Raw genomic sequence first — 121,896 nt, 5'->3', positions numbered from 1 at the left:
CTCTGGGTAGTGCGACTAGAGGCGGCAAAGAATAGGATGGCGGTAATAGCTATGTTTTCGTTACACATCTTTCTGTAATGATGGGCTTGAATAACTCGGATTGAAAATCAAAATCAAGCTAGAGCATAAAAAGTTTTTTATGGCACCTCATTGCCCGTAGAATAAAATCCACGCACAGAACCATCTTTATAACCTTGTTACTCAAGTGTGGTCCCTGGACCAGCAGCAGGGCCGTCGGCAGGGGGCTTGTTTGAAATGCAGAATCCCAGGCCCCACCCCAGATGGATGGAACAGTTATCTGCATTTTAACAAGATTCACAGAAACTTCACATATGCATAGTCAAGTTTGAGAGGCATCAGTTTTCAAGATCACGATGTAGCCCATCTGGACCCCTTCAGCTTCAATACTGGCTGCCCCTCATTGGCCAGAAGAACTTGACTTTCCACGCTTATAGTCTAAATTTAGTGGCTACACTGGTTTTGTGTGTGCGTGCATCAGTGGGTAGCTAAATTCCTCCACTGTTACAGACTCAGCTCCTCTACTCTAGGAAGCCTTCCAAAACCCTCTGCATCTCTGTTACCACTGTTCCTTAAAATCCCACATCCCTAACTGCAAATGCTTAACCTTCATTCAGCAAACATTCTTTGGGCGCCTGCTGACAACCTGGCTGGACTGAGTGCCAGAGTCGGGAGCAGGCGCTGAGCTCTCCTCCAGGTGCATAAGCAGGATCGCCCAGCCTCACCCATTTCGGAGCCAGCGCGCGCAAACACACGCAATCACACACGCACAAACACACAGAGCTCTGCGCGGCTTTTCTGAGGGTTACGGCGCCCTCCTCCCGCCCCCGCACTGAGCGGGCGGGGACCCACTGGTTCCGTACTAGCGGCCGAGGAAGGAGGACCCCCAGGAGCGGGATCCCGGCTCCGGTCGCCCATCCCTGTGCAGCCTTAGACCCGCATGGAGGGGACTGCGGAGTCCCAGACGCCTGACCTTCGAGACGTGGAGGGCAAGGTGGGCAGGAAGACCCCCGAAGGGCTGCTGCGCGGGCTGCGAGGCGAGTGGGAGCCGGGCACCTCTGGCGCCCTGCTGCTCCCAGGGGCGCCCAGCACCGGCCACGGCCTGGGGGACAAGATCATGGCGCTGAGGACGGAGCTGGTGAGTGTGGGCTCCATGGGCCAGGGGGCCGGAGACCCTAGCATGGGGCTGGGAGGGATGGACTCGCGCTCTCGGAGTTGGGCTGGAGAGGAGGGAGTTAAAACTCCCCGCCCAACTCCTCAGGATTCCGACCTAATCAATCTTTAAACCCTGGGGTCCTTTGAACGCCTTCCCCACCTAGGGTGGGTGGGGTGTTCGTGGGTCCTGAGGAATCAGGATGGGAGGTGCCGGTTTTTCTAAGTTTTTTTTTTTTTTTCCTGCCAAATAATTGGGAGGGAGAGGAGGGGACGGGGAAGCCCTGAGAACCTGGCGCAGCACAGATCTCCCGCTCCCCCTGACTTGGAGGCCACCTCTCCCGGCCTAGCCACCATTACAGGGCGACCAGTTTTTTCTCCTTCTGCAGACTGGGCCCAGGGTTTGTTCCTCTCAGGCCCCAGTATCCACCACAAGATTTCGCACAGAAGCGATATGGGTGAAAACTGCCTGGACTAGGGCCACTAAAAACATCCTCTTTCCTCAACACCCCCCCGCCCCCCCGCACCCACTTAAAATATTCAAAAGTTCCTAGAACCTTAGCAGACACACAGGAGCAGCGCCAGCAGTGTTGGTCCCATCACTTCTTCCTTTTTTTTTTTGGCTTTTCTAGGGCTGCACCTGAGGCATACGGAGGTTCCCAGGCTAGGGGTCCCATCACTTCTGACACAGTCTCCTTCCTGCCAACCCCCAAGTACACTGGATATTTGCATCTCATCTGAGGAGAAGCGAAAGAAGCAGGTACCCAAACTCCCCTTTCCTGTTGCTGCTCATCTAGATTCAGAGCCAAAAGGGCAGTTGGGCACACACTCCCCAGGCTCCCTGGTTCCGGGGAAGGGGGTGATTTACACCTGCCACCACTTTGCAGCCAATTCTGGGGAACTGAGGAATTGCCAGCCACTTTCTGGCCCAGAAACAGGAACCCACAGTAAATATGTCAGCGGACAGGTCTTCCTGGAGCCCTACTGTGTGCCCAGCTCTGTGCCAGGCTGAACTGTGGAGCGTGGGGAGAGGGTGGAAATGGAGGCTCCCTGACAACCTCAGAGGCTGGGAGGAGAGCTTTGTGGGCAAAGTAATCAGGGAAGGCTTCCTGGGGGAAGGGTTTGAATGCCCTGTGTCTACTTGGCCTGGAAGGTTGGAGCAATTGTTAAATTCTCCAGAGTAGGGCTGTAATTGTGCTGATCCAAGCGAGGGGTCCAGCTTTGTCTCGCTGTGCAAACTTTAGCTCAAGGCCTAGAAAGAGCTTACTCAGAGTGTCTTGCTCTGGAAACTGACTTCACCAAGTACAAGTGCCAGGCATCGTGTTGAGCATGTTACGAGTCCTCACAGCAGTTTATTAGGTAGATGGTATATTACAGATGAAGAAACTGAGGTACAGGGAGTTCCCTGGTGGCTCAGCGGGTTAAGGATCCAGTGTTGTCATTGCTATGGCTCTTGTAGCTGCTGTGGCTTGAGTTTGATCCCTGGGCCTGGAACTTCTGCATGTGCCCCCCCCCAAAAAAAGAAAGAAATTGAGGTGTAGGAGTTCCCATCACGGCGCAGTGGGTAATGAATCTGACAAGGAACCATGAGGTTGCAGGTTCGATCCCTGGTCTCGCTCAGTGGGATAAGGATCCGGCGTTGCCGTGAGCTGTGGTGTAGGTCGCAGACATGGCTGAGATCTGGCGTGGCTGTGGCTCTAGTGTAGGCTGGTGGCTACAGCTCCGATTAGACCCCTAGCCTGGAAAACTCTATATGCCGCAGGAGCAGCCCTAGAAAAAGCAAAAGACAAAAAAAAAAGAAAAGAAAAAGAAATTGAGGTATAGAGTCATACAAAAAGTGAAAAGCAGAACCAGGCTTTGAACCCAAATGATCTGCCTTTGCTTTACAGCTTCGCCATTGAGACCTGCTTCGCACCAGACACATGAAACGTTTTTTGCTGTCATTAGAGTTAGAAAAGCAATCATCATTTTCCCGTCTCACAGAGGAAGCACGCTTACACAAGTTAAGCATGCTTGCCTGCGCTGACAGTGGGAGCCAGGGAGTAGCCATGCCTAGTCTCTCTGGCTCTCTTTTCTGCCTTTGGAGATTATTGTTTATAAACTTTAAGGAGTACATTTAACTTTTTTTTTTTTTTTTTTAATGGCCACATCTGCAGCATATGGACGTTCCCAGGCCAGGGACTGAATTCCAGCCACAGCTGTGACCTACACTGCAACTGTGGCAACAATGGAGCCTTTAACCCACTGCCCCAGGCCGGGAATTGAACCCCCGCCTCCGCAGTGACCCAAGCTGCTGCAATCATTCTTAACACCCTGCACCATAGTGGGAACTCCAAAGCGGGTACGTTTAACTTCTGTTTGGGGAGTTCTCTTCGTGGCTCAGTGGTTCACAAATCTGACTAGTAAACCATGAGGTTGTGGGTTCGATCCCTGGCCTTGCTCAGTGGGTTAAGGATCCGGCGTTGCCGTGAGCTGTGGTGTAGGTCACAGACGTGGCTGAGACCCCACGTTGCTGTGGCTCTGGCATAGGCTGGTGGCCACAGCTCCGATTTGACCGCTAGCCTGGGAATCTCCATATGCCGTTGGTGCAGCCCTAGAAAAGGACAAAAAAAGACAAAAAACAAAAACAAAAACAAACAACTTCTGTTTGGGCATTTCTGACCAACCTGGCCTGGGGCCCTGAGCTGCCCGTGAAGAGCACGAGGGAGGGAGCTTTCCGGGGGACCAGTACGGGGTAGGGGGTGGGGGCCGGGGGCGCTATGTACCCCATGGATTCCTTTCTCCCCCCCGGGCCTCAGGTGTCTTTGGTCTCTTTATGCCCTCTGCCCGACCCACTGGGTTGCACACAGGGAGGACCAGGGGCCAGGCAGTGGGTTTCCTCTGAGCTCCTTGTGGCAGAGCTAGTCCAAGCCCTCTAAGCACCGTCCTTCAACTGTTCCTCTCCCAGTTTCCCTGCAGGGAGGGGGCAGGCCCACTCTGGAGGCCAAGGTCATCCCCTGCCTCTGGGCTGCTTCCCTCGCTTCTGCAAAGGCTGAGTGAACCAGACAGACTCTGGGATCTGTGGGAGGGGGAAACAATGGCAATGTCCCCTATTTAATCTTCCCACCCGCAGAACTGTTGTCATGACAACCCACCCCCACTGAGCAGTTTGAGCAAAAGCTTTGAGCCAGGAGAGAGAAGGCACGGGTTCAAGTCCTGGCTCCTTTTGTGATCTTGAGCAGAGCCCTGCTTCTCTTCGCCTGTTTTTCTATTTCTCGGGATGGGGGTGGGGGTGGGGGTGGGGGGCAGGTGATCTCTGCGAGTCTTCCTGGTGACAACATTCTGGGAATCTCAGTCCAGGACCAGGGAGCCAGGACTCTGATCTCTGGGCTTTTATCCTAGGGCTTGATTTAGATCGAGCCCTGAGTGAGCCAGACGCGTGACCTTAGCGCTGGGCAGAGTCTGATGTGATGTGCTAAGGGGAGGAATGAGGAGCCTGAATCTCCCTGGGAAGAGAATCGGGTTGAAGTGGCTTCAGAGACTGCATGTCTTCTGAGCTGTTTATCCTCTTTCTGTTTCCAAAGAGATGGTGTAAAATGAGCATTTCTTTTTTTGGCAAGAAAGCCTCGCTTTCTTCTATTCTGGGGACTGATGCTGTCACAGTCAGGGAATCCCACTGTCCCAGAACTATAGACTCATGTCCTCAGATTCATTTCTCAACAGCATGATAAAACCCTAGGACCAGCAGAGGGGCCGAGAAAATCACAGAACTGAATCTGACCTACCCAGTCCTAGGCTAAGCACCATAAACAGACCGGGCATGGTCTGCTGCTCTCAGGAGTCTGGGTTAGGGAAGCAGGGAGACGGACAAACCAAACCACCCTAGTAGAGGATGACAGGTGCTGTTGGAACCAAGGGAGGGCTTCCTGGAAGAGTTTTCATTGTAGAGTGACATGATCAGATTTGTGCTCTGGAAAGGCACAAATTTTTTTTTTTTTTTTTTTTTTTTTTGTCTTTTTAGGGCCGCACCCACGGCATATGGAGGTTCCCAGGCTAGGGGTCGAATGGGAGCTGTAGCTGCCAGCCTACACCACAGCCACAGCAACAAGGAATCCAAGCCGCGTCTGAGATCTGTACCATAGCTCATGGCAATGCCGGATCCTTAACCCAGTGAGAGAGGCCAGGGATCGAACTCGTGTCCTCATGGATACTTGTCAGCTTCGTCACCACTGAGCCGTGACGGGAACTCCTAGAAAGACATAATTGAACTGGAGAAGACAAACTGCTTCCTCTGGTTGGAAAGGCTCCCCATTGCTTTGTTGGGCAAGTCCTACTTGACCTTCAAGTCTCAGCTCATGTCCCTTATTCTAGGAAGCATTTCTTTACTCCCCCGGTTGGGTTATGGCCTGCAGGTACCCTCTACTCTCTGTGTGGCATTCGTGTCCCTTGGCATTTGCTACACTGAATATTAAGTGCTTGTGTGATTGTGTTATCTTACCCACTAGACTGTGAACTCTCTGACGGAAAGAAATGGTGTTGCTTTACCTACACAATGCCATGCCTATAAAAAAATATTTGGAGTTCCCACTGGGGTGCATCGGGATTGGCAGCATCACTGGAGCACTGGGACGCAGGTTCAATCCCCAGCCTGGCGAGATGGGTTAAAGATCGTGCTGCAGCTGTGGTGAAGGTTGCAACTGAGGCTCGGATCTGATCCCTGATCCAGGAACTCCACATGCCCTGGGGCAGCCAAAAAAACCCCCAAAAATCCCAAACAACAATAAATATTGTTCCATGGCTGAATGGATTAATTAATTCCATCTTGTGAAAGTGCAGGGAAGACTTCCTAGAGGAGGTGACATTTGAGTTGGTCCTTGAATAAAGCCAGTAGGATTGCCAGTTCAAGATGGCGCATTGAACATATGCATTACACCATTCCTACCCGAAACGCCACGAAAAGCCAGTAGAAGGATTACTTTCAAATCCAAGAAGCCATGATGATAAGAACAGGAGAGACGATGATAGGAACAACATTTTGGAAGCCGAAAGCTGAACTGCAAGCCAGCAATGAGGAGAGTTGAAAAACAATCCATTTTGCACCACAGTCTCAAGGTCTCAAGAGTGGGTCTCAGCTATGCCTGGAACTGGGGACAGAAGTAGAGCTGAATACATAAGGGTGGATGAATGTCTGTTTAAGACTCATGCTCTATGATGCCCTGCTTGACTGGCAACAAGGTGCCCACCAATCCTTTATCCTAGCAGAAGACTGGAAATGTAAATTTTGGAAAGAAAAGAACACAGGGAGGAGGGGAGAGGAAGGAAGGAAGAGAGGAAGGGAGGGAAGGAGAGGAAAGCATGGTAGGAGAAGCATTTTTAGTATAAGAAGTAGTTTTTTTTTTTTTCCTTTCAGGGCCACACCTGCGGCATATGGAGGTTCCCAGGCTAGGGGTCGAATCAGAGCTGTAGCCACTGGCCTACACCACAGCCCACGGCAACGCCGGATCCTTAACCCACTGAGCGAGGCTGGGGATCGAACCTTTGTCCTCATGGATACTCGTCAATTTTGTTTCCACTGAGCCACGATGGGAACTCCAAGAGGTTTCGTTTAATATGTTTGGTTTGGTCACGGGTTAAATGGTTTCACTGTTAATGTATTTGTCCATAGTATGAAATAACTGAAGATAATCTCTTTCATCATGTGTCACAAATAGTCCTTAAGGTCTGTGATCCTGTAGTTATTTGTGCCCACATCTCCTTATTGAAACATAAGCTTCTGTTAAGCAGGGAGAGTCTCTGTTATCTTTGTAATTGTTAGAAAATCCAGGTACCCAATAAGCATTTGTTTAATTGAGTTCAAGTTGTGATGTTCTTCCAAAAACAAATAATTTCAGGTACAAAATTTTCTGTGCTATGCTGTACTAGATAAGTCAACCATAGTAATGTGTGAAGCCAAATAGCTGCCATTTTATTGATTGATGAATACTTGTCAGACAATATGCCATGCATGTTAATATGTTCCTTCTATTTCTTAAACCTTTTTTTTTTTCTTTTTTTTTTGTCTTTTTAGGGCCGCACCCGCAGCATATGGAGGTTCCCAGGCTAGGGGTCGAATCAGAGCTACAGCTGCCGGCCTACGCCACAGCCATAGCAACGCGGCATCTGAGCTGCGACTGCGACCTACACCACAGCTCATGGCAACGCTGGATCCTTAACCCACTGAGGGAGGCCAGGGGTGGAACCCGCAACCTCATGGATGCTAGTCGGGTTCATTAACCACTGAGCCACTGCGGGAACTCCAAAGTAAACCTTTAAATAGATAGTATCATCTTTTTACAATGAAGAAAATTGTTTAAAGAAAAGAATAGTGCAATTTCGTATGGCTCGTTGATGGGAAAAGTGGAATTTGAATCCACGTCTGCTTGACTCCAGTGTCTATGTTTTTCTCCATGTAAAATACATGGTCTTATTTCTGGCTTATCATTGTAGGTGTGAGTAAAGCAGGCCTTTCCTGAGTAATTCAATAAATATTTATCCAGGAGTTCCCGTCGTGGCGCAGTGGTTAACGAATCCGATTAGGAACCATGAGGTTGCGGGTCCCTGCCCTTGCTCAGTGGGTTAACGGTCCGGCGTTGCCGTGAGCTGTGGTGTAGGTTGCAGACGCGGCTCGGATCCCGTGTTGCTGTGGCTCTGGCGTAGGCCGGTGGCTACAGCTCCGATTCGACCCCTAGCCTGGGAACCTCCATATGCCGCGGGAGCGGCCCAAGAAATAGCAACAACAACAACAAAAGACAAAAGACAAAAAGACAAAAAATAAATAAATAAATAAATAAAATAAAAAAAAAAAATTCAGTCCCTAGCCTGGGAACTTCCATATGCCCTGGATGCAGCCCTAAAAAAAAGCAAAATAAATAAATAAGTAAATAGAAATAACAGAACTGAAGTTCTCCAGATCGGAAGATACCAAGCAGAATTCGAGAGCAAGGGGGATTAAATTAAAATATACTAAATATTATATAATACTCCTTCCAACCTTTCCCCCTTAGTTGGCTCCCAGAATATTGGCAACTTTGCTTACAGTGTACTTTCCAGTGGATATAATATAGGAGTTCCTCTGGTAGTGCAGTGGGTTAAGAATCTGATTGCAGTGTCTCGGGTTGCTGTGGAGGTGTGAGTTCGATCCCTGGTCTGGGAACTTCCATATGCCGCAGATTTGGCCATAAAATTAAAAAAAAAAATTGATGGGTGGAGTTCCCATCGTGGCTCAGTGGTGAATGAATCCGACTAGGAACCATGAGGTTGCAGGTTCGATCCCTGGCCTTGCTCAATGGGTTAGGGATCCAGCGTTACCGTGAGCTGTGGTGTAGGTTGCAGATGTGGCTCGGATCCTGCGTTGCTGTGGCTCTGGCGTAGGCTGGTGGCTACAGCTCCAATTCGACCCCTAGCCTGGGAACCTCCATATGCCGCGGGAATGACCAAAGAAATGGCAAAAAAAGACCAAAAAAAAAAAAAAAAATTGACGGGTATAATACAGTGAATCTGATGAACCCAAGAGAAACAAACAATCAAACACAAAAGATACTGCCTTCAGGCCTCACCCAACCCAACAGCCTAGCCAGATAACCCTTCCTGAGGTTCCGAGCTGACAAGCCTCAGGCACAGAGTGTCCAGCAGCTTTTTAGAGATCACTGACATATGAGCAGCAGCTAAAGACTGTTAAGACATCTGAAAAAACTCTCTTACTATATAGATCTATACAAACAGAAAAAAGCAACTTGAGGAGTTCCCACTGTGGCTCAGCAGTAACAAACCCAGGTCTGGTCCCTGGCTCCGCTCAGTGGGTTAAGGATCTGGCGTTGCTTTGAGCTGTGGTGTAGGTTGCAGATGCAGCTTGGATCCTGCACTGCTGTGGTATGGTGTGGGCTGGAGGCTACAGCTCTGATTTGACCCCTAGTCTGGGAACCTCCATATGCCACAGATGAGGCCCTAAAAAGACAAAAGACCAAAAATAAAATAAAATAAATTAAAAAAATAAGGATCCATCGTTGCCATGACCTGCAGTGTAGGTTGCAGACATGGCTCAGATCTAGCATTGCTGTGGCTGTGGCGTAGGCCAGCAGCTGCAACTCCAATTTGACCCCAGCCTGGGAACTTCCATATGCTGCAGGTGCAACCATAAAAAAGAAAACAACTTGAATGAAATAGAGATGATACAGGGAGATGAGAACTTAAAAAAATCATTACTTACATCCTTAAAGAGATAAGAGATAATATTGCAGTCAGGAACAAAAATAGCAAGTTGTAAAAAAATATTCAGAGAACCAGAAACAACTCTTTTTTTTTTTTTTTTTTTTTTTGCTGTTAAGGGCCACACCTGTAGCACATAGACGTTCCCAGGCTAGGGGTTGAATCAGAGCTACAGCTGCCGGCCTACGCCACAGCCACAGCAATGCTGAATCTGAGCTGCATTTTTGACCTATGCTGCAGCTTCTGAATCCTTAACACACTGAGCAAGGCCAGGGATTGAACCCGAATTCTCGTGGGTACTAGTCAGGTTTTTGTTTTTTTTTTTTTGTCTTTTTGCCTTTTCTAGGGCCGCTCTCCACAGCATATGGAGGTTCCCAGGCTAGGGGTCCAATTGAAGCTGTAGCTGCCAGCCTACACCAGAGCCACAGCAACGTGGGATCCGAGCCTTGTCTGCAACCTACACCACAGCTCATGGCAACGCCAGATCCTAACCCACAGAGCAAGGCCAGGGATCGAACCCGCAACCTCATGTTTCCTGGTTGGATTCGTTAGCCACTGCACCACCACGGGAACTCCCCTAGTCAGGTTCTTAACCTGCTGAGCCACAAAGGGAACTCCTAGAAACAACTCTTGCAAATAAAAACATAATAGGAAAAAATGAAAAACTCAATAGAAGGGTTGAAATGTTGAACTATTTCAGAAACCAGAATAAATATAGGAAGAGATGGAAGAGGAAAAAACAAAACAAAACATAGAGATCAGTCCAGAGTGCTCTCTATCCAAATCACAGTATTTCCCGAAAGGCCAAAAGTATATATATATATTGGAGGAGAAATAATCCTCAGTGAAATAATTAAAGAAAATTTCCCAGAACTGAAGGACACGCGTTTATAGATTATAAGAGCTGGGAGTTTGTTGTGGCTCAGCGGGTCAAGAAGTTGAAATAGGGGGTTCCTCTCATGGCTCAGCAGAAAACAAATATGACTAGGAACCATGAGGTTGCAGGTTCCATCCCTGGCCTCGATCAGTGGGTTAAGGATCCGGTGTTGCAGTGAGCTGTGGTGCAGACTGCAGACAAGGCTCAGATCTGGCATTGCTGTGGCTGTGGTGTAGGTCCAAGACTCGGCTTGGATCTGGCGTTGCTGTGGCTGTGGCACAGGCAGGCAGCTGCAGCTATGATTCACCCCCTAGCCTGGGACCCTCCATGTGCCTCATGTGCGGCCCTTAAAAAAAAAAAAAAATTTCCAAGGGAGTCGGGAGTCAGAATGGCAGAAGTTAATGAAGCAATGCTTTAAATTCCAAAGAAATATTATTTTTCAACCTAGATTTCTGTACTCAGCCGAAAGGTCAATAGTGTGAGAAGAGAAAAGGAACTCTTTTTTGGGGGGAACATTTTAAAACGTGAAGCTTCAATAAATATACCTCCTGTGCAGGTATAGTCTGTGCCGACTTTCTCAGGAAGCTGCTGAAAGAAAAGCACCACACATACACATGAGGAAGTAAATCAATAAAGAAGATGTGGGATCCAGGAAAGAGGGGATCCAACTCAGGAGAGAGGCAAAGGGAATCCCCAAGGTGATCGTGAAGGGAGACCCCTGGCAGACAGCCGTGCAGTGGGGACAGGTTAGAGCAGATCAGGAGGCTTCTAGAGCACTGCCTTGAGGAAGACGGAATAGATAGAACATATGTTTAAAAGCCCTGAGGAGTTCCTGTCGTGGTGCAGTGGTTAACGAATCCAACTAGGAACCATGAGGTTGCGGGTTCGGTCCCTGCCCTTGCTCAGTGGGTTAAGGATCCGGCGTTGCCATGAGCTGCGGTGTAGGTCGAAGATGCGGCTTGGATCCCGAGTTGCTGTGGCTGTGGTGTAGGCCGGCGGCTACAGCTCCGATTGGACCCCTAGCCTGGGAACCTCCATATGCCGCGGGAGTGGCCCAAGAAATGGCAAAAAGACCCCCCCCAAAAAAAGAAAAAAAGCCCTGAGAGGGAAACGCAGACAACTGGGAGAGAGTTTAGGGATGGCTTACTGATAACGATATCCCAGACTAAGCCAAGCAGTAGTCGTGTAATAATAACAACGATAATAATTGTTATTTACAAAGGAAAACATAAAGTGTGAGAGGAAAAGTAGCCACAGTAAAACCACACGGCTTAGTTGTGAATAGCATTTCCAATTCTTAAAATGGAAAGGCTGAATAAGTAATTTTATTGCACATTTTGGGGATGCGGGGAGATGGGAAGGGTATCGGGATGGCAGAGAAATAAGGAGTAAGATGAAAGGGTTAAATCCTTAACCTTCCATTGTGTGCAAGGTCAATAGAAAATACCTAAAACTCGGGGTTCCCATTGTGGCTCAGTGGAAACGAATCTGACCAGCATCCATGAGGTCGCAGGTTCTATCCCTGGCCTCCCTCAGCGGGTTAAGGATCTGGCGTTGCCGTTAAGGATCTGGCGTTGCCGTGAGCTTTGGTATAGGTCGCAGATGCGGCTTGGTTCTGGTGTTGCTGTGGCTGTGGTGTACGCCAGCAGCTACGGCTCTGATTTGACCCCTAGCCTGGGAATCTCCGTGTGCTGTGGATGCAGCCCTAAAAAGAGAAAAAAAAAAAAAAAAAAAACCCTAAAACTTAAAAATCAGTAAGTAAAAAAAAAATTAGTTAAGTAGCATATTATTTGAAAATTAGAAAGTAAGTAACAAACAGCTAAGAAATTAATAGTAGATGTCTCTGGGAAGTGGGATTTAGGACTAGGATGGGGGAGCTGATACTTTTCATAATGAATCTTGCAGGACTGTTTGCTTCTTTTTTTGGCCACGCCTCGGACCAGGGATTGAAGCTGCACCATGCAGCGATCCAAGCTGCTGCAATGACAACGTCAGAGCCTTAACCCATTGTGCCACAAGAGAACTCCTCTCTTACTTTTGTTAGAAGTAAAACTAAATAAAATGAAATTTAGAAAGTCTTGCGTGGCAGGACCTGGAGTTCCCATAGAAACATGCTAGCAGTTAGGTTAGAGGGATGCGCAAGAACTGGACCGTGACAGGCTTTTGAATCCCTGCCGCCAAAGTGTTTAGATTTTATTCTCTGAGAGCCACGCAAGGCTCCTACAGGTTCTTGAGCAAGGGGCAGACAGGTTCAGACTTGTGCTGGGGGAATAGAACTCAGTGCATCTGAGCTGGAAGGGACCCTAGAGATTACCTAGTAAGTCAGTCCACACAGGGAGGCCGGGGCAGAGTAGAGGAAAAAGCTCTTTGAAGCTCTAGCCAAGCCTTCCATCCTGTGGCAGATGCTACCAGCATCCTGAAGGGACCGGGGATGCAGATTAACGCCCTCTTTATCCTCCAGCTCCCGCCTCCTTTAGGCCCAGCGTGCTTTCCAATTAACACCTGACCCCTCTCAGGCTACTCTTTGGATGACCGATTCTAAGTCTTTCTGGTGAATCTGGACTGGCTCAATAGTTAATACCCTATCTACGAAGTTCAAATCTTAGTAGGATTGGATTTTAATGCTTTAATACTGAGACCTTACTTTGTGCCAGCACAGTGCTCATTACTCAGTAGACGGCACTTCGAAATTCTCACGGCCACCCTGTGCCATTTATCCCTGTTTCACAAACAGGGAGACCCAGGCTCAAAGAAGCTAAGAAAGTTGCTCACAGTCGTATGGTGGCTGTTAGTTGTCGAACTGAGATTTTAATGAGCAGTCCATCTGCTTCTAAAGCCCACACTCCAATCCATTCTATTTCCATGCTTCTTAAAAGTGAAGCATAGGGAGTTCCCACTATGGCTCAGCGGAAACCAACCTGACCAGTATCCATGAGGAGGCGGGTTTGATCCCCAGCCTCCCTCAGTGGGTTCAGGATCTGGTGTTGCCATGATGTGTGGTGTAGGTTGCAGATGCAGCTTGGATCCCATGTTGCTGTGGCTGTGGTTCAGGCTGGCAGCTGTAGCTCCCATTCGACCCCTAGCCTGGGAACCTCGGTATGTCCCAGGTGCGGGCTTAAAAAGCCAAAAAAAAAAAAAAAAAAAGTGGAGCATACTTGGTTGGATGACAAGGCGGGGGCCTCCAGAAACACTGCAGAAAACCCATGGCGCTGAACCTGGGACTGACTGCTTCTCCCACTCCCCTAGGCTTACCTGCGAGCCATTGACGTGAAGATCCTGCAGCAGCTGGTGACCTTGAACGAGGGCATCGAGGCGGTGCGCTGGCTGTTGGAGGAGCGGGGGACATTGACCAGCCACTGCAGCAGCCTCACCAGCAGCCAATATAGCCTGACGGGCGGGAGCCCAGGCCGCTCAAGGCGAGGCAGCTGGGACAGCCTGCCAGACGCCAGCTCCACTGACCGGCTGGACAGTGTCTCCATCGGCAGTTTCCTGGACACGGTGGCCCCCAGCGAGCTGGATGAACAGGGCCCCCCCGGGGCTCCCCGTCCCGAGATGGACTGGGCAAAGGTTATACCCACTGGGGAGAGGGCCAGGACTGAGCTGGACCTGACAGCTGCCAGGCTAGGGAGTTTGAGGGCTCTGTGGAAGCCCCCAGGGGAGGGGCTCCAAGGTGGACCTCCCGAGCCGCCAGAGGATGAGAGTGCCAAGCTGGGCTTTGAGGCCCACTGGTACTGGGGCCAGTGCCAGGACGATGTGACCTTCCTGTAACAACTCTTCCACCCTTTAGTATTCCTATGGCTCTTTCATCGCCAGGCCCTGGTCTCCCTCGAATCTATTCTCCCTCAATCTGGAGTTAGGAAGAGATTGCATTGAAATCAGTTACCATGGAAACCTGGCCTCAGCATCCCTCTGTCCCTGGGGAGGCTCTTCCTATGCTTCAATTATTGGGTCCCTAGAGCTATTTCCATAGATACATTAACCCCAGAGGCTTGACCTGTGGCTCCAAGTGTGATGGTATCTCTTCCTCTTTCCTTCCAACTAGGTAAGGATTTGAGGGTTTAGCATCCCTGGGAAATCACTGACGAAGAGATGGGGTTATAATTACCTCGCCCAGGAGTTCCCGCCGTGGCTCAGCGGAAATGAATCTGACTAGTAACCATGAGGATGCAGGTTCGATCCCTGGCCTTGCTCAGTAGGTTAAGGATCTGGCGTTGGGCGAGCTGTGGTGTAGGCCACGGACCCAGCTCGGATGTGGCGTTGCTGTGGCTGTGGTGTAGGCCAGCAGCTGCAGCTGCAATTCGACCCCTAGCCTGGGAGCTTCCTTATACCGTGGGTGCAGCAACCAAAAAATTACCACACCCAACGTCTAGGAGCTTTGGCCCCGCTCTTGGCCAAGATGGAGGATGGGGGAGGGACATGGACATTCAGGGCTAACCCTCCATGGACGGCCGTCCCAAAGGCTGTGGGGTTGGTGGACCCACCGCTTCCTGTCTGAGTGACATCACTTCCTGCCACGATGGGTTAGCCTTTCCTCTGAGCCCGTCTCTTAGTGGTGATAGGTCAGCATGGGGCGGGTCTGAGACCCTGCTTCTAAGTGAGACCATATCATTTATTCTCCCTCTCACTACTTCTGGGAGGGGGAACATCCCACCCTCCTGGCAGGAAAGTTTCTCAGTCACTTGTCTGTCCTTTTTCCCAGAAGTGTTTTTACTGTTTAAGTGGGATTTCTCATTTTATCCTAGGGGTTCTCACTCCCTCTCTGGTCATGTGCCTCTCTGGTGCCAGCATTCGTGCTTTTAGGGAGGAAACTGGCAGGGGCCTTCATCTACAGCTCCCAAGTCTGGCCTGCCCCGCCCCAGGCCCCTGTCTTACCCTGCCCCAGCGTGGTCCCCGTTCTTTTATTCTGACTCCGAATCTGGCTGCTGGAGGTTCGGCCTTTGTGTCACCACACCGTCTCCATTTCCACTTCAGGCCTCAGGCTTTTTATATGTAGATGAGTCCCTCAGCCTTTGCTCCCTGTTGCTGTTGGGAACCTGAGGGAGGAGCGGCGTGGGGTGTACCAGAATCTCTGAAAGGGGGAGGTATCTTCTCAGATCCACTGATTCCCCTGCCCCCATCCTGCCCCAGACCTTCCACCAGTTGGTCACTAGGATGCCTGCTCAAGCTGGGCCACGGACACAAGGAATCCCCTTGTCTGGGTTACAATGGGGGGCGTGGCAGAGAAAGACAGAGGCTCTTTGGTCCCAGGACCCACCTCCCGGGAGGGGGGAAAGCCTGAAGGAAGGGCTGCTTCCCTTCCTCCCTTAGAGCAAGCTCTAGACTCCTGGGACCTGGGAGGGAGCAGGGCACTGGCTCTGGGCCTGGGTCCTAGGGCCTGAGTGAATTATACCAAGAAAGGAATTCAGGGAAGCTGCCAACCTGGGGCTCAAGGAGGTGACAGGTCCAGAGTGAGGGGAGGGACAAGGCCTGGGGCTGACGTCAGAGTATGAATGCTTGGAGGTTAACCCTTTGAACCCCAGGTAACTGGTCTCTCTTTCCTGGGCCCTGCAACTAGGTGATTGGAAGGCAGGAATGAGAAAAAAGGATGTCAGGTGATCCTTGCCTATTCGCTGTGCCCTCCTGAGTTGGAGGAGTCTTCCTCAAATCCCAGAATAGCTCCTACACTTTCTCTGTTTTTAATTCTGTGCTGCAGAAGGGGCAGAAGCCAAGCTGGTCCTCTCCTGTTCCCCTGAACACTGAAGTCAAGTCTTGTTCTGTAACCTCCCACTCCAGTCCTCTGGGGGCAACACACTCAGCTGGCGGCTCTCCCCTAAAGACCTTCTCTCCTCCCGTCCTCTCCAAGTGACTGAAATCCCTGAGGAATGCTTTTAGTCTCTTTTCCTCTGCTGCCCGCCAGCCCTCTCCTTACCACCCGTACGGGTGTTGGAGCTCCTGACTTCCCCATAGGCTGGGAATTCAAATACCTTCTCCCATTCTTGACTCTGTTGCCAGTTTGTAGTGCCCTGGGTAACTATCTTTTTATTGGAACCCTTGTATTCCTTTTGGCAGCTTCCTTGTTGATTTTATGGACTAACTTCTGAGCTGAAGGGATCGTCCGCCCCCTTGTGGCTAGTATGTAGCATTGCTGGGGTAGCTGGGTGAAACCTTCAGGCTCAGAGATATTCCTTAAAGACCAGACCCCTCACTGCACAGACAGGCTGAGAAGGCAGCAACTTGCCCAGAGTCACCCACGGTAAATCCGTGACAACACTCGGGTGACAGTGTTGATCTGTCAATGTCACCCAAGCCTAAAGGATCTGAACGCATTCTTCCTCCTGCTGTAATGCTTAGGTTTTTATCCCGCCCTAAAGAGGCAGCTAGGTGTTTAGAGAAAGCTGTGGCTCCGAGGAAAGAGAAGCTTGGACCAGGACTGGGTAAAGGGTGCATTCGTCTGGACTGCAGATATAAGGAAAATCCATCCTGAACCGGCTGTTTTTCTGGGAAGGCAGGGAAAATAGGCCCACAGGGGCAGAACTCCAGCGCTGCAGATTTGGGCCTTAGAGGTGGGGACGTGGGTGGGAGATGAGAGAGGACGAAATCCAGATAGGTCCCGTGGAGTTGGGGAGCTCTGAGGCCAAGGGTTTACAGCTCTGTTGGATGGGCATCTGGAGGTCGAGGCACTGGAGAGGAGGGTGAGTGGGGCTGCCTGGGAACTCCAGGTAGGTCTGGGCATCCTGTCTCAATACCTTAGACTCCATTTCGCCACCAGGAAAGCCCAGGGTCCCCAGTAGACACACATCCTTGGTCCCTCCTCCCTGCCTCTGGACTGACTGCTTAAGGCTTAGCTCTTGGGTTAGTTAAGACCTTTCTGGGTTATAAAGGGGACCTGTTTTGGGAGCTCAGAGAAAGAGAAGGGATGAAAAGGGAGAGACGCAGAAAAACAGGGGCGAATGAGATGAAAATGGAATCTTGAAAATATGGAAGTTCCTGTTGTGGCTCAGTGGAAACGAACCCGACAAATATACATAAGGATGCGGGTTCGATCCCTGTCCTCACTCAGTGGGTTGAGGATCCAGGTTGCTGTGAGCTGTGGTGGAGGTCACAGACACAGTTCAGATTCTGTGTGGCTGTAGCTGTGGCTGTGGCTTAGGCTGGCAGCTGTAGCTCCAATTCGATCCCTAGCCTGGGAGCATCCATAAGCCACAGGTGTGGCCCTAAAAAAAGGAAAATATGATCAGAGGGAGCATACTGGGGACTTTCGTCAGGGCTCAGGGTAAAGGCAGAGATGAGACCATTCTTGGCACCTGCAGAACAGCACCTGGGAGGGAAAGGGGTGGGCCTAGTTGGGAGGAGTCCTCCAAGGAGACATGAGACCAAGTGAATGGGCAAGTGTAAGAGCCTGCCTTCAGGATGGGGCAGTAAAGGTGAGCACTGGCCTGACTGGAAGCCCAGTGGCAGCTTAGGTGAGAAATGCTTGGAGCCTGCAGTGGACACGGGCTCACTGTGCGTGGTACCAGGCACGTACTGGGTGTTCAGTGACACCTGTTTCATGAATGGAGGAATGAATGTATGTAAACCCACAAGGAGATGTGACTTATAATTTAAAAAGTGGTTAATTAGGTAGTAATAGGTAATTTGAAATATTCTATTTAATTCCTAGCAATGCTTTTTTTTTTTTTCTGCTTTTTAGGGCCGCACCCGCAGCACATGGAGGTTCCCAGGCGAGGGGTCAAATCGGAGCAACAGCTGCCGGCCTACACCACAGCCACAGCAATGCGGGATCTGAGCCACGTCTGTGACCTACACCACAGCTCACGGCAACACCGGATCCTTAACCCACTGAGTGAGGCCAGGGATCGAACCTGCATCCTCATGGATATTAGTCAGGTTCATTAACTGAAAGCCATGAAGGGAACTCCAGCAATGCATTATTAACAGATAGGTAATAAATGAACTATGGTATGAACCTAGGTCAGTCTGACCACAGGGACTTCCAGGAAGCCTCCTCTGAGTCCCTACTCCCCTCTCTCTTAGAACTTATTCTCCTAGAACAGGTTATGCTTCCCAGCAGCAGGGCCATTGTACATATTTCCTATTGCTGCTGTGACAAAGTAACACAAATTTTATTTTTATTTTTGTCTTTTTGTCGTTTCTTGGGCCGCTCCTGCGGCATATGGAGGTTCCCAGGCTAGGGGTTGAATCGGAACTGTAGCCGCCAGCCTACCCCAGAGCCACATCCGAGATCCGAGCCACATCTGCAACCTACACCACAGCTCACGGCAACACCGGATCCTAAACCCACTGAGCAAGGCCAGGGATCGAACCCGCAACCTCATGGTTCCTAGTCGGATTCGTTAACCACTGAGCCACGATGGGAATGCTGAAGTAACACAAGTTTAATGGCTGAAAGCCACACAAATGTATGATCTTGCAATTCTGGAGGTCACACGTTCAAAATCCGTTTCATTGGGCTAATTTAAGTTTGGATGTGTTGGCAGGCCTCTTCTGGAGAGTCTAGGGGACAGTCAGTTCTTTGCCTTTTCTAGCTTCTAGAGGCTGCTTGCATTCCTCGGCTCATGGCCCCTTCCTCCATCTTCAAGGCCGACAGCACAGTATTTCTCCTCCTACCTCTGCTCCCATCCTTACATCTTTCTCTAATCCTCCTGTCACCTCTTATGAGAATTGCATTGTGATTACATATCTTCGTGCTTACTGGCATGATCCAGGATCGTCTCTCCATCTCACGATCCTTAATTGAACATATCTTCCTAGTTCCTTTATATAAAGTAGGATATTCCCAGATTCTGGGGATGAGGACTTGGACAACTTCGGAGGAAGGGCCGTCACTCAGCCTTCCCCAAGCAGAGATGGCGCGTGGGCAGGACGATGCACTCAGGCCAAGAATACGCCTCTATGCTTTGTCCAGCCTCCTCCAGTCTGGAGTGAGCAGTGGTGCCAAGAGGGGAGATACCAGGTCCCAGCCCCATGTCTGGAGAAGCGCAATGCCTCCTGCATTGCCATAACCAAAGAAGCTGAGAGCGAAGGTCAGAATCGGGAGAAATTCTCCGTTTAGGGAACTTTTCAGGCCTGAGACTCTCCTGGTGAACACGGCAGAGGGTTCCACCAGGCTCTGTCTTCAGCACTGCCTCCTCTCCGGAACCACTGTGTGTGCGTCAAGACAGAAGATAATTACCAGCTAACCAGCTTGGGCTCTCTCTAGAAAAGGGTAGATTAGCTGTCTCTCTTTTAACCTGTATTTTATTCCTTCATAGTTAAACCACGCACCTCAGGCACGGTGAACTCTCATCGTCAGTTCATACTAGGCCCCTTTTTTGTTTTATTTTTGTCTTTTAATCCCTGATCCCTATTCTCATTCCCCTCCCTAACCCAAGCATAATGTGTTCAGTAGGTGTTTGGATATGTATGTATTTTTGAAAATATAAAGAACTACGTGCGTCTGTGTTTTAATATATAAATGGTATAGTTTTACAGTAACTTCTATAATCAACTGCCCCATATTAGAGTCACAAGAAAGATTTATTTTTTACATACGCAGGAGCACAGGTTCCTGGTTGGATGACTCGCCCCCACTGCCCATTTCAGGCCCCAGGCTTCTCCCATTTTCAGGTGGGGAAAGCCTGATCCTGCGTCACATAGTCTCCTGTCAGCTGTTCTCCAGATTGTTTTTATCATCCGTTAATGACCATTTTATGAATTGGTGATTTCACTAGTGATTACAAAATTACGATTTTCTAATGTTATTGTTTTTTTATTCTAATTTTGTACAGAAAAACTTTTTTCACATTCTCCGGGACCATTCGGTTACCCTGAATAATGTTCATACCAGAATGGCAAGATGAATTCTTCAATCTCTTCCTTTATTTATTCCTTTCAAAGTAGTAAGTTGATGTCCTCGTAACTTGGTGTTCAATGATTTTTATTTTGCTCTCTTTAAATTATTGCTGTGAACTTAACGGTTTTTATATATTTAACATCCTTTAATCATTTGTAGTTTTTTTTGGTTATATATTATATAAAATCTCAAGCGTAAACAAAAATAGAGAAAATAGTACAATGAATTTCCATGCACCCACCATCCAGCTTTGATCATTATTACCTCTGGCCAATCTTGGTTTATTTATTCTCTCAACTACTCTCCCCCAACCGAGATTATTTTGAAGCAAAACAAGATAGGATTTCAATTCATCTGTAAATGTTTCAGTATGTATCTCTAAAAGATATTTATTACCATTATTGCACCTAAAACTTAATAATTCCTCAATACAACAAAATACAGTTGTTCAATTTTCTGATAAACTTTTTTTAAGTTTGGTATCAAGGTTATACTGGCCTCTTAAAAGCAGTTAGGAAGTGTTGCCTCCTCCTTTGTTTTCTGAAAGCATTTGTGTAAAATTGGTATTATTATTCAGTATTTGCTAGAATTCATCAGTGAAATAATCTGCGCCTGGAGTTTTCTTTATGGAGGAGGTTTTGACATATAGAGCTATTCCAGCTTTTAATTTCATTTTTGGTTAGTTTTGGTAAGTTGTGTTTTTCAAGGAATTTGTCTCAACTAAGTTGTTGAATTTATTGGCATCAAGTTGTTCATAACACTGCCTTGTTATTCTTTTAAAAACTATTCATTGTAAAATAAAGCACAAGTGTGGAAAACACACAAAACAAATGCAGAGCTTAATGAATTATTCTAAGACAAACACTCCTATAGCCCCCGTCATGTCAAGAACTAGAATCTACCCAGAAGTCTTGTACATGCGCCCCATTCCAATTGTAATCCCCCCTTTCTGCCCACAAGCAGCCATTTCCTGACTATAGTGTTCACTTTTCGGGGGGCTGTACATGTGGCACTGGGAAGTTCTGGGACCAGGGATCGACCCTGCGCCACAGCTGCAACCCAAGCCATAGCAGTCTCAACACCAGATCCTTAAACCTGCTGCACCATCAGAGAACTCCTAGAAAGCTTATTTTTATTGATCTCTAATTTAATTCCTGAGAATATACTCTGAAGGATTTCAATTTTTTTTTTCTTTTCTTTTTCTAGGGCTGCACCAACGGCATATGGAGGTTCTCAGGCTAGGGGTCTAATTGGAGCTGCAGCTGCCAGCCTACACCACAGCCACAGCAATTCGGGATCTGAGCTAAGTCTGCGACCTACACCACAGCTCACAGCAACGTCGGCTCCTTAACCCACTGAGCAAGGCCAGGGATCAAACCCACAATCTCATGGTTCCTAGTCAGATTCGTTAACCACTGAGCCATGATGAGAACTCCCTGAAGGATTCAATTTTTAAAAATTTACTGAGTATGTTTTATGGCCCAAAAGATGGCCTATCTAGGTGAATGTTCTGTTTCCCCATAAAAACAACAAGCATTATGCAGTTGTTAGGTAAAATGTTCTATAAATGTAATTAGGTCAAGGTGGTTGATAGTATTGCTCAGGTCTTCTATATCCTTGGTGAATTTTTGTCTTCTTTTTCTAGCAATAGATGAGACAGATATAAAACAAGGAGCAAATGACAGTCTTGGATTTCCCTGGTGGCTCAATGGGTTAAAGATCTGGCATTGTCATAGCTGTGGTTCTGGTATGATCCCTTGCCTGGGAGCTTCCATATGCTGTGGGCATGCCAAAAAAAAAAAAAAAAAACGGAAGTCCTAAGTCCAAATTTATCAATAATTACATTAAATGTAAGTGGCCTAAACATTGTAATTAAAAAGCAGAGACTGGAGTTCCTGCTATGGTGCAACAAGATCAGCAGAAACTATGGAGCACTGAGACACAGGTTCCATCTCCAGCCTGGCACAGTGGGCTAAGGATCTGGCATTGCTGCAACTGAAGCTCGGGTCTGATCCCTGGCCCAGGGTGGAAAAGAAAGAAAGAAAGAAAAAGGAAGAAAAGAAGGAAAAGGAAGAAGGAGGTAGGGAGGAAGAAAGAAAGATAAAAAATGAAGGCTGTCAAGTCTGAATAAAAAAGCAAGATCCAACTATTGCTCTCTACAAGAGATATTCTTTTTTTGGGGGGGGCCACACCCACAGCATATGGAAGTTCCCAGGCTAGGGGCTGAATCGGAGCTACAGTTGCCAGCCTATGCCACAGCCACAGCAACACAGGATCTGAGCCACGTCTTCGACCTACACCACAGCTCAAGGAAACACCGGATCCTTTACCCACTGAGTGAGGCCAGGGATCGAATCTGCAACCTCATGGTTCCTAGTCAGATTTGTTTCCGCTGCGCCAAGACAGGAACTCCTACAAGAGATATTCTTAAATACAAAGATAAAAATAAGTTGAAAGTAAAAGGTTGGGAGAAATATAACACTGATCTGAACAATGTTGGAAATTAATATCAGGCAAAATAAACTTTAAGACAAGGAGTATCCCCAGAGAAAAAGAGGGACATTTTTTTTTCCCCTATGGCTACACCTGTAGCATATGGAAGTCCCAGGGCCAGGGATTGAACCTGCGCTGTAGCTTTGACCTATGCAGCAGCTGCAGCAACACTGGATCCTTTAACCCACTGCACTGAGCCAGGAATCAAACCCACACTTCTGCAGTGACCTGAGCCACTGCAGTCAGATTCTTAACCCACTGCACCACAGCAGGAACTCTAAGAGGGTTATTTTATAATGTTAAAAGGATCAATACATGAAGCCTTAAAAATTTAGAGCTCCCATATGGCTCTGTGGGTTAAGAACCTGACTAGCATCCATGAGGATGTGGGTTCCATCCCTGGACTCGCTCAGCGGGTTAAGGATCTGGCTTTGCCACCAGCTGCAGCAGAGGTCTCAGATGCAGCTCAGATCTGGCGTGGCTGTGGCACAGGCCGGCAGCTGCAGCTCGGACTGGACCCCTAGCGAGAAAATAAACAAATAAAAACAAAACCACCTGAAACTAACATAACATTGTAAATCAACTATACTCCCATATAAAAAATTAAATGAATCCCCCCCCCACACACCCATTTTTACCTAGGAAAGAAAAGCTTCCTCAAAGATACTCCAGACCTTAAAATCACGTCCTCTGGAGACCTTCACTGCCCAAGTCGACCACGTGGTAGGGAGACCAGGCAGAAAAACTCCCTCCTCCAGTCTGTGGGTGAAGGGAGCTGCAACGGACTCCAACCCCCAGCTGCACTCCAGGTGCAGCACAGGCAGGTGCGCCTTTCCCAGGCTTCTGCGGGCAGAAGGCAAGTCCTCCGCGGTCTGAGCAAAACTGCCACCACAGTAGCTGCCGGAGCAGCCCACCCCCTCCCTCAAACGCCCGGAGCTGGAGCCAAACCCCCGCGTCCCCGCCCCGAAGCCCCGCGGGCCCGGCCGACCCCGCCCACCTGGCCCGCCGCTCCCGCCACTGCGGGCCCCGCCCTTCCCCCTAAGCCCCACCCCCCGCGGGTCCGTTCAGCCACTCCAGGTCCAGAGCCGGCGGCTCTCGGCGACCGAGGCCCGAGCCCCGCCCCTCCCCTTGGGTCGCGAGCGCCGAACGCATCGAACGCAGCCAATGGGTGGTGCGGCGGCGCCGCCGCGGGAGGTTCGATTGACCGGGCCTGGCGGGTCCGGGGAGTCCGGGCGGCTGTTAACGCGCGCTTCGGAAAGAGGAAGGTTGAGCCGGAGGGTTGCGCGGGGAATCCGCTCTGCTCTTCATTCCGGCCACTCCTGGATTCCCCTCCCAAGCGCGGGTCTTCTTGTTCTGCCTGAATCCCTGCCCTGCCTCCCGCTGTCCAGCATCTGCACTCCGAGCCGGGAAATCCCGTTGTCCGGACTCGCCGTTCCCAGGCCTCGGATTCCGGCCCCCCAGCCTCTCTTCTGGCCTGTTATTACCCCGCCCCCCGCAACTGTCCCCTGCCTTCACATCCCCCGGGGACCTTTATCCTGACTCCGCCCTGCCCAGTTTAGTGCTCCATCTGTGTCTTCCCCCCATCCCAGACCTCTACTCGTTTCTGTTTGGATACTTCCTTCTTGGCCTGCTCTCCCGCCTTGGCTAACTGGCGGCCGACCCTCTCAGAGTTTGGGCCCAGACCTCAGCCCCTGGCTGGATTCCCTCCGTCCGTGCTTCCTCTTTGAGAGCCCATGCTCTCAATTATGTAGCGGCCCTCCTTTTACCAGGCTGGTTCTGCGTCCTCAGCTGCTGGGTGCCTTTGACCTTTGGCTAATGGGTACCTGACGTTTTATGCTCCTGGGCGCAGGATGGTAAGTATGGGACTAGAGGAGACTGGCTAGCCCAATGGCTAGGGCTGTTGGGCTCCACTGCCTCTTTCCTTCCAGAGGAGGAGCTTAGCTCCCAGCCAGCTGGCCAAAAGAAAGCCGGAAGTTAGACCCTCTGATGGTGAAGATTGGCAACCTGGAGCAGCGGTAAGTACTCTGCCCTCAAGGGGACAGGGAAGGTGGGGGTGCAGGACTGTTTAAGCAGCAAGGAATCCTGGGTTCCATGGAATGAACCCCTTCAGAACCTTCAATGACTGTTTACTGTGTGTCAGGCATTTAACCAGATAAATAAAATGATACTCAGGGGCTCACTAGAAGCTCACATGCCTCAGTTTTCCCGGTAGTAAAGGATGTTCCGAAACAAGAGATGATTGGCTCCCTTGGGGGGGTGGGGGGAAAAGGAGACCCCCTGGTGTTTGGTTTCAGGTGTGTCTTATAGCTTCAAATACCTTGGCAAGCTGGCTCGAGTGAGTTCTTGTCTGATGGCTCAGTGGGGCTGGCTCTGTAGCTGGCGTGCAGGAGGCTCCTCTACCTGTGAGAGAGGCACATTGGCTGCCCCTTGCCACTTACATGGGTCTCAGACTTGAACTTGGGGTTGCACTTGTTGTGGTCTGCTGCTGGCTTGCTCCAGAAAATGCTTTTGGTGCTGGTGTTCTCACTGCCATGGTGTGGACAGACTGGAGAGTGGCCTGAGCTGGGATCAGCTGCACTCCTGTCCCTCCATTGATAAATTCAGGGAGGGAAGCAAACGTTTGCTCATTCATTCCTTCGAGCTTTTGGAGCTAAGATATGGGGCCAGCATGACCTCATGCTACTGCTGGACTTGCCCTTCACAGGCTACTTCATTCACTGCTGCCGCAGTGCTGGATCCTTAACCCGCTGTGCCAGGCTGGGGATCAAACCTGGGTCCCAGCGCTCCCAAGATGTTGCCGATCCCACTGTGTCACAGCAGGAACTCTACTTAATAAGCATTTTAAACTCCAGTTGCCATTGTGGCCAACTCTGTGTCTTCAGACTTCACCTTCCTCTGTTCTCCTAGACTCCTAAGAAACGGAAAGCCAGCAATGAGACCCAGAGCCAGGAGTGTTTCCTGTCTCCCTTCCGGAAACCTTTGATTCAGCTGACGAATCAACCACCGTGTCTGGACAGCAGTCAACATGTAAGTCTGCACTGCGACCGGCCAGGGTCTGTGTATCCCCGCTGTTTTGTCTGGGAAGGTTCCCTCAGTCCTCACACTGGGGCCAGCAGACACTTCAGTGGCGGCTTTGGGCCTGCCCACAGCTCCCAGGGCCTGGAAAAGGCCTGGTCTCTTCCTTAGAGATTGTGTGTTTGACTTAGAGTTCCCCTTGTTTACAGCGACCTGGGCCCCAGATCTCAGGTGGCTCAGACTGCTGAGGATGAGAGGGTGCAGGGGAGTGAAGGCCTTGGCGGGGTGTTGGTGCCAGTTAGAGAACTAAGTCCCTGACTCTGCTTATGGTTTTTAAGAAGTAGCAGAGTCCTACAGCTCTGCCTTACAGTAAACTCTAACGTAATCATCACCAGAGCAGGTTTTGTGCATTATCTCATGTAACTTTATTCTTTTTTATTGTTTTTGCTTTTTAGGGCCGCACCCACGGCATGTGGAGGTTCCTGGGCTAGGGGTCCGATTGGAGCTACAGCCACAGCAGCGCCAGATCCTTAACCCACTGAGCAAGGCCAGAGATTGAAACCTCATGGTTCCTATTCCTAGTTGGATTCGTTTCCGCTGCGCCACGACGGGAACTCCTCATGTAACTTTATTTGAGATGAGGAAGCTGAGTCTCTGAGGATTAAATAATTTGCTCAAAGTTACTGAGTAGTCAGATCTGCCTAGCTCCATCCAAAACCTTTTCCTCCTGACTTTCTGAGGGACCCAGAGCTCCAAAAATCCTTGGAATTTAAGTGATAAGAGTAATAATGGCATCTTCCCTTATTCCTAACAAACCCCTTTCAGCCACACCTGAATTTGCTAATGAGATGACTTAAGCGCTTAACCTTGGGCTGGTTACCCGGGGAACCAGCCCATCCGTGGCCAATGTTTAATTGGTCCTGCCAGTGTAAAAAAGCCTTGGCGACACCAAAGCTTTAATTGGGAGCGTCTGGAGAACTTCCTGGTTGGTGAGCAGGTCAAGAAGGGAGAACCCCCAAAACTCCAGTGTGGGGAAGCTCTGATGCTCGCGACCCTTCCGCCCTCGCTCTGTGTGTCTCTCCCTCTCCCTTTCCATTCCTGTCTTTAACATCTGTTGTGCGGAACCGCTCGTGTAGTAAATAAGCTTTTCCTGAGTTTTGTGAGCCGTTCTAGCAAATTAATGAAGCCGAGGAAGGGCTTGTGGGAACATTTGATTTTACAGCCTGTGGTCAGAAGCACAGGAAACCACCTGGACGAGAGATTTGCATCAGAAGTGCTGGGAAGGCAGTCCCCTGGGACTGGACCCTTTAGGATCTGATGCTTTCTCTTGGAAGATGGTGTAGGAATTAAGTTGTTGGGCCCAAGTGAAACCTGTGAAGAATTGCTTGGTGTGTGGAAAACCCACACATCTGGTGCCAGCAGTAGAGTGGTACTGAGAGCAGAGGAGAATCTTTTACAGGGATGTGTGTTTTGTTTTTGAATAAAGGCTGCACCCGCAGCATGTGGACGTTCCTGGGCCAGGGACTGAATCTGAGATGCAGCTGTGTCTCCAGCTGCAGCTGTCGCAGTGCCAGATCTTTTAACCCACTCACTGTTCCATGGGGATTAAACCCTCTCCTTTCTAGCGACCTAAGCCGATTCTTAACCCACTGTGCCACAGTGGGAACCCCGATGTGGGGTTTTTGTTGTTGTTAATTTTTGGCAGTACATGTGGCAGGTGGAAGTTCCCAGGCCAGGGCTTGAACCCACGCCACAGAGACCTGAGCCACTGCAGTGAGAACGCCAGATCTTTAACCTGATATGCCACAGTAGGAACTCTTTACGGTCCCATTTTGATGGAGGCTAGTTATTTGTAGCATTTACAAACATTTTATTACTGTTTGATAAACATAAACTATATAACCTGTAGAGTGTATGTAAATTATAAACAAGCTTCTCGGGACCCATCCAGCCCTGGAAGTCATCCAAGTCGTGACCCCTCTTCCCTTTCCCAGGGGGTCGCCACTGTCCTGAATTATGTTCATCAGCTCTTGCTTTTTGTGATCGTTTTATCTTATGTACATAATTTGCTAAGCAATACATCATTTATTGAGCTTTAAAAAGTGGTGTGGGGGAGTTCCTGTCGTGGCGCAGGGGAGACGAATCTGACTCGGAACCATGAAGTTGCAGGTTCCTTCCCTGGCCTCATCCAGTGGGTTAAGGATCAGGCATTGCCGTGAGCTGTGGTGTAGGCCACAGACTCGGCTTGGACCCCATATGGCTGTGGCTGTGGCATAGGCCAGCAGCTGTAGCTCTGATTGGACCCCTAGCCTGGGAACCTCCAAATGCTGCGGGTGCAGCCCTAAAAAGCAAAAAAAAAATAAAATAAAATAAAAAGTGGTGTGGGAGTTTCTGTTGTGGCTAAGCGGTAATGAACCTACTAGTAGCCATGAGGATGCAGGTTTGATCCTGGCCTTACTTAGTGGGTTAAGGATCTGGCATTGCCCTGAGCTGTGGTGTTAGGTCACAGACACGGCTCAAATCTGGTGTGGCTGTGGCTGTGGTGTAGGCCAGCAGCTGTAGCTCCGATTGGACCCCTAGCCTGGAAACTTCCATATGCCTCAGGTGTGGCCCTAAAAAGACAAACTAAATAAAAGTGGTGTGGAGTCCTCTGGAGCTGTTCCTTCAGGACTCCTTTTGTCCTAGAGAACCGACCATATGGCATGAGGGCCGGGGTGGTGGGAGTGCGTACACGACAGGGGGTCTAACAGTGGAGGCTGGTGGGACGTGCCGATGGGGTCAAGTCCTAAAGGATACGAGGGGGCTGCCAGGTGAAGAGAGAGGGAAGAGTTCTAGACGCAACTGCCTGTGTGAGAGCCGTGGAGGGACCAAAGTCAGAGCAGCCCTGGAGACAAGACTCCAGCCATAGACGCCCTGCGTTTGAAGGCCTGCAGGATGTCCGGGTTTGGAGGTGGTTGTAAATGTGTGTGTGGTGCCTGGGAGGGTGTTGTGGCCTTGAAATGGACTTGGGGTGATTGGCATAGAGATGTTATTTGACACCTCCAAAGCTCATCGGAGTGTCCGGGTGAAGTAGGGCCGAGCCCTGAGGAACAGCGGCTTTTGGGGGGATTGTGCGGAGGAAGAGAGAGACTGAGCGTGGGGTCCTAGAAGTCGGAAGAGTGGGAGAGGGGTGTCTTGGCAGTCAGAGGCAGAGGAGGGAGCTGCCAGCTTTTGTCTGATCCGGTAGAGCCATATCCGTTGGGGTTAGGGTCTCGTAGGCCCCTGGTGACCTCGGCCAGAATCGGTTCCTAAGAGTGGAAGAGGCAGAAGATAGGAGTGGAGATAAGGAAGGGCAGGTGGACAGCTTTTTCCGGAGGTTTGACGGTGAGGAGATAAGAGGTCAAAGGACACTTTGTTTTTAAGGTAGGAGGGAGCAAGCACGTTTCAAACGGCTGGTGGGAGAGAGGAGAGGAGAGGCGAGGCGGAAAGAGACCCTGTGCGGCAGACCTCATAGAGCGCATCTGTGTGGAAGAGGGAAGTTTTGGCCTTGGTGGGGAGGAGGGTGCTTCTTCTCCCTCTTCTAGCATCAGAAGGAAGGGGTGGTAGGAATTTTCCGTAACGAAGAGAACAAAGTGAGAGCGGGCTCTCCCCCGGCCTCTGGCAGAACCTGCTGAGCGTTGGCAGACCAGAGTCTCGCAGGCCAGGCCGCCGCGAGTCTTGTTGGCTGTGCCCGCAGATGTTTTGGTCATGGCCCCTTGCATTCGTCCCACGGTAGTTGCACAAGCTGGCACTTCTGCCTGCAGAACTTGTGGCTCTTGGGTTTTGTTAAAAGTCTTGGTTTTTAAATTTGGAGCAAAAGTTCTTGGCTACTTGGAGCCTCAATACTAGCCTCCTATATTGGTAATCTTGAAAATAGTATTTCAGTTTCAGAATTGAGAGCAGAATTGATGCCAAGTTAGGAAATAAATTAGAGTTCATCTCCTTAGTTTTCCTCTCCTTTGACTTTTTTTTTTTGTCTTTTTAGGGCCACACCCAAGGCATATGGATGCGGGTACCATGTGTGTGTACCCAGGCTAGGGGCTGAATTGGAGCTGTAGCTGCTGGCCTACAACACAGCCACAGCAATGCCAGATCCTTAAACCACTGAACGAGGCCAGGGATTGAACCTGCATCCTTATGGTTATTAGTTAAATTCGTTTCCACTGAGCCACGGTGAGAACTCCTCGTTAGCATCTTTCAGATGTGAGTTTCTCATTATCATTGCTGTGGTAATTAAAAATAGTCAAAAATTTTTATTCAGCTGCAAAAAATGTGCAATTAAAGAATTTGGGTCTTTCTCCAACCCTGCCTTTACTGTGCTATTTATTTTTCCGTTAAAAAAATTTTATTGAGGTGTAGGTGGTTTACAATCTTGCATTAATTTCTGCTATTCATCAAAGTGGTTTGGTTGTACATATCCATTCTTTGTCAGATTCTTTTCCCATATAGGTTATCACAGAATATAATGGTTTCTAGTCGGATTCGTAAACCACCGAGCCACAACGGCAACTCCACATTTTTCCTCTTTAAACTACATTTAGTGCCACCTGGTTCCCCTTCCCCCTTTCCCTTGGTCATAGCTGCTCATGGAAGCAGGACCAGTAAGGGACCTTCAGTTAAAAAAAAAAAAAAAAAAAGAAAAGAAAAGAAAAAGGGGTTCCCTCTGTGGCTCAGCGGTAACAAATCTGACTAGGGTCCATGAGGATGCGGGATTGATCCCTGGCCTTGCTCGGTGGGTTAAGGATCTGGCATTGCCGTGAGCTGTGGTGTGGGTTGCAGGCGAGGCTCAGATCTTGTGTGGCTGTGGCTGTGGTGTAGGGTGGCAGCTGCAGCTCTGATTCAACCCCTGGCCTGGGAACTTCCATATGCCACGAGTGCAGCTTCAAAAAAAAAAAAAAGAAGACTCACATCAATAACAAATAAAAAAGTACATTTAGTTGAAAAAAAAATTAGTTTTTAATCTGTATAGAAATGGATCAGAATAAAATGATAAACATTTCACGGCAAGAAGGCCTGCATCTTTTTCTATAAAAATGTCTTTTTGCGAGAAGGGAGTATCTTTTATTAGTTTCCTACTTATGTGTTCCATTAAGACTGCCTTTAGGACTTCTGCTCTTGTTTTCTCCTTGCTGTCTTGGGTCGTAGCTCAAACCGTTTGGGTTAGGAAGCTATATTGGCCACTGGTTACAGGTCAGGGCCCTGGAGTGGGGAAAGTCCCACAGATGTCATGGCTGGGTAACTTGGGAAACCATCCAGCCTCAGTTTGCTCATCTGTAACCTGAGGATGCCAGTAACACATGGACCTCATGGAGCTGCTGCTGAGGCTCGCATGGTGACTTGGACACAAGGCCTGGCACTGTGTCTGGCGTGTGTTGTTCGTCATCGTTATTGTTTTCATCTTTTGGTCGATATTCTTTTACTAATACTACTGCTCCTATTACTCCTGCTGCCATTACTCTTTGTGATTTTTGTTTCTTTTGCTTTTTAGGGCTGTACTTGTGGCCTATGGAAGTTCCCAGGCTAGGGGTCGAATTGGAGCCATAGCTGCTGTACTACACCACAGCCACGGCAATGTGGGATCCGAGCCGTGTCTGCAGCCTCCATCACAGCTCACAGCAACACCAGATCCTTAACCCACTGAGCGAGGCCAGGGATCGAACCTGCGTCCTCGTGGTTCCTAGTTGGATTTGTTTCCTCTGCGCCACAGTGGGAACTCCTGCCCCTACTGTTTGAAGGGCTGTTTAGTTCCCAAGGAGACTGATGTGCGCATTGAAATGACCCAGAACATGTGAGGTGTGCTTGGGAAGAGGTAGCCCTGTAGGGCAGTGGTTGAATTCAGACATGGAGTTCTATTAGGACTGGGACTGGGTAAGGCTGTGGTGTTTGGGGGCAGCGCAGCCTGGGGAATATTCAGTGTCCTCACTTGATGCAGTCTTTCGTGAGCTAATGGCTCCGAGCCTTGTGCTTGACCGAAGCTGGGTACTTGCTTTGGCACTCTTGTCCCTGGGGATTTGTAGAACATTCTGCAAAAGCTCAAAGATGAAAGCCATTGTACCAAACCTAATCGTCTAATATGGAGCACGTCTCCTTCCGTTCTAGATACATCTGAATGAGACGTAAGCAAAATACAATGTTCTAAATGTATTATGATGCGTAGATAGGCACTTTCGACTGCATTTATAAGAATAATACCCCGTAACATCTCCGATCAGTCCTGAGTCCCTGTTTCTTTTCTTTTTAGGAAGCGTTTATTCGGAGCATTCTGTCAAAGCCTTTCAAAATCCCCATTCCAAATTACCAAGGTAAAAACGGGGACTTCTGTTTCTTGAATTAGTCCCGTGTGGAATGGCCGAGTAGATTAAAACCTCTGCTCTTGTAAGTGCAAGCTTCCCTTTGAACTGAAGATGCCAGTCCAGTGGCGACTACCTATGGGGGGTCTCCTGGCCCTGCCTGAAGTCTGTGTGCATAGCTTCAGCAGGGCTGCCAAGACTAACTGCCACTCAGCTTCTGGGTGAGGATGGGCCAGGTGTCTGATAGACCCAAGCTTCATTCGGTCCAAGTGAGTTCAGTAGCACTTCCTTCAGGCGGTGGGCCCTGTCCTTGGTTTGGGAGGCTCTCCAGGGTCTCCCTGCCCTACGGAGAGCCAAGCGCTGTGCTCAGCCTGGCGGCTGGGAGGGAGGAGGCAAGCTCTCAAGAGCGCTCAGTCTTAAATGGCCCCTTGAGGGTGTCAGACCTTTCCAGGACTGACTTGATCTGAGATGAACAAGATCGGCCTCCAGGCGTTGGCAGTCACAGGGAGAAGAAGAATGGGAGGAACTGGTCTGAGGCAGACTGGGCTCACGGTTGGGCAGAGGTGCCCGGACTGCACCGGGAGAGGTTTGGGGAGAAGCTTGGAAAGGTTATGTGAAGGATGTAGGCACTCGAGCTGGGCGTGCTGGAGCTCCTCAGCTTAGAGGCTCAGGGGACAAACTGTTGGTTTCCAGGTCCTCTGGGCTCTCGAGCATTGGGCCTCAAAAGGGCCGGGGTCCGCCGGGCCCTCCATGACCCCCTGGAAGAAGGTGCCCTGGTTCTGTACGAGCCTCCCCCACTGAGCGCCCATGACCAGCTGAAGCTTGACAAGTAGGTGCACTGGCATCTCTTGAGCAGGTTTGGTCCTCTGTAAGTGCATGACCTGGGGGGCAGAGGGCATCTCGGTGTGATTTTGCCTTGGGACCTGCATGGGTTTTCAGAGTGCCCTCAGGGCTGCTGTACCTTCCAGAGAGTGGGCAGGTCGGGAGGAGAGTGCCCGGGGGAGAACATGTGGGCATGTCCAGCGGGTGAGGGTTCCTCACTCACGCCTACCAAGCTTACCGAGGGGGACGGGGGGGCAGCACCTGCCCAGTGAGGACATAGTGTCCCCACCCTCCCACTTTCTCACCATCAGAGGAGTTTGCTGTGGTTTATACCAGGCCGAGAAGCGGCCTCTGGATCAACAGGACGCAGCTTTCGGAGGGCGTGCCCTTGCCCATGTCTGAGCTCGGACCTCTTGGCTCTGTTTTCTCAGGGAAAAGCTCCCCGTTCATGTGGTCGTCGATCCTGTCCTCAGCAAGGTCTTGAGGCCTCATCAGAGAGAGGTCAGAGGGGTTGCCGGGCTGAGGCTGGGGCGGGGCCCCGGCGGGGCCTGAGAGGCCAGCCGCCCTGGGACGCCAGCAGCGTGGATGCGAGCGTGGGCCGCGTGCTGCTGTTCCGCAGGGCGTGAGGTTCCTGTGGGAGTGTGTCACCAGCCGCCGCATCCCCGGGAGCCATGGCTGCATCATGGCCGACGAGATGGGCCTGGGCAAGACGCTGCAGTGCATCACGCTGATGTGGACGCTTTTGCGCCAGAGTCCGGACTGCAAGCCGGAGATTGATAAGGCAGTGGTGGTGTCGCCCTCCAGCCTGGTGAAGAACTGGTACAATGAAGTGGGGAAGTGGCTTGGAGGGAGGATCCAACCTCTGGCCATCGACGGAGGATCGAAGGACGAGATAGACCAAAAACTGGGTAGGAACCGTAGCAAACGTGGCTGCATCCTCCGTACCACCTGCTCCTTTCTTAGGTGCATCCTCACTGATGGCCAGGGTTGAGGGCAGGGCGCGGCTGGCAGAGAAGAGAATTCTCCTGGAAAAGAACCGAAATGGTTATTTCCAGGCTAAATTAAAGAATTGTCGGAGTTCCCGTCATGGCTCAGTGGTTAACAAATCCAACTAGGAACCAGGAGGTTGCAGGTTCGGTCCCTGGCCTTGCTCAGTGGGTTAAAGATCTGGTGTTGCCATGAGCTGTGGTGTAGGTTGCAGACGTGGCTCGGATCTGGCGTTGCTGTGGTTCTGGCGTAGGCCAGCAGCTGTAGCTGTGATTAGATCCTAGCCTGGGAACCTCCATATGCCACGAGTGCGGCCCTAGAAAAGACCAAAAAAAAAAAAAAAAAAAAAAGAATTGTCAAACTTGCTTTTACTTTAGCACATTCTAAGGTTTGTTTCCTTAACAACTTTTCTGTCTTACTTAGAAGGATTCATGAACCAGCGGGGAGCCAGAGTGCCTTCTCCCATCCTCATCATTTCCTACGAGACCTTCCGCCTCCACGTTGGAGTCCTCCAGAAAGGGAGTGTTGGCCTGGTCATATGTGATGAGGTACTCGACTCTCAGCAGTCCCGGTGGCAGGAGAAAGCGTCGCTGTCTTGTTGCTGAGAATTGCCATCCGGGGAGGTGCTATGGGCTGACTGGTTTTGTTATCTAGACAGCATTCCTAGACCAAAGGATTTTGAAAGGTGGGAGGGATTTGGATGGGTAGGGAGACGTGGTAGGAGAGACAGTGTTTAAGGGAGCAGGCTCAGAGAGCTCTTGATTCAAATCCTGGCTCTGCCACTTACTGGTGACATGACCTGGGACGAGTCACTTCACCACCCGGGCCTTTGTTTCTGCGTCAGTAAAAGGGAGTGATAGCTCCCTGCTTATTGTGAGGATTCAAGGAGCTGATGGAGGGCACGCTTTGCTCACAGGGCCTGCTGTGTCTGAAGACCTTGGCAAAGGAAAGCTCTGCTTTTTATTCTAGCCTGGCTGACTCTGCAGTCCCAGAGGCCGCAGAGATAAGAAAGTCCAGGTGCATGGTCCATGCACCTTCAGCATCTGTGTTGACTCTCCGGGATTAAGGGAAACAGGGCAGTCGTTGCTTTCTGGCCTTCCTCAGCCTCGGGCACGAAGGGTAGTGGAATACCACCACTCGGAGAGGAGCGAGGGTGGCCCGGAGCTTCCCAGTGTAAGGAATTGCCCAGGTCTTTGAGAGGGCTTGGCTCCCTGAGGCCACTACCATTGTTTGCTCTCAGGGAAGTAAGATCACCTTACACACCCCTGGGGCTTCGGTGGAGAGGCGGCAGCATGTAAGACCTGGCCCCATCTGACGTTGATTGAGCTCTGAGGACTGTAGATTACTCTAGTATCTGAGGGTCTTTGGGGGAGGGGCAGAGAAGGAAAGCTGACTTTGGGGTACCATGCTTGCTCGTTGTGAGTCTGTATGGCAGTTAAGCTTCTCTCCCTATGAAGAGTCATTGTCTGGCATGTCTGCCAGTACCCCGATGAGCCATTCCCTGCCAGGAGTAAGGGATGTAGCAGATTGAGGGGGATATATGCAGGTGACTGCCCCGTGCCACTCAAGGCCCTGAGATTTGCTTCGTCACTGTGCGGGGAGGCTAGGGCCTTGGGGAAGGGAAGGCAGGCTCTGGCTCTTGAGCCCTGGAGGGTGTCTAGCTTTCTTCTCTATGGTGTTTCTTCTCTTCCTCCTGTTTTATGAGTTGACTCTGCCGGGCCCAAGTGCCTCTTGCCGCACTGTAGTGTCCTGGGCCGCCCTTCCACTCATCTACCTTTTATTGTCAGAGACCTGAAGAAGCCGAAGTCCTAAAAGATGGCCTCCTCTAGAAGGAGTTTGTCCTGTTCACATCCTAGAAAGAGAAGGTTCCGCCCCAGGCAACAGCATAATAACTGTACAAAGTATGACTGAGTCACACAGTAATCTTGAGTTAGGGCAAATCACAGTACTTGGAATAGGTCGGCTTTGCCACTTGTAAGCACGACTGCCAGTGAGACTGCTCTGAGACCCAGTTCCGTTACAGAGTAGATCTATGAAGGGTCTACCTGAAAGAATCAAGATCCAGACCAAGAAGAGGGTATAGGCCTTCTCTGATGGCTCCGCAGCTTGAGTGAGGATCCAGCCTTGTCTCTGCTGTGGCATGGGTTTGATCCCTAGCCCTGGAATTTCCACAGGCCACGGGTGCTGCAAGAAAAAAAAAGAAGAAGAAGAAAGAAAGAAAGGGGATAGAGGAGTGTTTTGTAAGGTATGTGAACAGGACAGTAATTGACATTATCATCAGCTCCATTTTGGAGATTCGGAGCCTGGAAGCTCAGAGCACTGCTGGGACTTAAATCCAGGTCTGGGATTTTAAGTCCTGGCTCTTGGTTCTCCCTACGGCCTTGCATGTAACCAAAGCTTGGTTTAGGAAGAAGCTTGACTTGGCTGTGGAAGGACTGTCCCCACGTGCCTTACAGACACACGTGTGTCCTTTACGAGTATGAGAACACAAAGCAGGTCCGATGAAGGATGCTGGGGAAGTGCATCACAAACAAGAATGCTACTCAGGGGCTCAGGCTTCAGAGGGAAGTGGCGATGTTTAATCTTGGTATCATTTGTACTTTTAAACGGAATAAGCGAACTCTGCCAGAAGAGAAATTCAGCAGCAGCTTATAAATAAGAACTTTGACAAACAACTTCCCATCTGGCTGACCATTTGATTGGCCAAGATGCCAGGGTTTGGGTTTAAGTCTGTAGGTAGTAGTGGTGGCAGGAGCTGGATCTGGAGCCAGGGAGGTCCCGTAGGAGCTGGGGTTGGCTGTTCCCTTCCATGGAGACCCACAGGGGCAGTGTGTCAGCTCAATTTGTTCACTGAGTTACTTGCTAAGGACCTGTCCTGTGTCAGGCCATGGGGACCCTGTGATGCCCGCCCTCGGGGAGCTTTGTTTACAGGGACACAGTGGTTGATCCGCTTTCCCGGTCGCACTTGATCCTCACCCACGGCATGTGGAGGTTCCCAGGCTCAGGGTCCAGTCGGAGCTGCTGCTGCTGGTTTACACCATAGCCCGCAGTGCTGGATCTGAGCCGCATCTGCAACCTACGCCACCGCTTGGGGGAACATCCATTTTTTTTAAGAAAATTCTAGGAGTTCTCTTATAGTGGGTTAAGGATCCAGTGTTGTCACTTCAGTGGCTTTGGTCACTGCTGTGGTGTGGGTTTGACCCCTGGCCTAGGAACTTCCACATGCCGTGAGCATGGCCAGAAAATTAAAATGCCGTGTCAATTCCGCAGTAGTTAGTTATTCACTCTGGTCCTTTGAGTAAGCGTTCACTGAGTAGTGTTCTGTTTGGGGCTCTGCCTCATGCACTAAGTTACAAGGCGAATCTGATGTGGCCTCGGCCTAGGAGAGGAGAGAGAGCGCAGGGGAGTGTGGCTGGAGTGGATACCACAGACGGGAGGCGGAGCGGTGGAGTGCAGCTCGGGGTCGTGCACACCGAGTTCCATCTCAGCTCTGCTGCTTGCTACCAGTGTGATTTTGAATCAGTCTTCACCTCTCTGAACCGCCTCATTTTCTCTATAAAAGGGTATTATGAGTTCCACTCAGCGGCTTGTCATCTGAATTATGGAAGAGGATATAGGTAAAAGGTCAGTATAGTGCTTGGTACAGTAAACGGATTCAGGGCACAGCTGTTGGGTACAGAGTGCCACAGGTGCCAGAGGTGAGAGAGCCCAGCAGCCTGGGGTCATTGAAGAAGACTTTGTACAGGAGGTGACATTTGCAGAATTAGCTGGTGGGCAGAGGGACCTCAGGAAGTCCAGCGTTGGGAGGGCGAGGAGCTGCGCTGTGGAGTGTCCGGGGCGTTGGCCGGGGCCTTACTGCTGAGGACCAAGCTAACGAGCTTGGACTCATCCCACAGATGAGAGATTCAGGAGAGTGTTTCATCGCATTGCGAAAGGCTGGCTTATTCGTTCATTCTTTCGCTGGTGGCTGTGTTTTGTGTGCCTTGCCCCTGTGGTTCTTGGGGAAGTGGGAGGGTGATAGGGTCCTTTACCATTTTCTTGAAATAAGTGACAGCTGTGTATGCGGGTGGGTGACAGGGAGAAGAGGGCTTAGGGAAGAGATGCAAAGGGAGGCAGGAAGAGGCCCCTACTGTAAGTATCTGAGGTGGGCGGATTCTGGGAAAGGGGGAGGAGCCCGGGCCAAGTGCCCCCCCTTAGCGGTGACAGCTCGGACATGGCTGGGAGATTAACATAGAAGGCATCTGGGAGTTCCCGTCATGGCTCAGCAGTTAACGAACCTGACCAGCATCTGTAAGGACGCAGGTTCATCCCTGGCCTCGCTCAGTGGGTTAAGGATCTGGCGTTGCCGTGAGCTGCGGTGTAGGTCGAAGATTCGGCTCGGATCCCACATTGCTGTGGCTCCGCATAGGCCGGCGGCTACAGCTCCAAATGGACCCCTAGACTGGGAACCTCCGTATGTTGCAGGTGCGGCCCTAAAAGACAAAAGACAAAAAAAAAAAAAAAAACCCGTATATAGAAGGCATCTGACTCAGAAGGTTCTGGGATGGTTAGGCTGGTGGGGAGGGGGCATTTCCTGAAAGCAGGGGTCTCTCATAAAGTCCGAATGATCTATGAAGAGGCTAGGCAAGCTGCCAAGGCTCTGGAGCTTGGGGAGGGGAGGAAGCAGAATCCTTGCTTGGCGGGTGTAGCCTTGGTCTAGAAGCTCAAGGTCTGTGTCATGAGCCTGACGTTTCTCCCCCAGAGAGCGGGTAACTCTCACCCTTGCTGCCCCTGCCCAGTTCCCATGCCCCCAGGACCTGTAATGCTTACGATTCCTCTTTTCCCGTCCATATAGACTTTGCTACTGTAGGGGCCACGTTGTGCCCAGGCCTGAGTGAGAGTTCATCTCCTTGCAGGGACACAGGCTGAAGAACTCCGAGAATCAGACTTACCAGGCCCTGGACAGCCTGAACACCAGCCGGCGGGTGCTCATCTCTGGGACCCCCATCCAGAACGACCTCCTTGAGTATTTCAGCTTGGTCCATTTTGTTAATTCGGGCCTCCTAGGTAAGAATCTGGCTATGCTATCTTACTGGAGAGGGGCCCTGCCTTAGCCTCGGGAGTATAACTAGCTGAGCACAGAAGGAAAGTGCTGGTTCTGTCTGGGCCACTAGGGCCTCTGGTAGGGAGACTTCTCTTGGCAGGGAGTAGCAAAGCTGCTGGGAGACCTTGGCTTTGCTGAGCAACCCAGCGAGGCCTCCTCTGGCCCTTTTTTACCGCTTCAGAGCTGAGGATGGAGCGACTACCCTCGGGCATTTTTGCTCCTAACTTCTAGGTGCCTCACAAGAGCTTTGGCCTCAGAGTGGACTCTGACTTGAACAGTCTTGTTTTTAACCATTTTTTAGTGTCACCTTGTTGTGCAGCCATCGCTACCATCCGTCTTCATGACTTTTTTCATCTTGCAAAACAGAAAGTACTCATTAAGCAGTAACTCCCTGTTTCCCACTGCCTCAGCCCCTGGCAACCATAGTTTAGGCGGTTCTTGCATAGACAGCTGTGGAAGGGTTTGTTGGTGCTACCCAGCTTGCCAGTGCTCAGGAAAATCACTTTAGGCGAGAACCAGTAGAGCAGAATACGTATTTTCACGAAGTGAACACGTGTGTGTATCTGTCACCAGATCGATTACTACCCCATCTCAGCAACCCTGCTTCTAATCACTACTTTCTCCTTGTTCCAAAGTAAACAGTCTTTTGACGCTCATGATTGATTTTTGCCCTTTTTTTTTTTCAACTTTAGTGAACAGAATCATACAGTGAATTTTCCTTTGCTTCTGGATTCTTTTGTTCAATATTATGTTTATGAGACTCATTCCTGTTGTTGCCCATAGCAGTAGTTTCTCATTTTAGTATACCATTCCATTTTATGAATATATTAGAATTCATTTATCAGTTCTACCATTGATAGACAATTGAGTTGTTTCCAGTTTTTAATTCTTTTGAATGATAATCCTGTGAACATTCTTGTATGTGTTTTTATCTGAGCATAGTATGCATTTCTTTTTTTATTATTTTATTTTATTTTCCCACTGTACAGCAAGGGGAATCAAGTTATCGTTGCATGAATACATTTTTTTCCCCCACCCTTTGTTCTGTTGCAACATGGGTATCTAGACATAGTTCTCACTACTACTCAGCAGGATCTCCTTGTAAATCTATTCTAAGTTGTATCTGTGCATTTCTCTCATAAGAATGGAGTTGCTGGAATCAACTATAATACAAAAAATAAAAAAAAAAAGAAGAATGGCCGTTCCCTTGTGGTGCAGTGGAATGAATCCGACTAGGAACCATGAGGTTTCAGATTTGATCCCTGACCTCGCTCAGTCCGGCGTTGCCACGGGCTGTGGTGTAGGTTGCAGAAGAGACTCGGATCCTGCATTGCTGTGAGTGTGGCGTAGGCCAGCAGCTGTAGCTCTGATTTGACTCCTCGCCTGGAAACCTCCATATGCCATGGGTGCGGCCCCCCCAACCCACCCCCTACAAGAATGGAGGTGCTGGGTCATATGTTGTGCATGCGTTGAGCTCTAGTAGATACTCTGGTTTTCCAAAATGATTATACCAGCAGTATATGAGAATTCCTGTGTCTCTACATTGAAAGCCAGCTATTTTTTTTTTTTTTTTCTTTTCTTTTTTTTTTTTGTCTTTTGGTTTTTAGGGCTGTACCTGCAGCATGTGGAGGTTCCCAGGATAAGGGTCAAATTGGAGCTACAGCTTCCGGCATGCACCATACCATAGTTCACAGCAACACTGGATCCTTAATCCACTGAGCTAGGCCAGGGATTGAACCCTCATCCTCAGGGATACTAGTTGGGTTTGTTAACCACGAGCCACAGGGGAACTCCCTACAATTTTTCTCTTATAAGGCTAGATGGGAGTTCCCGTCACAGCGCAGTGGTTAACGAATCCGACTAGGAACCATGAGGTTGCGGGTTCGGTCCCTGCCCTTGCTCAGTGGGTTAAGGATCCGGCGTTGCTGTGAGCTGTGGTGTAGGTTGCAGACAAGGCTTGGATCCCACGTTACTGTGGCTCTGGCGTAGGCCGGTGGCTACAGCTCTGATTAGACCCCTAGCCTGGGAACCTCCATATGCCGCGGGAGCGGCCCAAAGAAATAGCAAAAAGACAAAAAAAAAAAAAAAAGGCTAGGTGGTAAGTACTTTAGGCTCATAGGCCCTACTGTTTCTGTCACGACTACACAGCTCTGCTGTTTTACTATGAGAGCAACAATAAGATGTAAATGAATGACTCGGATGTGTTCTAATAAAATTTTATTTCCAGACAGGTGCCTGGCCCATGGCTATAGTTTATTGGCTTCTGCTCTATATCATCACCAACATTTATCTTAGGAAAAGTTTTTTTTTAAAAAACATAGTCATTCTGGTGGGTGTTTAATGGTATCTCATTACATTTACTTAATTTTTGTTTGTTTTTATAGGGCTGCACCCGTGGTATATGGAGGTTCCCAAGCTAGGGGTCAAATTGGAGCTGAAGCTGCCAGCCTGAGCCACAGCCACAGCAGCACAGGGACCGAGCAGCATCTGCGACCTACATCACAGCTCAGGGCAACACCAGATCCTTAACCCACTGAGCGAGGCCAGGGATTGAACCCGGGTCCTCATGGATGCTAGTCAGATTTGTTTCCGCTGAGACACGACGGGAACTACGAATTTACCTAATGTTGAATGAAAGTTCGACACCTTTTAATAGTGCTTTGGCCTTTTGGAGCTCCTCTTTTGTGGGTCAGGGGAGGGGATTGAGTTGGAAATGCATGTGCCAGCCCACACCACACCACAGCAGTGCTGGATCTGAGCTGCATCTGTGACCTACTTCACAGCTTGTGTCAGATCTTTAACCCACTGAATGAAGCCAGGAGTCGAATCTGCATCCTCACGGACACTGTCGAGTTCTTAACCCACTGAGCCACCACAGGAACTCCTACCTGAACTTTTTTATTTCTGGCCAAAAGAAAATCCTATACTCATTAACTAGTCACTCCCTGTCCCCACTTACACGCCAGCCCCTGTTAACGACCAGTCTGCTTTCTGTCTCTCTGGATTTGCCTGTTCTTGATAGTTCCAATAAATGGAATCATGTGATGTGGGAGCTTTTGTGTTTGGCTTCTTTTCCTCAGCATAATGTTTTAAGTTCATCCGCATTGTAGCATGTATCAGTACAGATCTTCCTCAACTTATGATGGGGTTCTGTACCACTAAAAAGATCATAAATTAAAGATTTGAGGTGTGGTTTCTATTTTCAGCATTGTAAGTTGAAAATATCTTAAGTCAAAAATGCACTTAGGAGTTCCCATTGTGGCACAGTGGTTAACAAATCTGACTAGGAACCATGAGGTTGCGGGTTCGATCCCTGGCCTTGCTGAGCAGGTTAAGGATCTGGCGTTGCCGTGAGCTGTGGTGTAGGTTGCAGACGCGGCTTGAATCCCGAGTTGCTGTGGCTCTGATTAGACCCTAGCCTGGGAACCTCCATATGCCGCTGGTGCGGCCCTAGAAAAGGCAAAAAGACACACACACACAAAAATTCATTTGATGCTGCATATTGCAACCTAGCCTTGACTTTTTTTTTTTTTTTCCTTTGTCTTTTTGCCATTTCTAGGGCTGCTCCCAAGGCATATGGAGGTTCCCAGGCTAGGGGTCTAATTGGAGCTGTAGCCGTTGGCCTACGCCACAGCCACAGCCACAGCAACGCAGGATCCGAACCACGTCTGCAACCTACACCACAGCTCACGGCAATGCCGGATCGTTAACCCACTGAGCAAGGCCAGGGATCGAACCCACGACGGGAACTCCGACTTTTTTTTTTTTGTCTTTTTAGGGGTGCATCAATGCCCTATGGAGGTTCCTAGGCTAAGGATTGAATTGGAGCTGTAGCTGCCAGCCTACACCACAGCCACAGCAATTCCAGATCCAAGCTGCGTCTGCAACCTACACTGCAGCTCATGGCAATGCTGGATCCTTAACCCACTGAGTGAGGTCAGGGATCAAACTTGCATGGATGCCAGTCAGATTCATTTCCACTGAGCCACGACGGGTACTCCAGCCTAGCCTATCTTAAATGTGCTCAGAACACTTATAGTAGGCTACAATTGGGTAAAAGCATTTAACACAAAGCCTGTTTTATAATTAAGTGTTGAATATCTCATGTAATCTACTGAAATTTGTGAAAAACAGAATGGTTATGTGGGCATAGGGTGGTTATACATAAGTATATCAGTTGTTTAACCTTGTGATCATGTGCCCCACTGGAATCTACAGCTCACTGCTACCACCCAGCACCTTGGAGAGAGAGTAGGGTACTGTACATTGCTAGCCTGGGAAAAGATCAAAATTAAAACTTTAAAGTATGGTTTCAACTGAATGCTTCCACACCATCATAAAGTTGAAAAATCATAAGTCGAACCACTATAATAAGTTGGAGGCTGTCTTGTACTTAATTGTACATGCTACTTCATCTCTTATAGGCAGTAGTATATAGGTGGGCTGTAAAAAAATCCAGTGCGACAGTCAGCTTATCTGGTCCATTTACATTTAATGTAATTAGTAATATACTTGGGTTTTGATCTACTCATTATTTGGCCTCTCAGGTCTTTGCTGCCATGGTAGCGCTTTGATCCATTCAACAGAAATCGCCCATAATGTCTTCAGCTGTGTTGTTGGGGTAGGAGGGTGGGTTGGTGGCAGAGCGGTCTGCCGTGACAGGCAGTGGGAAAATGTTTCCTTTTCTACATTCTCTAATGCTTTGATTTGCCTTCCCTCTTGTGCTTAGGAACTGCCCATGAGTTCAAGAAGCGTTTTGAACTGCCGATTCTGAAGGGTCGAGATGCAGCGGCCAGTGAGGAAGACCGGCGGCTGGGAGAGGAGCGACTGCGGGAGCTCACCAGCATTGTGAACAGGTAACGGGACGGGCAGAGCTGGGCCAGACGCGAGCATCTCTCGGCGTCCCCCCCACATCAAGTCGTTAGAATTGCCTCCTAAGCCATCCAAGGCCAGCCCTTTGGGTCCTCGACTACGAGGGCTGGGGTTCTAGGGAGGGAGTAGGATCTTGTCCTGACGGTAGCCACTGAATAAATGACGGGGTCTAGCCCTGCCTTCTGCCTGGCCTTGGGTCCTGCGGTCTGGTTTGGTGCTGCTTAGCATCATCCTGCTGTGAGGAAGCTCTTAGCTGTTGTTGGACTTTCTGAGCCGAAAATATCCCTTAGAGCATCGTTAGCACCTCAGAGGCTTCCTGTCCTGTCCGTCCGTCTCAGACCACATGCATCAGGCGTCCCTTCCTATAGCCTCTGCGACAGGTGGTAGGCCTGGAGGACGGGTGTGGCTCCAAGGCTGGCAGGGCTTTTTCCGTGAGGGCCACATGGTTCAAGGGGCGGGCCATTCTGCCTTCCTCTGTTATTCGTACCCTTGATTTACGTCCTGAAAAGTCTGGCTCTTGCCAGCTGCCACCTCCCTCCCAGGTGTAGGTGGCGAGAGGGTCAGCGTGCGCTTAGAAGCTGCTTCATAGGTGCCTGCTCCCTGTCCTTCCTGGTTGGCCGGGCGGCATGGGCATCCTCTCCTCAAGCCTCAGGCCATGTGGCAGCAGGCATTTGGGCAAATGCGAGCAGAGCTCCTGTAAGGACTTGGTGGTTTGCAGCTTACTTTCCGTGTCAGAGCGCCTGGCTCAGCAGGAGACTTTGCCTTCTCTTGAAGACCAGGTAACTTTTGTGGGGAGGAGAGAGAGGTGTCAGTCTACGTCGTTCCCATGACTGAGACCCCGATGGAGATATTTTTGCCGTAGGTATGATGGGTCTGACATTTGATGCCACAGAAGAGAATGACTCCTGTTCCAGGGGTGGCAGCTTTTACCCCAGTAGTTAGTGGAGCCGTTTTACCAGCCCCCTGCCTTTTGCTCCTGTTCTCCCCAGGTGTCTAATACGGAGGACATCTGATATCCTTTCTAAATACCTGCCTGTGAAGATTGAGCAGGTGGTTTGTTGCAGGTACTGTATTCAACCGAGGGATGTGGAGTGAGTGAGGAAAGATTCAACCCCTGGGGATGGCTGGGCTCCCAGAGTGTCCTCAGAGGGCAGAAGGGTGGTCCAGCATTCCCCACTGACCCAGCTGCCTTTTTTTTTTTTTTTTTTTTCCAGGCTGACACCCCTTCAGACTGAATTATACAAGAGGTTTTTGAGACAGGCCAAGCCAGCAGAAGAGTTGCGTGAGGGCAAGATGAGTGTGTCTTCTCTCTCTTCCATCACGTCCCTGAAGAAGCTGTGTAACCGTGAGTTGGATCCCTGCCCTGGGGTCCTCTGCGAGAGAGAGCAGCGAGGAGGTGCAGCCACCTTCACTAAAACTTGCCCACAGTTCTCCTAAGAGGCCACGTGTGACTGTAGCCCGCCCCGCGGTCCGAGCGCCACAGCGTGTGCTCTAAACCGGGGCCTCGGCTCCGGCAGTGGAGCCCATCCTTTGCCTGGCCCGTGCTTGAGGCGTGGCGTGGGTGGGACTGTGCGCGAGCGTGGGGGCACACACGTGTGCGTGTAGAATGTTGGACTGGAGGGAAGATAACAAACCTTGCCCTCTCTGGCGTAGCTCCCTCTTCTTGGGAGGTCACAGAACACACGAGAGAACGAGATTGCCACTCATGATCCCAGATGGCACTTGCTGCACCCCGGAATTTGGAAACAAGGCTGGCACTGAGGAAGGTTTTCTGGGCAGGCTTCTAGAAGGCATTCTAACGAGTATTGAAGTGGAAATTTCTGAAAGCAATGTGGCTGGCATTTTGGAGTTTTGTGGGTTTTTGTTTTTCAGATCCAGCTCTAATCTATGACAAGTGTGTGGAAGAGGAAGATGGCTTCGCAGGTGCCTTGGACTTCTTTCCCCCTGGTTATAGCTCCAAGGCTTTAGAGCCTCAGCTGTCAGGTGAGTCCTTTCCCACCAGTCTTTGGGCTCCTCTGGGAAGAGGTGTGGGAGGTTCTCTTTGTGCTCCATCTGTCCTGTCTCAAGGCAGGAGATCAAGAATCCTGGGCCGCTGGGATGGCCCACTGGGGGCTGATGGATGGTTACTGATGTCCCCAGGTAAGATGCTGGTCCTTGATTACATTCTGGCGGTGACCCGAAGCCGCAGCAGTGACAAAGTCGTGCTGGTGTCCAATTACACTCAGACATTGGACCTCTTTGAGAAACTCTGCCGGGCCCGAAGGTAGGGAAGAGCTTCCAAGGGTACCTCTCCTACTGTCCCCCTAGGAAAGTGGGCATTCTGACTGATGGATATGGGCCAAGATGTGGGTGTCGGAGGGACTTCCCAGAAGATAGCTGTTCCCTTATTGCTGCCCTGGCCCTAGCTCCATCTCCAAGCAGAAGAGCCCCTGGTCCTTCAGACACTCCACAGGACAGCCCTGGGCTTTGGGTGTTTAGGGTTTTAGGCTGTTTATGAAGCCTGGTTAGTTCAGTCCTTTCAGTAGCTTGGGCTCCAAGGGGCTCTGCTTCCTTCTGGATTTGCTCTTTGGATTCCCCTTCAGGTACCTGTATGTTCGCTTGGATGGCACAATGTCCATTAAGAAGCGAGCCAAGGTTGTGGAGCGCTTCAACAGCCCGTCGGTAAGCGCCCAGGCCCTGCCCGCGCAGCACCAGTGCCGTAACATCAGAACTGAGGCTGGAGAGAGACTCTCTAAAGGGGCTCTGCTCTAGGGTCTCCCTTGATTCTCCCCACCCCCACCCCTGAGGGTACATAGGGTTAGGGTGGTTGGTTGGCGATGGCCATCTGGGAACTGACTTTGTGGGCTGGTAAATGGGCACGTAAGCTGGTCTTCATGAGAGTATCCATGCAGGAGAGAAGACAGCTGGCCAGGCTGAGTGAGATTTCTTCATCCAGGCTGTGAGAACTTCTTCTTCTCCTTCCTCTCTTTCCAGAGTCCAGACTTTGTCTTCATGCTGAGCAGCAAAGCTGGGGGCTGTGGCCTCAATCTCATCGGGGCTAACCGCCTGGTCATGTTTGACCCTGACTGGAACCCAGCCAACGATGAACAAGCCATGGCCCGGGTCTGGCGTGACGGTCAAAAGAAGACCTGCTATATCTATCGCCTGCTGTCTGTAAGGATGGTGGTAGTGGCCAGGGTAGGGGTGTCATGGAATAAGACCTTCAGGACCACCTTGGGTTGTTTGGCGTTGCCTCTCTTTGGCCCCTCTGCCTGGAGCAGTGGCCAGGCGATGGGCTTAGTCTGGAGCCCTTTATGCTTCTGTTCCCTCCCCTGCTCTACTCTGTTCCTTCAAATCCTTCTTACTGTGCTCTCTGGATGCCTGTTCAGTGGTTAACAAACTGCCCTGTGGCCTCATCCTTTTCACAAGACACCTGCTTTTTCTCATACCTGGTTTCTTCTGAACCGCGTGCGTGGTCGTCTTCTCACCCCCCATGGCCCTTGGGGCCAAGAAGGTGTATGTAACACACTGGCATTCGCCAAGTTTTCCGCGCTCACTCAGAGCACCCATCCTGGAGTTTCTCTGTTGAAGCTCCTGTTGCCTTACTTAACTGCCCTCTTGTTCTCTGCAGGCATCTACCCTCTGCTACCTGCCTGCTTCGGCAGTAGCTCTGGATCCCAGTTCAGTCTCTTCATCTCTTCCCCAGATCCAGCTGTCACCCTGGCTGGCTTCAGGGACCACGCAGTTTTCCAGCTCCCAGGCCTTCATGTTTCCTTGACCTCATCTCTAATGACCTTCTTAACTCCCCTGATATAATTATTCCCAAGGCCACACTCTGGAACTTGTAACAGTAGCTCTCATTCGACGCTCACTTCCTGTCCTTGCAGCTTTCTCAGACTGCCGACATCTGTCTCCACCTCATGTCGCTTGTACCCCTGCCGCACGACCTCCTCCCAGTCCAGCTTGACTCCCCCTATTCAGCCTGGGCCGAATCCTTTCAGCCTCTCTTGACCTAATGCCTACTCCACATGGATCATTAGAGCTTTTCTTGCTTCTGCACTAGATAAGATTTGCATTTACAGCTTCTGCAACTGCCACAAATGGACGTCCTTCCTTTTGAGCTGGGCTGAATCTCACTTCCTTCAACAGCCACTTCAGGCTTTTACCACTTTCTCAAGTTTCCTACCTAACCCCATCTTTCCTTTGTTTTTGTTTGTTTTTAGGGTCGCACCTATGGCATATGGAGGTTCCCAGGCTAGGGGGAACTACCAGCTGCGGGCCTACACCACAGCCACAGCGACACAGGATCTGAGCCGCGTCTGGGACCCACACCACAGCTCACAGCAACGCCGGGTCCTTAACCCACTGAGCGAGGCAGGGATCGAACCCGCAACCTCATGGTTCCTAGTCAGATAGGTTTCCACTGTGCCACAACGGGAGCTCCACCCCATCTTTCCTTTCTGCAGAGACTTTGTCTTCTACCTCACAGAGGAACGGTGAGCTGCCGGACTTGAATCCTCTTGCCTCCCTTCCTCTCTTCCCTTCTCAGAGACCATTTGCTGCCTCTCTCACCATTCCAGCTCTTCTAGACCCCTTCCCATTCTTTCTTAGTTGATCGATTTCCTGTATCCCCTAAAGTCTCTAAACATGGTCAGGTAGCTCTCACTTTAAAAACAAGTTTCTCGGAGTTCCCGTCGTGACTCAGTGGTTAATGAATCTGTCTAGGAACCATGAGGTTGCCGGTTCGGTCCCTGGCCTTGCTCTGTGGGTTAAGGATCTGGCGTTGCCGTGAGCTATGGTGTAGCTCGCAGCCGCGGCTCAGATCTGCCGTTGCTGTGGCTCTGGCGTAAGCTGGTGGCTACAGCTCTGACTAAACCCCTAGCCTGGGAACCTCCATGTGCCTCGGGAGTGGCCCTAGGAAAGGCAAAAAGACAAAAAGTAAAATAAAATAAAAACAGGTTTCTCAACCCCTTGTCCTATTGTAGTGACTGCCTGGAGTTACTTTCCATTTGTTCGCTGTCATATTTTTCCAAAGCCTACAGATTTCCTTCGCCTCCTTGTCCCTACTCACTCATCGTGACAGTTATGCCGCTGGACCTGCTTTCAGGGTACTGTTGGCTTCCTTTTTTTTTTTTTTTTTTGGTCTTTTTGCTATTTCTTTGGGCTGCTCCCACAGCATATGGAGGTTCCCAGGCTAGGGGTTGAATCGGAGCTGTAGCCACTGACCTACGCCAGAGCCACAGCAACGCGGGATCCGAGCCGCGTCTGCGACCTACACCACAGCTCACGGCAACGCCGGATCGTTAACCCACTGAGCAAGGGCAGGGACCGAACCCACAACCTCATGGTTCCTAGTCGGATTCGTTAACCGCTGTGCCATGACAGGAACGCCCTGTTGGCTTCCTAATTGCTGAAACAAGAGACGCTTGATTTTCCTTCATTGCGTATCTGATGCTGTTGACTACAGATCTTAAGATGCATTTCTCTTGGAAGCGCCACTCTGGTTTTCCTACCTCAGGGTTACATACTTGTTATACTGACAAGTGTCTGATTAAAATTGTAGCCCAGATCTCTTACTACCTGGGTTTCAGACCCATCCTTCTATCACCTCTGTCTATTTCCACTTGAACGTCTTGTGAGCACTTTAGATGCATCTTGACTTGTTCCCTTTGTGAATGTTGTCATTTAGCGACTCCCTCATCATCCATCCAACCAAACCTGGGTATCATCCTACGGGACGATCCTCTGCCTCTAACCAGCTTCCAGTTACCATTGATTTTAACCTTCTTGACATTTCCTTCATCTAGCCTTCCTCTCCATCTCACGCGAAAGTCATAATCATCTCTCACTCGGATTTTGCAGCAGCTTCCTAATACTGTTTTGGTCTTTTAGGGCCACACCCACCACATGTGGAGGTTCCCAGGCTAGGGGTCTCATCGGAGCTGTAGCCCCTGGCCTACACAGCCACAGCCACGCCAGATCCGAGCCATGTCTGCGACTTACACAACAGGTCACAGCAATGCCGGATCCTTAACCCCACTGATTGAGGCCCAAACCTGCGTCCTCAGGGATGCTAGTCAGATTCATGTCCACTGAACCATGATGGGAACTCCTCTAATTCCTTATCTTTGGTCTTATCATAACCCATTCTTCACAGCTACTTCCAGAATGAGCTTTCTAAAAATTCGGATTTTGGTTTTTACTTCCAGGAGAAGCCCAAGCTCTTTAGCCCGGAATCCAGGTTTCTCCAGTATGGGACTTTCTTGGGGCTTAACTATACTCCTACCCCCCTCTAGAGAGGCTGAACTCGGAACAGTCCTCCAGTAGGCCAGGCTTATTGATTTTTGTGCCTATTCCCAGAAAGCCTTCTCTCTTCTCTTATAAACCATCTATTTATTTAATTAATTTATTTCATCTGTGGCTGCCCCAAGGTCTCTGAAGCTCCTGGGCCATGGATCAGATCCAAGCAGCAGTCGAGACTTGAACTGTAGCTGCAGCAATGCTGGATCTTGAACCCATTGTGCCGGGCCAGGGACTGAATCTGCCTTCCAGCACTCCCAAGATGCCACAGATCCCATTGTGCCACAGCAGGAGCTCCTATTAATTCTTTATTATTATTATTGTTATTGTTATTGCTGCACCACAGCATGCAGAAGTTCCCAGGCCAGGGATCAAAACCGTGCCATAGCAGCAATCCGAGCTGCGGCAGTGACAACTCTGGATCCTTAACCCCCTGAGCCATGAGAACGCCCTCTCTTCGTTTTCCAAGATTCAGCTTCTCAGCACTGGTCCACTCTGCTGGCCCTCTTGTGGGCCCTTGGGTCTCCTATACAGATTTCTGTCATTGTGCCATTATTTTATTTGTCTGTCTCTCCTGCTAGCCTGAGTTGAAGAACAGGGATCATGTTTGGTTCTCCTGTGTATTCTAGTGTTAGCACGAGGCCTGGCATAAGGCACCCAGATGACGTTTCCTTGAGTAGTGAGACTTCTGTCAAGCTGCTTCAAACGTCAGCTCGCCCTGAAGTGTAGCCAAGCCCTGACCCCCTCCATCAATACAGAAAATACGCTGGGTGGGCAGACATATACAAGTCATACTTCCAAAGATAGACTGGGAGGAGTTCCCATTACGGCGCAGCAGACATGAGTCCTACTATATCCGTGAGGACGCGGGTTTGATCCCTGGCCTTGCCCGGTGGGTCAGTGATCTGGCGTGGCCATTAGCCTAGTGTAAGTCACAGATGTGGCTTGGATCCCACGTTGCTGTGGCGCAGGCTGGCAGCTACAGCTCTGATTTGACCCTTAGCCTGGGATTTCCATATGCCTCGGGTGTGGCCTTTAAAAAAGCAAAAAAAAAAAAGACTGGGCAGGTGAGCTTGGCTGAGGTGTTGCTGCAGGACTCTTCCTTTTCATCCATCGCCCGTCTCTTGGGCAGCTACAGTTTCAGCCCCCGGCTTTCCCTGCCCCCGTCCCCCCAGGCAGGAACCATTGAGGAGAAGATCTTTCAGCGTCAGAGCCACAAGAAGGCACTGAGCAGCTGCGTGGTGGACGAGGAGCAGGATGTGGAGCGGCACTTCTCTCTAGGCGAACTGAAGGAGCTCTTTACCCTGGATGAGGCCAGCCTCAGTGACACACATGACAGGTGGGTGGCGTGCCCCTGCTGGCCATCATCTCGGACCACCCTCCACAGCCTGGAGAGGGGACCTACAGGAAGCCACAGCTCTGTCCTCTGTCTGCAGGTTGCGCTGCCGTCGCTGTGTCAACAACCAGCAGGTGTGGCCACCCCCCGACGGTTCTGACTGCACCTCAGACCTGGCTCAGTGGAACCACAGCACTGATAAGCGGGGGCTCGCGGATGAGGTACTCCAGGCTGCCTGGCACGCTGCCTCCACTGCCATCACCTTCGTCTTTCACCAGCGTTCCCACGAGGAGCAGCGGGGCCTCCGCTAATAACCAGCTGCTCTGGGTGTGGCTGTTGGAGGAAGGAGAGGGGAGAGGGGGTCCCTGTCCCATGGGGCACGGCTGAATTTTGTTCTCTGAGAGAAAAATCATCCAGAAGGGCTGCATGATGTTTGCCCAAAATTTATTTTTATAAGAAAACCTTTTGGTTAAAAAAGAAAAGGAAGGAATAAAGGTGTGAGAGGACTGAGGCCTGGGGACGGCATGGTGAGCCCAGCAGAGGAGAGGCCGGGTCGTGGGCACTTGTGCACGCCTCTAAAGCCTGGCTGCCTGCTTGAGGAGGGAGAGCAGGAATCCCGGGTCCGGGGGGGGCTGTCCTCAGCAACAGATGACCACTGTAACCTCCCGGCCCAAGGCTCCCAGGGTACTGGGGACGGGCCCAAAGGCTCTAAACCCAGTTGTGGGAATGCCTTTCTTTGCTGGGTTCCATCATCAAACCCTCCAGGACCTCAGCGCGAGGGAAGAAGGAAAAAAGAGAAAAACAGGTGGCAGAAAGAGAGAGACAGAATTGGTGTTTGGGAGTTCTGGGCAGCCCATGCCTCAGCCCCTGCAAGCTGATGGTACTGAGCCTGGGCCTTGGAGGCGTGGGCCCATCACATGGTGCTGACATAATCTGCAAAGGCTTGGGATGAGTCCCACGAGTCGCTAACCACATGGCAGGTGGCCCGGAGCCGTCGGATGGCTTCCCTGGCTGTGACTGCATCCTGGTCCAGCCAGTTCTGGAAGAGACGCAGGTGACCAAAGGCTCCACGGCCCCAGCGCTCTAGCCTCTTGGCGAACTCCAGAAGCCCGTCTGGCTTGATGCAGTTGGAACTGGTAGGGGTGAGATGGATTAGACCCCCAGGAAGCAGCTGATCCGTGACCTCTGTCGCTGCGGCGCCTTGCGTTATTCCCACCCCCATGTGTACCACCGCCCCCACCGTGTGTACCTGATATCCAGCTGACACAGGGAGGAGGATGAGTCTTCTGAGAAGACATCTGCCAGGGCCAGCAGGCCAGCGTTTCCTGGGGAGAAGGGGGAGCGCTCATCACCTCTGCCCAAGCACAGGGAGCGAGATATCCCGACCCAGTTCCGGCTGAGGAAGAGCCCAGCCTCCTGAAGCCCCGGCACAACTATATCCCAGCTCCCAGCTTCCTAGTGGAGAGGTCTGTGCATCCCTGAGTTTCCGGGTCAAAGGACCGCGTCCCCCCTCCCTTCTCAGGGCCCTGCCCCCACCCAGGCGGTTCCCTGGCAGCCGGAGGCCCTTCAGTGTGGAGTTGCCCTTCATAGCAGCAACCATCTCAGGCAGAAACTGGGCTGGGCGCTTCTCGAACAGGCGGCAGAAGGAGAAGGTAATCTCTGTCGAGAGAAAGTGGAGTGAGTTCTGACGGCAGTGTGAGGACTGGCGCTGTCTCCTAACCCGAGAGGGGCGATCTTAGCAAGGGGTGTGGACGTTTTTATAGCGTCTCTGAAAGAAAAGAATGTGTCCAAAATCCTAAGCAAGGGTGCAGCTGAATCAGGATTCAAACCAGAGCTTGAGCCCACAGAGGCGGCTCTCTGCGTGGACAGGTCCCCCTTCACTGCCTTCACGCAGGGATGGGCACCAGACAGAAGTCTGTGAGGGACCTGACAGCACACCTCCCCCTTTCCTCCGCCATGTGTCAGCCACTGGAAGGTAAGGCGCTCTCCGAGTGAGCAACGCCCCGTGTTTAGTGTTGGAAGAGTTGAGCTGGGGGCCGCTTGGAAGGATGGTGATGCAGGTTCTAGAACCACTTTACAGTCGAGGACATAAGGCCAGGAAAAGGACAGCGGCTTGCTTACTCAGACGGGTAGAGCTGCACTGAGGCCCCACAAGCGCCCAGGTTCTGGAGGAAGAACTTACCTTGAAGAGTCAAATTCTGGAGCAAGAAGAGCACCTCGCTCTGACAGTCAGCCAGGTTCATGTCATGGAAGCTCAGCCTCTTCAGGGTGAGGTTGTACTCTGGGGGGGGTGGGTGGACCTTAGCTTCCCGAAGGACAATGCAGGGTCCTCTCCTCCCCCCTTTACCACTCGCTGAGTCCTACCTTTGAGTGTCTGTAACACAAGCCCAAAGTCCTGGGGAGAGGCAAAGGTGGCGCTGTCCAGGGACAGCTGCTGCAGAGAACCTGAGGCCTTTAGTACAGAGCAGAGCAGTGGGGCTGGCTGGGCTCCCCGTGGAAATCCCATCTCCAATTGTTCCAGGCAGTTTTCTGGATATGGTAGGGAGAGAAGATGCTGGCTGGCCGTATCTACTTCATTCCCATTGCAGGTCCTGTCCTTAAAGGGTTTACTGAAAAATCATTTATTCAACTGCTTGTCCTTGAGCGCCTACATGTTAGGCGTTGTGCTCACGTGAGATTTAGTCCTTGCCCTTAACGGCTTTGAATCTCAGAAGACGAGACGACTCAGACTCACGTACAACAGCGCATGCAGAATGATGGGACAGGAGGTAAGGTATGGCACAGGGACCTAAGCTAGGCCAGTGGTGAGCTCTGTTCTGGAGACTGATTTGCCATGGTCACTTCCTGCTGGGCTTGTGTTGGTCTGGGACCAGTCTAACCTATGGTTATCTCTAAGAACAGCAGGCTCTGAAGAGGGAACAGATTCTGGATAAGCCAGGAATGAGTGGTAACAGGCCTGGAGTAAAGAACCTTTCTCTTCCTTGCACAGGTGGACCTGTACATGTGTATGGAGACAGACAGACACACACACACACACACAGTGCCTCACCTGGTATCTCCTCATCCCCAACTATGTGGCTAGGGGGCCCTGCATTCCCCGGCACAGCAGGGTTGTCCCTCTGGCTGGGGTGGTCAACACGAATGGAGAGGACCCGTAGCAGGGGCAGGGCTCGCACAATGGCACGTGTCAGCTCCAGAATGGGCAGTGGTGAGAACAGATCACTGAGATGTAGGGCCCGGAGACGGCATCCAGCCTGGCCTGACAGAGCCCGCAGGCTGTCCAGCAGGCGGAAGATATTAGAGCCCAGGCCTGTGGCAGGAAAGAGATTAGGTCAGTTGTGGGAGTTTTAGCAGGAAGAACATTTAGAGACAACTTCAAATATTGATAACTACCCAATCTGAGCTTTGAATCAGATTATTTTAAATCCATCTCAACTATTCATTGTCTTGCTTCTTCCTCAGGTAGCTGCTTACTGATGTCTCCAGGGCCATGCCCGCAAACATCAGTCAGAACAGAGTCACAAAAGCAGAAGATGGGATGTGGTGGGAAGCATGTGGCTGCTGGCTGAAACTAGTGAGCAGGACAGTGACCCAGGAAGGAAAACTTTCAAAAGAGTCACTGGATGGGAGTGGGGCAGAAAAGGGCGTAGGATCCTGAGAGGTTAGGACAGCGGATAAACGCCACGAACCAAATTGATTCCTTGAAATCCACACATTTCTCTCCCTGGACTGAACAAGCGCCTGCTGATGTACCCGGCACTTGGTAAATACGGCTTCTGCTAGATGGTCATGAGCAGCGGATCTTGTTCCTGCCTGTGTAGGCTGTTAACAAAACATGTGATGGGACCTGGGCGTAGACAACTGTGGAAGTACAAGGGATGGGTACTTAAGACTCAGTCCAGCCTGTACCAGTAACAACTCCAGCTGTGTCCTACAGGACTTAAAGAGACAGGCTAAAAGGAGGAAGAAAGGTGACTAGCAGACTAAATATATGTATCAAGACCTGAGGGAGAAAGGGTGGTGGGCTCCAAGAACTGAAAAATGCTCGATACTGCCGTGTAAAGTGTGAGGGAGGGAAGTGTTTTAAGATTCAACTATGGGGAGTTCCCGTCGTGGCTCAGTGGTCAACGAATCCAACTAGGAACCATGAGGTTGCGGGTTCGGTACCTGACCTTGCTCAGTGGGTTAAGGATCCGCATTGCTGTGAGCTGTGGTGTAGGTTGCAGACACGGCTCGGATCCCGCGTTGCTGTGGCTCTGGCGTAGGCCAGTGACTACAGCTCTGATTTGACCCCTAGCCTGGGAACCTCCATATGCCGCAGGAAGCGGCCCTAGAAAAAGGCAAAAAGACCAAAAAACAAAAAAAGATTCAATTATGGAAGTAAATGGCTGAGAACAAGAATGACCCTATAAGTAAAATAAGTGTGGTGACAGTGGAGTTCTTTGTGGCTCGGCAAGTTAAGAACCTGACATAGTCTGTGAGGATGTGGGTTTAACCACTGGTCTCAGTGGGTTAAGGATCCAGTGTCACCACAAGCTGCAGCATAGGTCACAGATGCGGCTGGGATCCAGTGTGGCTGTGGCCGTGGGCCGTGGCGTAGGCCTGCAACTTCAGCTCCAATTCAGCCCCTAGCTCAAGAACTTCCATATTGCCACAGGTGCGGCCATTAAAAAAAAAGTATGGTGACAATAAGCCATTGAAGAATTTTTAGATGAATGTATGGAGTCAGGAGGAACTGCTAAAATGATGGGTTTAGGTGAGAAGTAGTGTATTCTGAACTAAGGATGTGGAGATAGAGAAGTGAATTTGAAGGATTGTAAAGATACTACCTGGTAACCAAACATGTGGAGTAAGAGAATCTGGTTTCTCTTGGGCAATTGAGTCATCTGTGATATCAGCTGAGAACAGAGGAAGGTCAGTTTAGAAGGAAGATGCATTCAGATGAAGGAGGTGTATGAATCCTGTGCTGTGTACTAATCAGATGGACAAATAGGTCTGGAGTATAGAAGAAAGAGCTAGGCTAATGTCAAAATGGGAATGTCTTCAGCAAAGTTGCCTTTAAAACCAAGAGAATGGGAGTTCCCATCGTGGCTCAACGGGAAGGAATCTGACTGGCATCCATGAAGATGCAGGTTTGATCCTTGGTCTTTTCGTGGGCTGAGGATCCAGCGTTGCCGTGAGCTGTGGTGTAGGTCGCAGACACAGCTTGGATCTGCTGTGGCTGTGGCTGGCAGCTGGTAGCTCCAATCTGACCCCTACCCTGGGAACGTCTACATGCCACGGGTGTGGCCCTAAGAAGACAAAAAATAAAACCGAGAACGAACAGTCATCCAGGAAGCATGCATAAAGTGGGAAAGCTCGGAGAACTCTGAACATTAATGTCCAGGAAGGGAGAAGAAAAATAATCCGAATATTTTGAGGTGGTAGAAATGAGACTATTTCAAGAAGAAAATAATACTTAGCAGCAGATGCTGCCGAGAACTGAGGACTGAAAGGTATGTTGGACTTAGCAACAAGGATGACATTCAGCCCTATGCCCTCAGTGCAGCAGAGGGGCTGTGAGAGCAGAGCACAAGTGACTTTTTTTTGTCTTTTTGCTATTTCTTGGGCCGCCCCTGCGGCATATGGAGGTTCCCAGGCTAGGGGTCGAATTGGAGCCATAGCCACCGGCCTACGCCAGAGCCACAGCAACGCGGGATCCCAGCCGCGTCTGCAACCTACACCACAGCTCACGGCAACGCCGGATCCTTAACCCACTGAGCAAGGCAGGGACGAACCCGCAACCTCATGGTTCCTAGTTGGATTCGTTAACCGCTGTGCCACGACGGGAATTCCACAAGTGACTCTTAAGGTGGACTGTAAAGAGCTGGAGAGATGAGCACAGCGGTTAGCATGGGATAGAGGAAGGTGGCAGTGGTAGTTTTGGGTGGATTCCTGAGTGAGAGAAGAGGTAGCATTACCCAGTGGTTTAAAAGCATGAATTCTGGAGCCAGGTTGCCTAGGTTTCAATTCTAGCTCGACAATTTACTGACTCACCCTGAGCAATCACCTGACCTCAGAGTTGCTGAAGGTTTAAATGAGTTAATAATACTTAAAATATGCCAGACAATAGACATTATATAAAAGTTCTTATTACTGAGACATTTGAAAATGAGCTTTTCTGGAGTTCCCGACGGGCACAACGGTGTTGGTGGTGTCTTGGGAGCACTGGAACACGGGTTTGATTCCTGGCCTGGCACAGTGGGTTAAGGATCTGGTGTTGCTGAGGTGTAGGTCACAACTGCACCTCAGATCTGATCCCTGACCTGTGAACATCATATTTCACAAGGCAGCCAAAAAAGACAAGAAAAATCAACTCCCCTAAGGAGGTGAGAGGGTGTGGGTTAGAGCACAGGTAGAAGAGTTAGCCTTAGATGAGACAGCCATTTCTGGGAGGGGAGGAAGAGTGCAGATGTAGGAGTTTATAGGTTGGTTAACAAGCTGAAGGAGTTCGTGTGTGATGGCCTCTCTTTTCCCTGTGAAGAGGGAGGTGAGAAAGAAGGGGGAAGGGTTTGGAAATAGAGTAAGGATTGGAGGTGATGTTGCAAACAAGGTTCACATGAGGTTGATGACTGAATGTATAAAGTAGCACCAGTCTGCAGGTATGTGACTTGTGTTCAGCAACCTAGGCAGATTACTGATTTTTTTTTTTTTTTTTTTTGGTCTTTTTGCTATTTCTTGGGCCGCTCCCACGCATATGGAGGTTCCCAGGCTAGGGGTTGAATCAGAGCTGTAGCCACTGGCCTACGCCAGAGCCACAGCAACGAGGGATCCGAGCCGTGTCTGCAACCTACACCACAGCTCTCGGCAACACCAGATCGTTAACCCACTGAGCAAGCACAGGGACCGAACCCGAACCTCATGGTTCTAGTCGGATTCGTTAACCACTGTGCCACGACGGGAACTCCAGATTACTGATTTTTTTTTTTCTTTTTTTGGGGGGCCGCACCTGTGGCGTATGGAAGTTCCCTGCTAGGGACTGAATCAGAGCTATAGCTGCTGGCCTGCATCCCAGCCACAGCAACATGGGATCTGAGCCGTGTCTATAACCTAAAACGCAGCTCATGGCAATGCCAGATCCTTAACCCACTGAGCGAGGCCAGGGATTGAAGCCGGGTGCCACAGATACAGGGCAGGTTTGTTTCCACTGAGCCACAATGGGAACTCCAGATTACTGGATTTAGCCAGAACTGAAGTTAGGCTAGCCAGGTACCACCAGGTGGGAAAGAAGTGAGGACGACTTTGCAGGTTGCTGGTTTGATTTTTTAAAAAAGTCCCACGCCTTTTTGTACAGCTGCTTCCATAAGACTGGTGAGAGCCAACCTCAGCCCTGCCTCGGTTTGCCTACTGTACCTCAAACAGCCTCGTTCCTCAGAGTCTCACTGCCCCTCAGGAACTCCTGCTTCCAGCTAGGTCAAGCCTGTAGACCTGGTGTTCACTTTTCTGAGCACTGACAGTTGGCCACTATTTCGTGTGTGTGCCTTCTGCCTCCCTGTGGGGCAGGCAGGGCCACATCTCTGGCTTCCTGATCATACCCCCCACCCACCCCCCTCCACAGGACTGGGCACAGGTGGTGCTGCTGGGAGACCAAACCCCTGCCCCTCCAGGGCACTCACCATTATAGGAAAGTGTGAGGCTCTCCAGAGACACCCAGGAGCTTAGCAGGTGGCACAGCGTCAGAGCCGCCTCTGTGGAGAGGGGAACCGTGAAGAGCTCCAAGGTGGAGATGCTGCGGAACCTCTGGGCCGCCTCCAGCGCTGGGAGCCCCAGGCAGCCGGGCTCGGATCCACCCAGAGCGCCACAGGCCACTTCCCCGATCTCCATCTCTTCCCCATCCTCCTTCTCACCCGCCACAATGAAAACAAAGTCATACAGGTCTTCAGACTCTACGGCAGCCCCCTGACGGGTGCGAGCACCCTTCTTCCCTGCAGCTCGCTTAAAGCGCTTCAGAGGCTTAGGCTGTGGGGCTGAGCTAGCTGGAGCCCGTTTAGATGATGTGGAGGAAGAGGCAGAGGCAAAGGAGGTGGTGGCTGGAGCAGAGGGTGGGCGTTTGGGGCCAGGAGCCTCATGGGAGGTGGCTGGAGGGAGCAGCTCCCTCTTAGGGTCTGTCCCGCCTGTTGTCAGGCCTCCTGTGTGCTCCGGCGTGTTACACGAGTGGCGGGTGTGGCTCTGGCCGACTGCTTGGCTTCGCTCTTCCGCCGCGAGGCCATCAGCGCTGCAGCACATCGCTCAGCAGCATCCCGGCGAGGCCGGCGTGAGCCCAGCAAGAGAGACCCTTCATCTCGGGATGGGGCCCGGCCTCGGGAGGCCTCTCCACAGAGGCGGCAGGGGGGGCCCCCGGGGCCTGGCTGCCAGAAGCCAGCACTCATGGTGAGGATGAGAATGAAAAGGGCTGACTCAGGCACAGGCCAGGAGTACAGCGACACCTGGCTGACGGCCCCATGGTGAATAAGCTGGTGTAACAGCTGCCGAAGTGACTGCTGAGCAGCCACATCAGAAAAGAGCAGGTGTCGGAACTTGAGGGTGTGCAGGGAGCTGGCCAGGGTCTCCAGAACCCTGCGGTTGGGCTCTGCCACCAGCTCAGTTGCCCCCTGCAGCATGTTGCAGATGGTGAGCTGCCGGACGTGGCGGGAGCTATGCAGGAGAGGCGAGAAGCGCTGGTCACAAAGACGCCTGTCGGAAGACACATCAATGGTCCCACGTAGAACATGGGAAAAAAAGGCCTCCATAAACTTGGCTCGCCAACAGGTCACACTCTGAAAGCAGAGAACATTCCAGACAGCTGTGATGCTAAGAGTGCTACCCACAGAACTGTTAGCAACTTAGTTGCCTTCCTTCTGGGAGCTAGCTTTATACTAAGCCAGGTAACATTCTAAATAATTTATGCAAATTCATGCAATCCTCACATCTTTGGGGTATGTATTACTACTGGATCCATTTTATAGGTAAGAAGGCCAAGGCACAAAGGTGGTGACTGTTTGTAGTTACACGGCGAAGTGACAGGATTAAGATTTTAGCCCAGAAAATCTGGTTCCAGAGTATTTTGCGACAGTGCCTCTCAAGTGAAGCAATCCTATAAATTCTTGCATATTTGTTTCTAGAACCTGGTCCTTACTTTCCATTCTTAACACTTCCGTCTTTGTTCAGACACGTATCACCTCCCAGCTGGCAACTTCATTAGCTTATTGCTCTCTGTTCCCTTCCCAAACTTGCATGAGTCCACGAGATTCATCTCTGTGTTTTTTTGCTTTTTAAATGGCCGCACCTGCTGCATATGGAAGTTCCTGGCTAGGTAGGGGTTGAGTCAGAACTGCAGCTGCTGGCCTACACCACAGCCACAGCAACGCCAGATCTGAGCCACATCTGCAGGCTACGCCGTAGCTTCTGGCAGCGCTGGATCCTTAACCCACAGAGTGGAGGCCAGAGATTGAACCTGAATCCTCACAGGCACTGTTGGGTTTTTAACCTGCTGAGCCACAAAGTGAACTCCTGGATTCATCTTTATATTAATTGTTCTTTAAAACCCCTCGTGTTACCCAACTGCCTGGGGGATCAGGGCTATAGCACTTTGGAAGTTCCCCAGCCTGGCAGGGCCTCTGCCTGCCTGAGAAGCTGTATCTCCCACATCTTGTTCATGAGTGCTTTGCTCTGGCCAAACTGGCCACCTCACTGACCCAAACCTCTCTTCTGTGTCCTTTCCTGCATCTGCCAGAAATGCTCCCCATTGCCAAGCCAAGTAGACTTCCTGAAAGTGCTCTCTGAAGCCGTTAGTCTCATTGTCTTGGTCTGCCCCCACCCTTCCACCCCCACTCTACCCCTCCCTAAAGCTCTCCTGTTGGGACTACTCAAGTCTCACACATCGGTACATTTGTCTCGTGATGTTGCGTCTCTGCCTGGGTACACATCTTCACATCTTATCCCAACCAGATCAGAAATTCCTGGAGAGGAGGGACCAAGTCTTGGTATTTTTTGGGGGGAGGCGCACCTATGACACGCAGTTCCCGGGCCAGGGATCAAACACGTGCCAGAGCTGTAACTAGAACCATCGCAGTGACAATGCCAGGCCCTTAAAATCAGAGTCAAAGAGGAACTCCACTCTGATAAATTTAGAACTTTGGGAGTTCTCTTGTGGCTAAGCAGGTTAGGGATCCAGCGCTGTTGCTGGAGCAGCTCAGGTTGCTGATGTGGCACAGGTTCGACCCCTGGCCTGGGAACATGCTGCAGATGTGGCCAAGAAGAAAAAAACTGAACACGGGATTTTTAGCCTTTGGTTTACACCAGAATTTACTGTGGAGTTTTTTGTTTGGTTGGTTTTGGTTTTGGCAGTGCCCATGGTATACAAAAGTTCCTGGGCCACGGATCCAACCTGAGCTGCTGCAGTGACAACACTGGATCCTCAGTCTGCTGTACCACAAGAGGACTACTGCGCAGCTTTTTCCCAAAATTCATATGCCAGGTACCCAGACTTGTTGATTCTGTTATGTTACATCTGAGGTAAGGTCTATGCATCTTTTTTTTTTTTTTATTCTGATGTATATCAGAGATTAGCAACTACTGCTACCTACGTCAAAAGGACACACAGACAAATGTTTCTCTAAGCCCCCCTTCTCTCCTAATGTGCTTAGAAAGTCCAATGACTTTGATAAAAGTGCCCGCTCTGCCACTACACTCTGCCTCCTTGAACTTCGTCATCTGTGAAATGTAGATAATACCACCTATTTCACAGGTTTATGATCAAATGAGACAAACACAAATTTAAAGCACTTGTAAACTATAAATACGAAATGCCACCTCTGCTGCTGTTGATGAGAATTACCTCAGACAGGAAGTGTGAAATGGACTTGATGGAGGCGGAGCCTGTTAAGCAGGGTGCTTCTTGGGCTTGAAGCAAAGGCAGTGGGGCCTGAGGTTCCCCAAGGCCAAAAATAAGACACTTCGTTTGGTATTTGCCCTGCCTCCATGCATTCCCTCGTACCAGACTGACCCTGTTTACCTGAGGTCCTTAGCAGGACCTGGCCTCTATTATTCTCGGGCAAGCATCATTCCCCTTCCTGAGCCATTCCCTAAGACTGTGCCTGCCGTGGTAAAAACTAGGAAAGGCTTCATTTGAGCTGACTGCGTGGCATCAATAAGAGAGAAGGGGCTCTCCAGAAGCAGTGTTGGGGCAAGAGGGGAGCAGGAAAAAATGCCTGGAACCAAATCTCTACTTGCCTTAAGTGGAAGCAAAGAGGGTTTTCCTGAATCCTTCAAATCCTGCCTCGAGCTACACTTTTTTTTTACACATTTGCTGGGCCACACTCAAAGCCTTGAAAAATACTTGCAGGCTTCAACTTCACCAGAGAAAGAGACGGTTACTAAGAGATCTGGGCCTAAAATTTAGACAAAGATGTGAAGATGAGACAAGATGGCTCCACTTTTCTTTTCTTTTCTTTTTTTTTTTTTTTTTTTTGTCTTTTTGCCATTTCTTGGGCCACTCCTACAGCATATGGAGGTTCCCGGGCTAGGGGTCTATCTGGAGCTGTAGCCACCAGCCTATGCCAGAGCCACGGCAACTCGGGATCCAAGCCACATCTACCACCTACACCACAGCTCACGGCAACGCCGGATCATTAACCCACTGAGCAAGGGCAGGGATCGACCCCGCAACCTCATGGTTTCTAGAGGGATTTGTTAACCACTGCGCCATGACGGGAACTCCGGCTCCACCTTTTCTGACCGTAAGGCATGTGGCATATGTGCTATAGATAACTAAATACTGGGCTTTTTTAGATATTTTATTGGTGTATGAAGACAACAGGGGAGAATATGTGAAATTGGAGCAAATTTCAAATATTTGTTCCAGTTTAAAATTTGGGACAAATTTGAAGACCCCAGACATGTGATAGCCACAGCGAGCGCAGCTTGACATAGTGAGAGCATGCACTCCACAGCCAGGCTGCCTCAACTTGAATCCCAGGTGTGTGTTGCGCCCCCATGAACTGTATGTAACCTTAGGCAGTCACTTTTCCTCTCTGTAAAGTGAGGAATATACCTATATCTATATCAGAGGTTTTTTCTAAATCTTATTATAGTTGACCGAGTTGTGAAAATTAAATGAGCATCTAAAGTTAGCTGACATCTCAGTGGCCTCTCTCATGAATTAATGCATGAGCAGACAGCAATTCACTGCATTTTAGTCCATCACCTCCTTGCAGAAGATTCTATGCTGAAACTTCAAAACGGAGCAACACCTGAGATATCTTGCATACGACAGCTCAGACGAGGCAGAGATTTAAATACTTTCTTCTGGGTGAGAGTAGGGGAAATGAGGTACCACCAAAGAGGTGAAATGACATTTGCTTACCAACACCATCAATCCCTGGCCCATCCACAGTGCGCTGGCAGCTCACACACTGGTCGGGAAGGAAGAAGTATATGTACCACCAGGGAGAGCTAAAGATTTTCTTATACTGTCTGCAAATGCTCATAAACTGTATCATCCACTGTTCTTCTGATAACAGAAATATTATTTGTGGAAATATAAGGAAGTATATATGTGACAAGTTATAGATAACTTGTTTTGCTAACACTGAGACAATTCTAAACAGTTTCAAATGCTGGGATTTTTTTTAACATTATACCACCATGTGATTAAACATTTTTACCACCACATAAATACTTTTAGAATGACTTTATTAATATTTTGAAAATATGGATGTACTATATTTAATAATTTCCATATTATTAAATACTTAAAATTGTTTCTGGCTTTTTATATTAAAATTTGCTATAATGAACATCTGGAAATAAATCTTTGTAAGTATCTCAATTTTTTTTTTTTTTTTTTTTTTTTTTTTGGCTGTGCCAGCAGATATGGAAGTTCCTGGGTCAGGGATTGAACTGGTGCCACAGTAGCGACCAAAGCCACTGCAGTGACAACACTGGATCCTTAGCTTGCTAAACTATAAAGAGAATTCTGTCTGGGTTTTTGTTTGCTTGTTTTTTAGGGCCATACCCAAGGCATGTGGAAGTTCCCAGACTAGGGGCTGAATCAGAGCTGCAGCTGCCAGCCTATGCCACAGCCACAGCAATGCCAGATCCGAGCTGAGTCTGCAACCTACACTGCAGCTCAGTGCAATGCCAGATCTTTAACCCACCGAATGGGGCCAGGGATCATACCCACATCCTCATGAATACTAGTCAGGTTCATTACTGCTGAGCCACAATGAGAACTCCTCCCTCTCAATTTTTATATACTATAAGATATACTTCTTAAAAGTTCTAGTTGAAGAATTTGAGTATCTTAAAGACTATTGGCAATGCTTACCAGATTGCCCACCAAGAAAGCTGTAACATTTCTGCTTCCACCAAAAGCATGTGAAAACGCAAGTTCTACCCACCCTGGAATTATCTTCTAAAACAAAACCAAATTGAAACAAGGCTTCACTAATTTAAGAGGTATAATTTTACTTTCTCATTTATTATTAATGAGATTGAACATTTTTTACTTTTGTCTTTTTAGGGCCACACCCATGGCATACGGAAATTCCCAGGCTAGGGGTCAAATTGGAGATGCAGTTGCTGGCAATGCAGGATCCGAAAAGCACCTGCAACCTACACCACAGCTCACAGCAACGCCGGATCCTCAGCCCACTGAGTGAGGGCAGGGATTGAACCCATTTCCTCATGGATACTAGTCAGATTTGTTACCCCTGAGCCACAATGGGATCTCCAACGTTTTTTACATTATTGAAGGTTTTTGCATATTTTGTGATTTGTCCAAATCTTTACTCATTTTATTCTACTAGGATATTCACCTGTGTCTTATTCTCTGTATCCTTTTATTTATTTACTTATTTATTTGTCTTTTTAGGGCTGCACCCGTGGCACATGGAGGTTCCCAGGCTAGTCAAATCAGAGCTGTAGCCGCTGGCCTACGTCACAGCCACAGCAATGCCAGATCCAAGCCGCATCTGCAACCTACACCATAGCTCATGGCAACACCAGATCCTTAACCCACTGATTGAGGCCAGGGATTGAACCTGTGTCCACATGGATGCTAGTCAGATTCGTTTCCACTGAGCCACAACGGGAACTCCTGTATCCTTTTATTTTGCAAATATAGTTGCGAACATTCTTTTCTAGTTTATGTACCTTTTAAATTGTGTTTATAGTGTTGGCATTTTATATGGTGAAATGTGTCTATATTTTGTTTTTTGGTTCTGCACACTTTAGTGATTAGCATGCTCCACCCTTTATTCTTTTTTTAAATTGCTTTGTATTTTTACTTTTTACAGTGTAATCTTTAACCTATACAGAAATTGAGTATATTGTGAAGTGAGGTTCTAAGTTTATTTTTTCCAAATGGTTAGCCAGTTACTAGAGAATCATTTATTGAATAATCCTTTATTTCCCCATTGCTTTGTCTCCAGAATATCTGTTTTATTTCATAGATCTCTTCATACTACACGGTTTGAATTACTATTGCTTTATAAGGGGGCTCTGTCTATCTTGCTCATCACTGTATACCTAGAAATTAGCGTAGTGCCTAGAACTGAGTAGTCACCAGTAACTGCTTGAATTATGAATCAAGTGAGAGTTACTGTTTTGCAAAAGTGGAACGTGGAAGAAGACACCCCCTGGAATGGATATGCTCCAAGTCAGGACTTCTGTGTAGGCTACTATTAGGCCATAAGCCTGGGGCTTCCTAAATGTTCTGAAATACTCTGAGACAAGGAAACAGATAACAAGTAGATATTCCACTCCAGCAAGCTTGAGATAATGTTGAAAAAAGCTTTCTCAAAGAGAGAGATTATAATCTCCATCACCTGCTAGTCAACCACACTACTCGGGAGACACTGTAAAAGACTAAGTCTCGTGTTTTTTTTGAAGGTTGCAGGAAGCTGTTGCTGTTTTCTAATATTCTTGAGTTCCTTCTCTTCCTCATAAGGCCTAATTTCTATACACAATGCCTGAGAATTTTGTTGGGCCTCACTCAATGTTATTACATGAAACTCTAGAAGTTGCATTTAGGTCTAGAAGTAGAGAAGCTGAAGTATATACAGTCGGATGTTACTAAATCTAGTGTACCCTCTAAAATTAAATCTCCAGTTCCTGATAATGGCTTGTTTTCTTATCATTTGGCCTCATTCACCATATAAAGCCCAGTTCAAATACTTCTTCCTAGGAGAGACTTTCTTTTTTTTCTTTTTTTGTCTTTTGTCTTTTTTGGGCCACACCCATGGCATATGGAGGTTCCCAGGCTAGGGGTCTAATCAGAGCTGTAGCCGCTGGCCTACACCACAGCCACAGCAACACCAGATCCGAGCTGCATCTGCAACCTACACCACAGCTCACATCAACGCCAGATCCTTAACCCACTGAGCAAGGCCAGGGATCGAACCCGCAACCTCATGGTTCCTAGTCGGATGCATTTCTGCTGCGCCATGACGGGAACTCCTAGGAGAGACTTTTTTGCTCCCTTTTCCCTCCATCTCCTCACTCTACTCGATCATACCATTTGCCCTCCCATACATGATGTATTTGTTTGCACATTTCCTCACTAAACTGGTAGTTCCTCATGATTGGGGACTGTGCAAAAAAAAAAAAAAAAAAAAAAAATCAGGGACTGTGTCTGTGTACTTCTAGCATATCACATAAGACATGGTATGTAGTAACTTTTAGCAAATGTTTCTTGAACTCAATCTGTCCTGTCACCTAATTTTGGAGCAGCAAAAGGAATTCTGCTTCAATGAGAGCTAAAGTGAGTTATATCTGAACCCATGAATAACAGAATCTCAGGGCTAAAAGGAGCCCTGAAAGATATCTTGTCTGCCACCTCTAACAATGCTAAATTTCTTCTACCATACCCTTGTGTGAGGTAGCTATCCAGAATCCATTAAATATTAAACAGTGATGGGAAGCTTATTACCTCTGGAGTTAAACTTGTTTTATCGCCAATAAGTTCAGAGTTTAAACATTCCACATTTAGTTTAGCAAAAATGTATCCTTCTTTAGCTGCCACCCAGGGCAAGTCTATTAATCCTTCTTTCACATATTTCAAGACAGTTCATGTTCCCCAAGTCTTCTCCTTTTCAGGAAAAACAACTCCAGTCTTCCAAAAGTGACTCACATGATGAGGTTTGACTTCTTTCTCCGAACTCCAGGCACAGCCTGACCACTGCAGAGCCAGGCAGATCTACCATTTCCCTTGTCCTTCAGTCTACAGTTCAGTTACATTAGCTCACATGGCTCAGGACAGAGTCATCACATGAGTGGCTCCAGCACGGTGTCAACTGAAACCCCCTGAAATTTTCTCTATACAAGCTGCTGCTAGGCGAGACCCCTCCCCCCATTACCCTGAGAGTGCAGTTGGAATTTTTTAGACTCAAGTGAAGAGGTGATTTATTCTATCAAACTTCGTCTTGTTAGGTCTGACCACTGCTCCAGCCCTGCCAAGACCTGAATCAGGTTCTGCCATCCACTGTGATCACTACCTTTCCCTGTTTTGCATCACCTGCAAATATGGTGAGTAAGCACATCAGTGATCAATGTCAAATGGAAAAGAACAAGCCATCAGAACTCTCTTCCCAAATTCATTCCATCCCTGCCCCTGCACTTTACCAATACACTGCTTATGTCTGTGTGCTGTTCCTGCTTTCACTGTGCAGAGTCAGGCCAGAGTTCAAGCTGGTGCCTTAACTTACTTCCAGACTGGAAGGCCTTGTCTTCATCAGCTCATCCCATAGTCGGCGCCAAATGGCCTGAGTAGAGAGGCCTGTAGAGAGAAAGACCACATTTATTTGGCTGCTCCTTGGTCACCATGAGTGAAGCACATCGGCCTTTTAATGTCCTTTTTTAGAAACAATATGGCAGAGTGGTAAAGCGCACTGGCTCGAAAGACAGACTGCTTGGGTTAAATATCTGCAAACCATATTCTATCTGTGCGACTTGAGCAAATTACTTAATTTTTTTGCATCTCAGTTTCTTTATCTATAAAATGTAGTTAATAATAGCTATTTCACAAAGTTGTTGAAAATACTAAATGAGTTTCTCCAAGTAAAGTGCCTATGACAGTGTTTGGAACATGCAGGTTAGTTAGATAAATGTTAGATATTAACAGAGGTGTCCAATGAGGGGCTTGGGAGGCAGCTGGGTAAAATAGAAAAGCTAAGATTCAAAAAACTGGGTTCTGGCAGAGCCTTCGTGTCTGCCCACCTGTACCTCTCACAAGCATCCTCTATAGGATGCATATATATATATATATATATATATATTTTTTTTTTTTTGTCTTTTTGCCTTTTCTAGGGCTGCACCAGCGGCATATGGCGGTTCCCAGGCTAAGGGTGAATCAGAGCTGTAGCTGCCGGCCTACGCCAGAGCCACAGCAACACGGGATCCGAGCCGAGTCTGCAGCCTACACCACAGCTCACAGCAACGCTGATCATTAACCCACTGAGCAAGGCAGGGATTGAACCCGCAACCTCATGGTTCCTAGTTGGATTTGTTAACCACTGAGCCATGACAGGAACTCCCCAAAGCATCTTATCTTAGTAAATCTATTTCTTGCTTATCAAAAAAACCCACAAACAAACAAAAAAAAAAAACTGGTGTCTATCTGGCTTTGCTATTAATTGTGCTGTGCCGGTGGTTTCACCTTTATTAGTATAACAGGGATCACATGTTTGTTCTGTGTTTCACAGGACACTGAGGAATCAGATAAGGAACTAGGTGTGAAGGTACTTCTTGAAAAGCATGAAGTTCTATGCAGGTATCAGGTGTGATATTTACCTGAAGAACATCATGGTGCCTTGCTTACAATCACTGAGAGAAAGACAGAAAAACACTCACCTTTCTTGAGGGCAGTTTCCTCAATCCTCTCCAAGTAATATATATTGAGCAGAGGTAAGATGCTTTGAAGTATTGGGCCTGGGAGGGCTACAAAAACCAAACACAAAATTTACTTTTTTTCTCCCAGGGTTACAAGCATTATTTTTCCTACTGGAAAGGAAAACAGAAAGAGACTTCTCATTTGGCAAGTAGAACCTGTAAAAGCTAACCTAAGTCTAATTCAAACTCTGGTCTACTTATCTTCAGCCATTTAGTTCGCAGCTGGAATTTCAGGGGCATGCATATCTTTGAGGGTAAGATAGTTCCACAGAGCAAGCTGACAGGCTCATTTAGGAGTTGGTAGTTCACTTCTGCCCAAGTATAATGAATCATTCTGCGTTCAAAAAGTCCTATGGAATATAGGACTTTTAAAAAGGATTTTAAAAAGGCCTTTAAAATCTGGGCCCTGTTAATTTCTCCAGGTCTCTGCTTTGCCTCCTACACTTCAGCCTTACTAAGTGACTTTTTTCATTTTACCTGACTCCCTGTTTTCTGCCCCTGTGCCTTCGTCATTCCATTCTCTCCACCAGGAGGAATGTCCTTGCCACTTTTAGCATACCAACTACTCATCTTTCATGTATCACATGCCCTTTATTAAGTCTTTCCTGAATTCCCTTCCCCCTCTTCCAGTGGCCACTTTCATCCTTTGGGCTCCTACTATACCCTGAACTAGTACTTTCCTATGAAGAGTAGAAATAATTAGGCTCTCTATTCAATATATCTTTTTTCCCCTTGTTTTTAGGGCCACACTCGCAGCATATGGAAGTTCCCAGTCTAGGGGTTGAATCAGAGCTGCAGCTGCTGGTCTATGCCGCAACATGGGATCCAAATAGTGTCTTCGACCTACACCGCAGGTCATGGCAACACAAGATCCTTAACCAACTGAGTGAGGCTAGGAATTGAACCTGCATCCTCATGGATACTAGCTGGTTTCATTACCACTGAGCCACAATGGGAACTCCCTAAATTCAATACATCTTTTTCTTTTTTTTTTTTTTAGGGCCAAACCAGCAGCATATGGAGGTTCCCAGGCTAGGGGTCTAATTGAAGCTACAGCTGCCAGCCTACACCACAGCCTCAGCAATGCAGGATCTGAGCCGTGTCTTCAAACTACACCACAGCTCGTGGCAACGCCAGATCCCTAACCCACTGAGCGAGCCCGGGGATCGAACCCACAACCTCATGGTTCCTAGTTGGATTCGTTTCTGCTGTGCCACAACGGGAACTCCTAAATTCAATATATCTTTAAAACAAAACTTGCCCTTGCTGACTTCCCTAGATCTATCTGAAAGGCACTACAATATTGTGGCTAAATGGTTTAGTCTCTAGAGTTGGACAAAACTGAGTGAAATTCTGATTGTGCCACTTAATTATGAATTCATGGACAAAGTAATGTTTTTGAGCCTCAGTTTTATTTTTATTATTTATTATTTTTTTATTTTTTGTCTTTTTCTAGGGCCGCGCCCACAGCATATGGGTGTCCCCAGGCTAGGGGTCCAATTAGAGCTGTAGCTGCCAGCCTATGCCAGAGCCACAGCAATACGGGATCTGAGCCGCGTCTGTGACCTACACCACAGCTCATAGCAACGCTGGATCCTTAACCCACTGAGCGAGGCTAGGGATCAAACCAGCAACCTCCTGGTTCCTAGTCGGATTCGTTAACGACTGAGCCAAGACAGGAACTCCAAGCCTCAATTTTAAAATGGAGATAACAACTACCTCATAAGATTGTTATGAAAAACTAAAGATCACGCTTGCAATCTTTTGTAGACCATGACTGGCCATAATCTCACTAAATGTTAGCTATTATTATTCTTATTAAGTCAACAGCATCTCTATCCTGCCAAGAACAAGTCTTGAGATTTTGTTGTTGTTGTTGTCTTTTTAGGGTTGCACCTGCAGCATATGGAGGTTCCCAGGCTACGGGTCTAATCGGAGCTGCAGCTGTTGGCCTACACCATAGCCGCGCCTGCAACCTACACTGTAGTTCACAGCAACTCCGGATCCTTAACCCACTGAGTGAGGCCAGGGATGGATCCTGTGTCCTCATGGATACTAGTCAGATTCGTTTCCACTGAGCCATGATGGAAACTCCAAGATTTTGGAGTATACCATACCTAAGGCAACTCTTTGAAAACTTATTTTCCAGGATCTCCTTTTATCTTTACTTGTGGAATAAATGAATTGATAGCCAAGACCTCAGTACAATTCTTTGTTCGTGATAGGTATTCAGTGTACCTGCTAAAGAAAAGCATTAATTCCCAGTGCTCTTAATTAATGCAGTCTCTCTACTGCATTCAAGATAAAGTTCAAGTTCCACATCCTGGCATTCAAGGTATAACATACCTGTTCTATCCCTCTTTATATCTTTTCCTGCTGCCTCTACTCACCTTCCCCTTCTCTCTCCCTATACAAAGAAATGCTAGTCCGATACTTCCAGGAAGGCGTTCCTGGCTGTTAGCCCACACAGACCTTCCTCCAAAACAGCACCGCTTAGCAGGCTTCTTACATGACCCTTCCGAGGGGTCTAACCTATAGCCACAGGAGCTCTTCCTCCGCTTCCCTCCAATAAGCTCCCTTCTGTTTAGCCAGCCCCTCGACAGACACAGGGATGCTGATCCCCTATTATCCACAAACTCCTCTCTTCCTTTCTCCATTCGCTTTAAGCCAGGCTCTTCCCTATTCTTTCCAGCCGGCACCTTTAATGCTTCCCGTTCCCAACCTGGCCCACCACCCCCAGTCCTCTTCCCTCCTAGCCAATTTTAGTGTCCTAGAAGCTCCAGGCTGACACAGCCAGATCCACTGTGCAGTCTTCCACATTCCCCAGGATTTTCTGAGTCTCCTGGCCAGAGCCACTGAGAATTTTCTCACTCCCTACAGGCCAGTCTGACTCTACTCTTCTTAGCTTTTGATACAGGGAGGGCTCCCCCCACCCCAGGACTTCAGACGGTCTTCCCCCACCAGACCAGACACTTGGGCCTCTTCCAAAGCCATGCCTGACCCCCACCTCACCAAGGGCCTTCCTACATCGCTGTGCCTCCCCAACCCCTAGACAACTTTGGGGCTTATTCCTGGAGGCCCAACCCCCTAAACCCCCCAGCCTTTTCTCCACATCAGCCTCCTCCCAGTATTACCCAACCCCTCCATCCCGGGACTTCAGGTCCCCACTGCTGACCTCACTCACGGGGCGGGGGGGGGGGCTTCCTCCTGAAAAGACCCTTCTCTTCTCTCTTCTTCCCCCCCTCCCCCTCAAGGCCCGGGGCCTCCTCTCCTGTCACCGCTCCCTCCGCTCCCTCTTCCCCGGCCCGCGGCCCGGCCTGCCGTGTCCTCGGCAACTTCGGCCCTGGCCTCGGGGCCCCAGCCCCTCCCACCCGCAGTGTCAGGCCCGCGGCCTCCGTGGGCTCCCCCACCCCGCCCCGCGCGCCAGGCCTCCCCCCAGGGCCCTCACTTTCCTCTCTTTCCCTCGCTCCCCGGGCCAGGTCGCCGACCCGCGTCCTCTTCCTCAGCTGCCAGGCTGCGGCGGGCGGTACCCCCCGCACGGCCGGGCCTCCTCCGGCCCGTCCGGCTGCAGGCCTCCCTCCTCCGTGCCGCGGCCCGCCCGGCCGCGGGTCCTCGCAGGCTCCCCGGCCCTCATCCCGGGGCCCCAGCCCGCCCGCCTCTGCTGCTCAGCCCGCGCGCCCTCCACCGAGGCCGGGCCGGCCGCTCTCGGGCCCGGGGCCTCCTTTCAGTCCACTCGGACCCGGGCCTCCTAGCGGCGCCGCGCCCCCTTCCAGGTCGGGATCCCCCGGGCCCGCCCGCGGCCAATCCGAGCGGCTCCGGCGCTCCGTGCCCTGCCCGTCAGTCTGCCGCTCAGTCCGTTTGGCACCGAGGCCCGGGCCACAGATCGCTCCCTCCGGCCCCGGGCCGTCGGACAGGCCTCGGCGCCCCGCGTCTTTCGGCCTCTCCCGCTGCCTCATCCCCGCACTCTGCAGCCCACTGGCCGCCCTCGCCCAGCGGCTTGGCCTCCGGCGCCTCGAAGCCCGCAGTCTGCCCTGCGGACACCCGCGGCCCCGCGCCGTCGGTCAGCTGAGGTGGCCCCGGGCCTGGCCTCCCGGCCTTGGGCCGGGCCTCCCCGCCTCGGCCCCCGCCCCCCAGCAGCAGGTCTCCCGCTGCCCGTCCGTTCAACATCCGAGACTCTGCAGCCCGGCCCAGCCCGAGTGTCACTTCGGTGCCCACAGCCCGGGCCGGCAGTCCCGCCTCCGCAGCCCGGGCCCTGCCTGCTTCGTCCCAGACCGGGCCTCCTGGCCTCGCCACCCGCGCCCCCCAGCCAGGCCGCGGTGCGGGTCCACCTGCTGGTTTGGTCGCCGACCTTACTGCCTCAGCCCTGTCAGTCACGGAATTCACGCTCCGACCCCACGATATGCCTTCCAGTGCCCGGGGCTGGGCCTTGCCCCAGGCCTCCCGGCCTCGCCCCCCGCGCCCCCCGGTTGCGGGGCCGCCTCCGCTCCTTGCCAGAGGTAGCCCTTCACCCCGCGACTTACCCCACACCCCACTCTCCAGAACCCCCATATGGGCGCTCACCGCCCGCCCGCACAGCTCGAACAGGGCGGGGGGAGCGCTGGGGCCCGAGGCCGAGCTCTTCGCTGGCGCCGCCTCCCGGGACGTGGCCTCCATGGTCGTTGCCGCCGCTACCTCACAGAACCAGCAACTCCGGGCGCGCCAGGCCTCGGGCGCCGCCATCTTGGGGAGGTGCGCGAGCCCGAGGGTGGCACTCTCGGGACGCCATCTTGAAAAGGTCAGCAGTTAGGACGCGTCCATCAGCGATGTGGGGAAGAACGAGAACTAGGCTAAAGGAACATCGAAAGCTTCTGCATATTTCCCAAGTTCCTTAGAATCCGATATTGCAAATAAGCGCCAAGGTCAATATATTTGGGTGTGGCGTGACTGAGGGGTTATTCCTTAGCCAATCCTCCCCTAGTGCCAGTACCAGCTACCCCTATCCCCTGCCTCTGGGCGATAGTACATGCCAATCGGAGCGTGTGTTCGCGACTACGACGAGTCTGCCGCACTTCCGGCCAGGTCGCCGGATATCCGCCGAGTGACCCTTACTAGTCCTTCTTGATCCTGAAGTGGAATAGGTGCCGCTGTTGCTGCTCGTGCTGAGTCTAGAGCCACAGCCGGACATGGGGCTGGAGGACGAGCAAAGGATGCTGACCGGGTCTGGAGATCCCAAGGAGGTAAGACCAGGAGGGCGACTCGACCCTTTTCACTGTCCTGAGGCTCAGGAACTAGGCCGCCCAAACACGCCAGGGCCTTCTGGGCCCTGGGTTCCCCGTTGCGTTTGCAGGGTCGGGAAAGCTGGTGCCCCCGACCCTTCCCCGGAGGTCGTCGAGTGACCTTGGGCCCCTAGATGACTAGGCTTTCTCTGGGTCTCGGCTTCCCAATTCTAGGAATGTAGTGAAGACTTAACCAGAATGGAAATGCTGTGTGGACCAAACTTTTATGAAAATAGTGTCTGTATTTGCAGTCAGTCAGGTGGTCAGAACCCCTGGTTTGACGGGTTTGGAGCGCAAGCGGACCAACTGAGACCTTGCCTCAGCTCGGGTCAGGAATCCCTACCATGTCTCGTGTGGCTGTTCCGGGCACCTGGCCTTACGCTAGTTTCCGTGAAAAAGTGATTTCTTTTTCTTTGGGTGTGTGTGTATAGGGGGGAAGGTGCCCTGGGCACAGTGTGGGCATGTGCGGCGTAATTCCGTGATGGGAGAGGGAGCGCTCTGCTAGCCGAGAATGCCCGTGTAAGAATCATCATTTGTTGGCGGCTTACCGTTTCAGGCGCGTTATATGGACTAATTCATTTAAGCCCCACATTTAGTCTTGTGAAATATTAGGTACTCAGTATTGTCATTTTACAGGTGGGGAAACAAGCATAGAGACGTTAAGTATCTTGCCTGAGGACCCGCAGCTAATGAATCAGGGAGGCAGGAATTGAACCCAAGCAGCATGGTTCCGGAGCCAAAACTCAGTCACAGTATTGCACCATTTTACAGAAGCCAGCTAGCTTTTTTTTTTTTTTTTTTTGTCTTTTTGCTTTCTTGGGCCACTCCCACGGCCTATGGAGGTTCCCAGCCTAGGGGTCTAATCGGAGCTGTAGCCACCGACCTACACCAGAGCCACAGCAATGCGGGATCCGAGCCGCGTCTGCAACCTACACCACAGCTCACGGCAACGCGGGATCGTTTACCCACTGAGCAAGGGCAGGGACCGAACCTGCAACCTCATGGTTCCTAGTCGGATTCGTTAACCACTGCGCCACAACGGAACTCCCCAGCTAGCTTTTTGTTTTTCAGCACATTTCCTTGCTATTATTTGTGCTCAGGTCACTTCCCAGCAGCTATTCTGGGCTTATAGGTTCAGAAAAGTTAGAGACTAGCTTATCCCATAATTTTTTCTAGTCTCTCTCTCTGTCTTTCTTTAATTTTTTAGGGCCACACCCGCACCATATGGAAGTTCCCAGGCTAGGGGTTGAATCGGAGCTGCAGCTACACCACAGCAAGGCCAGATCTGAGCCACCACAGCTCACAGTATGCTGGATCCTTAACCCACTGAGTGAGGCCAGGAATCGAACCCACATCCTCATGGATACTAGTCGGGTTCATAATCCGCTCAGCCACAGCGGGAACTCCCTTTTTCAACTCTTATTTTCAGAGAGAGTACCAGAAAGGAATGGAGCCAGCATCAGGAAGTTCAGCTGGAACTAAACCAGAAAGTTCAGTAGGGCTCACTGACCACAGCAGTAGGTGAGAAAAAGGAAAGTGAACAAGTAGTCAGTTTTATTTATTTATATTTTTGTCTTTTTGCCTTTTCTAGGGCTGCACCAGTGGCATATGGAGGTTCCCAGGCTAGGGTCTAACATCAGCTGTAGTTGCTGGGCTATGCCAGAGCCACAGCAGCACTGCATCCGAGCCGCATCTGCGACCTGTACCATAACTCATAGCAACACTGGATCCGTAACCCACTGAGCAAGGCCAGAGATCGAACCCGCAACCTCGTGGTTCCTAGTCGGATTCGTTAACCACTGAGCCACGATGGGAACTCCTAGTAGTCAGTTTTAAAATTAAGAAAACTGAGGTTTACTTTGAAGAACTTATACCTCTTGGAGACTGAATCTTTTGATTTAGCGTCACCTTGTTTCTTCTCATTGACAGGAAGTTTTACATGAAGGGACTCCATATGCAGACTTGGATTAGTTTTTCCAAAATATGCCATGATACTTTTGACACAAAATTATTGAAGAATAAAAGATCAGTGTATAGCATTGCTAATAGGGAAATGATATAAAGGTCTTCTAGGATACTAATTTCTGGCTTCCAACTCAGAATGTGATTTCAGTATTTGGGAAAACTTTTTCAGGATGAATTTTTTTAAAGAGCAGAGTTAAGTCTTAAATTTAATGAAAAACTAGAATATTATATTCTAAATAACGTCTTCATGTTGAGAAGACACCTTTGCTAATTGTGAGAGCAAATGGCCTGGGTTACAGTTGAACCTGCCCTATCCCTCACTCCCAGCTTTTTTTTTTTTGGTCTTTTTTTTTTGGCCTTTTCTAGAGCCGATCCCGCGGCATATGGAGGTTCCCAGGCTAGGGGTCTAATCACAGCTGTAGCTACCGGCCTACGCCAGAGCCACAGCAACTCGGGATCCAAGCCACGTCTGCAACCTACACCACAGCTCACAGCAATGCCGGATCCTTAACTCACTGACTGAGGCCAGGGATTGAACCCACAACCTCATGGTTCCTAGTCGGGTTTGTTTTCGCTGTGCCATGACGAGAACTCCCCTAAATGCCTTACTTTTGACAGGTTGAGATACTGATTGGGGTTTACTGTGCCCCAAAGATTTAGGCCCATGCTGATGCTCCCAAGGGGAATTTTTTTACACTGCTCCCTTTGGAAGAAAGGAAAGTGAGGTTGTGCCTCTGAATCAGAAATAAATAGGTGGGGTCCGATGTTTTCAAACTTGTGGAGTTGTGTAGCCCTCTGGTAAACTTATAGAGACAGTCTCTTTAGAGTCTTGGAAGTTGAGCAAGGCAGAAAGCAGTGACCGAAAAGCTATCTTAAGTTACGCTCTAGCTTAAGTGGAGTTTAGATTTGGTCATTTTCGCATTCCCAATTCAAGGTCAGAGTCTACAAGAAAATGTTAGCTTCCTAAATTGGTTTGGGGTGTAAGGGTTAAATTAAACTATTTCTTTCTTTTTTTTTTTTGCTTTTTAGGGCTGCACTTGTGGCATGTGGAGGTTCCCAGACTAGGGGTCTAATCAGAGCTATAGCTTCCAGCCTACGCTGCAGCCACAGCCACACGAGATCCAAGCTGCGTCTGTGACCCACACCACAGCTCATAGCAATACTGGATCCTTAACCCACTGAGCGAGGCCAGGGATTGAATCTGAGACCTCATCGTTTCTAGTTGGATTTGTTTTCACTGCACCATGACAGGAACTCAAGTTAAACTGTTTCTGATACTACTGGAACCTAATTAATGTTTTTTATTCCTAAACTGGGAACCCCTTAAGGGGCTGTTTAATTAACCAAGTCATGACAGATGTGAAGTGCTTTATAAACTTTTAGAGTGTTGTACACACAGGTTTGTTGCTAATGAACATGAAATTGTGTTTCCTTGTTGAACTCTGCCCAGGATTTGTTCTAATCAGGTAGGGTAAGGTTACAAGTATGGAGACAACTGTTTTTTACTTTATTTATGGCTGTACCCATGACATGCAGAAGTTCCCAGGCCAGGGATTGAATCTGAGCAGCAGCTGCAACAAACACTGGGTCCTTTAACCCACTTTGTGGGGCTGGGGATCGAACCCACACCTTTGTAGCCACCTGAGCTGCAGCAGTCAGATTCTTAACCCACCGCACCACAGTGGGAACTCCATGAGACGACGGGTTTTTGTTTTTGTTTTTGTTTTTGTTTGTTTGTTTGTTTGTTTTGTGTGTGTATTTTTTCGTCTTTTTAGGGCCACACCTGACGCACAAGGAAGCTCACAGGCTAGGGGTCAAATCGGAGCTATAGCTGCTGACCTGCATCACAGCCAGAGCAACGTGGGATCTGAGATGAGTCTGTGACCTACATCACAGCTCACTGCAATGCCGGATTCATAACCCACTGGGCGAGGCCAGGGATCGAACCCGCGTCCTCATGGTTACCAGTCGGATTGGTTAACCACTGAGTCCCACGACAGGAACTCCCAAGACAATGATTTTTGAAAGAAACATTTATTACTTATAGTTCTGCCGAGAAGGGGGCAGGCCATATTACCCAGGCAGCATGGGGGAAGTGCCTGGACCCATCAGGAGCAGAAGGAATGGGTGAGGCAGGAAAGGCATGCTCTGGCAAGTTTAAAATTAGTTTCTTGGTGGGCTTTGGGATGATACTTAGACCTCATGTGATTAGGGCAGGGGCAATAATTGGTTTCCTGCTGGAGAGTTAGATAAAGTTGGATTGGTTGATTTGCATATGAAGGATGTGCCCCCAGGTAAGTTGTTTGCAAGCTGTAGAAATTAGCCAGCCCTGGGAGGGTCTGTCTTCAAGATGAACAAAGCCCTTAAAATGTCAAAGCAGCATAAATACACTAAGTTGTAAAAACATGATTAATGTAATACCTATTTTCAGTGATTTAAACATCAGTATGGGAGTTCTCTTGTGGCACATCGGGTTAAGGAACTGACATTGTCACTGCAGTGGTTTGAGATTCGATCCCTGGCCAAGGAACTTCCCCATGCCGTGGGCTCAAAAAAAAAAAGCTATCAACATGATGTGGAATATATGTGTCATAAAATTTTCTGCTGATGTTTTGTTTTCTTTTTGTAGGAGGAAGAGGAGGAGGAAGAATTAGTGGTAAGAGCTGTCTCAGGTTTGGAATCATCTCGGTAAAAGAAAGTTTGAGTTTCATGAAACTCTAAGGGCGTTTTTAGGATTCCTGACACCTTGAAGAGAATGGGAATGGAAAAAGCCTTTAATACTTCCTATGTAGTGTTTAAGGGGTGGGGGTGGGCCTGGGAAGCTGAGTCTTTCTGGGTTTGGGGTTTCTCCAGTTACGGTATTGGAGAGCAGAGTCGCATCTTGAGGGCCTGGTATTCATATGCTGGTTGTGGTTTAATAAAGCATCCTCGGAGGAAGTTTTTTTAGATGGTCCTTGTCCATGTTAACATTGGCTTTCTAGCTAGGCAGCTGGGGCGCATAGGCCTTGTTGTCAGACAAGGGGAATTGAAATTCACAGACACCATATATCCCAAAATGCTGTGTTAACACGTAAGGCCTCCTAGAGATCTACTTCAGGTTTGGCCAGGTTTCCTTTACCACCTTGTTTTTCAGATAGGACTGAGGCTTTCAGTGCATACTGGCAACCTTGGAAGGCAGGAATATGAAACTTTCCCATACTACTTAGCATCAGAATTGAATGGGAGACCCCATTCTGCCATTTCTGGTGGCAGTGTGGCTCTGCCAGCTGGCCTTCTGCACGGTAATTCAGAGGCAGCACCTTGGTTTGGTGGTTGTATGAATCAAAGGATACGGTCTGTGGGTCTCCTCCTAAAACCCCGTTTTGTTTTTTTGCTTGTTTCTTCTTTAGGATCCTCTAACAACAGTGAGAGAGCAATGCGAGCAGATAGAGAAATGTATAAAGGCTCGGGAGCGGCTGGAGCTCTGTGATCAGCGGGTATCCTCCAGGTCACAGACGGAGGAGGATTGCACAGAGGAGCTCTTTGACTTCCTGCATGCAAGAGACCACTGCGTAAGTTCTCCTAAAGCCGGGAGGGGAAAGCTCGTACAGGGGCCCGAGAAGGCTTGGTGCTGACCAGGTACTATCCTAGGGACAGTACTAAGCACTTTACATACCTAATCTTAGGTAATTCTTCCACTTTCATTGGAGACAAGGATTTCCATTTACAGATGAGAAACTGAGACTCAGAGAAGAAAAGTGATATCCTAATTTGCATTGCTAAACAGTGGGGAAACCGGATTTTGTATTTTAAGTACAAAAGGCTATATATATGTAAATATTTCCTTTTCCCTCTTTTGGCTGCCTGGAGACTTACGGAGTTCCTGGGCCAGGCATCAGCTCTCACGACATTTGTGACCTAAGCCACAGCTGCGGCAGCACTGGATCTTTTATCCACTGTGCCAGGCCAGGGATTGAACCTGCGTCCCAGCACTACCGGTGCCGCTGATCTACTGTACCACAGCAGGAATTCCCAGAAGGCTACTTTAAAATTTTTAATTTATTTTTTATTTTATTATTTTTTTCTTTTTATTGCCACATCTGTGGCATATGGAAATTCCTGGCCTCCGAGCCACATCTGTGACCTTTGCTGCAGCTTGCAGCAAGGCCAGATTCTTAACCCACTGAGCGATACCAGGGATTGAACCCATATCCCTCACAGACACTCTACTGGGAATTCCATTGGGAGCCACAGTGGGAATTCCTCCCAAAAGGCTACTTTTTAAAATAAGTTATATCCTCCTGTGTGCCTTATACATAGTAGTTGCTACACAAGGTTATTATCATTATTTTTAAAAGTAAACTTGTGTTATATATATATATATATATATATTTTCTTTTAGGGCCTCACCTGCGGCATATGGCGGTTCCCAGGCTAGGGGTCGAATAGGAGCTGTAGCCGCCAGCCTACGCCACAGCCACAGCAACGCTGAAGCCGAGCTGCATCTGTGACCTGCACCACAGCTCATGGCAACGCCAGATCCATAACCCACTGAGCTAGGCCAGGAATCGAATCCATGTCCTCAGAAATATGTGAGGGGTTCGTTAACCTCTGAGCCACAACAGGAACTCCAATTCTCATATATTGTAATAAATTATAGGGTAGGCAAAGTTTGACACAATTGCTTATGTTAAAACTGATTGGGGCAGTTCCCATTGTGGCACAGTGGAAACAAATCCAATTAGGATCCATGAGGATGAGGGTTCAATCCCTGGCTTCACTCAGTGTGTCGGGGATCCAGCATTGCTGTGAGTTGTATAGGTCACAGACGAGGCTCGGATCCCGAGATGCTGTGGGTGTGGCCGGCAACTGTAGGTCTGATTCGACCTGTAGCCTGGAAACCACCATATGCTGTGGGTGTGGCCCTAAAAAGCAAAAACCACCACCAACAACCAAAAGCTCAATAAAATGATTGGGGAGTTCCTCTTGTGCCTCATTGGGTTGAGAACCTGACTGGTATCCATGAAGGTGGGAGTTTGATCCCTGCTCTCGCTCAGTGGGTTAAGGATCCAGTGTTGCCATGAGTGGTGGTGTAGGTCACAGACATAGCTCGGATCCCGAGTTGCTGTGCCTGTGGTGTAGGCCGGCAGCTACAGTTCCCATTCAACCCCTAGCCTGGGAACCTCCATGAGAAAGTTAGGGAGAAATATGTGAAGGGGTCCCTAAACCAACAGATAATACTCCCTCAATAGTTAACCGTCTCTCCTTAGCCGACTTTATTTATGCTTCAACAATCCCAATTTAGATAATAAAGGCAGAAAAATCCAACTGAAATCATACTACTTAGAGAGAACCATGTTTTCTTGTGTATACTATCAGGTTTTAAAAAAAAAAAGAAATTATAATGAACACATTTACATATAAAATATTATGAAGAGGTATTATATTTTTTCCATTGATGTATATTCATTTTATTTTTATCCATCCCCTGGTTTATATAGTTATTCAACTTTTGTTTCTTTTCAACATGATTTTAGTGGAAAGAGGGAAAATTTATATAAAATAAGCATACACAGTTCTCCGTGTTATTAAAAAAAAAATAAGTGTTGGTGATGTGGAGAAACTGCAGACCTCATAGACACTGCTAATGGGAATGTAAATTGGTATAGCCCTATAGGAAACAATTTGGCAGTTCTTCAGAAGGTTGAAATTAGTTAATGTATGATCCAGCAATTCTACTCCTAGGTATATACCTAAAAGAAATGAAAACAATTCTGCACTCAGACTTGTGGACAGATGTTCATAGAATCATTCATAATAGCTAAAATTGGGGAGTTCCTGTCGGGTTGGCTCAGTGGTTAATGAATCTGACTAGGAACCATGAGGTTGTGGGTTCAATCCCTGGCCTTGCTCAGTGGGTTAAGGATCCCGAGTTGCCGTGAGCTGTGGGGTAGGTCGAAGACATGGCTCGGATCCCATGTTGCTGTGGCTGTGGTGTAGGCTACAGCTCCAATTAGATCCCTAGCCTGGGAACCTCCATATGCCACAAGAGCGGCCCAAGAAATGGCAAAAACAAACAAACAAACAAAAAAAACCAAAGAAAAACTAAAATTAAAAACAATGTAAATGTTTATCAACCTGCTAAATGGGTAGATAAAATGTGATTTATCCACGTAACAATACTATTTGGCAATAAAAAGAAATAAGTATTCAAAAAATTAAACATAATACCATATGATCCAGCAGCTTTACTTCTGGGTATACACGCAAAAGAGATTCTGATAGTTCCCTGATGGCACAACAGGTTAAGGATCCAGGAGTGTCACCGCAGTGGCACAGGTTTGGTGCCTGGTAGGGAAACTTCTGTATGCTGTTGGTGCAGGCCCTCAAAAAAGAACCGAGGAGTTCCTGTCGTGGCGCAGTGGTTAACGAATCCGACTAGGAACCATGAGGTTGCGGGTTCGGTCCCTGCCCTTGCTCAGTGGGTTAACGATCTGGCGTTGCCATGAGCTGTGGTGTAGGTTGCAGACGCGGCTCAGATCCCGCGTTGCTGTGGCTGTGGCTGTGGTGTAGGCTGGCGGCTACAGCTCCAATTCGACCCCTAGCCTGGGAACCTCCATATGCCGTGGGAGCGGCCCAAAGAAATAGCAAAAAAAAAAAAAAAAAAAAAAAGAACCGAGATTCTGTTCAGGGACTTGAACAGGTATTTGTGCCATTCATGTTCATGGTCATAGCATTCATAATAGCCAAAAGGTGGGTGCAACCCACATGTCCATTGGTGGGATGGATCAATGAAATGTTATATACACATGATGGAATATTTAGCCTTAAAATGGAAGGAAACTGACATAGGCTACATCACGGATGAACCTTGAAGACCTGCTAAATAAAATAAATTAATCAAAAGAACAAATACCATTCCATTTATCTGAGATACCTACAGTAGCCACATTCATTGAGACAAAGTTGAGTAGCAGTTGCCAGAGGTTGGAAGGAAGGGAAAATGGGGAATTATTTAATGGGCACAGAGTTTCGTTTTGAGAAAACGCAAACGTTCTGGAGGTTGATGGTTTCAGGACAACGTGAACTACTTAATGCAGCAGAAATGGATAGTTTAAAATGTTAAATACTTTTATGAGCCACGCACAAGCTTAAGACCTGGGAATGAAAGATAGGCATGGATCCTTTCTTCAATGAGTTGTAAGCCAACATAGGAGACACAGCACAACAGTTATTGAAAGTTGCTACTTTCCCTGGCCTCCCCCGTCCATTTGATTTTCGTCAGTGTTTTATCACTTTTAGAAGATACCTTATGTGTATATTTCTCATTGTTCTCTAAGTTCCATAGGAGACGGAGATACTGTCTTGTTTACCTTTGTGACTCACTTAGCACATAGATCAGTACCTGGCATATAATAGTGTTTTATAAATATTTGTTGAATTAATAAGCACTGTGATATGGGAGGCATAAGTTTCTGTGGGGAAGATAGGGACAGGAGCTTGTTTAGATAGAGAAAGCTCAAAGGAAATAACATGTACGTAGGTTTTATGGGAAAAATAAGGCGTTCCCGTCATGGCTCAGTGGTTAGCGAACCCGACTAGTATCCATGAGGACATGGGTTCAATCCCTGCCCTTACTCAGGGGGCTAAGGATCTGGCATTGCCATGAGCTGTGGTATAGGTCACAGACTTGGCTTGGATCTGGCATTGCTGTGGCATAGGCCGGCAGCAAGACAACAGACCCAAAAAAAAGGCAAAAGATGAAAAAAGCAGGAAAGAGTTGCATTTAGAAGGGAGAGAGGGAGTTCCCATCATGGCTCAGTGGAAATGGATGTGACTGGCATCCATGAGGACGCGGGTTCGCTCTGTAGGTTAAGATCTGGCGTGGCTGTGGCTGTGGTGTAGGCGGGCAGCTTAGACCCCTAGTGTGGGAACCTCCATATGGCTCAGGTGTGGCCCTCGGGGGGGGAGAGCATCCAAGTAAATGGAGTTCACTAGGGCTGAGAGCTGTGGAGGGGGTGAGAAGAGCCCATACTGTTCTAGGTTATGAAGGACCATTAAAGATCCCAACTGGTGACATCCTTTTCTTTTTCCCCATCTAGGTAGCCCACAAACTCTTTAACAGCTTGAAATAAATGTGCAGATTCCTTCACCCCAGCCTTCAGCACTTGGGCATCAGGATGTTTCCTTATGGTTTTGGACATGCCATTTGTTTCGTATTTGTGTAACTAAGTTCTTGTGGACCTCAAGGATTTTGGCATAGGCAAGTAGCATCTATGTAATTATCAGTGATTGCATCTTAATAAAGTCCAGTGATCAGCAGTCTTGCCTTCTGTCTTTTTTTTTTTTTTTTTTTTTTTTTTTTTTCCTCATTTAAAAAATCCAAGCAGTTCCTGTTGTGGCTCAGTGGGTTAAGGACCTGACATTGTCTCTGTTGAGGATACAGGTTTGATCCCTGTCCTCGCTCAGTGGGTTAAGGATCTGCAGCGTAGATGGCAGAAGTGGGTTGAATAGGCTGTGGCTGTGGCATAGGTCACAGCTGCAGCTCTGATTCGACCCCTAGCCTGGGAACTTCCACATGCCACAGGTGCAGCTGTAAAAAAAAATGTCGAGCATGAGAATAGACTAATAATCAACCCCCATCTATGCATTACCTAGCAAGTATATATATCTCTTAATAATAAAGACTAAAAAGTTTTACCTTGATGCCATTATCACACTTAGCAGTAATCATTAATATTTCTTGGAACAGTTTTGGTCTCAATGTTCAACAAGATTGCTCTTCTTTTTCTTTTTTTGTCTTTTTAGGGCCACATGCTAAGCATATGGAGGTTCCCAGGCTAGGGGTCAATCAGAGCTGTATCTGCTGGCCTACACTATGGCCACAGCCACACCAGATCCAAACCATGTCTGCAACCTAGACCTCAGCTCATGGCAACGCTGGATCCTTAACCCACTGAGCAAGGCCAGGGATTGAACCTGCATCCTCATGGATACGATATTTGTTTCCGATGAACCACGGCAGGAACTCCAAGATTGGTTTTCTTTAAAAGTGTTTTGTCTTGGGGAGTTCCCGTCGTGGCTCAGTGGTTAACGAATCCAACTAGGAACCATGGGTAGGCCGTGCTGGCAATAGGACATTGGTTACATTGAAGAGAAATTGATCCAATAAGTAAATATATTGAAGATAATGAGAGCTAGTAGGAAATGGAATTTAAAAATAGTCAAAAGGAAAAAAAAACTCTTCAGTGTTATTGGTATGAACTAAATGAACAGAGTTCAACATAAATGTAGATGCCAACATGTGTATATGTAGGGAATACATAACTTCCGTAGCTTGGCCCACAAAGAGGGCTTCATTCTCCAGTAAGAGAACTACCGCTCTGTGAGAAATGGGTGATTCCAGGGCTGGGATGGGGAAAGTACAAGTCTGAACATTTCATTGTTCCAGAAAGAAGGAAGTACTCAGAATGATAGGACAAGGGCACACTAAAGCCACTAGTGGAATCGGGAAAACTTGAGCATCAAAATATATAATAATAATACTGAATTGTAATTCATTGAATGAAATAGGAATCCATGAACCATACTAATTATAAGTAAATGAATCAATTGAAAGTTTGGTGAGGAAGGGGCTATATATATGAAGTACAGAAGAAGAAAGTATACTGGAGAAGTCTGGCAGACAGTAACTTAGATAAAGCCGACATCAATAATGGGACAAATGGAGCTCGTGCTGCGGCTCTGCGGAAACGAATCTGACTAGCATCCATGAGGAGGCAGGTTCAATCCCTGGCCTTGCTCAGTGAGTTAAGGATCCAGCATTGCTGTGAGCTGTGGTGTAGGTCACAGATGCTGCTTGGATCTGGCATTGCTGTGGTTGTGCTGTAGGCCAGCGGCTACAGCTCTGATTCGACCCCTAGCCTGGGAACCACCACATGCAACGAGTGCAGCCCTAAAGGGACAAGTTCCCATCATGGCTCAGCGGAAACCAACCCAACTAAATCCATGAAGACCCAAGTTTGATCCCTGACCTCACTCAGTGGGTTGCTGTGGCTGTGGTGTAGGTCGGCAGTTGCAGCTCTAATTCTACCCCTAGCCTAAGAACTTCAATATGCAGCAGGTGCCGCCCTAAAAGGACAAATCAATAAAGAGACTCATCAAAAAAAAAAAAAAAAAAGCTTTTGAAGGATTTCCATAACTCAGTGAAAAAATAATTTTCAAATACTCACTGTAAGATTTGACAAATTTATACATGGGCAAAAGATTTGATTAAAGTACAAGGTAGACCAACAGATCTTAATTTAACAAAGAAGGAAAAGTTTTTTGATATAGTTTCAGATTCCACACTGCCTCTAATCTTGAAGGAAACTACCACTTGTCAAATTTTGGTATAGTATCAAATATTCACATTTATAAAGGGTACTAATTAAAATACCCCTCTCTTTTTTATCAGAGCAAGGCTGGATTTTCTACAAATACTTAAATTAGAACAACATATCACAACACGTTAAACAATGTCTGAAAATCCCAGCTTTAAGTTGGACGTGAATTTGCAAGAGATTTGTAAAACAATGCAACTTTCTGACTAAATTTCTTTTAGGAAAACATAATTATTTTTCCTAAAGATATTTATGTTAAAGGGTAATAGGCTTATTCTTGTTATTTTTTTGGCTGCACCTTCAGCATATGGAATACCTGGGTCAGGAATCAAACTTGAACCACAGCAGTAACTTGAGCCACTGCATTGACAATGTTGGACACTCAACCTGCTGCACCACAAGAGAACTCCCAAATTTTCTCAGTTTTAATTTCTAATTTGGTAAACATTGATAGACAAAATCCCAATAATTCTCAATAATTTTTAAGAGTGTAGAGTGTTAGAGAATCATGGATCTCGTCCAACCCTCTCTCCTTTGTTCTCCCAATTTCTGGATAGGTAAACTGAAGCTTGGAGTGGGAAGGTGCCCTCCCCAGGGAGATTGTGGTGGCGGTCCTGATACTTAGTATTTGGTGTAAGCCTTTGAAAAGAGGTGTGTCTGGGATACATCCACTCTAGTGTATTCAGTATCTCATCATTGGATCCTTATCTGGGTTTAAATACCTATGAGCTTTTTTTTTTTTTTAAGCTTTTTAGGGCCACACCTGAGGCATATGGAGGCTCCCAGGCTAGGAGTCTAATCAGCTACAGCTGCCGGCCTACACCATAGCCACAGCAACGCCAGATCTGAGCCACATCTGTGACCTACACCACAGCTCACGGCAATGCCAGATCCTTAACCCACTGAGCGAGGCCAGGGATCGAACCCACATCCTCCTGGATACTAGTAGGGTTTGTTACCGCTGAGCCACAACAGGAATTCCTATAATAAACTCCTTGAAGAAATCGTTTACATTCACATCTCTACTTTCTCATTTTTCATTCACTCATTCCGTATTTGAAAGCCAACTATGTGCCACACTAGGTGTTGATAATCCAACAATGAATTAAACAAAATCCTTGATTTTTTAAATATTACATTCTAGTGAGGGGAGACATGTACAGAAAAATTGCCCAGAACTTGTAAATGGGCAAAAGAGGAATTACTGGGTGCTCTTTTACTGTAGTGCTGGGGTGTACCTTTAGCTGACTTTACATTGACTAGGCTGTCTTACAGCTTTGTAAGAAAACTGATGGCAATGCAAATAATTCCTATCCATATAAACGCAAATGAATTTTGTCCAGTAGAGATGGAATTTATTTTCATTGGTAAAAAGATAATCCCCAACATTACAATTTATTGCTTAATAGGATATTAATTTTTTGTAACTAATAGCAAGTTCATTTCAGCATTCCTTTGGCTGATAATCTAAATCTCTGAAACTCAAGTTCTCATTTGAACAAGTCTTACTATAGACCAGTTTCCTCATTATTTAGGATAATGATGGATGAGTAATTTATTATGATGAATGAAATCTTTGGCATATGTTCATTTTATATTTTTATAAGAGTTATGTTTTTAACCTTTTGAAAATTATTATTTAGCAGACAAGAATAAATACATATCAGGTGGAAATAAGTCTTAAGAATAAAAGCAGGGCAGCTATTAACTGTTGGTATAGGATGTACTATTTTAGATAGGGCTAATCAGTTAAGTCCTGTACTTCTCTTTCTTAATTTTTTTTTTTTTTTTGTCTTTTGTCCTCTCAGGGCCACACCTGCGGCATGTGGAGGTTTCCCAGGCTAGGAGTCTAATCAGAGCTGTAGCCACCAGCTGACGCCACAGCCACAGCAATGCCAGATGGAGCCGCGGCTGCAACCTACACCACAGCTCACCGAAACGCCGGATCCTTGACCTACTGAGCGATGCCAGGGATTGAACCCACAACCTCCTGGTTCCTAGTCGGATTTGTTTCCGCTGTGCCAGGAGGGGAACTCTTCTCTTTCTTTTTTTTTTTTTTTTTTTTTTTTTGGTCTTTTCTAGGGCCGCTCCTGCTGCATATGGAGGTTCCCAGGCTACAGCCAGAGCCACAGCAACGGCGGATCCGAGCTGCGTCTGCGACCTACACCACAGCTCACGGCAACGCTGGATCGTTAACCCACTGAGCAAGGGCAGGGACCGAACCCGCAACCTCATGGTTCCTAGTCGGATTCGTTAACCACTGCGCCACGACGGGAACTCCTCTTTCTTTTTTTTTTTTTTTTTTTTGCTTTTGTCTTTTTTGTTGTTGTTGTTGCTATTTCTTGGGCCGCTCCCGCGGCATATGGAGGTTCCCAGGCTAAGGGTTGAATCGGAGCTGTAGCCACCGGCCTACGCCAGAGCCACAGCAACGCGGGATCCGAGCCGCGTCTGCAGCCTACACCACAGCTCACGGCAACGCCGGATCGTTAACCCACTGAGCAAGGGCAGGGACCGAACCTGCAACCTCATGGTTCCTAGTCGGATTCATTAACCACTGCGCCACGACGGGAACTCCTCCTCTTTCTTAATTATAAATGAAATCCATCTTCTCCATCTTCAGTCACACTTCATACAATTTCTTCCGCCTAGAAGGCTCCCGCCACCCTTTTTTTTTGGACCACCTCTTTCAGTACTCAGCTGTCAGCTCTCAATCCTCCCTGATCCCCCAACTAGGTTAGGAGCCTTTACAGAGTCTCTCCCAATGCTCCAAGCAACCAGACCAAGACACCGCTCTCTGAGAATAGTTGCTCTTTTCTCCAGCATCCTTTTATAAGATCTCTAGCTGGGCGGGCTTTGCATTTGCGAAGTATCGGTGGGCGGAGCCGCTGGAGAGAGTCCGCAGTAACTCTTCCTTTTTCGTCCCCAGTGGGGCGCACCACCTCCCCGGAACGTGCGAGCGGCTCGTTGTGTTTCCGGTCGGAGCGGCCCGCGGCGCACACCAATATGGCGGCGCTGGTGGCGAGAAGTGCTCGGGACTTGCTGAAGCGCGCCGACCTCGCGACGGTCCCGCGGAGACAACGGCATAAGAAGAAATGGGTAGGTCCAGGGACTGCAGCCTCTTGCCGCCGCCCCTCGAGAAACTTTTCCAGCCCTCCCACTTCCCGCACCCTGAGTTGGGCTCGCTACTCCCGCGCCTCTTGATCGCCTTTGGCGCCTCGCCTCCTTTACCCTCGCACTTCAAGGGGCGTGACTAGGCATCTCCGCATCTCTCTCTCACATCTGTTACGTCATCGCTTCTGTCCGCCCTTTTATTTCGTCACAAGTCTTCGGCTTTCCTTAAGTTTGCAGCCTCCTGACCCCGCCCCTCTAAGTTACGTCATCAGCCCGCCCTCATTCTTTTAGTTCTGTCACCGCCTCCTGTTCCCTGGCTCGTGGTTACCATCACCAGGGCCCCCACTAACCCTTCCACTTCCCTTCTTCCCTCTCCCCCTCCCTCCCCCTCTTTCCTACCCCCCCCATGACCTGTTCTCCTCCTTTTCTGCTAGAACTTCCAGCCCGGGTGCCCTCGCCCCTCGGAAAATGTCATACTGACTTACCCTTACTTCCTGGGTCTCCGCTGCCCTCCGGGAAAGGATTCAACCCCTTCCTCACCCTTGAGCTGCCTTTGGCGCCCAGGAAAGGTTACAGCGACCACCCTCCCCGCCCTTCGCCAAACTCAGGCAAAAGGTGTAGCGACCCCTCTCCCCCCGTGGGTTCTCCCCACTTATCCAGGGACCCTTTCTTTGGTCTCACCTGCAGCCCGGGAATTTCTTCCATGACCGGCCAGCCTCTCTCCCTACCCCGACGGATTCCTTCCCCGCCCCCACCACCCACCTCCCCACCCCCACAGCCTCCCCTGCGCCCAGGAAGATGTTCTTTTGAACCTTGTTCTCCACTCCTAGGAAGGCCCTACTGCCGAGAGCCTAACCTACCAGGTTCGTCCCCTCCGAGTCCTTGCCTTGACCAGTTTCGCCTTGTGGGGTCACCCCCTGCCCGTCCACGGAGCCCTTATTGCAGCTGGATCAGTCCTCCGAGAACACCACGTCCCTGTCCCCGAGGCCCTTACCCTGACCAACATACCTACCTCTGTTACTGTGGTGGACACCCTGCAGCCCTGGTAACCAACCCGGTGACCTCCCCTCCCCTCACTCGTATGCCTTTGGAAACTGGCCCCATGATTTCATCTTCCATCAATCCTGGGGCCCAGGGCACTTACCCCATCATTTCACCTCCTCTTACTCATAGGCCCCTGGGAGCTGGCCTTGCAGTTACACCTCCCCTTGCTCACCGGCCCATGGAAACTAGACCTATAATTTCCCCACCCCTTTCTCACAGGGTTTTGGAATCTGGGCCCATGACTTCCACTCTGCTTTCTTCCTGGTCCTCAAGGAGAAGTTATAATGGCCCTCCTCTTTCCCCAGCATCTTCCCCACCTACTGGCAACTTTTACCATGGCCACCTTAAGGGTCCAGACACTGTGAACCTAAATCACAGCTTGACCCGCCTCCTGGGAAGAGTTATTGTGGCTCCCCACTTTCTTCTCAGGCAGGTGCATCTGGTTGTCCCAGCTCATCTCAGGAGGGCTCTTATCACTATTCCCATCTCCCCCCAGAGGCCCACATACCTGCCCCTGGGAGCCCTTACTGTACCATCCACCTGCCTCCTGGGAGTACTGGCTCTCCTTGCTCACCCCAGGCCCAGGTTTCCAGGAAGCCTTGTTTTGAGTCTGTTTACTCCTGGGAGACTGGTGGGAGCTCTTATCTCTGTGTAACCCCAGGAACCACAGTTTCTGGTCCTCCTTGTCCCCAGGAACCACCTCTTCCCCTGTCCACCCACTGTCCTTATTCTGCCTTTTTCCCTTCACCTGCAGGCAACCAGTTTATATCTCCACCCCAGTCACCCCCCTGCAGAAGCTATAAGGAACCCCCTCTTCCTACCCCAGTTTGCCCCCCAACAAAGTCCCCCAAATCCTCAGAATTAAAACAGCCATGTGCTCCCCACAGATGTCACTCCCTGGTCACCCAGCACACTTCTCCTGACCAGCCCAGGTCTCCCAAGGTCAGCACTTCTCCACCTCCCTCCCGCCCTTCTGGTCCCTCTGGTCCTTCTTGTATGGTGACATCCATCACAACTTGCTCAAATCCCTGCCCCAGAGAACTTCCCCAAGGAACTACCCTGCCTACTGTGGTGCCTAGAACCCCGAGAACAGTTATCCCCACTTCCCTTCCCCTCCGCCTTCCTTGTGACCCTGTTTTCCCCAATAATTATGTTCAGACCAGCCCCCGGCCCCCCATAGGATCCCCCTGTAATACCCATGTATATTCTATGGTTTCCCCCACCCCTGATCCCTGCTTACTCCCTGGTTCCCTCAATCAATCCACAGGTCCCCTTCAGTGTCATAACCAGCCCATGGTGCCCCCCTGTGGCACCTATAGCGCTCCTAGGGGCCCACCTCAACCTCATCGCCAGCCTGTGGCACCTCCTTGTTCTACCCATATCTATTCTTTTATCCCTTTGAGAACACCCTTTGACCCTCAAAATTTACCCATTGCCCTCCGAGCCCGGGGCCCCTTGGATACCATGCCATGCGGCCTCCATGTCTACTCTGTGGCTTCTCGAGACTCCCGCAAGGAGTCCCTCCAGACCCCCTACAGCTGTCCTTTGTCTCCATCCAAGAGTTCCAGCTGTAGCACTAATGTCAGCTGTAGTTCAACTGTTGTTATTAGTGAGTGCCAGAGTAGTGACAGCCAGAGCAAGAACTCCCACCAAAGCACAAGTTGGAGCCAGAGTGAGAGTGCCCATGACCCTAGCCCAAATTGGAATAGTCAGAGGAAGGGTTTCCATCTTAGCAGAAGTCAGAGCGGAAGCAGTAATACCCATCAAAGTGTAAATCAGGATAAGACTGAGAGTCTTCAACTTGGTGAATATCAGAATCAGAGCGAAGGTACTCAATATAGCAAAAGTCAGGGCCCGATCAAGAGTGCCCTTCGTAACAAAAGTCGGAGCCCGAGCAAGAGTTCCCGCCGCAGCAAATCGCGGGACCGGAGCAAGAGTTCCAAGAGCAGCAGGAGCCAGAGCAAGAGTCCACGCCGCCGTGGCACAAGTCGGGGCCAGAGCAAGAGTCCCCACCGTGGCAGAAGTCATGGTCGAAGCAAGAGTCCCCGCCCTAACATGTCATGAGGGCAGAGAAAGAGTTCTGATCAAACCAAAAATCCAGGCCAGAGCAAAATTCATCGTAACAGCTGCCAGCTATAGCATGTGTGGCAGCTGTGGCAACCAGGACCAAATTATGGACACCTCAGCAAGGGCTTTCTATTCTGTTTAATCTACTTCTGTGCTCTTCAAGCCTGACTCGTGTCCCTCTGCAAGCCCCTTAACAGTCATGCTAGAAGTCCCCGTTTTGGTTTGTATCTCGAGGCTTCTGTGAGCTCGCCTCATCCTACCTTCCAGGAGTCTGGGAACTTTCCCAGAGTGATCCTCAGCCCTGTGATTCTGAGCATTGTGCTGTCAGTCACTGCATGACCTTAGGTAAGTTGCCCTCGTCTTCCCATCAAATGGAGAATGTTGATATTTTCTATATCCCACAGAGCTGTCTGTTGTGATGCTCACCTAAACTAGGAGAGGTGAAGGAAGGTGCTTTAGAAAGTGGAAGGACTGTTCAGAAAGAAAGCATCTTCTGTTTTGAAGTTTGATGCTTCACCCAGGGCCTCGTAGTTTCTTTCAACCTCCGGTAGGCTCCTCAGGTGTCTTCTCCAAGGCCTCAAGGAGTGCCCTCTTCACTGGTGATCCTCACAAGCTATTGTGAGAGCTACAGCTTCCTTTCACAGCACTGAGATAGAAAGGCCAGTTCCCCGCTGCTTTTCGCTCACACACGTCTTCTCTGGCTGGCAGAAATAGGATGCAAAGACAGGAGTGGGCTGGATCCACGTGTGCTCTAGGGCTCTGAGGTACCGATGGGGTCGGGCAGTAAGGAGACAGAGGCAAAATGGAAAGGCCAATCGACCTGTTCTGTTCTTTTCAGGCTGCCACAGAGCCCAAATTTCCTGCCACTCGACTGGCTCTGCAGAATTTTGACATGACCTACAGCATGCAGTTTGGGGATCTTTGGCCGTCGATTCGGGTCAGTCTCCTGTCAGAGCAGAAGTATGGTGCACTGGTCAATAACTTTGCTGCCTGGGATCATGTGAGCACTGAGCTGGAGCAGCTGAACGCCAAGGACTTTGTGAATGAAGCCGCCTTCCGCGGGGAACCAGAGCCTGAGGATGGCCAAGCTGCAGCTCCACCTGCTGCTTGGTCCTGCAGTCCAAACCTTAGATGCTTCACGTTCACCAGAGGGGATGTCAGCCGTTTCCCTCCCGCCAGGTAGGGGCGGAGCCCTGGCTGGGGCTCTCCAACATGTCAGCTGGGAGGAGGCAGGAAGAGACCCAGCTCCTGTCCTGTTTAATAGGGATCATAACGTTGCTGATATTGACTGAGTGCTTACACATGCTGGGCCTTACCTCCTTTTGTTCCGTCAACAGCCCTCCGAGGTGGGTAATGACTGGCTTTCTTTTACATTTGAGGAAATTGAGATGCAGAGAGGTTAAGGCACTTACTTGCTTTAGGTCCCTTAGATAATAAGTGGTACAGCTAATATTTGGACCCAGGTGGTCTGACCCCAGAACCTGCACTTTTTTTTTTTTTTTTTGTCTTTTCTGCGGCTGCACCCGTGGCATATGGAGGTTCCCAGGCTAGGGGTCTAATTGGAGCTGTAGATGCCAGCCTATGCCAGAGCCACAGCAACGCCAGAGCTGAGCCTTATCTTCGATTTACACCACAGCTCACGGCAATGCTGGATCCTTAACCCACTGAGCGAGGCCAGGGATTGAACCCACAACCTCGTGGTTCCTAGTCAGATTCGTTAACCACTGCGCCATGAGGGGAACTCCCAGAGCCTGCACTTTGAACCTGCTCTGCCTAAGTGAGAAAAAAACAAAACACAAAACCTCTTACATGAGCATTTACTTCGCCCTTTCCAGTTAAAATGTGTGTTATTTTCGGCTGCTTTCTCATTTTGCTCCCATCAAAGTGAGTAGGACAAGTAACCTCATGGTACCAAAGAGGAAGTGGGACTTGCCTAAGACACGTGGCTGGCTTGGGGACACAGAGTTAGTACCAGACTGGGGAAAAAGAAAGGAGACCTTCCAGTCTTCTTATCCAATGCTCAGATGTATATGAAGTTGAATAAAAAAAGACTGTGTAATAAAATGCTTAATTTGTGCTTTAAAAATTGAGAAAGGGAGGAATTCCCGTCGTGGCTCAGTGGATAACAAGCCCGGCTAGTATCATGAGGACACGGGTTCAATCCCTGGCCTCGCTCAGTGGGTTAAGGATCTGGCATTGCCATGAGCTGTGGTGTAGGTCGAAGACCTGGCTCGGATCCTGAGTTGCAGTGGCTGTTGTGTAGGCCAGCGGCTACAGCTGCGATTCAACCCCTGGCTTGGGAACCTCCATGGGCCGCAGGTGCGGCCCTAAAAAAAAAGACAAAAAAAGTTAGAAAATAAAAATTGAGGAGTTCCTTGGAGTTCTCATCATGACGCAGTGGAAATGAATCCGACTAGGAACCGGGAGGTTGCGGGTTCAATCCCTGGCCTCGCTCAGTGGGTTAAGGATCTGGCATTGCCATGAGCTGTGGTGTAGGTTGCAGACGTGGCTCAGATCCAGCGTTGCTGTGGCTGTGGCATAGGCCAGTGGCTGTAACTCCGATCAGACCCCTCACTTAGGAACCTCCATGTACTGCAGGTGTGGCCTTAAAAAAAACCAAAAAAAAAAAAAAAAAAAAAAAAATTAAGGAGTTCCCATCAGGGCACAGCGGAAACGAATCCAGCTGGGAACCAAGAGGTTGCAGATTTAATCCCTGGCCTCGCTCAGTGGGTTAAGGATCCAGCATTGCTGTGAGCTGTGGTGTAGGTCGCAGATGCAGCTCAGATCTGGCATTGCTGTGGCTGTGGCATAGGCTGACAGCTGTAGTTCCAATTAGACCCCTAGCCTGGGAACCTCCATATGCCACGTGTGTGGCCCTAAAAAGACAATAAATAAATAAATAAAAATTGAGAGAGGGAGAGCTCAGTGTTACTTGTAGGAAGTGGGAATTAATCTTTGATTGATTGATTCAGCAAATATTTATTGTCTACCAAATGCCAGGTACTCTTTTTTTTTTTTTTTTTTTTAAGGAGGCTGAACTCAGCGTATGGAAGTTCCCAGGCTAGGGGTTGAATTGGAGCTGTAGCTGCCGGCCTATACCACAGCCACAGCAACTCAGGATCCAAGCCTCATCTGTGACCTACACCACAGCTCATGGCAACACTGGATCCTTAACCCACTGAGCGAGGCCAGGGTTTGAACCCAGTCAGATTATGAATACTAGTCAGATTCATTTCTGCTGTGCTGCAACGGGAACTCCAAATGCCAGGTACTCTTAAGTGCACAAGTCCTCATGGAGTTTACGGTCTAGTGAGGGAGATTACTGTTAAACTATTTGTGATTGTGATAAGTGCTACAGAAGACAAGTATAGGATGCTATGAAGTCTTAATAGTTGGGAATCTAACACTGGGAACGTGAAATTTAAGCTAAGACTTGAAATCTGGGTAGGAAATATATAGCTGGTGGCATAGGGTGGGGATGAGAGTATGAGGCTACTGAAGAAAGCTGGAGCCAGATTATGAAGGTTTTACAGGCCCTATGGGATTATAGACTTTTTCTCTAAAAGGAAGTGGGAGCCATGAAAGGTTGTAAGGTGGGGAATGATATGATGGGATTTAAATTTTTACATGTCATTCTAGCTGCTGCGTGGAGAGTAGATTGAAGAGAGGCAAGGCTAGAAGCGGGGATGTGAAATAGGAGGCTTTACAGCAGCTTCCGGTTTGAGGAGGGCTGTGTGCTTTAGAGAAGTCAGAGGTGAGGCTGGGGAGGTGCGGTGAGCATGTGTGGGCGTCTTGAATGCCAGGAGCTTATGGGGAAAGGGATAGTCCGGGTAACCCAGGGTTGCTTATAAATGGCTGGAATTACTAGGGAGGGGTAACTTCAGACCTCACGCCTTTTAGTCCTTATTGCCGTAAATTGCCAGTATCTGTTCCAGAGCACCACTGAAGAGGGTTTCTGGGCAGAGGAAAGGTAATAACGCACAATGGCTAGAAGAACAGGCTTTGGAGTTAAGAAAACCTAGGTTTGCAACCTATCTTTACCACTTATTTGACATATGTCATTGGATAACTGAGCCTTGGTTTCCTTATTAGGAAAATAATCTGGAAAATATTGGTGTTATTATTATTTTTTTTTTTGCCTTTTCTAGGGCCGCTCCCACGGCATATGGAGGTTCCCAGGCTAGGGGTCGAATCGGAGCTGTAGATGCCTGCCTACGCCAGAGCCACAGCAACGCAGGATCTGAGCCGAGTCTGTGACCTACACCACAGCTCTGGCAACACCAGATCCTTAACCCATGGAGCGAGGCCAGGGATCAAACCTGCAACCTCATGGTTCCTAGTCGGATTCGTTAACCACTGCGCCACGACGGGATCTCCAAAATATTGGTATTAATAGCTGACACTGGGAGTTCCCATCCTGGCTCAGCAGAAAAGAATCTGACTAACATCCATGAGGACACAGGTTCGATCCCTGGCCTCGCTCAGTGGGTTAAGGATCTGGTGTTGCCGTGAACTGTGGTGCAGGTTACAGATACGGCTTGGATCCTCTGGTGCTGTGGCTGTGGTGTAGGCCAGTGGCTACAGCTCCGATTAGACCCCTCGCCTGGGAACCTCCATATGCTGTGGGTGCTGCGCTAAAAAGACAAAAGACTATATATATGTGTGTGTATAGCTGACACTGTAGCTCACCATGTGCCATAGTAGCTCTCTATGTGTTGTAAGCACTTGACTTCTGTTACTCCTTTAATTTTCACAATAATCCTATCTGTTAGGTACTTTTATTACAGATGAGGAAACTGAGGCATAGAGAAGTTGAGTGATATGCTGAAGGCTATACAGTTGATGAGCAACTGGGCTGGATTTGAAATCCAAGCAGTCTGGCTCTAGAATGTGGGTTCTCCTGCCTCACAGGGTCATGGTAAGGATTCAATGAAATGATGCACATTAAACAGCTAGGATAGCACCTGCAGTGTAGTGCTCCTAATCAGTGTGTCTTACTGTTGCTGTTATTCCATCAAAGTTATGCTTCAGGAAGAGCACTTTCGTCACTGTGAGGAGGGCATAGTTTGGAGCGGATTGGAGATCAGTTCAGAGGCACTGGCTTTAGGCAGATCCATGGGGGAGGACCCATGTGGTCTCCTAAGTTGCCTGAGGTCACCCTGACAGTAGTGGAGGAAGCAGCCCACTGCGTTTGCGTTGTTTTCCTTGTCTTGATGGGCTCCCTATAAATCAAGGGGATTTTTATTTATTTATTTATTTTTGCTTTTTAGGGCCACACCCATGGCGTATGGAGGTTCCCAGGCCAGGGGTCGAATCGGAGCTACAGCTGCCAGCCTACACCATGGCAATAGCAGTGCAGGATCCAAGCCACGTCTGTGACCTACACCACAGCTTACGGCAACGCCGGATTCTTAACCCACTGAGCAAGGCCAGAGATTGAACCTGTGTCCTTATGGGTGCTAGTCAGATTCGTTGCTGCTGAGCCATGATGTCTGTCTTTTTTGTTTTTGTTTTTAATGAATTTTATTACATTTATAGTTGTACAACAATAATCACAACCCAATTTTATAGCATTTCCATCCCTCTGCCCCCCAACCTGTCTCATTTGGTACCCATAAGTTTTTCAAAGTCTGTGAGTCAGTATCTGTTCTGCAAAAAAGTTCATTGTGTCTTTTTTTTAGATTCCATATGTAAGTGACAGCATATGATGTTGGTGCCTCATTGTCTGTCTGACTTCACTTAGCATGGTAATCTCTAGGTCCATCCATGTTGCTGCAAATGCTATTATTTCTTTCCTTTTAATGGCTGATTGAGATTCCATTGTGTATATGTACCACATCTTCTTGATCCACTCCTCTGTTGATGGACATTTTGGTTGTTTCCATGTCTTAGCTGTTATGTAGAGTGCTGCAGTGAACATTGGAGTACATGTGTCTTTTTGAGTCCTGGTTTTCTCTGGATAGATGCCCAGGAATGGGATTGCTGGATGAAATGGTAATTCTATTTTTAGTTTTCTGAGGCATCTCCATACTGTTTTCCACAGTGGTTGCACCAATTTACAACCCACCAAAGGTGTAATAGGGTTCCCTTTCTCCACACCCTCACCAGCATTTATTATTTGTAGACTTTTTGATGATGGCCATTATGGCTGGTGTAAGGTGATACCTCGTAGTGGTTTTGATTTGCATTTCTCTAATAATTAGTGAAATTGCATATCTTTTCATGTGTTTTTTGGTCATCCGTATGTCTTCTTTGGAGAATTGTCTGTTTAGATCTTCTGCCCATTTTTTGATAGTTTTTTTTTTTTTTTTTTTTTTTTTGGTATTGAGCTGCAGGAGGTGTTTATAAATTTTGGAGATTAATTCCTTGTCAGTCACTTCATTTGCAAACATTTTTTTCCCATTCTCTGGGTTGTCTTTTCATTTTGTTTAGGGTTTCCTTTGCTGTGCAGAAACTTTTAAGTTTAATTAAGTTCCATTTGTTTATTTTTGTTTTTATTGTCATTACTGTAGGAGATGGATCTGAGAAGATATTACTGTGGTTTATGTCAGAGGGTGTTTGGCCTATGTTTTCCTCTAAAAGTTTTATAGTATCTGGTCTTATATTTAGGTATTTAATCCATTTTTAGTTTGTTTTTGTATGGTGTTAGGAAGTGTTCTAATTTCATTCTTTTACATGTGGCTGTCCAGTTTTCCCAGCACCATTTATTGAAGGGACTGTCTTTTCTCCATTGTCTATTCTTGTCTCCTTTGTCATAGATTACTTGACTGCAGGTGCATAAGTTTAATTCTGGGCTTTCTAACCTGTTCCACTGATCTATATTCCTGACTTTGTGCCAGTACCATATGGTTTTGATGACTGTAGCTTTGTAGTATAGTCTGAAGTCAGGGAGCCTGATTCCTCCAGCTCCATTTTTCTTTCTCAGGATGGCCTGGGTGTCTTTATTTCTAACTTGTTCCTTCTAGCCCACCTAGCTTTCTAAAACTCTAATTGGCTGATCATGTCATTTTCTTAAAAAATTTTTAGTGACTGCACACAGGTTGTAGCCCAAACTCCTCAGCAAAGGGTTGAAGGCCTTTTACAACTTTGACTTCTGTCTGCTTTCCAACTTCAATCTTGTATCTTGTATTTCTTTTTCCTTCTTCTTTTTTTTTTTTTTTTTTTTTTTTTTGTCTTTTTAGGGCCACACCAGTGGCATATGGAAGTTCCCAGGCTAGGGGTTGAATCGGAGTTGTAGCTGCTGGCCTATACCACAGCCACAGCAACTCGAGATCTGAGCTGAGTCTGCAACCTACACCACAGCTCATGGCAACACCAGATCCTTAACCCACTGAGCAAGGCCAGGGATTGAACCCGCAACCTCATGGATACTAGTCAGGTTCATTAACCACTGAGCCATGACAGTGACTCTTATTTTTTTTTTTTTTTTTCTTAATTGTTGGCTGCCCCAAGGCATGTGGTGTTCCTGGGCCTGGGATCAGATCTGCCTGTAACTGGAGCAATGCCAGATCCTTTAACCCTCTGTGCCAGGCCAGGGATTGAATCTCCATCCAGACACTGCAGAGACACCTTGAATCCTGTGGTGCTACAGCGGGAACACCCCCCACTTTTTAAATTTTGGGGGGGGCCATGGCTTGCAGTGGCTTAATGTGGGATCTCAGTTTCCAGACCAGCTGAACCCAGGCCACGGCAGTGAAAGTGCCGAGTCCTAACCACTAGGCCCCCAGGGCACTCTCTACCTGTGTTTCTTTTTCTTTTTTTCTTTTCTTTTCTTTCCTTCTTTCCTTTCTTTCCTTCCTTCCTTCCTTCCTTCCTTCCTTCCTTCCTTTCTTTCTTTGTCGTTTAAGGGCCACACGCACCAGTAGCATATGGAGATTCCCAGGCTAGGGATCAAAATGGAGCTGTAACTGCTGGCTTACACCACAGCCACAGCAACGCCAGATCCAAGCCACGCCTGCCACCTACGCCACAGCTCCTGGCAACACCAGATCCTTAACCCACTGAGTGAGGCCAGGGATCAAATTCGCATCCTCATGGATACTAGTTGGATTCATTTCCACTGCAGCGCAACGGGAACTCCACACCTCGTATTTCTAGCACTGCAGGTTTCTCATTGTTTCTGAATGAAGCTACGAGTTTGCGGCTTCTGTTCTTTTGGTCTCTTTTCTTCTGCTTATAATGCTCCTCTTCCTTTTTTTTTTTTTTATAAGGAAACATTTTATTTTATTTTTTGTCTTTTTGCCATTTCTTGGGCCACTCCCGTGGCATATGGAAGTTCCCAGGCCAGGGGTCGAATCAGAGCTGTAGCCACTGACCTACGCCAGAGCCACAGCAACACAGGATCCGAGCCGAGTCTGCAACCTACACCACAGCTCACAGTAACGCCGGATCCTTAACCCGCTGAGCAAGGCCAGGGATCGAACCCGCAACCTCATGGTTCCTAGTCGGATTCGTTAACCACTGCGCCACGACGGGAACTCCTTTTTTTTTTCAAAATGAAGGCCTATTCCTTCATCAGACCTAACTCAGGTAACAGTAGCTCTGACAGGGATAATTGATGACGTTCTTCGCTGAATCCACGAAGCACTTTGTATCTCAGTGTGTAACCCAGTAAATCTATGTTCCTACTGCATGCCATCCACTCTTTCAGGTGTTGGGGATGTTACAGTGAACAAAGCAAGACAAAGTCCCTGTCCTCATTCTAATAGGGAGAAAGTGAAGGGGAAAGTACACACACACACACACACACACACACACACACACACACTCACTCCTCTACATATAAAATGAATAATAAATGCTTTAAAGAAAGATAATGCAAGGAGTTCCCCTGTGGCTCAGCGGGTTAAGGATCCAGTGCTTTCACTGCTGTGGGTTTGGTTGCTTCTGTGGCCTGGGTTTGATCCTGGTCGAGGAACTTCCACATGCTGAGGGTGCAGCCAAAAAGAAAAAAAAAAAAGCAAGATAAGAGATTGAAGATGGAGTTCCTGTTGTGGTGCAGCGGAAGTGAATCTAACTAGGAACCATAAGGTTTCGGGTTCGGTCCCTGGCCTCACTCAGTGGATTAAGGATCCGGCGTTGCTGTGAGCTATGGTGTAGGTCGAAAACGTGGCTCGGATCTGGTGTTGCTGTGGCTCTGGCGTAGGCCAGCAGCTGTAGCTTCGATTAGACCCCTAGCCTGGGAACCTCCATATGCCATGGGTGTGGCCCTAAAAAGCTGGAAAAAAAAAAAAAAAGAAGGTGATGGGAGAAGGGGGCTTTGCTATTTTTTAGATAGAGTGGTCAGAGAATGCTAGTGCCTCTTTGATAAAGTGACTTTTGAGGAGAGACCTGAAAGATGTGAGGAAGCAGGAGCTACCGCTGTGGCTCAGTGGGTTAAAAAGCCGACTAGTTTCCGTGGGGATGTGGGTTTGATCCCTGGACTCACTCAGTGGGTCAAGGATCTGGTATGGCTGAAAGCTTCTGTGTAGGTCACAGACGTGGCTTGGATCTGGTGTTACTGTGGCCGTGATGTAGGTGGGCAGCTGCAATTCCAATTCAATCCCTAGCCTGGGAACCTCCATATGCCACAGGGTGCCTCTGTGAAAAGAAAAAAGGAGTGAGGAAGCAAATGAGGAATATTTGGAGGAAGGATGCTGCAGGCGGAAAGCACAGCAGCTACAAAAGCCTGAGTCAAAAGTATGCGTGGCTTAATTAAGGAATAGCAGGATGGTTAGTGTGGCTGGAATAGGGTGAGTTGATCTCTGTTTTATTTATTTACTTATTTATTTAGTCTTTTTAGGGCCATACCTGCAGCATATGGAGGTTCCCACGCCAGGGGTCAAATTGGAGCTGTAGCCACCGGCCTACACCAGTCACAGCAACATCAGATCCAAGCCGTGTCTGCGACCTACACCACAGCTCATGGCAATGCTGGATCCTTAACCCACTGAGCAGGGCCAGGGATCAAACCAGAGTCGTCATGGATGCTAGTCAGATTCGCTTCCACTGAACCACGACGGGAACTCCCCCCCTCCTTTTTTTTTTTTTTTTTTTTTTTTTGATCTCTGTTTTAAAAGATTGCTCTGGGAGTTCCCATCATGGCTTAGCTGTAACGGACCCAACTAGTATCCACGAGGACTCGGATTTGATCCCTGGCCTTGCTCAGTGGGTTAAGGATCCAACGTTGCCATGAGCTGTGGTGTAGGTCATGGACACAGGTCAGATTCAGCCCCTAGCCTGGAAACTTCCATAAGCTGCGGGTGCGGCCCCGAAAAGACACACAAAAAATCAAAAATAGAGAAAATAAAAGGCTGCTCTGACTGTTGTGTATGTGAATGAGTGAGTACGTGTGAATGCGGGTCTGAGAACTGAGTTTTTGCTGAGTAGAGCCCAGTAGCCCCTGAACATGTGGAATTGGTGACCTTGACTTGGGTGGGTCTCCTGACTTGGAATTTGACTCGGAGGTGGTTCCTCTCTTCTAGGCTTGGCAGCCTGGGTGTCATGGACTACTACCTGATGGATGCTGCCTCTTGCTGCCTGTCCTGGCCCTCGGCCTGCAGCCTGGTGACACTGTGCTGGATCTATGTGCAGCCCCTGGGGGAAAGACACTAGCAATGCTTCAGACTGGCTGTTGCCGTAAGTCAGGGGGCTGGGGGCTTGGGCAAGGAGGGCTCCCCCTCATCTGGTCAGAGGTGCACTGAGTGGAATGGTGGTCAGAGGTGAGATAGTGCTTGCTTGCTAAGCTGGTGTATTTTCTCTTTTCTTAACCCACTGAGTGAGGCCAGGGGTGGAACCCAAATCCTCACGGATACTCTCTCTGGTCCTTAACCCACTGAGTCACAGTGGGAACTCCTGTTGGGTTTTTTCTGTTTGCAGTTATTTTTTCTCTTTCTCTGTCACTTTGCCAAGGATGATTGCTGAGCAGAGCAAGGTCTCTGAAGGCTGATTAAAGTAGGGCCCTGATTAATCTGCTCCACGATGCTTTCACTCCTCTGTGTCTGTTTACTTTGTCTCTAAAATTAACTTCTATTTTTTTAGCTTGCCAGCTAAAGCGATAAGATCTGGCTGCAGCAGCCCCTTCTAGCTTCAGTGGTCATTCTTCCCCAGGCTTTAGGTGCTTTAGCCACATCCTGCTGCTCCCCTCCTACTCTGAATGAGCCTCCCTTTGCTCAGGTCACTCTAGAATACCCCCACCCTATCTAACCGGTCTTCCCCCTTTTAGCTTTCAAGCCTTAGTTCAAGTGTGCCCCTCCTGGGAGTCTTCCTCATGACCTCTGCTGGCCAGTTGAGAAGTGGCACCTCTGTCTCCTTGCTCCCGCGCTGTGGGCATCAATCACAGTAGTGTTACATCGGAGTTTTACTGGGCATGCATATTCCTCCTCCTCAAGATCATGAATTTCTTGAGGACAGGCCCAAGTCTTGCACGGTAGTCTAGCCCAGCCTGGGCCGCGTACATTTTAAGTGTTCAGTTCACTTCAGCCATCTTTTGGCTGACATCCTGCTTTAATATAGGCAATAGTTTTTCCTTGGGGGCCTGAGAAATATCCACATAGGGGCTGTGATTTTCATACTGACCCTGGAGCTCAGCCAGGCTTTACTTGCCATGCGTTCTAGCCTTTTTGTTGGGCCTGGACCTTTCTTTTCCAGTTCTCATCAGCCAGCTTGCACAGTTTGAGTTAACTTCCAGCCTTAAGGTAGGCCCTATGGGTGAGTGGTGCAGAGAGGTACCACATTGGATCTCTGCCTTCTGGAAGTCTAGAGGGGTGGGGGGGGATGTCGATGTGGCTTAATGGGTTCAGTGCAAGGGGTTGTGTGCTGGGCTGGGCTGATCTGACTGAGTGCTGCGGGAATCCGTCAGAAGGGGGAAGGAATGAGATAGGGTTCCTTGTACAATGAGGAACTTGAACTCAGAATCGGTAAAAGGACCAAGGAGAGGTATTGAGAGTTGCTTTTCTAAGATATCCTGAATTACAAACACCTCACCCTCATTCCACATCCTTACTCAGGTGACTCTGGATCCCAAGGAGACAGGGATTTTAGGGCAAGAAGGGAACTTAGCGTTTACCAAGTCCAGCCCTCATATTTTACGGCGCGGGAAATTGAGCCTCTGCCCCCTGGGGTCTACATTGATTGACTGTGCCCGAGACTCGCTCTGACTCTCCATCAGCACCATTGCCGGTGGGATGTTTTCTTGTGCTGTGGCCTCTGCAGTTTCTTATTCCTTCAGGCGTAAGATGTTCATACTACTCCAAACATCTATGGATCAATGCAATTCCTGTCAAGATTCCAATGGCATTTTTTACAGAAGTAGAAAAAACAATTCTAAAATTTACACTCCCACAGGCAATCTCGCCGCCAATGATCTTTCCACGTCGCGCACAGGCAGGCTGCTGAAGGTCCTTCACAGCTACGTGCCTCAAGATGTCAGGGAGAGGAATCGAGTTCGAGTCACATCCTGGGATGGCAGGAAGTGGGGCGAACTGGAAGGGGACACCTATGACCGGGTAAGTGATTCCTGACCTAGGACATCCTGTTGTCCCAGGTGGATATCCCCCATCCTGGCTCTAGGCCAAGAGGCGGTAGGGTCTAGCCCTGTAGATATCGACCGAGGTTACTAAATCACTCTCTGGAGGCTAAATCAGTTTCACTTCTACTGGCAATGAATAAGAGTACTCTTTTCAGGAGTTCCCACTGTGGCTCAGTGGGTAAGAACCCAACTAATATCCATGAGAATGTGGGTTCGATCCCTGGCCTCGCTCAGTAGGTTAAGGATCCGCGTTGCCAGGAGCTGCCGTACAGGTTGCTGATGAGGCTTGGATCAGGTGCTGCTGTGGCTGTGGCGTAGGCCGGCGGCTGAGGCTCCAGTTTGACTCCTAGCCTGGGGACTTCCATATGCCGCAGGTGCAGCCCTAAAAAAGCAAAAAGAAACAAATGAAAAAAAGAGAGTACTGTTTCCTCCTATCTTGCCACCACTGCTTTTGTTCAACTTTTTGGTTTTTGCCAAACTGAAACCATCTAATTTACACTTTATTGCTATGAATGAGGTTGAAAGTCATTTCATATTTTAAGTTATTTGTATTTTCTTTTAACTGGCACCTTCTAAAAGTGTTTATTTAAGCTGTGGCGCAGGTTACACCTGTGGCACGGGTTTGATCCCTGGCCCAGGAACTTCCACATGCTGTGGGTGCATCCAAAAAAGAAAATTATTTGAGGAGTTCCCATTGTGGCACAGTGGAAACGAATCCGACTAATACCCATGAGGTTGTGGGTTTGATCCCTGGCCTCACTTAGTGGGTTAAGGATCTGGCATTGCCACGAGCTGTGGTGTAAGTTGCAGATGCAGCTTGGATCCTGTGTTTCGGTGGCTGTGGCTGTGGCTGGCAGCTGTAGCTCTAGTTGGACCCCTAGCCTGGGAACCTCCATATGCTGCAGGTGTGGCCCTAAAAAAGCAAAAAAGAAAGAAATTACTTAAAACACATACTTCTCGGGAGTTCCCTGGTGGCCTGGTGGTTAGGACTCAGTGCTTTCACTGCTGTGGCTCAGGTTCAGTCCTTAGTGTGGGAACTGAGATCCCACATCAAGCTACTATATACCGCAGCCAACCGCTCCCCCCAAAAAATATATATAGTTATTGTCTCTGTGTTGCCATCTGACGCATTTATCTAATCCGTCTAGTTCTTACCATCTTGCCTCAGCCACCCTAAGAAATTAAAAGACCAGGAGTTCCCGTCGTGGCGCAGTGGTTAATGAATCTGACTAGGAACCATGAGGTTGCGGGTTCGGTCCCTGCCCTTGCTCAGTGGGTTAACCATCCGGCATTGCCATGAGCTGTGGTGTAGGTCACAGACGCGGCTCAGATCCCGCGTTGCTGTGGCTCTGGTGTAGGCCAGCAGCTATAGCTCCGATTCGACCCCTAGCCTGGGAACCTCCATATGCCGTGGGAGCGGCCCAAAGAAATAGAAAAAAAGACCAAAAAAAAAAAAAAAAGAAAAAAGAAATTAAAAGACCAAAGCTTATGATAGAATCCTTTATGCCTTGAGAGACCTGCTTCCTATGTGTGTGGGCATCTCCTATTCAGCTGTTTCGGCACAGAGGCAGCAGAGCAGAGTGGAGAGAACATGACCCCTGCTGTTGGCCTACGTTGTTTTTGAGTCACAAGGCTGCTGCTTATCGATGTTGGGAAAGCTGCTTGATCTCCCTGAACTTTGGCCTCTTCATGTGTAAAATCGGAGAGACTGCTGTACAGACTGTTGGGGGAGTTCAGTGAGCACCTCCAGGGAAAGTGCGTAGTGTAGCAGGTGGCCGTGCCGATTAGGCAGGTAGCAGCCGTCATCATTGTTTAGCCTGCGTGCTCATGCTTCCATTGATGGGGACTCACTGAGGCTCGGGGGTGGAACACCTCTGATGTTAGAAAGTTCTTCCTCTTACTGACTTAAAGTCTGTAAACTGCATGTTGTTTGGATGAGTACAAGGATTCTGGCCGGACTGCAGCCCTGGTTCCGTCACTCACCAACCAGAGAAGTTTGTGCAAGTTAACCTTTCGGTTTAAGCTTCAGCTTTTTCATCTGTAAATAAGGGTAATAGTGGTGTCTATCACGTAGGGACATTAAATTTCCACTGAGCCACAACGGGAACTCCATCTTTTTACCCTCTTAATGATAAAACAAGAGGGTTTTTTTTTTGTTTGGGGTTTTTTTTGCCACGCTCACTGCAGGCGGAAGATCCAAGGCTAGGGATCTAACCTGTGCCACACCAGAGACAATGCTGGATCCTTAACCCACTGAACCACCAGGGAACTCCTATTGAGGTCTTTTTAAAAATTAAGGTATAACGGAAGAGTTCTTGTTGTGGCTCAGCAGTAACAAACCTGACTAATATCCATGAGGATGTAGGTTTGATCCCTGGCCTTGCTCAGTGGGTTAAGGATCTGGGGTTGCCATGAGCTGTGGTGTAGATCAAAGACGTGGCTCAGATCTGGCATTACTGTGGCTATGGTGTAGGCTGGCAGCTGCAACTCCGATTCAACCCCTAGCCTGGGAACTTCCATATGCTGCGGGTGTGGCCCTAAAAAGACCAAAAAAAAAAAAAATATATATATATATATATGAGTTCCTTTGTGGCATAGCAAGTTAAGGATCCAGTGTTATCACTGCTGTGGCTTGGGTTGATGCTGTGGCATGGGTTCAAATCCCTGGTCTGGAAACTTCCGCATGCCACAGGTATGATTAAAAAAAAAATATGTCGGGAGCTCTTTAGTTGTCTAATGGTTAGGACTCAACGCTTTCACGGCCATGGCCCAGGTTCAGTCCCTGGTCTGGGAACTGAAATCTCTAATCAAGCTGCTGCATGCCAGGCCACCAAAAAAAAAAAAAAATGTAATTGACATATAGTGTTGTGTTAGTTTTAAGTGCATGCCACAGCTCACGGCAACGCCGGTTCCTTAACTCACTGAGCAAGGTCTCATGGTTGCCACTCTTTTCTGCTGAGCCATGACAGGAACTCCAACAGGCTTTTTTCTTGTCATGAGAACTTTTTGTTTTGTTTTGTTCTGTTTTGTTTTGTTTAGGGCCACACTGCAGCATATGGACGTTCCCAGGCTAGGGGTCAAATTGGAGCTACAGCTGCCAGCCTACACCACAGTCACAGCAAAACCAGATTTGAGCCATGTCTTCGACGTATACCACAGCTCACGGCCATGCTGGAGCTGAGCAGGCCAGGGATTGAACCTGTATCCTCATGGATGCTAGTCAGATTCGTTTCTGCTGAGCCAGGACGGGAACTCCTATGAGAACTTTTAAGATCTCTCTTAGCAACTTTTAAATATACAATACAATATAGTATTGTTAATTGTAGTCATTATACTATACATTATATCCCCAGGACTTACTTCTTTATAACTGGAAGTTTGTACCTTTTAATCATCTTCACCCATTTTGCCCACTCTCCACCCTCTGCCTCAAGTAACCACTACTCTCTTCTCTGTGTCTATTAGTAGTTGGTTTTTTTGTTGTAGTTTTGTTTTTTAGATTTTGCATATAAGTGAGTTCATATAGTATTTGTCTTTCTCTGTCTGACTTAACTTCACTTAGCATAATGCCCTCAAGGTCCGTCTGTATTGTCCCAAGTGGTAGGGACTCAGTAGTATTCAATTTTATATATATATACATATACATATATACATATACATATGCCACATTTTCTTCATCCACCCATCTGCTGATGGACGCAGATTGTCTTCATGTTTTGGCCGTTGTAAATAAGGTTGCAGTGATCATGGGGGTGCCGATGCCTTCAAGATAAAGAGTTTTTGTTTTTTTCCGGAAAAGTACCTAGAAGTAGAATTACTGGATGATATGGTAGCTCTAGTTTTAATTTTTTGGGGGGCTGTGCCCAAGGCATATGGAAGTTCCCAGGCCAGTGATGGAAGTTACACCACAGCAGCAGCCCGTGCTATTGCAGTGACAATGCTGGATCCTTAACCCATTGCAGCACAAGAGAACTAGTTTTAATTTTTTAAGGCGCCTCCATAATGTTTTTCATAGTGGCTGCACTTATTTACATTCCCACCTCATCTATTGAGTTCTTAATTTTAGTTATTGTATTTTCCAGTTTTAGAATTTCTGATTCTTTTTTTTTTTTTTTTGTCTTTTTGCCTTTTCTAGGGCCGCTCCCATGGCATATGGAGGTTCCCAGGCTAGGGGTTGAATCGGAGCTGTAGCTACCAACCTACACCAGAGCCACAGCAACACGGGATCCAAGCCGCGTCTGCAACCTACACCACAGCTCACGGCAACACCGGATCACAACCCACTGAGCAAGGCCAGGGATCAAACCCGCAACCTCTTGGTTCCTAGTCAGATTCGTTAACCACTGAGCCAGGACGGGAACTCCAAGAATTTCTGATTCTTTAAAAAAAAAATTCTAGCTCTGTAGAATTTAAAAATTATAAAATATTATGTCTTTTCCTCTAAATATTATGTCTTTTCCATATTAATCATGACTGTTTTAAATACTGGAGTTCTCTTGTGGCACAGTGGGGTAAGGGTCTGGCACTGTCACTGAAGTGGGTTGCTGTTGTGGCCTGGGTTTGATCTCTGGCCTGGGAATTTCTACATGCTGTTGGTGTGGCCAAAAAAACAAAAACAATTAGAATAATTTTTTTTCCTTTGTGTGTGTGTGTGTGTGTGTGTGTGTGTGTGTTTAGGGCTGCACCTGCAGCACATGGAGGTTCCCAGGCTAGGGGTCGAATCAGAGCTGTAGCCATCAGCCTACGCCGCAGCCGTAGCAATGCAGGATCCAAGGTGCATCTGCAACCTACACCACAGATCACAGCAATGCCGGATCCTTAACCCACTGAGCGAGACCAGGGATCGAACCCACATCCTCATGGATGCTAGTCAGTTTCGCTAACCGCTGAGCCACGATGGGAACTCCTTTTTTCTCTTTTTGTGGCCGCACCCATTGCATAATGAAGTTCCTGGGCTAGGGAACCACAGCCACAGCAACGCAGGACCTGAGCTGCATCTGCAGCTCACGGCAACAGTGGATCCTTAACCCAGTGGGTGAGGCCAGGGGTAGGACCCGAATCCTCATAGACACTGTGTTGGGTCCTTAACCCACTGAGCCAAAACGGGAACTCTGATAAAGCCTTTTGTTTGTTTGTTTTTGCTTGTTTGGGTTTTTGTTTTGTTTTGTTTTGTTTTTTATGGCTGCACTTTTGGCATATGGAAGTTCCTGGGCTAGGAGTCATTCAGAGCTGCAGGCCTATGCCGCAGCTACAGCAACACTGGATCTGAGCCACATCTGTGACGCTGTGCCACAGTGTTCCAGAATTCCTCCTAGTGTTAGTAATTTTTCTGTTTGATTGCAAGACATTTGTATAAAAAACTGTAGGGATAAACTGAGGCTCTAGATTATGTTTTTTTTAAGGGCTGAACCCTTGGCAAATGGAATTTTCCAGGCTAGGGGTCACATTGGAGCTGCAGCTGCCATCCTATGTCGCAGCAACTCGGGATCCCAGTTGCATCTGCAACCCATACCACAGCTCATGGCAACACCGGATCCTTAACCCACTGAACAAGGCCAGGGGCCCGCATCTGCATCCTCATGGTTCCCAGTCGGATTTGGTCCTGCTGCACCACAGTGGGACCCCTAGGTATGTTCGTTTAGAGAGGATTTGATTTTCCTCAGGCTGGCAGTTAACATCAGAGCAGATCTTCTTAATTTAGTCAGAAACTAGGCTGATTCAAAGCTGGAGTTTGGGAGGGCTGTTCTATTTCCAGTTAACCTCTATACCTTGAGGTATTTAATTTCAGGGGCTCCAGCTCAAGGAATGAGGTGTTTCTTTCTTTCTTTCTTTTTTTTTTTTTTTTTGTCTTTTTGCCTTTTCTAGGGCTGCTCCCGCGGCATATGGAGGTTCCCAGGCTAGGGGTCGAATCGGAGCTGTAGCCACCGGCCTACACCAGAGCCACAGCAACGCGGGATCTGAGCCGCGTCTGCAACCTACACCACAGCTCACGGCAACGCGGGATCCTTAACCCACTGAGGGCGGCCAGGGATCGAACCCGCAACCTCATGGTTCCTAGTCAGATGCGTTAACCACTGCGCCACAATGGGAACTCCTGAGGTGTTTCTTTACTAGGACCTTCTACTTCGTGGTGTGGACTCTGTCTTGTTTTTGGTTTTGTTTTGTATTGTTTTTGGGCTGTGCCTATGGCATGCAGCAGTTTCTAGGCTAGGGGTTAAACCTGTGCCACAGCTGTAACCAGGGCTGCAGCAGTGACAGTGCTGATCCTTAATCTGCTGAGCCATGAAAGGGAGCTCCCTCCTTGCTGTGGACTCGGAACTCCATTTTTTTTTTTTTAATGGTCTCACCTGCAGCATACGGAAGTTCCCCAGCCAGGGATTGAATCTGAGCTGTAGCTGTGACTCACTGGATCCTTGGACCCACTGCACAGCCAGGGGTCGACTCCCTGTGTCCTCAGCAACTGGGGCTGCTGCAGTTGGATTCTTAGCCACTGCTCCACAGCAGGAACTCCTCTGAATTCCAGGTTTTTTTGTTTTATTTTTTGTCTTTTGCCGTTTGTCATTTTAATTCTGCAGCTGCAGCATATGAAGGTTTGCAATTATAGTTATTCCTATGTTGGTTTGGTTTTTTGACCAGCCGTGGGTATGCCTAGGTGTACTGCTTTCCCACTTACTGTTTTACACTTGTTCACCAGGTATTTATTTATTTACTTTTTAGGGCCACAGCCCCAGCACATGGAGGTTCCCAGGCTAGGGGTCCAATCGGAGCTACAGCTGCCGGCCTACACTACAGCCACAGCAGGGAGGGATCCAAGCCGCACTGCGACCTGCACCACAGCTCATGGCAATGCTGGAAACTTAACCCACTGAGCAGAGCTAGGGATTGAACCTGCAACCTCATGGTTTCCCCCGTGCCACAACGGGAACTCTGCTTGTTCACCAGGTTAAGGTGAAGATCTTTGTCAGGCACTCTGTAATGGGAGGATGGGCAGGGGGAGCATTCAGGGGCCAGGTTAGGCGCCCAAAACAGCCTTGGCCGAAGGAGGAGGGGCTGGTAAGGAGTCTTAACACTTTACCCTTGAACCCTCCTGGGCAGGTGCTGGTGGATGTGCCCTGTACCACAGACCGCCACTCCCTCCATGAGGAGGAGAACAACATCTTTCAGCGGTCGAGGAAGAGGGAACGGCAGATGTTGCCTGTGTTGCAGGTGCAGCTTCTCGCGTGAGTAACAGATACACAGAAACTCAGGACTTGGGGCCAGCGTGCTGGGAGGGCGTGGGGGAGTTGGGTCTGGGGAACCGGAAGCTCTTGCCAGGATCGTTACCAGAGGGGTCTTCCGGCTGGGAATCTGCCTGGAGGAGACAGACATCATGGACGGTCCTCTGGAACATAAAAACACCATGCGGTGGGACATACATAGGAGAAGGGGCTACAAAGCCACACTCTGACCTCCTTGCGAGTCCCTGTGTCAGTGAGCAGCACAGTTTGAAAAATAATTACTGAGGGGAGGTCCTGTCATGGCGCAGTGGAAACAAATCCTACTGGGAACCATGAGGTTGTGGGTTTGATCCCTGGCCTCGCTCAGTGGGTTAAGGATCCAGCGTTGCCGTGAGCTGTGGTGTAGGTCGCAGATGCGGCTCGGATCTGGCGTGGCTGTGGCTGTGGTGTAGGCCAGCAGCTACAGCTCTGATTGGACCCCTAGCCTGGGAACCTCCATATACTTCGGGTGCAGCCCCAAAAAGACACACACACACACAAGAAAGAAAAATAATTACTGAGGTCAAAGCTCCGTAGAACTGGGGTAAGGGTTCAGTCCATAGCTGGCATCAGGGTTTTGTCCGTCACCAGAGACAAAGCTTGGGGGACCATTTGAAGAAGGCTTCCGGAGGAGAGCCCATGGCGTAAGGTTGAGTTGCTCTCTTCCTTGAGACCACTTTTCAGGTGGTGTCATTGGGCGAAGGACTTCAGAGGCCAGCACGGCTCCCTATCCCACCGCAGAAGCCCCTGTCCTTCCAGCTCCTTCTCTTGCCCTTCTCCTTCTGGGAAGCTCACTAGTCACTACTTCTCTCTCTTTCCGGTTACAGGGCTGGACTCCTTGCCACCAAACCAGGAGGCCATGTTGTCTATTCCACCTGCTCACTCTCCCACTTGCAGAACGAGTATGTGGTGCAGGGCACCATCGAGCTCCTGGCCAATCAGTACAGCATCGAGGTTCAGGTGGAAGACCTGACACACTTTCGAAAGCTTTTCACGGACACCTTTGCTTTCTTCCCAGCCTGCCGGGTTGGGGAGCTGGTGATCCCAAACCTGACGGCCAATTTTGGGCCTCTGTACTTTTGCAAAATGTGTAGAAAGACATAGCATCCCCTGTTCCTGAAATCCTGGTCTAGGAAGACAAAGGGTGCGCTCTTGTGGAGGCACCGGAAACTGAGACCATTGGCAGAGATGCACTCTGGCCTACCTCCACCCTGTTCAGGTCTTTCTATGACAGTTCTCAGCAATAGGAAGTAGGAGTGTTTCTGTCCCCTGCTCTCCAATTGTGGAGCATTAGCAGGTTTCTTATTTATCACACCCTACTTCCAACCCCACCTCCCCTCTCTGAGGCTGTGCTAAAGGTTCCTGCCCCATTAGGGGCTTCCAAGGAGGAATCAGTGTGCAGGCCCATTCTTTAAGCTGTAAACTTGGGAAGAAGCATTTAGCCAATAAAACTGTTGAAGGTCCATGGAGCTGGGGCTGTAGTTGAGGGGCTTCGTGTCGTCCAGGTATCGTTAGTTCCATTTGTACCACAGCTGCTGCTACTGAGCACTAGCTCCCAGGTACCCGAAGCCCGGGACCTCAGCCTTGTTGTGGGCCTCTGGTTTCAGAGCCCTCTCACACTTGAGGTGAGTTCTGCATGCTCCGTTGTGAGTAGCCGAAGGGCCTAAACAAGCCTACCAAGTTTCTCCATATGGCCCATGATCTAATCTAAGGAACAAGTAACTAAAAATGTTAAGCCAGTGCATAATAATCTGCTTACTTACGCAGAGAAAGCTCTCGAGCTGAATAATTCCAGCCATTCCTCCTGCTGTCAACAGCGCTGCTGCCCACAGTGGCTGGAGAAGCTGCTTCTGCCACACAGCTGTGATACTCTTTTTGTTTCTTCCATTGTCCACTCTTCTGGCGATATTCCTCCAGCTCCTCTAGGACAGGTGGCCAGGGAGCTACCGGAGATGTAGCATTTGGAATTGAGCAATAATAAGGCCTCTTCGTACTTCAGCCTGGCAGCTTTCCTCTTATTTTCTGAGTGCCTAGGAATTGCCTAATGCCTTGTTTTATTATATTCATTGTTTTGCTTTGTTTTTAACTTGTTCCTGGCCCATGGCTGAGCTCTGGTGCCAGTGCTCTGGCCAAACCTCAAATCCCTCAGGCTCCCCTCCCAGCATCACAGGGTCTCACCTCACACCGTGTGTGTTTGGGGCAACATTACATCATTCGATGCCTGACTGCTAGTCATGTTGGTTTTGTAACTTTAGCACAAAGAAGGCTGTCTTTGTGTAGGGATATTAAAAATTGCTTATGGTCACTTGCAGATACTGCTTTTTTTATTAAAAAAATTTTTTTTTTCTGGAAAACTGATTCTTGTGCAGAAAAGGGTTCTTCTCATTTTCCTTACCTCTCCTCTTCCTCTTTCTGTCATTCCCTTTGTTCTTTATGCCTTTCCTGCTAATCCTTCTTTGGGTATTAAAGGTATCAGCTGAGAGGGATTTTACAAGCGGTTAAGCCTTCTCCTTTCTTGGGATTTGCATTGTAACTGAGGGCCCTGGAAGATCTCCCAGACTCAAAATCAAGTAAAGCTAGGAAGATGGAGCTCCAGGGAGTAGGATCCTAATTAGCCTCCATGTGTGGTATGTGGCCTGCCTGCTCTTTACTCTGCACTCGGTATTTGCTGAGGCTGGGAGGTCTCAGGTGCCTGGGCTTCTGCCCTTGGCCTCCTGGGTATCCAGGCTGGTGCTAATTGAGTGCTAAGCACGATAATCCAACAGGAGAGGGGTCCTCTGCTCCTGTGGGCTCAATCCAAGTGGGGGTGGGGTGGGAGGGGGACAGACAGGCTCAGGCGAGAAAATCAGAAAGCTGCTTTGGAGAGTTCCCGTTGTGGCGCAGCAGAAACAAATCTGACTAGGAACCATGAGGTTACGGGTTTGATCTCTGGCTTCACTCAGTGGGTTAAAGATTGGGCATTGCCGTGAGCTGTGGTGTAGGTTGCAGACATGGCTTAGATCCCACGTTGCCGTGGCCGTGGCGTAGGCCAGCAGCTGTAGCTCCAGTTCAACCCTAGCCTGGGAACCTCCATATGCCATGGGTATGGCCCTAAAAAGACACAGAGACAAAAAAAAAAAAAAAAACAAACAGAAATCTTCTTTGGAAAACAGTTTGATTTTCTCCTATAATTGAACATTTACCCACCCCTATAACCCAGTTATTCCAATACTAGGGATAAATCTGAGACAGAGTCATATGTGTTCACCAGGAGACATATACAAAAATGTTCACAGCAGCCCTGGTCACAAAAGCAAACCCAGGAGTTCCTGTCATGGCTCAGTGGTAATGAACCCAACTGGGTTCCATGAGGTTGCAGGTTTGATCCCTGGCCTCGCTCAATGGGTTAAGGATCCAGCACTGCCATGAGCTGTGGTGTAGGTCACAGAACGGCTTGGATCCCACATTGCTGTAGCTGTGGTGTAGGCCAGCAGCTGTAGCTCCAGTTCAACCCCTAGCCTGGGAACTTCCATATGTTGTGGGTGTGGCCCTAAAAAGCAAAGCAAACCCAAATGCCCATTAGTGGACAAATAAATTGGAACATTTATACAATGGATTATTTTCCAGGTGTTGAAAACTGGTGAACTACATTAACACATAACTGTGTGAATAAGTCTTGGCAATAAAATAGTAAATGAAACGTTTAGTCCCAAAAGATTAAATGCAGCGTGATGCCCTTTAAAAAAACTTTCGGGGGGTGGGGGATGCGCTTGGAAATCCTGTGAAATTGGATTGTTTTGATTATTATACAACTACAGATGTGATAAATTCATTTGAGTAATAAAAATTAAAAAGTTAATAAAACAAGTAAAAAAATAAAAAATAAAACTTTTGTTAATATTTATATATAATTTATCAGTTTTATTTAAAAATTTTTTTTAAATTACTCTGAATTTTATTACATTTATAGTTGTACAATGATCATCACAACTCAATTTATCAATTTTAAATGTACTATTTAATGAATTTTTATAATTGTGTGTAATAATATAACCACCATCACCATCAAAATATAGATGATAAATCCACCTCCTACAAAGTTTCCTTGTGCTTCTTTGCGCTTAATCCCTTTCCGCTATCCCTGATCCCAGGTAATAACTGATCTGCTTTCTGTCACTATAGTTTTGCCTATTCTAGAATTTCATATTATGAAGAGAGATTTGGTTTACAGCTGGATTGTAAAAGCTGTCTTTATCTGGATGTCTGGTTTTTCACTTTTGGCCAAGGTAAGGGCATTGGTTTTCTAATGTGCTATTTAAACCTGCACCACAGCCGTAGCAACTCGAAATCTTAGCCTTGTCTGTGACCTACACCACAGCTCTCGGCAACCCCAGATGCACTGATGGGTAGAACCCGAATCCTCATGGATAATAGTTGGGTTCGTTACTGCTGAGCCACGGTGGTAACTCCCCCAGGGTCATTTTCTTTACTGACTGTTTACACCTGGCCTAACTGGTTCTATTTGCCTGGCTCGATCTCATGACCAGGTGCTGCTGGACACGCCTCAAACGTCTTTGGAGCTCTCCCAAACTCCAGATTCCTCCATAGATCATGGTGATTCAGCCCAAAGACGAGCACTTTGCTTCATATCCTTCATGATACTTGGTATCATGACGTTGCATGTCTTGTCCCAGTTCAGTGACTGCCACTTCCTACACTAACACAAAGTCCATTTCCTCACCCTTTGAATCTGGGCTGACCATATGATTTGCTTTGACCAGTTAAATTTGGTGGAAAGAATATTGTGTAAGTTTTAAGCTTTGGCCTTAAGAGTCCTTGGAGAGGAGTTCCTGTCATGGCTCAGTGGTTAGCGAGCCCGACTAGCATCCATGGGGACCTGGGTTCGATCCCTGCCTCGCTCAGTGGGCTGAGCGTCTGGAGTTGCCATGAACTGTTGTGCAGGTTGCAGACGCAGCTCGGGTCTGGTGTTACTGCTGCTGTGGTGTAGGCCAACAGCTACAGCTCAGATTTGACCCTTAGCCTGGGAACCTCCATATGCCGTGGGTGTGGCCCTAAAAAGATAAAAGACAAAAAAAAAAAAAAAAAAAGGTCCTTGGAGCTTTCATGCTCACCTTGGAACTTTCCTACTACTGCTGTGTGTAGAAGCCCAGATCAGCGTGCTGGAGACCTGTGATGGACACCAATATAAGACCTTCTAACCTCAATTAAGTGGTCAGATGACCCAAGCTGCATGAATGACCCCATCCAAGACCAGCTTAGCTTGCTCATGCCCAGAATCATGAGCAAATAAAATAGTTGTTTTAAGCCACTGTTTTGGGGGTAATTTGTTACCCAGTAACAGATAACTGACACATGCAAAAAACCCAAATCTGACTGTCATTTATCTGCTTACAATCCTTTGTTCTGTGTTGACTGCAGGGTCAAGTCCAAACTCTGCCCTGGTGGTTGATTCTCTTTCATCATGCTATTCCCCAGTGCTCCCTTCTTTCACAAGCTCTTTGTGTATCCCAAGCATAACCTGTCCCCTGCTGCCTCTGCGTCCTGACACATTGTCTTTGTCTAAGTGCCCTTTTCTGTCTGTTCTCACTTGCCTGGATTTCCACGCCCTCCAGAAAGCCGCCTCTGATTCCTTTAAGGCAGACTGAGTTCCTGTCTCTGTGCTTCCCCAGCCCACTGTATAATGAATGTGAAACTTCCTTTGTGTGCTTTTGCTCCTCACCCCATTCCCAAGCTGAGCATTATTCAGGGCGGGGAGCTAGTCTTCCTCTCTGCATCTCTAACCCCCAGCACCAGTGTGGTTGGTACCCTGAGCATCTCTTATGTGCTAGGCCTACTCCTAGATACTAGAGAGAGGAGTGAGCAGAACAGACAAGTCCTTTTCTCAAGGGATGGACAGTCTAGTAGTCAAGATAGACAAGAAATTACAAAGGAATCACAACCAAATCACAAGCGAGCAAAGTACGAAGAGAAGTGTTACCTGGACAAGCTAACCTAGCCTGGAGGAAGAGGTGTTTAAACAGACCTGACCTTGCGGTGTTAGTGAGGCAGAGGTGGCTGTGTGTATGAGGGGGGGCCTCTAGCAGAGGAACAGGCCATGTGACTGAAGCTCCTGAGATGGGAGGGAGTATATTCCAGGACCTGAAGGAGGTCTGGTTGCTGCAGCGTGGAGAGAAGGGGATACTTGTGAAATACGAGGTTCGAGAGCAGGCGGAAGCCAACTGGACCAGCGCCAGCGGGCTCTGAAGGAGTGGGTGCTCAGAGTAACTAGAAGCCATCGCAGGAGTTCTAAGCTGGAAAGTAACCTGATCAGATTTCCATAGGCCTCCTGCTGGGAATATGATTACCAATAGTATTTGCTAAATGAGGAAGTTAAATAACTGGCCCAATGGAAAAGGCTTCCGAAGGTCAGTGTGGTACATGAGCTTCCTCAGCCCTCCCCTCTCTGAAGGGAGCCCTGATGTCCCTGCCGCTCGACGGGAGTTTGCGGTGACACACCAGGAGGCACACTGGCAAAGTCGGGTGTGCCTCGGAGAGTGACTGGGATGGAGAGGAAGCTGAAGGTCCCATCCTGGAAGAACTGGGGGCACTAAGCCAGGAGGTGGCTGTTCTCTTGCTCTCTGAACATCCCCTGCTTGACCACTGCCTGCTTCACCTACACCTGCTCACCTGGCCTCCTACATGCCTGCCTCAGGCCCCAGGTGAGGATGGTCTTTTTGGGTCTTTTGAGGGCCTCACCCATGGCACACGGAGGTTCCCAGGCTAGGGGTCCAGTCGGAGCTGCATCTGCGACCTACGCCACAGCTCACAACGCCGGATCCTTAACCCACTGAGCGAGGCCAGGGATCGAACCTGCATCCTCATGGATACAGGTTTGTTAACCACTGAGCCACGACCGGAACTCCCAATCCTGTTCTAACTTTAGCTGCCTTGATGACTTATCAAAGGAGTGGTAAGGGGCGTGCCCTTCTGCTAGCTGCCCTGGTAACCGATGAGGCAACCTGACATCAACTCTCCCACAACTGGTAACCTCCCCCTACCCCTGGGAGTGAAGACTGTTGCCAAGTCCTCCCCTTCAGTCCTCCCCACATGGTGGGGTGTTACTGTAGAACCTTGCTTCAGACGTGTAAGCTCCCCCCATCCGTTAAACCGTCAATGTGGAGTTCCCATTGTGGCTCAGTGGGTTAAGAACGCAAATAGTGTCCATGTGGATGCGGTTTGATCCCTCACCTTGCTCAGTGGGTTAAGGATCTGGCGTTGCCATTAAAAAAAAAAAAAAAAAAGATGTCTCTGTCACTGAAAAAAAGAGAGAGATGCTATCTCTAAATAGTTCTGAGGCAGGGGGCACAGATGAGTTTTGTTTGTTTTTTTCTTTTTAGGGCCACACCTGCAGCATATGGAAGTTCCCAGGCTAGAGGTCAAATTGAAGCTGTAGCTGCCGGCCTATGTCACGGACACAGCAACTCGGGATCCAAGCTGCATCTGCAGCCCATACCACAGCTCACAGCAACACTGGATCCTTAACACACTGAGGGAGGCCAGGGATCGAACCTACATCCTCATGGATACTAGTTGGGTTTTTAACCCACTGAGCCACAGTGGGAACTCTGGCACAGAGGTGTTTTGAGTGTAGTGAAGATCAACAAAAGAACCTTTAAACTAGTGCTCTCTGAACTATGGTTCAAAACCACAATTCTGGAGTTCCCGTTGTGGCGCAGTGGTTAACGAATCCGACTAGGAACCATGAGGTTGCGGGTTCGATCCCTGCCCTTGCTCAGTGGGTTAAGGATCTGGCCGTGAGCTGTGGTGTGGGTTGCAGACGCGGCTCGGATCCCGCGTTGCTGTGGCTCTGGCGTAGGCCGGTGGCCACAGCTCTGATTCGACCCCTAGCCAGGGAACCTCCATATGCCGGGGAGCGCCAAGAAATGGCAAAAAGACAAAAAAAAAACCACCAAAAACCACAATTCTTTTGTGGTCATGGAATCAATTTTGTGGGTCTGGTAGGCATTAGGACTTTTTAGGACTTTTCAGCTAGTTGCTCCTCCTCCTGGGCCCTCAAAAGTGTTGCCTTCCACATTTTCTCTACAGTCAGGCACGGCCATGTGACTTGCTCTATGAAACATAGTGGCAGTGGTGTCTTTCTTCCACATTTCTGGATGGAAGCTTTGAGAGAGATCATGGAAACATACATTGAGATGGAAATTATGTCAGCCTGGGAGTTCCCGTCATGGCACAGTGGAAACAAATCTGACTAGGAACAACGAGGTTGCAGGTTTGATCCCTGGCCTCGCTCAGTGGGTTAAAGGATCCAGCTTTGCCATGAGCTGTGGTGTAGGTCGCAGACACGGCTTGGATCTGGCGTGGCTGTGGCTGTGGTGTAGGCCAGCAGCTACAGCTCCGCTTCGACCCCTAGCCTGGGAACCTCCATATGCGTGGGTGCAGCCTTAAAAAGACAAAAGACAAAAAAAAAAAAAAAAAAAAAAGAAAGAAATTATATCAGCCTGACTTCCCAAGTGACTGTGTTGAGCAGACTCCCCCATGGACTTGCATTAGACATGGGGTTAGAGTGAAAAATAACTTTTTTTTTTTTTTGCTTTTTAGGGCTGCACCCACGGCATATGGAGTTCCCAGGCTAGGGGTCTAATCAGAGCTGTAGCCACTGGCCTACACAACAGCCACAGCAACGTGGGATCCCAGCCATGTTTGCGACCTACACCACAGCTCACGGCAACACCAGATCTTTAAGCTACTGAGCCAGGCCAGGGATGAACCCGAAACCTCATGGTTCCTGGTCAGATTCTTTTCCGATGAGTTATGACGGGAACTCCTCCTATAAATATTTTTAACAAAAGTTCATAGAGTAGAAAGTATCAAATGCAAACCAACTTACACTGACAGACAGTAAATCAGTGGTTGCCTAGAAAGGCTAGATTACACAGGACCATGAGCAAACTTTTGGGGATGATTGAAATCTCAATGGTGTGATGGTTTTACAGATGTATACATATGTAAAAAAAGTCGTGAAAGTGTGTATTTTATTATTTTTTTTTCTTTTTATGACCACACACATGGCATATTGAAGTTCCTGGGCTAGTGGTCGGATTGGAGCTGCAGCTGCTGGCCTATAC

General features: G+C 48.9%; 5 protein-coding genes and 1 long non-coding RNA gene across 7 annotated transcripts; 4 read left to right on the top strand and 2 right to left on the bottom strand.

The window, feature by feature from the left end:
• Positions 449-20,933, top strand: LURAP1 (leucine rich adaptor protein 1). Its single transcript, XM_003128025.4, has 2 exons — positions 449-1,156; positions 13,517-20,933. Exons 1-2 carry the CDS (start codon positions 959-961, stop codon positions 14,036-14,038), a joined length of 720 nt encoding a protein of 239 aa, XP_003128073.1. The 5' UTR covers positions 449-958; the 3' UTR covers positions 14,039-20,933.
• LOC110261237 lies at positions 6,009-15,278 on the bottom strand. Its single transcript, XR_002345222.1, has 3 exons — positions 15,143-15,278; positions 13,523-13,594; positions 6,009-6,293 (listed from the first exon to the last, which is right to left on the bottom strand). It is a non-coding gene; the product is annotated as an uncharacterized LOC110261237 (long non-coding RNA).
• On the top strand, positions 23,999-51,807 carry RAD54L (RAD54 like (S. cerevisiae)). Its single transcript, NM_001123183.1, is given in 18 exon segments — positions 23,999-24,448; positions 24,524-24,610; positions 25,503-25,622; positions 31,870-31,930; positions 32,612-32,747; positions 33,172-33,241; positions 33,360-33,648; positions 34,151-34,275; positions 38,623-38,773; positions 43,540-43,666; positions 44,672-44,746; positions 44,897-45,027; positions 45,555-45,665; positions 45,822-45,945; positions 46,265-46,343; positions 46,656-46,835; positions 51,137-51,300; positions 51,398-51,807. Coding segments are annotated over 18 exon segments (2,244 nt in total). The 5' UTR covers positions 23,999-24,445; the 3' UTR covers positions 51,609-51,807.
• Positions 51,725-73,958, bottom strand: LRRC41 (leucine rich repeat containing 41). Its single transcript, XM_003128024.5, is given in 11 exon segments — positions 51,725-52,430; positions 52,547-52,622; positions 52,834-52,956; positions 53,480-53,578; positions 53,662-53,826; positions 54,347-54,607; positions 58,953-59,462; positions 59,465-60,092; positions 68,022-68,092; positions 69,166-69,252; positions 73,725-73,958. Coding segments are annotated over 11 exon segments (2,439 nt in total). The 5' UTR covers positions 73,924-73,958; the 3' UTR covers positions 51,725-52,210.
• LOC100524873 (cytochrome b-c1 complex subunit 6, mitochondrial) lies at positions 74,265-84,725 on the top strand. Of its 2 annotated transcripts, XM_013999434.2 has the most exons (5): positions 74,297-74,420; positions 79,054-79,080; positions 79,558-79,705; positions 79,814-79,975; positions 84,506-84,725. In XM_013999434.2, the coding sequence occupies exons 3-5, from the start codon at positions 79,643-79,645 to the stop codon at positions 84,536-84,538; spliced, it is 258 nt and encodes an 85-aa protein (XP_013854888.1). In that variant the 5' UTR covers positions 74,297-74,420; positions 79,054-79,080; positions 79,558-79,642; the 3' UTR covers positions 84,539-84,725. The 2 variants fall into 2 exon arrangements, with proteins under 2 accessions (XP_005665516.1, XP_013854888.1); XM_005665459.3 differs by lacking the exon at positions 79,558-79,705 and having other exon boundaries at positions 74,265-74,420.
• Positions 89,355-115,129, top strand: NSUN4 (NOP2/Sun RNA methyltransferase family member 4). The gene is given in 7 exon segments (XM_003128022.4): positions 89,355-89,881; positions 93,846-94,186; positions 103,471-103,514; positions 103,517-103,624; positions 105,332-105,492; positions 112,611-112,735; positions 113,599-115,129. Coding segments are annotated over 7 exon segments (1,149 nt in total). The 5' UTR covers positions 89,355-89,788; the 3' UTR covers positions 113,876-115,129.

Source organism: Sus scrofa, chromosome 6 (genome assembly GCF_000003025.6).
Source record: "Sus scrofa isolate TJ Tabasco breed Duroc chromosome 6, Sscrofa11.1, whole genome shotgun sequence".
Classification (NCBI taxonomy): Eukaryota; Metazoa; Chordata; class Mammalia; order Artiodactyla; family Suidae; genus Sus; species Sus scrofa.
Note: the sequence above shows the minus strand (reverse complement) of the source record. Positions and strands in the feature narration are given on the sequence as shown.

Bases quoted from the DNA above. Each gene is read 5' to 3' on its own strand.
- LOC100524873 (XM_005665459.3), top strand. From the start codon at position 74,367: ATGGGGCTGGAGGACGAGCAAAGGATGCTGACCGGGTCTGGAGATCCC. The intron at 79,081-79,813 runs GTAAGAGCTGTC...TTTCTTCTTTAG, and splicing joins AGGAGGAGGAAGAATTAGTG to GATCCTCTAACAACAGTGAG. The intron at 79,976-84,505 runs GTAAGTTCTCCT...TTCCCCATCTAG, and splicing joins TGCATGCAAGAGACCACTGC to GTAGCCCACAAACTCTTTAA.
- LURAP1 (XM_003128025.4), top strand. From the start codon at position 959: ATGGAGGGGACTGCGGAGTCCCAGACGCCTGACCTTCGAGACGTGGAG. The intron at 1,157-13,516 runs GTGAGTGTGGGC...CCACTCCCCTAG, and splicing joins TGGCGCTGAGGACGGAGCTG to GCTTACCTGCGAGCCATTGA.